This window comes from Eschscholzia californica, unplaced genomic scaffold (genome assembly GCF_041429995.1).
Source record: "Eschscholzia californica isolate CP2 unplaced genomic scaffold, dmEscCali1.0.p SCAF_4, whole genome shotgun sequence".
NCBI lineage: Eukaryota > Viridiplantae > Streptophyta > Magnoliopsida > Ranunculales > Papaveraceae > Eschscholzia > Eschscholzia californica.
The window spans coordinates 35,364,981-35,509,159 of record NW_028238461.1 but is presented as its reverse complement, the minus strand read 5'-3'; the positions used below and the strand labels follow the sequence as shown (position 1 = coordinate 35,509,159).

At 36.3% G+C, this 144,179-nt stretch overlaps 10 protein-coding genes and 2 pseudogenes across 14 annotated transcripts in view; 9 read left to right on the top strand and 3 right to left on the bottom strand.

The window, feature by feature from the left end:
* The first annotated feature begins 15,906 nt into the window (after positions 1–15,906).
* On the top strand, positions 15,907–21,723 carry 4CL3 (4-coumarate:CoA ligase 3). Of its 2 annotated transcripts, XM_086634976.1 has the most exons (6): positions 15,907–17,796; positions 18,839–19,037; positions 20,594–20,739; positions 21,032–21,099; positions 21,208–21,310; positions 21,462–21,723. In XM_086634976.1, exons 1-6 carry the CDS (start codon positions 16,726–16,728, stop codon positions 21,570–21,572), a joined length of 1,698 nt encoding a protein of 565 aa, XP_086491102.1. In that variant the 5' UTR covers positions 15,907–16,725; the 3' UTR covers positions 21,573–21,723. The 2 variants fall into 2 exon arrangements, with proteins under 2 accessions (XP_086491102.1, XP_086491103.1); XM_086634977.1 differs by lacking the exons at positions 21,208–21,310; positions 21,462–21,723 and having other exon boundaries at positions 16,301–17,796; positions 21,032–21,103.
* A 422-nt stretch (positions 21,724–22,145) lies between these two features.
* LOC147544330 (uncharacterized) lies at positions 22,146–22,694 on the bottom strand. The gene has a single exon (XM_086635678.1). The coding sequence runs from the start codon at positions 22,692–22,694 to the stop codon at positions 22,146–22,148; it is 549 nt and encodes a 182-aa protein (XP_086491804.1).
* A 7,620-nt stretch (positions 22,695–30,314) lies between these two features.
* On the top strand, positions 30,315–35,630 carry LOC147544329 (DEAD-box ATP-dependent RNA helicase 5-like). The gene is made up of 12 exons (XM_086634670.1): positions 30,315–30,860; positions 31,507–31,625; positions 31,780–31,887; positions 32,155–32,235; positions 32,820–32,898; positions 33,159–33,301; positions 33,390–33,457; positions 33,564–33,632; positions 34,106–34,199; positions 34,713–34,877; positions 34,984–35,076; positions 35,253–35,630. Exons 1-12 carry the CDS (start codon positions 30,389–30,391, stop codon positions 35,343–35,345), a joined length of 1,584 nt encoding a protein of 527 aa, XP_086490796.1. The 5' UTR covers positions 30,315–30,388; the 3' UTR covers positions 35,346–35,630.
* A 7,044-nt stretch (positions 35,631–42,674) lies between these two features.
* LOC147544328 (NADH dehydrogenase [ubiquinone] iron-sulfur protein 6, mitochondrial-like) lies at positions 42,675–45,159 on the top strand. Its single transcript, XM_086638436.1, has 3 exons — positions 42,675–42,981; positions 44,190–44,274; positions 44,827–45,159. The coding sequence occupies exons 1-3, from the start codon at positions 42,838–42,840 to the stop codon at positions 44,940–44,942; spliced, it is 345 nt and encodes a 114-aa protein (XP_086494562.1). The 5' UTR covers positions 42,675–42,837; the 3' UTR covers positions 44,943–45,159.
* Positions 45,160–45,489: 330 nt separating this feature from the next.
* SUV2 (protein dimerization) lies at positions 45,490–53,712 on the bottom strand. Its single transcript, XM_086638435.1, has 13 exons — positions 53,192–53,712; positions 53,044–53,082; positions 52,510–52,628; positions 51,690–51,967; positions 51,556–51,587; positions 51,096–51,470; positions 50,421–50,489; positions 49,715–49,797; positions 49,279–49,620; positions 49,089–49,195; positions 48,349–48,509; positions 46,544–46,740; positions 45,490–46,249 (listed from the first exon to the last, which is right to left on the bottom strand). The coding sequence occupies exons 1-13, from the start codon at positions 53,495–53,497 to the stop codon at positions 45,985–45,987; spliced, it is 2,373 nt and encodes a 790-aa protein (XP_086494561.1). The 5' UTR covers positions 53,498–53,712; the 3' UTR covers positions 45,490–45,984.
* Positions 53,713–61,476: 7,764 nt separating this feature from the next.
* LOC147544326 (uncharacterized) lies at positions 61,477–63,173 on the top strand. The gene is made up of 3 exons (XM_086634750.1): positions 61,477–61,586; positions 62,584–62,760; positions 62,850–63,173. The coding sequence occupies exons 1-3, from the start codon at positions 61,515–61,517 to the stop codon at positions 63,045–63,047; spliced, it is 447 nt and encodes a 148-aa protein (XP_086490876.1). The 5' UTR covers positions 61,477–61,514; the 3' UTR covers positions 63,048–63,173.
* Positions 63,174–86,050: 22,877 nt separating this feature from the next.
* Positions 86,051–86,605, top strand: LOC147544325 (secreted RxLR effector protein 161 pseudogene; annotated as a pseudogene).
* A 582-nt stretch (positions 86,606–87,187) lies between these two features.
* Positions 87,188–89,413, top strand: LOC147544324 (Tetratricopeptide repeat (TPR)-like superfamily protein). Its single transcript, XM_086637451.1, has one exon. The coding sequence runs from the start codon at positions 87,567–87,569 to the stop codon at positions 89,388–89,390; it is 1,824 nt and encodes a 607-aa protein (XP_086493577.1). The 5' UTR covers positions 87,188–87,566; the 3' UTR covers positions 89,391–89,413.
* A 431-nt stretch (positions 89,414–89,844) lies between these two features.
* VPS25 (E2F/DP family winged-helix DNA-binding domain-containing protein) lies at positions 89,845–92,891 on the bottom strand. Of its 2 annotated transcripts, none has more exons than XM_086637191.1 (7): positions 92,719–92,891; positions 92,167–92,275; positions 91,179–91,318; positions 90,847–90,900; positions 90,672–90,760; positions 90,515–90,590; positions 89,845–90,157 (listed from the first exon to the last, which is right to left on the bottom strand). In XM_086637191.1, the coding sequence occupies exons 2-7, from the start codon at positions 92,223–92,225 to the stop codon at positions 90,036–90,038; spliced, it is 540 nt and encodes a 179-aa protein (XP_086493317.1). In that variant the 5' UTR covers positions 92,226–92,275; positions 92,719–92,891; the 3' UTR covers positions 89,845–90,035. The 2 variants fall into 2 exon arrangements, with proteins under 2 accessions (XP_086493317.1, XP_086493316.1); XM_086637190.1 differs by having other exon boundaries at positions 92,754–92,875.
* Positions 92,892–113,229: 20,338 nt separating this feature from the next.
* LOC147544322 (early-responsive to dehydration stress protein (ERD4)) lies at positions 113,230–120,087 on the top strand. The gene is made up of 11 exons (XM_086632762.1): positions 113,230–113,860; positions 114,884–115,036; positions 115,163–115,298; positions 115,630–115,731; positions 115,865–115,984; positions 116,096–116,176; positions 116,801–117,141; positions 117,304–117,549; positions 118,291–118,615; positions 119,223–119,456; positions 119,746–120,087. Exons 1-11 carry the CDS (start codon positions 113,541–113,543, stop codon positions 120,007–120,009), a joined length of 2,322 nt encoding a protein of 773 aa, XP_086488888.1. The 5' UTR covers positions 113,230–113,540; the 3' UTR covers positions 120,010–120,087.
* Positions 120,088–128,250: 8,163 nt separating this feature from the next.
* LOC147544321 (uncharacterized) lies at positions 128,251–130,509 on the top strand (annotated as a pseudogene).
* An 11,192-nt stretch (positions 130,510–141,701) lies between these two features.
* The window catches only part of LOC147544320 (uncharacterized), a 5,441-nt gene continuing 2,963 nt past the window's right edge, over positions 141,702–144,179 (top strand). For all 3 annotated transcript variants that reach the window (XR_015223791.1, XR_015223790.1, XM_086636704.1), the window contains exons 1-5: positions 141,702–142,008; positions 142,109–142,217; positions 142,914–143,029; positions 143,599–143,718; positions 143,867–143,956. Coding sequence is in view for 1 of the 3 variants with exons in the window: in XM_086636704.1 (XP_086492830.1) it covers positions 141,808–142,008; positions 142,109–142,217; positions 142,914–143,029; positions 143,599–143,718; positions 143,867–143,956 (636 nt within the window). In the remaining 2 variants the exon portion in view is untranslated. The remainder of the gene's footprint in view (positions 142,009–142,108; positions 142,218–142,913; positions 143,030–143,598; positions 143,719–143,866; positions 143,957–144,179) is intronic.

Genomic DNA, 144,179 nt, shown 5'->3' with positions numbered 1-144,179 from the left:
AAATAAGATAAGTTAATTATACAATGAGATAGCTATAACTTTAAGAGGAGAAAATCATCATGATAGTAATCCCCGCTGACCACTTCAAAAAAAAAAAAAATCATCATGATAGGAAGTGCTCAGTAGACATTAAATGTGGTTAAATGTGTAGGTTCAATTGCCACATTTATGTCTTAATTGGTGGCCGTTCAACTTTATTGGTCCGTCCTCTCTGTGTCAACTATCAAATGCCAAACAGAGAGTTTATTCGTTTAGCTATCAATGGCGTTGTTTAATGAATACTAAACAATAGTTGAGGCTCGACGCGCCATTGTGGCAGAGTCGTAGAGACATGTAATATTACACCAGGATCCTCGGATGCCTTGATGATTGACGTATTACATGGAGGTAAACTTCAGTGCACGTACGGATGCCAAGTGAAGTTCATCAAATTCTGTGAGACCGATTCTTTGATAACTGGAAATTGTGGGGGTGATTCATTTTTTGTTAGATATATTACATAAATCTATTATGAGATCATATTTCTCACAATGTTCAGAAAGCAATGTCATATAAGTTCATGTAAAATGTATGTCTAGAAATCTTAACGTCTTGGATGATGGAGATCACTCTTTGCTTTTCGACGATTTGTTAAGTTCAGTAGTCGTTGGTAAATTATATAATGGTTTCTCTTATGCAAAGAGTGGATTATCAAAATTCGTGTTGTACGAGGGCATTTAGGTCTAAACTCAATTTTAGTTTTTTGAGTTTTGTTTCATGATAAATTAGCTTTAGTCATGAAATGTGGGGGAAGTGTGGAGATATGATATGTCATAGTTATTTTGCCATTAATGTTGAAGATTTGTTTGTTGGAACCAGAGAATATTTTGATTAATTCGAGAATGGTATATAAGATATATATCTTGTTTGGTGCAGACAACAAATAATAGTATATCAGCGTATTAGGTTAATAAAACTAGATGAATGTCCGATCAATTGTCGAAATCCACATAGCAGGTGTGTAGTTCAACTGAAATAGATAACATAAGAAAAATGAATTTCTTTAAGGATGTTCGAAAATGGAATATGATAAGTCACCGTACGTGCGTTGACATAATATTACCATTAAATAATTGCTCTATACATTTGAAAATGTGAATCAATTATGCATGCATATAAAGTGGAACGACAACCTAACAGGATCCAATTAGATAAAGGTGTGTCAATTGCTAGCAATTATCATCAAGGGGAATGGGGCTAAAACGCCTAAAGTAAATGAGTAAAGGCATGGTGAAACCCTACCTAGATGACTGGAGATCCCACGATCTAGGTTCAAATGGCAACTGAAGCTATATCCTGACTCGCCAGTAACACTGAAAGAGATTTATCTCTTACCCATTCCTAGGATGAATCAGTGTTGCCTGTAATAAGAGAGGATAAGGTTATCTTTTAATGATTCCTATAGTTTAGAATTCTTTAATTTTTTTCAAAATGGGGTATAACAGGATACCTTTAATAGGAGATCACCTATATGAGTGTGAACTGGTGCCGGTTCCGTGAGAAGGTCGTAATGGCAGACTTCTCTAAAGCGCTCATGAAACCCGAGAATGTTCAAGGCCGAAATGAACACAACCGAGAACTAAAGGTTATAAGGAGTGTCATGTGTGATAGATACTGCATCGGTTTACAATTCATAGGACCCAGTTCAAGACATAGTTCACTAAGGTCCTTGTAAATCCGGTATCCATTCACTACGGAAGATTCAAAGCCAAAAGCTATCTTTCCCGATGCATGGTATCTCCTGTTATGCTCTCATACGTATGTATGTGTATTTGTTTGTCTGTCATTTGTAAGTAAGTCGTGTGTCTTTTGATGGTAATTTCACTCATGTGGGGGATTGTTAGAAAATTATTTATATAATAAATAATTTGTTATTTGAGTGAAATTAAATCTAATGGTTACTTGTGAAAAGACACAAGTTATGGGTAGTCACAACCCAAATGGAGAGAGACATCTTGTGGATTTGTAGAGTCACGAGTAACTCTATAAATACTCAATTTGATTTCTCTTTTAGATATAAGTTTTTGAACTGTTTTAATCAAGTTTTTGAAAACAATAGTTGAGTAGCCTAGAGTCGTCAATGAGAGCATAGTAACTGGAAAGTTCGATGGAGCGTATAGAATTGTAGTGCTTCTTTCTATACGACGCGATCGTTGTATCTTGGAAGACAAATGTCCGTAGAACCGTTAGCACCATTGCGGGGACATGATTGTCTTAAGGAAAGAGTGACCACTTGCCTCGATCATCAAATAAGATAAGTTAACTTTTCATTTCATGTCATATGATCAGTTGTCAAGAATCGAATCCGTAAACCCTGAAACCAACAAGTAGTACCAAAACTCTTTCATCAAAAAGAAAGTAGTACCAAAACAACTCGTGTATATAGTTATGTACATGTATAACTTTATCATGTAAGAAGAAATTAGGAGGACTTGGATTCAGAGATCTCAACAAAGATAACGAGGCCCTAATGGCGAAACAAATTTGGAAACTGAAGAAGAACCCAAGCAACTTATGTAGCCAAATGGTACAAGCTAAATATTATCCACATGGGGATATTAACAAACCTAAGAAAACTTCAACTTCTTGGTGGTGGAAAACAATCACAAAACTGATTCCAATAGTTACTCAAAAAACAATGTGGGAAGTGGGAAATGGAAGTGCTATAAATATTTGGCACGACCAATGGATCCCCGACACTCCACCTCTCACTACTCTCAATTATCAAGAGCAACAAGAATTCCAAACGGTTAACCAACTCATCACACAAGATTCGGAATGGGATATGTCGTTACTTCCTCAGCTATTTCAGCCAGACATCATCAATAGAATCCTCGCAATTCCTCTGTCTCATATAAGCATAGACACTCCACGATGGAATCTAACAAAGTCAGGAGAATACTCAGTGAAATCTATGTATGCAGCTCTAACTACCACTCATACACCAGAGCCACAGAGCTCTAGCTATTGGAACAAACTCTGGAAACTCAAAGTAAATCCTAGAGTAAAACTCTTCCTATGGAAATTCTCTCATAATATTCTGCCTACAACATTGGTCTTATCAAGATTCATACCGATAGAGACTCAACAGTGTTTGTTATGTGGAAGCAGTATGGATTCTTGGCAACACCTTGTTTTCGAATGTTCTTTCACTAAAGCTATCTGCTTCTCTCTTCCTTCGACCATCAGAATAGAGACACTAAGAAAGGAAAACTTTTGTGACTTCCTAACAGAAGTAATGAAAGTAGATGACATAGAACCTTTTACCTCAACACAAATATTCACTGCTCTCTGGGTTATTTGGAAAACAAGATGTGAAGTCTTATATCAAAGTAAACATCCTAAACTTCATGAGTGCCTCCACAAGGTGAGAAGTCTAGTGGACATCCAATTAAAAAAAAAGTAGATACTCTTCCTAAACAACCCGTTCCCACCTCATGGATACCTCCACCTCCAAATATAATCAAATGAAACTTCGATATCTCTTTCAAATCTATCGATGAAGATGCTGCCATTGGAGTGGTACTACATAATCATGAGGGTATTGTATTGCAGAGAAAACTGTTCTTGTCAAGTGCAGATCCGTAGATGAAGGTGAAGCCATGGCGGCGCTAAATGCTATACTCTTGGCCAAACAAATGCAGGTGAAACAAATAATGTTGGAGAGTGATTCAAGAAACATCATCTCTGGTCTTAAAGGAGATTTATCCTCAGCTCACTGGACCAGTAAGCAATGGATATTAAAAACAAGAAGTCATAGAAATTTTTTTGAGTTTGTTTCTTTTAATCATGTACTTCGACAAGCAAACATCAAGGCTAATGATCTTGCAAAACAAACCAGGTTATCGAAGGTTTCACGAGAATGGTGTCACAATGTAAATGTATCTAGGTCCCTCTCGTTGATGAACTGTATCTCTTTGTATCCTAACTCTTATCAGTAATATTATACAGTTCCTTTAAAAAAAAGAATTATAGATTGGTGGCTTCTACGTTTAGTTGAGATATCCAAGGTTCCAGGTTCAAATCCCTTCAATTACTTTTTTTTTTTTTTTTTTTTTGGAGATTTAGACCTTCAATGTTCAATGATGGTTAACCTGTTTCCATGTTCATTTAGACTCGGTTTCACGTCCAAAAAAATGTGAAAGTATTTTTGTTCTTTTACTTATTCTCTTTATCTAAATCTCTTCTTCTTTTTTGTCTATTTATCTCTGGTTGTTTGTGTCTAAATCTTCTGTTTTCTTTGTCGATAATTATCGTAATTTGTCAAACTCTCAATCAAGATATAATTTTTATATTATGATTTATTTTTTACTAAATATTTCTAAAACTTTACCGAGATCTATTTTTTATTTTTGGACATGGATTTTAAAAGTCACTACAATTAATATAGGCATAGACATATCATGAATAATACTAAAAGCACATCATGAATTGAATTAGTCCAGCCACAAATGCCATATAAAGACCCTTAAGGTTATCCAAAGAGGTGTGAGTGTCATTCTTACATTTACTTTATTTTACCTTTCAACACAAGTCAATAAGTGATTGATTCTAAGACCACTCTACATCGACGTTTGTGACCTTTAGATTTTCGGGTTAGATGCACAAGTAACTAGCCAAACAGTTGTTTGGGACCAATAAAAAGTGATACGATGAATGATTTTCGATATGGAAGATAATTTAAATTATATATTATGAATTTTTGGCTTTGTAAGCTATCCCTTCGCCTTTAAAAATAACGAAAATATATGTTCAACAATTAACATACAAGCAACTCTATGCACATTCCAAATTACTGTATAGCTAGTCATACATATTGACTTTTTCTTTCTTGCCATTTTTAGTTATGGTAAGCACCCTTGATTTAATAGACATCCATAATACTCCATACCATATATTGTGTTTGTGTTGATAAATTTTCTTTTGTTAAGTATTGTGTTTATAATGTTTTTTTTTTGTTTAGTATATACTTTGGCTCGCCTGGGTTTAAATTCGGGATCCGCCACTGGTTTGAGAAGAAGACAAAAGCTAAAGTATTTGGATAATGCTTCCACAACAAGCTCCATAAAAAAACAACTACCACATAAGAGCAAGTCCAACGGGGAGGGGTCCCGGGCCCTTAATCCAAATTAGGGGCCCGGGACACCCGGTCCCTCCCCTTGGAACACGAGTGGGCGGGGGCGGAGCCCCTTCCCAAATAAGGAGCTGACCTTTATTAGGGGCCGGCCCTTGCTCCCCAACGGTCATGTTGGGGAGCAAGATCCCACTGTTGGATCACATCCAACGGTGATCCAACGGTGGGATTATTTTCTTTTCTTTTTTAAACAAAATAAATAAAAATAACTCATTAATTTAAAAACTTAAAATTCATTAAAAAATTTAAACTTAAAATAGTTTTTTAAAATCGCACGCGTCGATTCCGAAATAATTTTTCAACTTTAGAAAAGAATATTATTTCGAAAATAGTTAGAATAAGTGTTTCGTACATACACAAGTTCTCTGCACACCCACAAATAACTCACACACGCGTTTCCCACATGTACGTATTAAGGGTCCGCGACCGCTCACTCTTGGAGTTGATTTTGAGGGGATGAGCCCAGGCCCTTAAATTTGAATGAAAAAGTGAAAATAAGGGTCCGGGACCGCTCACCCTTGGCTTGCTCTAAGGTATAACAAATTCTAGAGTGAGAAAGTAAGGAAACTTCTCCTGGATGTCGAGCTATGGAAGCAGAAAATGGAGTAGGTGAGTGGGTAATTGAGTGTGAGAGGGAAAAAGTAGTTCCATTGAGAACAAAGAGCAGGGTGGCCCGAGCCTAGAGCATTCAAAAAGGCCGCTTTTAGACTCAATGGATCGATCAAGGGGCTCGTGTTTAAACTTTTACATGAGTTTTGAAATAATAATTACTAGGTTTCCGCCGCGTCCGTAGGACGCAGCAAATCCTTCTTAGCTAACGCCTTCGAGGAGAAGAAAAATAAGTTTAAACTATAATTTCAAATGAAGAATTTATCTCTAACATTCTCAAATTCTTCTCTGTAAATTAACAACAATTCAACAGAAATTACACTCAATTTAACTAACTTCAATTAATTGTCAAAATATCAACTTCATTTAAATTAGATTTCAAAATTAATAGAGGGGAAAGAGTTGCAGAGGAGAAGAGAGATAACCGTATGTTTGTAGAGGAGAAAGATAGGGGGGAGGGGGATATAACTAAATGTTTATAGAGAGAAATATAGGAGTGAGAATTTTGAACTGAGTCTAACTGAATTGCTAAATTAAAAGGAAAGTGTATGTGCAATCGTGAGAGAGAAAACTAAAGAGGGAAGATTAGTGGGGTATAGCTATTTTATGATATTGTAACCAAATATTCAAAACCAATTAGTTGTTTACACTAAGGTCACCGTTTTGGGGAAAGCAAAAAAGTTTCCGGGGAAGACGGTGGAAAATAAAAAAACTCAAACCAAACACTTTCCCTCTCTCATATCTCTCTTCTCTCCTCTTCATTTTTGGCCGGAATGAAGGTGCAGGCCAGAAATGGTCGTTTCTCTCTCTCTCTTCTCCTATCTCCTCTATCTGCCTCTCTCTCTCTCTCTTCTTTCCCTTTCCCTTCTTTTCTTCTCTTTCTTTCTTTAACCTTCGTCTAGTTTCCAGACGAAGGTGGGGTTCCTATCCCTTCGCCGGAAACCTTTGTTTGGTTTCCAGACGAAGGTGGGGTTTCTTTGTCTGGAAACTAGACGAGTTTTCAGCGAAGGAGATCCCTTTCGCCGGAACTTTCGTGAGAAAAGGGACAAAGGATAAGAGGATAGAGGAGAGAGAAGAAATAAGAGAAGTAAAGAGAGAAATGAAAGGAGAGAGAGAGAGAGAGAACTTTGGTGATGGTGATCGCCAGAATTAATGGTGGATGTCGTTGGAATTCGGTGGTGGTCGTCGGAGTTCTAGTTGAGGTGAGAGGAGAAGATAAAGAACAAAAAATGTAGAGGGTGATGTTTGGAGAAAACAAAAAAAATTTGTTTCCACCCAAAACTTATTGCCCCGGAATCTTTGCTTATTCTCCAAAAATACCGACCTTACACTAATAGTCTTACGTTTTAAGTCAAATTACACGAAGAAGATTTTATATGAGTCGTTAGATGTCATCTCTTTAAAACTTCCAACAAAATGGACGACCAAACTTATACCCTTAATAACTAACCAAGCTGTTTTATATAGATACTAGATATAACTCAGTGCCTACGGGACGATAAAAATCATATTTTAAACATATCGAAAAATGTGTAGGGTTAGAATTTTCTAGTTGTAGATGGTTTTTCTTAATGCGTGCACCTTTAGTAAAACTTAGGTGCACCCACATAAGTTCCGAAATAATTTCTTGTCTCTTTCAATTGTTTTAGGTAAAGATGTGATACATATTCTTCCAAATTATAATAAAACTCCAAAAAATCTATCCACAGCTACAACCTCAATATTAATTGATTGAAGAAAAACTATATAATTTATAATTCTTCTTTATCCGTGGTCAATTTATATAGAGATTAAATTCACTCGAAATCAAACCCCATCTCATAAAAGATGAAAATCAATCATTTCTTATTTGAACAAACATGATAAAATTCAATTAATTTAAGAATTTTCTTCAAATATATCAGTAATACTCTTTTACTACATCTCGTAATATTTCGTTGTTCTTGGACGAGTGATTTTTTTTTTTAAACTGTTCAGCATGCCTCGAACCCTTGACCTCTAAGGTGGAAGACTATACATCTTACCACTCCAACCAAGTGTTGTTGGCTAGTGCTTTTCTTTGTATACCCACAAAAGCGAACAAAACAGTAACCACATTCTATATCAGAGATGTTTCTCTTACTCTTATTATCACCCATGCTGGCTTTACCAAAATCAAAACGGAGCTATCATTGATGACTTGATTTGTCGACGAATCAACTACGATCATGCTGGGTAAGAATTAAGCTCGCTTAACAGTAGATAAAATTGAAAACATAGAAAAAACACAAATACCAAAATCTGTCCTCCAAAAATCATATGTAAGAGGTCAAGACTCTAAACTTATTTTTAATAAGAGTTAAATTTTAGCTTAATGTTTCATTAAAAACATTCTAGCTTTACGGTTAGAAGTTTAAATCATTAGTAAGAGGTCAAGACTTGGAATCCCCCTCAAAGACCTATAAGAAATTGGGCGCGTCTAAAGGCGCCTCTCAAAATGCTATAGGGGCCTCCAATTGTTGTTTGACCGTAGTCAACACCCGACACCTATAGGCGCCCCCCACTCGGACTGACCAGTCCGAGGCTCAAAGTTTTGCCTCGCACTGGCCCAGTCCGAAATAAGTCGGACTGTCCAGTCCGATAGGTCTAGGACTGGCCCAAGCCTAGGCCATCTTTTAGACTTGGGACTGATCAGTCCGAGAGAAGATAGAGAAAGTAGATCGAGGGTTTCTTCATTAATGGTTTGGATCTTCATTAATGGTTTGGATCTTCATTAATGGTGGGGTTCTTCATTACACTTGAAATTGGACAGTAGATCTAGGATTTCTTCATCACACTTTCGAAATTGGACAACATATCTAGGGGTTCTTCATCACGCTTTTGAAGTTGGCTGGCAAAATCTAGGGTTTTCATTATGTTTTTAAGTTGGTTTAGATCTAAATAATAAATCTCAACCATACATTTTTTATATTATTATGAATAAATTTAAATTTTTATTATTTTTTATGTTATTTATCGTATACGGATATTTGTCGGATCGAATATTAGTGTTCCGTATCCGACATCCGAAATTTCAGATATTTTTTTAAAATTCGAATATGGATGCGGATCGGATGTCGAATATTCGGATATCCATTGACAAGCTTATTCAAAACAGTGGGATATTTTCTGAGGTCATTTAGAGTCAAGCGTTGGGCTTTATCTCAAATTTGGTTTAAAGTCTGAAATGAATGGGGCTGCCTCCTTGAAAGAGAGATGTCCTGAACCACTAGGCGATGGGGGCATACCCGCCTGACCGCCTACTATGCTCATAGTATGAACAGTTCAGACCATTCAGGTATAGATTCCATTCAACTACATTTTCATATTTTTCTAAATGAAAAAACAAACATCTGAAATCTAAATTGGGGTCTGATTCAGATTTCAGTTTTGTAAAATAAATTAAAAAAAACAACACAACTTTATTCAATTCATTTTGATCAAGTCCATTTTCACTCACCACGACTCCGATCACCACTGCTATAATCTATTTCTATATATATAGAGATAGAGAGGAAGTTCTTTAAAACGTTTTTTAAATTGTTCATATGTAAAAAAGAGAGAGATTAATAGGAGGTGATGAAGACGAAGACAAAGGTCATGAGATATTTAGAGAAAATATTGAGAACTTTTTTGACTTAGCTTTTAGAGATATGAAGTTGATGAAGACGAGTGTGAGGAGAGAAAGAAAGTCGGAGGTGGTGATGGTGACGGATGTGGCGCAGAAGCCGGTGAGTCCGGAGAATGAGTATGTATTTGAAATGTGGGTGTATGAGAATAACATTGGGTTTAAATGGTGAGTGGGGAAAAAAGTGATCATTGCAAGTAGAAACTAAGAGCGTATAAACCTTGACGAAAGGATTCCCCTTCTCCATTCGTCGCAAAACCTTGATGAAACGGCTCCCCCTTCTCATTCCTATGAAAACCTAGACGAAAGGGCTTCCCTTCATTTGAAGAAAGAGAGATTGATAGAGGTGTTAGTTTGTAAGGGTGCCAACGGAAAGGGGACATAAGGTAGTGGTGGTCAAAAAACAACAAAAAAAAAAGGTAGTGGTGGTCGGGGCTAGCACAAATGGGGAAGAAAGTGGTGGTCGTGGGTTGGTGTGTGCAACTAAAACTTGGTTTGGTCTTATCGAAGTTATAATTGACCAAGTTAAGGGAAGTGTGTGAATAACAAAAACAATATGAATGTTTAAAATTTATCAATGTTACAGGCACCCAAGGCTTTTACGAGCCAACACATGGATAGAGGCAGGCCATCTACATTTAAAGTCTAGACACACTACTAGTGCACACACCCATTTTCTAAAAACAAAAAGAAAAAAAAGGTGAAGAGAAAGAAGTAGATGAAGGGGAACATGGTTCCCTTTCGCCAACAACCCCTGGTTAGAGTGGTAAGAGGTATAATCTTCCACCTTAAAGGTCAAGGATTCGAGGCCCACGCTGAGCAATTCAAAATAGAAAACATGGTTCCCTTTCTTAGATCTAGTAATGGGAATCTACCCTCCCAGATCTAACAAAGAGACTCCCTTTCTCTGCTAACCAAGGGAATGAATCCCTGCTTTGTCAACAGAAAGAGGACCCCCTTCACCACCAGCCAGGGCAACCTCCACTATTTTTCATCTTCATTTTCCTTCATATCTCTAATGTTCTTCTTCATTTTGTAATTATTTTTCGAAGTCCTTTGCGTGATTTTTAAACAAGAACCTTTTCATTACCGTTAGCCACGGTTGATAAGCTACCCTACTCCTAAATAGATTTGTATAGACATGATAGTCATCGTGATGTTGGTCTGTTTATATTTTTATCGTGTGAAATGTAGATGGAAGTATTGTTGAAATATCTTTCCTTTGATCACGTTGAACTAGTATAACTTGCCTCGAGTTAGATTTCAAAATTTTGTTTTTATTTGACGACGCTTTGTTACAATTTCGAATTCAGTATTATATGTTTGCTCTAGTTTTTGTTGTTTTTAAGTTGAAATGATTTTTCTTTATCCATGGGCGATGAGTTTCGATGTATTGGATGTATCTGTATTTATAGAAGCTTTCGTTTTCGTGGTTATCCCAATTGTTAGTACAGTTTATGCCTGGCGGAAAACTGAAATGGTCTTAGCTCCTGAATATTCTGATTTGAAAGTTTGAATTTGAGTCCATTAAGTCAGACTATTCCGACTGAACTAGTCAGACGTGTTAAATTTGTGGATATTGGGTTTATTTCACCCCACAAGATAGTTCTAGAAGTGAGGCTTTCCTTCAATTTTTCCTTCACACATGGGATCTAAAAGACTACTTCCCTTCTACAATGGGACCTAAAAGACTTTGGTAAACCTGGAGCTGATACCATTTTGTGTGTGTGGTCCAGGTCCAGGGCCCATGGACTAACACCAACAATTATTTTCTCACACATCTACAATAAAACTGGAAGACTTTGGGGTATGATTTGGTTGAGTATCACTTCATAAGCTTTTGCTTCTTATTCTTAATTATGGAGAGGGAAGAGCCAACACCCTTTCTATCATGGTTTATTGAAATATAATGAAAGATGGACTAGATTATGTATCTTACTGTTTAAATAAAAACAATATTTCTAACATAGTTCTCCAAGTGATACTATCCTTGCCAAATACATTTATAGGCCATCCCATCATAACCCGGACTTTAACATTATATCACTAGATATAGTTTAGCTAGTGATGGTAAATAACTTCAATTAAACAACTTCAAGTAAAAGATTATATCCTACATGCATCTTATATGTTGCTATATAGTTTTGCCAAATATGAGTATTGTCCATTTAAATCCAAGTTTTGAATTAAAAGGTCGAGATTAAACAAAAAAAATGTTTTAGATAGACAAAATGAGGGCAGAAGAATCGTAAATGTTTTTCGAAGTGTTAAGTTTGTGGTCATCCAACTCAAAACCAATTGACAATAAGTGGAGAGTACGTAGGAATTATATTCTTGGTTGTTAGTTATCCCTTCTCCTATGTGAGACTATTCTCACACACCCTGTGGCGTGGTTAGCCTAACACGTATTTTTTTTTTCAGGAAATAGAGTACGGCTTTTAAGTCTATCACGTGTGGGTCTAACTCTTGGTTGCTAGTAACCCCTCTCCAATGTGTTCTCACACGAAATTTTGGTGTTTCTTGAGTTTTTTTTCCTTTTCCGTTTCCTTTTCCAATTAATAGTGTTTTCAAAATTTTTTCTATTCTATTCGTTTTTGCAGCGGTTGTAATTGGTCCACGCTTTCATGGTTTGAAAGGGAGGACCGGATGTAGGGGAAGGAGAAAAACATATGTGGAGAGAGATAGAGTTGAGAGAGGTAGGTGAGGCTCTTGGTTAAGAGAGAGAGGATGATGAAAGTAGGACCTGCTTTTTCTAGGGAATTGGTATTTATAGGATTTCTTTTGGTATTTGGAGAGCTCTTTATTTAGATATATGTACTTTCCATATTTCTCTCAAATAAGTCCAAATATATCTACCAATATACTAAGAAGCCTCTGTTTCCAATACATATAAGGAACCCCCACATCTAAGGTTTTAAGGTTATATCTTCTTGGCCAATGGTTAATCTTCGATAACCATCCATTCCTACGTGTCATTTTCTTATTCTATCCACCGCTCAGACTCGTGCACTGAGGGTGCGGGCGGCGCTTGCACTAGCCCCCACCTAGCTGAACAATGTCTCTTATGATGAAGAAAGCAATGAATTGAACAGTTTAAGTATGGGTATGTCTATTATGAAGTGAATTATACAGTCATTGCATTCCAAGAGAAAAATATTTCTGTTGGGACTTTCGTCAAACACTTAACGTGCTTCATATAAGACCCCGGATTTAGAGCAAAAGCTCAGAAGTTTCGAAGCAAGACAATTATCAAGGGTGGTAGAGAGAAGTACAATTCGATCATGGGTTTGCTTGGCTTGACGAACCAGTTTATTATTTGTACATTGTTGAATGAGATGACAATTGGAACGGTAGTCGAATCCATTGATTCCGTTTAGAGAGAAAAAGTTTTGTTTGATACGAGTGTTACTTGATGATCTCCTTAACTTCATGAATTCCAACTGAGAATAACAAATTGGGGAAGAATCACGCCAATTAGTTACGATAAATCTGCCGATGAGAATGATGTTTTGACGATAAATCTTTTGTAAGTTGCTCTTGGAAGAAATATGGAAAAAGAAGAAGAGAGACATAATAGGGGGACGAAGAAGCGGGCAGAAGAAGAAGAAAAACAAATTTCTGGTGATGTGTCGCCGGCAAGGCGTCGTTCCACCGTCGCCGGCGAAGCTTCTCTTGGGCAGTGAGAGAAAAGATAAATATGGTATAATTCTTGGAATGAGGGGTAGATAAGGAAAAAATAAGTCAACTGTTAAAGTTGACGAAATTAACTAACGGAAAATTCAAAAGGGGGTCATATTGGAAGCTGGTCATCTTTAGGGGGCCAAAATAAAATTAACCCTTCAAACTATTTGGGAGGACACAAGTCAAAACGCAAATTTTGGATAGCATGTCATGGAGAAGATGAAAAATTGACATTCCAAGAACCTTACCAAAGACTAACATTGGGTTTCTAATTAAGACAAATATCTCTTTATTGTCGAAACAGATTGAAAAAATTAGAGGAGAGAGGAGATGAAGAGAAAAATAGGGGATGGAGGAGAGAGATGGAGGAAGGAGGAGAATGGTGGTAACTGGAGGAGGTTGTGATGATGTCGGAGTTGATGGTTAGGGATAGGAGGAGATGAGAAAGAAAAGGATGTTTGCTTAGAAAATTTGACAAAACCTACAATGTCACTCTAAAATTTTGTTACCACGAAAAATATTTTTGCTTTCCAACGACCTTCAACAATGTTGTGGAAATAAAGATCTACTAATGAAATAAACTATATTTGGGATAATATTAGCTTAACCATATAACAATGCCACACAAAGAGCTTCCATTTCCCTCCTATTTAATATCTCTTGTAGTTTAAATTATTTTAAGGGTTATTTCCCAAATAGCCCCCAACTTTGTGACCAGCTTCCTACCTAACCCCCTACTTTATCAAAAATACCCAGATGGTCCCCTTTTTGAGTTACCGTTATAACACCGTTAGCCAGTCATCATTTCTCTCTCTCCATCTCATCACCTCTCTCTGCCACCTCACCTTCTCGCCACCTCATCGTCTTCTCCGGCAAGGTCGCCGGCCTATCAATTTTCCGGCCGGCGACCTTGAAACATTGAAAAAAAATTAATTAATTAATTTTTCTCTCTCTAAATATTTTTTTTTTTTGAAAAATCTCTCCTCTCTCTCTAGATCTGGTTCAGTTCACCAGATCTAGAAGGAGAAAACTCAAAATATCATTAAGGTTTTGAGAATCAATGGTGATACGATGACATTCAATGGTTTGTTTGTTGTGCATTTCATACAAAAACCTTTAGAATCAAAATCACTATTAGTGAAGCATGGAGCACGGTCATAACTTAAATTATTAAGCTAAAAATGGAAAAGCAAACTAAAAAACAAGGCAAAATTTTGTCATAAAACAATAGCCAATTAGGGCAAAAGCAAACTAAATAACAAATCAATGATCAATTAAGAGGCATACCATTGAGAAAGTAAGATGGGATCCTTTCCTTGGTGGAACCCAATAAGATGAACCAGGAGCAAAAGGTAACTAATCTGGTGCAGATCTTTTCACAATAATACCATGAATAGCATCTTCAAGTCTTCTCATACCTAATACCTCAACTTCGCTTTCCTGTTCTAAATCTACCTCAATCAATTGCCCCTTTTCAGCTTTATTTGATCGGTTTCTATGGTTTATAATACGTGATGAAACTAAAGGAGGTAACTTTTTGAAGGAAAAAGAAGAGCACGATGATGAAACACGAATTAGGGTTCGAGAGAAGGTTCGGGCCTGTGAGAATAGTCCCACATGGGAGAATGGGTAACTAGCAACCAACAATATAAACTATAGGCTTTTCAACAAAAAAAAAAAAAAAAATATAAACTATAGGTCCTCTCCACTCATTGCCAATTGGTTTTGAGTTGGATGGCCACAAACTTAACATGGTATCAGAGCTAGGCCCACACGTGATAGGCTTAAAAGCCACACGTGTTCCACGTCACCCTTAAAGAAAAAAAAACACACGTGAACCCCACACGTGAGGGGGCGTGTGAGAATAGTCCCACATGGGAGAATGGGTAACTACCAACCAACAATATAAACTATAGGTCCTCTCCACTCATTGCCAATTGGTTTTGAGTTGGATGGCCACAAACTTAACAGGGCCATTGAAGAAGATAATAGAAATCTATAGAGAGAGAGAGAGAGAGGGATTTGGATAAAAGATCACCGAACGTGAAAAATGAAGCCCTTATGATATTTCTGCCTTGTTTTAATTTCAATGGGTTTAAAGTATGCTCAATAGCAAACATAATCTCACTTAAAGTAAGCAAAACTGTTTACCTTCTTCTTATGATACTTATTCCCTTTCAGCTCAAAACCTGAATGATATTTTGAGTTTTCTCCTTCTAGATCTGGTGAACTGAACCAGATCTAGAGAGAGGAGAGATTTTTCAAAAAAAAATATTTAGAGAGAGAAAAAAAGAATTAATTAATTAATTAATTATTTTTTTAATGTTTCAAGGTCGTCGGCCGGAAAATTGACCGGCTGGCGACCTTGCCGGAGAAGACGATGAGGTGGCGAGAAGGTGAGGTGGCAGAGAGAGGTGATGAGATGGAGAGAGAGAAATGATGACTGGTTAACGGTGTTATAACAGTAACTCAAAAAGGGGGCCATCTGGGTATTTTTGATAAAGTAAGGGGCTAGGCAGGAAGCTGGTCACAAAGTTGGGGGCTATTTAGGAAATAACCCTTATTTTAATTTAGACTTATTACTCAATGTGTAAAACCTCTCGGTATATTTTCGTACAAAAAGATCCAGACTAAAGTTAAACACTAGACCCCTAAGTTGTCTGCCACGACCATGTCACCTCTCTCCCTCTCTTCTTTCTCCTCCTCTGCCCACACATTCGAGGGAAAGGAAAATGAGAGAATGACCGCGAAAGAGATAAAGATATTCAATGGAATTGAGAAAAATGTGAAACAATTTAGAACAAAAGAAAAGAGAGACTCCAGAAACAGTTGGTCGGCGAATTCATGCCATCTAAGAAAAGAAAATTTTAGGGAGACTTGGGATTTTCTTTTAGCCCCCATGAATGTTTATTTAGCCTCCGAGTTGATCTTTAAATAATGATTTGGTATTTAGATATCAAAGACAAAAGCAAACTTTTATATATCTACACATACATGAATAGGATCTGTAATTACAAATTGCCTTTTTCGTTCAAGGTGCGTACGCTCCTTTCACCCCTCTCTCTCTCTCTCTCCTCTCTCTCTCTCTCTCTCTCCAAGTGTTAGCTACGTACGTACGCAATTTCTACCTCTTGCCCTCCAACCAAATCTCCTACCTAACCACCTCTCTTGAGCCTTCCCTTGTAGTTATTATATACAACTTGCTCTTCCATCTTCACCCACCTATCACTCTCTCTCTCTCTCTCTCTCTCTTTCTCTCTCTCTACTTGCCAGTCTCACTCTCCTCTCTCTCTTCCTGCATTTCTACCTGTCAACTCTTTTAAATGAAACCAAATTCACTTTTGGGGTTTTCTCAATTCTCCGTTTTACTAGGGTTTCATTTCATATGATTACTCCTGTTTCAAATCTTTGTTGAAAACCCATGTTTATGTACTTTCTTTCTCTCCCTAAGATTATTTCTAAGTTCTTCATTCTGTTTTGGCATTAAGTTCTTACAAAATTGTGACTCAAAGAAATTTTGGGTATTTCTCATTTAATCCCAATTCTGCTTGAATTCATCTTCATTTCCTCCATTTTTTCTGTGTTCCTCTGTTCTTCTTTTTTTTGTTCTTGAACCATGACAACAACCATGATTTCAATCTCTTCCCCTGAAACCCAAACTCAACAAATCTCCTCAAATTCGATAAAAGATACGATATCGGAACCTTTCATTTTTCGATCGAAACTCCCTGATATTCAAATCCCCAATCACCTCCCTCTTCATACCTATTGTTTTGAGAAAATATCAGAATTCCCTAATGAACCTTGCTTGATTAATGGCTCTACTGGCAAAATTTATAGCTTCTCTGAAACTCATCAAATCTGCCAAAAAACAGCGTCTGGGTTATCGAAATTGGGTATTAAAAAGGGAGATGTAATCATGCTTCTTCTTCAAAATTGTCCTGAATTCATTTTCTCTTTCTTAGGTTGTTCATTTCTTGGTGCCATGGCTACCACTGCAAATCCTTTCTATACTCGAGCTGAAATTTTCAAGCAATTCAATTCCTCTAACACTAAACTCATTATAACCCAATCTCAATACGTTGATAAACTTCGAGATTCAACTGGAAATTACCCTAAAATTGGAGAAGATTTTACAGTTATTACTGTAGATGAACCACCAGAGAATTGTATTCATTTCTCTGTGATTTCAAATGTTGATGAAATTGAAATTCCATCAATTTCAATTGATCCAGAAGATCCCGTTGTTCTTCCTTACTCATCAGGAACTACGGGGTTTCCGAAAGGCGTAATCTTGACCCACAAAAGCTTGATTTCAAGTATATCTCAACAAGTCGATGGAGAAAATCCAAACTTATATTTAAAATCAGATGACATTGTTCTTTGTGTTCTTCCTCTGTTTCATATTTTCTCTTTACATTCTGTTCTCCTCTGTTCTCTAAGGGCAGGGGCTAGAGTACTTTTAGTGCCCAAATTTGAAATTGGTTCTTTCTTGGAACTGATTCAGAGATACCGGGTTTCAATAGCTCCGGTTGTTCCGCCTCTGGTTATCGCGTTAGCAAAGAATCCGATGGTTGAGAAGTACGATTTGAGTTCGATTAGGTTGGTTTTATCCGGGGCAGCACCACTTGGGAAGGAAATGCAAGAAGCTCTCAAGAGTCGAGTCCCTCAGGCAGTTCTTGGACAGGTAAAAATTGGTCCTAGCAATGACTCAAATTAGCACATTCTTTGGTTGGTTGTGTACTACTTAGATTTAACCTCTAGACTCTTAAGTGGAAATATTAGCATGTTTGCCCCAAACTAAAGTATAGGCTTAGCTTTAGTTAGCACTAGGTTTCCACCACGTCCATAGTTAATCACGGATATCTTGACCTATTGGTATTTATAAAGAAATATTAATTATTGACACTACTATCCTTTTTTAGTCGATTTACAAAAAAAATTTATATATCAACCGTGAGATGTGATATTTATCAAACTCCCGATAAAAGTGAACGGTCAGACTTATCTCTCTCATAACCGACTGACATGTTTTATCATAACAGGTTGCTAATCATATCTTGACATATTGTTATAGTTGGTTTATGAGTAAAATTATAACGAGGTCGTTGTTTAGATTTGAGGTAAGTTTGTGTTTGGCAAACCAAGTATAATACAAATATGGTTACTTAAGTGATTTTATACTGTCACGAGAAATACACCCAAACACTGACTGTCCAGAGTAGCTGCAATTAATATTTCAGGTCAAATAGCTAGGCCCATATTGGCTCCTAGATTGGAAGTCCATAAGATAAGTTATTAATATGATTTCTGATTCAGTTTTGAATAAATTTTGGCCACTCAAATTGTATAACTCTACGTATACTTATATATATCATGTAAACACAGTATATACCTAACACTCTTGTAAAAAACTATGTCCCCTATAGTTATGGCCCGTAGCCCCGTATTTATATCCTACCTGCACAGTACTGATATGTGATTCAAGAAGTTTGAATATTAACATATGCCAAACCATATGATGTTTTTCGAGTAAGAGTTTATCATGACTAAGTTTAAACTATCACATTTCATTAGCTAGACTTATTTTAGAGAAAGCGATAGGCAATAGCGTAAAATTTAATCACACTACTTCTATGATACAATGTAAACAATGGGTTTGAGTCATAATTTCTATGGTATGCAAATATTTTAAGAAACCACTGATCGTTTTATGGTTTGAATTATAGGGATATGGGATGACAGAAGCAGGACCAGTTATTGGAATGTCTATGCTTTTCGCGAAACAACCACTCCCAACTAAGTTCGGATCTTGTGGAAGTGTGGTAAGAAATGCTGAGCTTAAAGTGGTAGATCCGGAAACTGGTTTAGCCCTTCGCCATAATCAACCCGGCGAGATATGTATTCGTGGGCCTCATATTATGAAAGGTAATAGTACGATCCTCACCTTATTTATGATGCATGTTAGGATAACTGATATTTTGATGAATAAAAAAAATTTCATTAGACGAATTATAACAGTTATATAACAAATTTAATGATTGTGTTGTCATTGAATTAATAGTTGTTCGCAACTCTAAATTATTAAAATTTAGAACCACAAGCAATAGAGCATTTAAAACTGGGCAGCAAACATGGACAATTACTTTTAGGTCCACAAAGTCTTTTCAATTTGCTTATTTATACAACTAACTTCGGAAGAGCATTTAAAACTGGGCCATCAAACACGGCTAACTAGTTAGACACTCGTTTCGGATTTCGGACTTCTAAGTCCGATTCTCGGTACAAATAAAAATGATTTATTGAATGTGAGTTGTTATGGATATAAATAAAGTAAAAGTATGAACAAATGAGTTTTACACGACCATAAGATTTTTACATGGTTTTTAGTGTCCAAGATATCTTTGACAATAGTAGGTATTAAGTACAGATATTCATGTCATATAACGAATGTAACGACGAAATCCATGCAAAAAAAAAAGAAAGAGTTAAAGACAAAGTTGGTACCTTCCTATGCATTGAACGAATTTAATGATCCTATCCCTAGTTTTTTTCTGGGTATGCGGAAAGCTTTGTTGAACCCAAATTCGAAGGCTCTCCTTATAATTTTTTTAGATGAGTGACTAACTCTCATTTCCATCATTCTCTCCCTCCTTCTATCATTCTTTCTCCTTCTTCCTCAATCTCTTTCCATTCATCTCTTTCCCTTCAAATCCTTAATTTGGATACTTAATCTACAACCGTTTATCAAAATATGATATTCCTATCTTACTTTATTATTTTGTTATATATATATTTCTAGTTCATTTAATTGCATAACTAATTCATATATGGGTTGAACACTTTTTGGATTCTTTTACTTACAAATTACAATAAATACATGTCTCTTGAATGTGTGTTTGGAATTAAATCCGTTCTTGAAGTAGTGCAAGTATACATACTTTCGCATAAACATTTTTTCGCAAGGGGTGACATTTTATTTAATATTTTTTAAATTAAATTATCTGATTTGTTATTTGGGCATTGATTATATTATTTTCACTTTATAACATACGTTATTCCAATTAAAATTTAAAATTTGGCACCAAACTCCAGGGATCTCAGCCAGGCCATTGGTTTCTCTCAAAATTACTGTAATGTTTCTAGGGAGATGCTAGAGTGCCCAGTTTTTTGGGCATTTTAATGTCCAGCTGATGTGGAATCACTAAAAGACGAGATTTTTTCAAAGTTTGACTATGGTGGGGATCGCTTTTGGTTCTAAATAAGGAAATATGTCACCCTCTAAGTACCAATTTCTAAGTCACTCTATCATTTCCCATGTTTCTAATTGTAAAAGAATGGAAATATTGTATATCCTCTCTCGCAGTCTTGTTTAATTATGAAAAGACAATAGAATAAGTAATCATCAAACTATTTTATTTAAATTAAGTTGGACAAAATTCAAATCTAAATATTCTTTTGTTGATTCCTCGCCTATTTGACAGGATATTTGAATGACGAGGATGCCACGTCAAATACCATTGACGTCGAAGGTTGGCTACATACGGGTGACATTGGTTACGTGGATGATGATAATGAAATATTTATTGTTGATAGGGTCAAAGAGCTTATAAAGTTCAAAGGTTTCCAAGTAAGTTTCCTCTACCTTTTGTCTAAAGTCTCTGAACAATGTTCATTTTTATGTCGTTCTACGTGATGTCGTTACGACAGTATAACCTAAAGTGACAATTTTAAGCAAAAGTACCCAAAAACATATGGTTTTTCAGTAATCATTGCATTTTACCTTGCATTTTACTTAGTAGACAATAGTGAAGTATTTTGAATTTCCTAACTAATATCTCATCAGAAAAACTATTTTTATAGGAGATATCGTCTATTCGTCTCTAACCCAAACTACTATCTCTTTGTATTTATAAATATAGGTACCACCAGCAGAGCTTGAGGCACTACTTCTGAGTCACCCATCAATTGTGGATGCCGCTGTTGTATCGTAAGCATCTAATTAACTACATAACTAAATAATAATTTTTCAAATTTTAGTCATTAATCAAATATTAGACATTAATTTGATTAATTTTCTCTCTAATTGTCTTTCCAGTCAAAAAGATGATGTAGCGGGTGAAGTCCCAGTCGCATTTATCGTGCAATCTAACGGTTGCGAGCTCACTGAAGAAGTCGTGAAAGAGTTCATATCTAAACAAGTAAGTTAAAGAAACCTCAACCGTCAATTTTTATTTGTTGTGTCATTTTCATCAATAACCTTAAAAGGATTCAAACGGGGACTCAATGTATATCGACGATTAGAACTTTTAGTATATATTTGTGCTAAACTTCTTCTTTTTAATGTGGCAGGTTGTGTTTTATAAGAGACTCCACAAAGTTTATTTCATCCCCGCAATACCCAAGTCTCCTTCGGGCAAGATTTTAAGAAAAGATCTTAGAGCTAAATTAGCTTCATCTTAGCCCCTTTTTTTCTCTCTGGTAATTATTAATTACGAGTGCTAGAACTGCTTCTCTCATTTGTTTATGCATGGTTTATTATGGAATATATATTCTATATTTTGTGATTAATAACAACTAATGTTTTTAGTGATATTAGTAATTCTCGCACGCACATAACAGTATTTCTCTTATTACATAAACTATGTACTTATATGGAGATCGAATTAGTACATTCTTTACTTCTTTATTGTCTATTAATTTGGAATCCTCATCAAAATAATGGAAGACTTCAAACTTGAGAAGATGCTTTTTGATTTTTTTTTTATGAAAGGAGGCCAATGCCTTGATTTATTAGCTACTAGCGCAAAAATTGTTATTGGCCAAATCTGTCGCCAATTGACTTACAATAAAACTGGGAATGTCAATTACCTCCACAGCTTGTTCTAGTTGTTCTAAATGCAACATAAAATAATGTTTTGCTACTAAATGTGCTACCTTATTAGCTTCCCGAGGACAAAATGTAACTACTCCCGCACGTAACTTACTCAATTCTGCTTGTAATATCATCATCAATGCTCTAATTCGCCAAGGAGATTAATCCAGTTGCTTGGAACAAGCACTTATAACATTAAAAGCATCTCCTTCAATGACAAAATCATAATCCGGGAGTCCTAAAGCCAACTCTACAGCCAGTAAAGCAGCTCTAGTTTCAGCCTCAATCGCTGATATTGCTACCCATTCCTGCACCATAGCCATAACAAAGCTTCCCTCACTGTTTCGACAGACTGCTGCCCCGACTGCTTTTCCATTGTCGAAAGCTGCATCAAAATTTACTTTTAATTTCTCTGTTGATGGCGGTCTCCATACAAGATCTTGCTCTTGAGCCCTCTGTGGTGACTTAATATCAGGTGGCATATTAGAATCCAAAAATTCTTCCATTAAGTGTTGAGCCTCCTGTATTACTCGATATATGTTTGGATAAATATCTTCAAACGTGCATTTGTTTCGAGCCTTCCATAAGCACCATACAATGTAAATTCTTAGTAATACCCCTTCATTTTCATCACTTCCCTTCAACCATTTGCAGAGTAGGGATTGAAACTCCTCCTCCCCATCCACCCTCAAGTGTAATGGGTAGTTCATCCATAACTCTCTCGCAATTTGGCATCGCCGAAATATATGATCTATATCCTTCCTTGCACATTGAACATATTTTTGTCACAGTAGGGTTAAATCTCAAAGATCTCACCTTGGTTGGTATTGCATCATGCAAAATCCTCCAGACAAATATTTTGACTCTCGGCATTACTTGTAATTTATGCCATATTTTCATCCATGATATTCCACGCGGTAATTCCATTACAGTCGATGAACTCGGTTTGAGATTTTGCAATAGTAGTATATAATGATTTTGCGGTAAAATTTTCATTCTCAGTGTGTACCCAAACCAACTCATCCATCTTTCCCATATTATTTAATGGTATTTGAATTACTGCTTTGGCTGATACTTCATCAAAAATCTCTTCGATGAGTGTCGAGTTCCACTTTCCATTTTCTTTGAAGAGATCCTTTACAAAGAAAATATTCGACACCTCCATATTGTTTAGTTTTTTTATTTAGAATAAATCCCTTTAGGTTTGGAACCCATGGATCATCCCAAACTCGAATAGTATTCCCATTACCAACCATATACCATACTCCTTCTATTAGATATTTTCTCATCTCTACTAAACTCTTCCACCTTTCAACAAAAAAAAAAAAAACTAAACTCTTCCAAGTAGAAGTAGTTGATGATTTCAATTCATAATTCCAAAAGTTAGTTGATTTAAGATATTTCGCCTTCAGTAATTGCACCCACAAAGCATTCGGTTCCGTTAAGAATCTCCATCTTAATTTACCTATCATCGATTGGTTCACAATACCCATATCACGAATTCTCAGCCCTCCATTCTTCTTACTTTCTTGCATTTTCTTCCAATTCACATAATGCATTCTTGATTTCTCTATAGTATGTCCCCACCAAAAATCCCTCTGATATTTTTCAATCTTCTCTACTACACCTTTTGGCACAATATTTGTCGATAAAAAATAGATCGGAATGGATGCTAATTCACTCTTTAATAAGATCGTCCTTCTTGCATGTGATAGGGAGCTTCTATTCCATCCGATAATTTCTTCTCGATCTTATGTAGAATGAAGTCATATGAGGCAATCTTGTGTTTTGGCTTAAGCAGATAGTTACCCAAGTATAAATCATCTTTCTTCATCTCTTTCACACCTAGTATCTCTAAAATCTTTTGTCGTCTCTCTGAGTTGCAATTTGTGCTAAATTGTATAGAGGATTCTGATAATTAATCATTTGTCCTGAACAACTTGCATATGAATCTAAAATAATCCTCAATTGCTCCACTTTAAATTAGAAGCTTTCCGAAGAAAAATAAATCGTCTGCAAACATAAGGTGGCTCACACATGGTGCATACCTATTGACACGAATTCTACTATACAATCCATTCACTTCGGCCTGATTAACCAGCCTTGTTAATGTTTCTGAGCATAAGATAAACAAGTATGAACTATTGTTAACTATTGTTCATAAATCAATAAGCATATATCATCAAAAAGATTTCACCCAAGCATGATATATCAAACTAAAAGCATAAACAATGAAAATGAATCATATAAAACTATAAATGAATGATGATTAAATATTCGTTGATTTGCAAATACAAGGATTTAATTGATTAAAAAACATGTACCAAAAGATCAAGATGGGTTTCTTCAGAAGCCCTAGTCAAGAGGTTTAACCACTCATGTTCATCAACGATATTTTAGAGAGTTTTATTACAAAGTATATTAAACAAGAAAAAAAATAGAGAGATATCACCTAATTTGAGAAACTTCGAGATGATGTTGGTGATGATAATAGATGGAGAATATGATGATTAAGATGGATGATGGAATGATAATAATTCCTCTCACAAGAATCAAATCAAACAATAACCTTCACTTAATTTTAATCAAATCAAATAAAGACCAGAAAGAACATCTTTATCTCTCTCTCTGACTTCTCCCAATTCTCTCTTTCTCTACAATAGCTCTCTCTCTAAATCAATGTAAAATTCTTTTATTCCCCTCTCTGTTTTTTCCTTCACTCTCCAAGATCAGCCACTGTTTACTTTTTTCTCTCTTTCAATAATTTCAATGAAGCTCAGGAAAGAAGGAGAAGAACATAGAAGAAAATGAAGAAGACCAAAACCAAATAAAATTCAGTGGTTTGCTGCCCAGCTCCTCTCATTGTTCTCTCTTTCTGTATAATATAGAAGTCGGAGCCGCCTCTTTTCTTCTCTATCTCTAAATATTTTATTCCCTTTTCAGAAAATCTGATCGAATCTCTTAAGCTTTCATCCTAATCTGATTCAGTCAAGTCCCTCTCAACAGCTATCAATTGAATCCACGTTCCACAAACATATTTTCTTCTTTTTATTTCAATCTCTCTATGTCAATTTCAATCTTGATTTCTTTCTCTTTTTTAAGAAGCCTTCAATATCTCTGAAATATATTTCTTCATTCTCTTGATCTTAGCCGAATATCCTCCTCGCCCTTCCAAAAATATTCAACTCTCTTTCCTTCTCGATTTCAAAGATCCTCTCAATCCAGTTATTTTTTATGATCGGGTTTATCCCTCTCTCTAACATTCTATTTTATAAACAAAACTTTTTATTTCTCTCTCTAGAAAACTTGAGCAACAGAACTTCCAATAATATGTTGGAATCAACCAATCGTGGAATGTTATCGTGGCTGTCAAGATGAAATTCAGTACTTCGCGGCTAGATCATAAGAGACGCAACGCGTGTTCTTTATGAGGCCATGTGTGTGCGGGGTGATTCAGTGCCGTTAGATGCTAACTAATGTACCGAAGCCTCTTGGTCACTGACTTACTGAATCTACAGTTCTAGTGGACCCTGAGACACGCCGCTTTGCCCGAATGTAGCCCTCAGATGAAGAAATCGCGACTCTGATCAGCGACATGTGTTTATGGAGGCTCCATGTTAACCTTTAGTCAATTGGTTTTGACCCCAACTTTGACCTAGACCAACTTTCTCATACGGACTCTGTTTTGACTTCTGTTTTCGCCATTGGATTCGTCTTGAACCCTATTTCCTCTGAGTGTTAATGTTGATCAAAATTACCAGAACCAATAAATGACCGAAATGCTCCTAGCGTGCCTTTCTCTTGTTTTTATCCATTTTTCACACTGAACTCCATAAAAGACACCTGAGAGAGAAAAACAAACAACTTATCAAAGTAACTGTCCGAAAGGGACTAACTAGCCCAAGTTAAGAGATTCAGATGGGACATTTTCATGTCTCATCACACAACTCTCTTAACTCACTTTCCTGTTCCACCCATTACTCATTCACCCTCATTTTCTCGCTCCTACAACCCCACCTATAACAATACCAGAAGTTTTAGAGGAAGATCTTACAATAGAGGTGGTGGTCGAGGACGAACTTCAAACAAAGGAAATTTTCGAAGGAACTCTGTTCTTGGATCACCACTAGATTGACAACAACTGATATGCCAATATTGTGGGAAATATGGCCATTCTGCTCATCAATGCTAATCTCTTCAAAGAATCACTGAACTAAATCAGCCATTTGCTGCTTTAGGCATTGATTCCGTCACTACTAATCCTCACTAGTACTTGGGTTCTAGTGCTACCTCTCATATTGCTTCAGACTCTGCTTCTCTCATCTCTCGGCCAGAAGCCCCTGTTCCAGGACATGTAATGGTTGGTAGTGGCAACACAGCTTCAGTTTTAGGAGTTGGTAATTTCTCCTTACCTTATGCTAACTTTATTCTTAAAGATACTCTTATCGTCCCTACCTTCAAGAAAAATTTAGTTTCTCTATCACGTCTTCTTCATGATCTAAATTGTATTGTCGTTTTTCATCGCAATGGTTTTTATGTTCAGGATCTTCCCACAAGGAAGAGACTTCTTGTCGGAATGATGTCTGATGGCCTCTTTCGACTTTCCTCTGCTCTTGCCACCATCACTCCTCTCAGCTTCTTTGCTCAGCGGCTACCTCTTGGAACTCGCACTTCCTCTACTGTCTGGCATCGTCGTCTTGGCCATGTCAATCTACAAAATTTCAAGTTATTATTCAATTAAATGTTATTACCTTTATCTAACTCTGTAATGACAAAATTTCAATGTGAAAGTTGTGTTTTTGGGAAACATCATCAATTTCCTTTCTCTCATGTTAATCATGAATCTAAGCAACCTCATGAACTAATTCACTCGGATCTAGGGGGACCATCTCCAGAATTATCCAATATGGGTTTTCGATTTGTCTTGTTATTTGTTGATGACTACACCAGGTTCACCTGGATTTATTTCCTAAAACAAAAATCAGAAGTCAGTAATATGTTTAAGATCTTTAAAACATTAGTTGAAAAACATCCTGTCCAATAAAAATACTTCAAACTGATGGTGGAGGAGAGTACATCAGTAATGAATTAGCTGCTCTCCTCACTCAAAATGGCATTCACCATCGCAGAACTTGTCCCCTCACCCCTCAGCAAAATGGAGTGGCTGAGCGAAAAATTCACCATCTTGTGGAAACAACACTTTGTCTTCTTCATCAGTATCTGCACCTCTGAAATTCTGGGCTGATGCTTTTCAGACTGCAATCTTTACTATTAATCGCCTACCCTCTTCAATTCACAATGGAATCTCGCCTTTCGAAAAGTGATTTCGTCGAAAACCTGATTATGCCTTTCTTCGTACATTCGGTTGTCGTTGTTTTCCATTACTCACTCCTTATAGATCCTCCAAACTTGATTTCAAATCAAAACCATGCATTTTTCTCGGCTACAGTACGAATCATAAGGGATATCGATGCCTAGATTAGAATTCCTCTCGAATTTATATTTCTAGAAATGTTCTATTTGATGAATCCATGTTTCCTTTTGCTTCTTCTTCTTCATCACCGAAATCCCTAATTCAAAACCCTTATTCATCTTTGTTTTCTCTCGCTTGGTCTGTTCCATTAAAAACGACTGGTCCAGCTGGTGCTGGTTCTCCACTTGTCCCACACACAATTAGACCACACCCAACTGTTCCTTTTCACCTTCCTCGCATTAGTGATACTCACCCACCTGCCCCTCCGCCTTTTCAACGTTAGGTCATACCCACTCACCCACTTTTCAGGGACGTACACACCTCTATCTCTAACGAAAATTCTAACCGTTTGGTCTCAGCTTTCATACCAAACAGTAACTTTATTACCACTACTGGCCATTGGTCTCCCACTCCAACACCTGTGGTCCATCCAACACTTGTGGTCCCTCAATTTATGTTTGCTACAACCAATAATGTGTCTCATACTCTACCTTCTTCTTCCCCAAATTCAAATACTCTATTAGAACAGAGTACTACTGTCTCTCAACCAGCGCTGCGCCACCTCCCTCCTCTTCCACCCAATGATCACAAGAAGTGAAGATGGCACTCGAAAACCAAAGGTATTTTTCTCTTCTATTTTATCTAATCAAATTTCTTCTCCCAATAATTCGAAGCTTGAAGAACCAACAACATTTCTTCAAGCTTCGAAGCAAAATCACTGGCTACAAGCAATGGAAGCTGAAATAAATGTTCTTCACAAAAATCGAACTTGGACGCTAGTTCCTAGAGATTCTAATATGAACATAATCGACTGTAAATGGATTTACCGTATTAAACAAAGATCTGATGGTCAAATCGAACGTTATAAAGCTCGATTGGTCGCTCGAGGAAACTTTCAACAACAGGGCATTGATTATGATGAAACTTTCAGCCCTGTGGTTCGTCCAACTAATATTAGAGCAATTTTATCGATGGTTTTCTCTGGTAATTGGTGCATTCGTCAATTAGACGTCAAAAATGCTTTTCTAAATGGTGATTTCTCTGAATCTGTTTTCATGAACAACCAAAGGGTTTTATAGATCAAAAATTTTGGAATCATGTGTGTAAGCTAAATAAAGCCTTATATGGCCTCAAACAGGCTCCAAAAGCTTGACACTACAAGTTCAGTTCCTTTCTAATCTCCTTGGAGTTCAAGCAATCAATATATGATCCTTCTATGTTCTATCATGATTCTTCTTCTGGTTTAACTATACTCTTACTATATGTGGACGATATTATTGTTACTGGTTCATCTCTTTCAAATTTATAATTATTAATTCAAAACTTGAAACATAAGTTCGATATGACTGATATGGGAGACCTCTCTTATTTTCTTGAAATGGAAGTTATTCGTGATTCTACCTTCATCATTCTTAATCAACAGAAATATATCAGAGATTTGTACAAAGATTTGGCATGACTGACTCCAAACCAGTGGCTACCCTGTTCTTACAGGCAAGAAACTTTCGAAAATTGATGGTGATCAATTATCTGATTCTTCCTTATTCAGAAGTCTAGCTGGGGCCTTACAATACTTAATAATGACACACCCTGACATATGTTATGCTGTTAATCAAGTTTCCAAATTCATGAAATCTCCAACAACTATACATCTCATTGCTGCCAAACGAATTTCAAGATATCTCAAAGGCTCCATTACTGAAGGTCTGTGTATTCAAAAAGTTGGTTCTTCTCCTTTGTTGGGCTTCTCTGATGCTGATTGGGCTGGATATCAAGATGATAGAAGATCAACCACAGGTTCTTGTGTTTTTCTTGGTCCCAATTTGATCTTGTGGATTTCAAAAACTCAACCAACAGTTGCGAGAGGCTGAATACATAGCAGTAGCTCACACAAGTGAAAATATAATTTGGTTACAGAATCTGCTCCACCAGTTGGGCATCAATCCATCATCTCCTCATATTGTTCATTGTGATAACATTAGTGCTACCTATCTTGCTGTGAATCCTATAATTCACTCGAAAACAAGACATGCTTCAATCGATTTTCACTTTGTTAGAGAACAAGTTGCAAATAGGAAATTAAAAGTTAAATTTCTCCCTGGGAAGGATCAAGTTGCAGACATTTTTACGAAAGGACTCTCGACCTCTCGATTCAATGAGTTGAAAAGCTCTCTCTGGTTAACCGACGTTCGGCTTGGGGGGATGTTAAGAGAAGATGTATTCTTTTGTATTTTATATTTTGTATAAGGGCATTCATGTAATTGTACTTGTATAGTTTTTCTTATAAATTCATCTCAGCCTTACTATTGAGGGCATCTTGACTCGAACACTTTACGTATATAACGTTCATCCCATCTCTCTCATCTTCCCTATTCTTAAAAGCAACGTCTTTAGATATGCGAGAAGACTTTCTTCGTCTTTATAAATAGAAAGAAAGGAGATAAGAACATGAAGATAGAAAGAGAGAGAGAAAGATAAAGAGAGTGAGCGGGATGGATAGAAATCGACGTATAGAAAAAGAAAAAAAAAAAATAAGAACATTAAACAGAAAGGTGATGGTGCAGGTAATGCCCGAGTGCTGGTGGTGGCAGCACGACGATGGTGGTCGACTCATGTTGGTTGTGGCGGCGGAAGGAAAAGGAAGGAGTAAGAAGACGATGGAAAGTACACACCAATTTTTCACTGACGGAATCACATAAAAGGGGACCATATTAAAAGCTGGTCGTCTTTTGGGGGCCATATAGGCGAGTTGGTGATCTTGAGGGGACCAAAATGGTATTTACCTTAATATCAGTCGGTTATTTTGTAATTTAGCTCGAATACAATGGCAATCACCAAACCATTCAATTTCCGAACCCTAGAAAAACTACCTATTCACAGATTACCGGTCTTTTTTTCCCTTCGCGTTTCTCTTCTTCTTTGTGTGCAGCCATGGGAGGGAAACTAGATGAAGCTGCGCAAATAAACAAAGAATCAGAAACCCTAGAAATTTTTGAGAAAAAGAAGAAGAAGAAGGAGAAGAGAAAAAACAGAGAGGAAAGTGAACTATCTGAAGAAGGAAACGGAACCCTAGAACTTCGTACCAAAAGTAATGAAAAGGACTCAAAGAAGAAGAACAAGAAGAAGAAAAGCAATGAAACAAATGCAAATGAAGAGAGAGAAAGTAAAGAAGAAGAAAAAGTGATAGAGAAGAGAGAGGATGAAAGTAAAAGTGTAGTTGTTTCTGGTAACAATACTAAGGATTTGAAATACAAACCTTTGAGTTCATTTACTGAGACTAAACTTCCTGATAAAGTACTTGAATGTTGTAAGAGTTTTAGTAAACCATCTCCAATTCAAGCTCATGCTTGGCCTTATTTGTTAGATGGTCGAGATCTTATTGGTATTGCTGCTACTGGTTCAGGTAATTTCTTATGTTCTTTGCCAAAAAAATGTTTCTTGGAACACAATGATGAATCATTTCTTCATGTTGTCATGAAAGTTCTGTAAATTTGTTTCTCACTCGAATATATTGATTAGTTAACTTGATAGAATCTGTTAATTTGTTGGTGTTGTTGATGCCACAAGCTTGAAGCATGTCATTTAGAATTTTAAATGAAATATTGATGATTACATTGTTAATGCGAAGATAAAAAAACCCGGAAAAAAACATATAACAGTGAGGATAATCCTAAAAGGTATTAGGTAGAATTATTTCCTGCTTCCCAAATGTGTATGTGTTCGAAGTGATAAAGTTGTAGAAGGGAAGGGGGTCATACAATTTGACCTTGAAAGAAATATTACCTTCTTTATCCTTTACATTGTAAACCCTTGCAGTTTGCTAGGTATACATTTTTTTGAAGTGATAAAGGGTTGCTATTTAGTTTTTGAGCATATAGTCTCAAGAGTCGTAATACTAATATAAGTCTGTTTTGAAATTTGTAAGCTTGAGTTGTTTGTTTTATTTGTATTGTTGCTTAATGATCCATTAGATACTTCATAGTTCTTGTTTCCTACCCCACTTTATTAGTTAATTGACTTCATTGTGTAATCTGTTTTTTCTGGACCAGGCAAAACATTAGCATTTGGGATTCCAGCTCTCATGCATATTTTAGACAAGAGGAAAATTAAAACCTCAAAAAATCCTCTTTGTCTTGCACTCTCACCTACAAGGGAGCTGGCTCAGCAAGTACGTGTTCTGTTTTCGATTTATATGTGAAGAAGTAATGAGGCAATCTAGAGTGCTTTTTCATACAGACAGTTCGATCTTGTTTCAACTCCTCTGATATGATAGTATCTTATGAATGTTGTTCTGTTGTCCTTCCACTATCTTTTGGTGGCAGATTGCAGATGTTCTTTGTGAAGCTGGGAAGCCATGCGGGGCAAAATCAGTTTGTTTGTATGGAGGAACTTCCAAGGGACCTCAAATATCTGCTCTTAAGTCTGGAGTTGTAAGATAATTTGATCTTTGTTACCTTTTTCTTGGTTATAAAGTAAAGCGCGATCCTGTTCTGAGTTTTTTTTTTTCTTTTGATACGTTCACGATTCATATAATTTTATGGATATGTCAAGTAGGCATTAAGAAAAGCTTAACCTTTATTTAGTTCTACAATTTTGTGTACAAGTACATAAACTGATTATGCTAGAATTTCTCTCGTCTCCTTTCATGCAATTACATGTTTATTGATAGTATTTATGTATTTATATGTTGATCACAGGATATTGTTGTTGGGACTCCTGGTCGTTTGAAGGATCTTATTGAATCAGGTTACTGCTCTTTAAAGGAAGTATCATTTGTGGTGAGTCAAGCACCACCTAAGAGTCATATGATTGTTTCCTCTTAATAGCATTGTATCCCAAATATGTATTTATCTTAGGTTGTTTCCGTGGTGACTGGTGAGGAACCCATGAATTTTACCCTCGATTATGTTGTGGAAGCCTCGAGCATGGAGAAGACTTAAGTCACCCTTAAAAAATGGTATGCCCTTAAGATAGACTTCTGAGATAGAAAACTAGTCAAAGTGGCCTCCCCCACCGGTTCTGGAAAAATATACTTGTTTCCACCCTAAGTCCTTCATATGTAAAACCCTTCTGACTTGCATGTTTATGCACCAAAATTGTTCTGATATTTCATCATATTCAATTTGAATCTTAACTTTCTCTATTTCCAAATAAACAAATGAATATGTTTTTCTTATCCATCATATGGTTTCATCGCGAAAGTCATTATAGAAATGTAATTGTTAATCAATCCCACAAGTGTCAAAATTGTAATTCTACCCATGCCGAGACCCTGGGATTTAGTTCTAGTGTTTCCTGTAAGATATGTTGGAGAAGCAGAACAGGATTCACTAACTGGTGATTCACTATGATTTGTTTGCAGGTTCTAGATGAAGCTGACCGAATGCTTGATATGGGATTCGAACCAGAAGTCCGCGCCATATTGAGCCAGACATGTTCTTGTGCGTGACCTCTCTCTCTATCTCTATACGTGCACATACCAGCTGATTTTGTTGGTGCATTATGGAAGACTTCTTATTATTCTTATTTTATATGGTCTTGTGGATAATTCATTAGCTTCTTTTTCTCTAAATAATTATGCATACTAGATAGTTGCGTTGTTTGTATGTTTGTACGTCGATAAACTTTGCTATAACATCCTTATCCCATAATAAAATCCTCTTATATCCACTTCGATATTAAGGTTTGTAAATTTTTGCAGCACGCCAGATGGTAATGTTCAGTGCAACATGGCCTCTCTCTGTACATCAGTTGGCTCAAGAGTTCATGGATCCCAATCCTGTTAAGGTGGTTGTGGGTTCAGAGGACTTGGCTGCGAACCACGATGTCATGCAGATAGTAGAGGTATGGTTAATTGACCACCAAACCCCTACATATGTTAAACATATTTTTTTTTGAGGAATGTGCTTAAGCAACTGTATCTTATTTGTAGGTTGTGGATGATAGAGCACGTGATGCACGCTTGACCACCTTGCTAGAAAAGTACCACAAGTCAAAAAGGTCTGTCCTATGTTCTACTGAAGCAATTTAACTGTTGGTTTTGATTGTCTCTTATGTGTTTCTATGGTGTTACACTACTTACTCATATACGTCTTCTTGTTAGCAGTAACAGAGTATTGGTGTTTGTTTTGTACAAGAAGGAAGCAAGTCGTGTTGAGAATATGCTCCAGAGAAGGTGATTGCTTAGATCCATTGACATTTATATCCATCTAATTTCCTGTTTATCTGTTTTTTCTCCAACTTCTATGTTAATGAATTTCACTTTGAGTATTTGTTAAGTAGTTGGATTCCTCGAGTAACTTGACCTCACCAATAGATTGATCCCTGGTCGTATTTGGTGAACTTGGCCCAAGCTCACGCCTTCATTTTCCTTTCTAAATTTATTTCCCACCTAGACTTGAGGTTTTTTAGATATAGAAAGAGATAGAAGGCTGTGAGGAAGAATAATAAGAAGCTTACGTGCAAACAAGTTATCACAAGGCCAAGTGACTCTCCTTGGATCGGGGTCCCTCGGCCTAGCCATGAGATGGTAACGAGCTCAACTGCTTAGCTTGCTAGTGAAGCTGACAAGGGGACTATATGGTGTGCTGTTGTACAATATATCACAGTTCCTACAATGAGATTTACCTTTTTTTATGGATTATACAGGGGTTGGAAGGTTGTTTCTGTCCATGGAGATAAAGCTCAACATGATCGGACGAAGGCACTTTCGTTGTTCAAGGATGGTTCCTGCCCTTTGATGGTAAGCAGTCAATAGAGATGTCTAAGTGTCATCACATGGAACTAAATACTCCTCTTAAGTCATTGTGCGAGGTTTATCACGATAGACCGCGTTCTGTCTCTCTGTTAACTTGTTATTTTGTAATATGTTAAAAGGTCATTCATGTTTTGGATATAGTATCTAAACATTTGACCTATGTAGCCGGAACTGAATCTATGAATTCCTTTGACGCAGTAGTATAAGATGTAGTTGTCCTTTCTCTTATGACCATTCTAGTCTTGGCTGTGCCATAGTTGCCTTCTCATCTCTCTAAAGTACTTATGGGTATATTAGTTGTTCCATATGTTCTGTGATTATGTCATCATCTAAAACAATTGTCACTATCTGCAAATATCTGAGCAAATAGTAGCCTTGTAAACTATTATTTCCTCTGGTCTCCAAATATAAGATTGTTTCTTTATAGTGCGAGTTTTTGTCATGAAGTTTCTGTCGAAGTACCTCTACAAATGATTTCCATGGGACTAATATCTGCAGATTGCAACTGATGTTGCTGCACGAGGATTGGATATTCCTGATGTTGAAGTGGTGATCAACTACAGTTTTCCTTTGACTACTGAGGATTATGTTCACAGAATAGGAAGGACCGGCCGAGCTGGTAAGAAAGGTGTTGCCCATACATTCTTCATGCAGGAAAACAAGGTACTTAAAAATCTTATTTAGTATTTTTATACATTCGAAGACGATACTTCTTTGTCTACATTCATTATATTTTGATACGTGCAACTCTTAACGATCATCACATCAGGGCCTCGCTGGGGAGTTGGTGAATGTTCTTAGAGAAGCTGGTCAGGTTGTACCTGAGTCACTGATGAAATTCGGCACTCACGTTAAGAAAAAGGTGATTTTTCGTCATTGTGTTACATGCATGTATCACATTTTCTTACTTAGGGTTCCCATGACAATTCTGAGATTCCATAGCAATGTACTTGGTACTGGCATGGTCATGCCCAAGTTCTGAGCCAAGCACTCGAGTTGTTCTGCTAAAAACTCGGCTAAGTTGAATTTTTATGGCAGGAATCTAAGCTTTATGGAGCTCACTTCAAAGAAATTACTGCTGATGCGCCTAAAGCGACAAAGATTACATTCGATAACTCAGACGAAGATTGACTTCTACAAGCGAAAACACCGAAGTTTTGCATTCTTTAACGAAAATGAACAAACCAAGTTCAAGATATTGAAATTTGTTTGCCCTGCAAGTAAACAAATATACCAAAACTCGTGTTTACGAGTTCGAAATATGTCACTCTCTCCATATAAGTTTTATTTAAATGAGCTTTTGGATTTCCTTTTAATTTAAAGATCTGTAACACTATAAGTAGTGCAGTTTCTGTGTGAGAACTCATAATTTGATGTTGGAAGAACTCAATAGCAAGTTTAATTGCAACAAGAAAATGTTTCTTTTCGTTGGAGAAGCAATCGAAGTTCGATTCAATACCCGCAATTTCTCTTTGAAGACAAAAATAGAGGGATGTTTTTAGGCGTCGTGTGTTTTGAGAATTGAGATATGGTACAACCAATAGAAGGGAATCGACTGGATCCAAAAGAAGGGAATTTTTTAGATTTAGTAATTGTAACAACATTCACATTTGACTCATTGGTAAGACCAAAACTCCTCGTACCCTAGTTGACTTTCGACCTATTAGTATGCTCAACTGTACCTATAAAACCATCACCAAGATTTTGGCCAATAGACTCCAGATGCATTTGTTATTGCTTGTTTGCCCTTTCCAAACTGCATATGTTCCAGGCTGCTAATCACGGACAACATCATTATTAGACAGGAACTTATAACGAGAGGCGAAACGATTCTTTGAGCTCAAACTCGACATGTCCAAAGCCTTCGATTGCATTGAGTGGGCTTACCTAGCTAGAATCATGGATAAGCTTATCGACTCCTGTCTTTCCACCTCCTCGATGGTGGTTTTCATCAATGGCCGCCCAGGTCTGACCTTCAAAATTAGCAGGGGAATTCGGCAAGGAAACCCCTCTCTCCCGTTCCTCTTCACTTTGGCTATGGAAGGCCTCAGTCACCTCTTGGAAGGCAATGCTGGGCCCTACCAGTTCCTTGGCTTCTCGGTTCGTAACTCAGATATAGTCATCAAACACCTATTATTCAAGAATGACTACTTCATTCTCGGCCTCAACTCCCTAGACAACATCTACAACCTCAAACAAGTCCTGAACACTTTCTGCTCGGCTTCAGGTCAAATGATTAACTACGCAAAATCCCCCATATTCTTCTCCAAAAACTCCCATCCTAAATTCAAGCAAATGCTCATTCCAATCTCAAAGTAAGCACTCGTCTCTCACAGACAAATACCTCAACACCAACCTATTCACAGGAAAAGCCAAAATCGAGACCTTCTCGTCCATTCTTCATCAAGTCCAGCTCAAACTAGCTAAGTGGCACACCAACCTTCTATCCCAAGATGGCGAACCGTTGTCATCTCGACAATAGCAGTGACCGTTCCTTGATACCAAATGCAATGCTTTGCCCTGCCCAAGAGCACCAACAAACGCATCAAGACCGTCCTACAGTCCTGTTGAGGGAAAACCAAAACCATCATACTCTCAAATGGTCCTCTATTTGCCTGCCCGAGAACCTTGGAGGCCTTGGCCTTCGACTCCCTGACATTGATAACCAGGCCTTCCTTGGTAAATTTGCATGGCACATCCATAAGGAATCAGATGCACTATGGGTTAAAATTCTAAAGCAAAATGTTTTCTTTACTCCACCCACCCTGAACCCACCAAATCAGTGCATTCCTGGGTTTGGAAAAAGCTCAACAAACACTACAGTTCCATCAAAAGCCTCATTTTCTTGGAAATTCATAAAGGTACTCATATTAATATTTGGACAGACAACTGGATCCTAGGACACCCCCCACTCCTTAGTGACCACTCTAACTCTAATCTCCTATGGGTCACGTAGCTGATTCATAATAATCGATGGGTTGAATCGACTATCTCTGCTATTTTTGACAACAACATTTGCAATATTATTCGTTCCATGGATCTACAGGAACATAAGCTAGATATGATTAGATGACCCCTCACGAAATCGGGAAACTACACCATTAGGTCTATGTACAGACACCTTAGGGAAGCCCAAGTTGACTCTCATACTGCTGACACAAAATGGCTTTTTATTTGGAATATTAACACTTCTCCAGAATAAAATTGTTCATATGGAAATGTTGTGCGGAAAATTTGCCCGTCAAAAACAGAATAGGCAAGTATATTCGTGATAACTACAATTGCACTTCCTATAACACTATGGAAACTTTAGAACATGTCCTTCTGCACTGTTCCTATCCTCGCCTAATCTGGTTTTACTTTGCTATCAAACCGGAAAACATCAACTCAGTCACAGAACGGATCATAACTTGGAAAGACTTCGAACCAAAACGGTTCTACATGCTAAAATTATATGGTTCAATATGGAAATCCAGATTCGACTTATGCTTCCGCAACCAGGCACTCCCCTCCTTACAGGTAATTTAACAAATCCAGGCAATGGCAGATCCCAAACATAAATATAGTGGAACCCCAACCTCCAACAAAAGTGAAAAATGGTCTCCTTCTTAGTCTCCCAATCTCAAAATCAAAACGGATGTTTCTTTCAAACAAATTACAGAAGTGGCAGGTATAGGCTGCATCATCCATGACTCACAAGCTAACTTCATAGGGTCCAATGTCCGAAACAACCGAAGGAAGAAATTCGAAAAAATGTGAAGGAAAAGCTATCCTACGCGCTCTCACATAGGCAACAAAACGACAAATCAAGTACCTGCAAATTGAAAGCGACAACAAAAATTTAATCGACCATCTGCACAACTTGAAAAAGACGATCCAATGGCAATCCACGACACACATTGAGGCAATACAGACGTACAAATCACATTTCAAAATCATTATATTCACGTACACCACCCGCAAAGAAAACCTCAAAGCAGACAAACTAGAAAAATGGGTGTGCAAACAGAACCGGTCCCGGGCTTGGAGTACTCTGCCTCTCTTCCTCAGCTCCTATTTTGTATTTTCTTCTTGCTTTTTTCTTCTTGTCAACAAAAACAAGTTCAACCAAAAAAGAAAAATATTTTCATGTTATAAGGGATTTGGCTGCCCATAAAATCATTGGCTATGCAAGGGGACTTGGGTGCTTTTAATATACCCTTTTTCTTATCCAACTTATATCTATAGCAACCCACCATTTCTACTATACCACCTTGATGTGGTGTCACCTTATGGTAGCTCCATATGAGAAGTGTCACCTTATGGTAGCTCTATATGACAAGTGTTTGTGGTTAAGTGACACCACATTATGCAAGTGACAACACATGAGGTTATGTGTCACCATTCTACAACTCCATATGCAAAGTGTCATCTTGGTGGTGACAACACACCATGCAAGTGACAACACATGGGTTATGTGTCAACTTCCTATTACTTCTCCCACCCTATAAATAGATATACTTGGTGTATTGTTTGTATGAATTGGTAAGAAATGGAAAAGGTTTGGAAAGAATTCATCTAATAAAGTTTGGTTCAAGTTTATCTCTTTTGTTTTAGTATAGCTCATTACCTATATCTCTTCCCCTTCTCTTAATTTTATTAAGTTGCATGCAAATATCAAGACACAAAGGAGAAAATACACCGACAATTTACAACACTTCATCTATTTATGTTATATTGGTGGCATGGCGGTCTTCATAATCACATATTTTCATCAATTTTTGGAAATCTTAATGATTTAAAATTAAGTTAAAATAATTGTACAAGCAGTGCACTAAGTTGAGTACAATGTTTAAGTACTTTGTAAATATCTTCTTGCATTTTCATAATCTCATTATCCTGTTGCCATTTAAAAATCTTAATGATTTAAAATTAAGTTAAAGTTGTTTTATGGATGGATTGAGTGAGAACTTAGAGTGAAATTCTAAATTATTACTGCACTCTCATGGTGTTGTTTAACTCTTTTGTAAGTTAATATGATTTTGATCCAAATATGGATTATCAAGCAATATTTGACTATTAAATATTCAACTAAATTATGTAGCTTTCAACAAAAAAAATACTAAATTATGTATGGCCCAATCTTTGTGGCTTGAACACACAAAATGTCTGGCATTTGTTTTGGACATCAAATGCCCCAAAATGTTTGTGTTTTTCGTTTGATATATTCAAATGTTTCGAAAGGTCCTAAATGTCTAATTATTTGTTTGAGACACTTTAAATGTCTCTCAATGTCTGTGTTATTCGTTTAAGACACTTGGAATATCTCTTAATGTTCCTGTTATTGATTTGCGGCACGAAATCACGAATATTTCTAGACAAGTTGGTTTCATATACATATAAATTTGGAGAACTTTAAGAGAGAGAAAATATCTTTAAAAAATATGGAAGACACTTGTGGAAATTTTGATAAGAAAGAGAATAATGTCTACGTAACCATCAGGTTTCAACTAAATTATGTAATGCCCCAATCTTTGACTATTAAATATTCTATGCTGGCTTGAACCTACAAAATGTCATGTTATTTGTTTTGGACATTTCAAATATCGCCAAACGTCTGTGTTATTCGTTTGGTACATTTCAAATGTACTAAATGTCTGTCTTATTCGTCTGAGACACTTTAAATGTTTTTCAATGTCTGTGTTATTCGTTTAAGAGACTTTTTGTTTGGACCCTCTTTCCTATAATTGACTTGCTGTTTTGACACATTTTTTTCAGTTTTGCACTTTGGACTCCCTTTTAACGGAATATTCTCGAAATATTTCGTCTCTAAAACTATACTTAGAAAATTCTTACTTTACCCTTACATAATCAATATTGCAGTTTGGACCCCCTAGTTCGTAAGCTTGTTACACCCATAGTAAAAGTTTGATCATCATCCTCTCTCTCTCTCCTATAATTAGCTTTTTGTCTCTCTAACTAAGGGCGGAAAACAAAATGGTGGGTTTTGCATCCGTAGTTAATCAAATTCCCTTAACTTTTTTGATATTTATCAGGTGGATTTTGTTCTCATCTTCCTCAATGGCTTGAATCTCGGAGATGAAAGTTATTCAATCCATGTGAGAACATGATTGATTTCTCCTTTGTTCAAGTAAATTACAAAACCACTTATTTTTTTACTCTCTTTACATTTTTGTAGGTTTCAACCCTATCTTTCTCTCTCTAAACTACAATTTCTCGATTGAAACTTGAGATTGTTGATATTCTGAGATGAGAGGAAGAAAGAGATTGTTATATACCTAAGATATCTCACCCTTAACAAGTCCAAAAAATCTTTCTTCTCGGAACAACCTCATACCTTGAAAAATGTTTGTTTTGACAAAACATCCTCCCAAATTGCAGTATAAAGTTTATGGCTTGCTCAAATAAGACCCACATTGAAGACTTCAGATTTTTCACTATCCCTTTCACCTGCTACTTCAGTGACACTATCCCTTGCACCTGCTACTTCAGTGAGTAATACTGAAGTTCATATCTTCGTATGTTAGTCTAAGTGGTTAAGTGCCTTGTTATGGAGAAAGCAAGTAATCTAAGAAAAATAATAGGAAATAAAGAACAATCACACAGAACACAAGAGTTTTACGTGGTTCGGTTGGTGAGACCTACTCCACGGCGACAACAACGCGATGAATTCCACTATGATAAGCAAACAAGTTTTGGAGTCGAAGTTACCAAATTATGAGGAGTCGGTACCAATTTATGCCTAATTGCTCCACATATAGTTCCTCGAACCACATTTTCTAAACGAACCAAAGCCAATCCGAATTGATCTTTACACAAGAGATTCGTGAGAATTTCACACCAGATATCTTCTAAGATTTTAGTTTATATAACCACTAAATTTTAATTCCACCGCCTCACCGACTCTTTCTTTCTAAAACCAAAATACACATGGATACGCTAACACTAATAACCGACATAATCCTTGCTCCGCATTCCAGCTCTTTCTCGGAATTCTACTTCACATACCAGCTCTGCCTCGTTGGTCGGCCCTGCTAACGGGTTCAAAATTCTGTGTCGAGACCGTAAGCAGGTTGGCGGGTCATAAACCGGGTTAGGTATCAACCTATATTCAAGACACTTTCAACATGCCTAACTAAATCCACCTAAAACCAATAATTTTCTTTTTTTTTACAATTCAGGTGAGCCCTTGCATTGTTGTTATATCATTGGTGGTGGGTTAGTTCGGTGGTGGTGGTGGTTAAATGTAATTCAGGATGAGGAGGTGTTGGGTAGTAATAAATTCGAATTGCATTCAAGCTTGGTGAACTTGATCATGGAGTTGGATAATAACTAACACCATGAAGAAGGGATGGGTAAAATAGTCCAAAGTGTTTTGGAACTGTTATATTTAACTTTTTTTCGAAACCCGATAAAAATATTTGCATGCGAGAGAGATCTTAATTCAGTGTATCCGGTTAAGCAAGCCCTGCCGCCAGCTTCCACCCAGCAACTTATTAGAATGTAGGAGCTTTCAAGCCTATCTTACTGAAAGCAACTTCAATGTTGGGGGCCAACACTAAGGAGACGGATTGGGATTGACGAATGGATGGAATGATTGGCACGGAGAGATGGATGAGATATGGTTACTCGTTCAAGGATATGACGTATATTTTGTTTACGCTACTACTTAATTCGATCTGTATACGGGCCCCCCGTGTAAGTCAGACTTCTACTGAAAGCTTTCAAATAAACTTAACTACTATCATTACCGCCTGGACAATTAGACATCCAATCCGTAATTGGAACGAACCAATTGCAAGAACGGAGCTCTACCAACTGAGCTATATCCCCCCGAACCAAGGGGGCATGCATGAAGGAGTCAAATGCTTCTTCTATTCTTTTCCCTCGCCCAACTGGGACATCTTGGACTTGAACCAGAGACCTCGCATGTGAAGTAAATCATCGCACCTCCGATTCAACCAATTGGGAGAGAATCAACAGGTTCTTTTTCGGGAGCGAATGATCCTTCCCGAACGTAGCATACAACTCTCCGTTGTACTGCGCTCTCCAAGTGTCCCCCCCCCCCCCCCTTGCCATGGCAAGTCTTTTTTAAATAACTCGGATGAGAAGAAAAAAGAAGACGTTAAGAGACCCTCCTGGACCAACCCAGACACTCTATGATCCATTTTCAAACCTGCTCTCATTTCTTAGTCAAGAGATAGATAAACAAAGTGCAATACTTGAAAAAGGGGGTCTGAACAGCAAGTCAATAATAAAAAATAGAGTTCAAAGAGCAAGTCTCCGACTTTATATGGCCTTGAAGGCCCAAGATGCGTTAATTAGCAGTTATAGTGCTCGTTCAAATTCGTGATTTATTTATTTTTATAAAATCGTGATGTACCAATGTCATTCAAATGTAACCACTATTAGAGTCCAATTTTAAAAAAGAAAAGTTGAACTTGTGGGCCTTATCATGACAATGTATTCTAACCTAATTGGGGCGAGGTAGATTGACCCAAGTCTACATGCCACTGAACCAAAAGAGAATGGCTGCCCCAAAGCACCGAGCCTATTTGGTTGGGATCTCCCACTCTCTATAAACCACCGAGCAGCCTTCTCTCTCTACACTTCTCTGATCAAGATGGCAAGCAATGGAACTATTTTTGCATCAAAGCTCTTGAAAACCCTAACTTCAAATCCTTCTTTGCATAATCTTCCTTCCAACACTCGAAATTTCACCCTCGTCGCTGGACAAATCAGCAAACACACCGCTAAATGGATGCAGGTTCTCTCTCTAATCTTTCGTTTCTAAAAACATCTTATTTTGTACATGAAATTCTCCTTTTGAAGGATGAGGGCAAATTAATTTTCCCCTTCTTTATTTTGTGGCTTCTGAAACTAGGGTTTCGATTTTCCCCTTTCCGCATTATCTGGTTGGCCAGATTTTGGTTGATTGACAAGTTAATTTTGTTATTGTTTCTGTTGTATTTGAACCCTAAACAATTGGGGTTAGAACTTAGAAGATCAAATAAGAAATTAGTTGAATAACTTAGCTACCAAATCATGATGTGAAATGATGTGCATATTAGTAAATATGTTCCTGTATGAAATATTAATTCTGATTAGTTCTTATTAACAATCATACCGTATCGAAAATCTGTATTGAAAAATCACATTGTTCAATTATAATCCACAATAAGAACTTCGTTATTTTGGCTTAAAATGTATAATTTAGGGTAAGAGAGATCTGCAGTGTTAGGGAGAGAGCATGACTTCTTGTACATTCCCGTACCATATTTGCGTTCACCAGTTTGTTTTGTAGATACTAATTATCTCGCTACTATACCAGCTCCTACTGTCGCGGTTTCGCCCATCGTTCATTGTATACATGTCCTTCTGAAAATACCCGTTGGGTCGAAGTTCCTTTTTCTGTTGTTAAGTAAATGTTTTTTGTGTTCTAATAAGTGAAAGAACAATACAGATGTTCAACCGATGGCGGTGATTTATCTTGTATTGGTTAGCTTCTAATGAAAGAATGAGGGATAAATGAAATTGGGATTTAGAACTGGAACAATGGAACTCAATTTCTCGTCTTTTACGTTAGTTCTATATATTCATTCGAAGTTTAAAAAAAAAATTTAGATAATGTCTCAATTAAGTTGGCGAATCTTCCGGAACTTTCATGGATTTTTAGCTCATAATAGAATTCAATGAATCTTTAAGAGCGGAAAGGACTCCTAAGTTCAGTTTTTGAAAAAAATAAACTTCTCTATATGTGATTCACCATCTTGCATCTTGTTTAATGATTCTTAGCTTGGGTTTACTCTTATGTCTCGACTCTGTCGACTTGCCTAATATGAAGTATGTGTTAACTTGAACTCCTTACTGGTCTGAGATATTATCATTTGGACATATAGTTGCAGACCTTTTATGTGTTACTTCCCGGAAAATGTAATTTTTGTATTCTAAATGGATTTGTGTTGTTATTAATAGGATACAAGTAAGAAATCTCCAATGGAATTAATCAATGAAGTTCCACCGATTGAAGTCAAAGGCAGGATTGTTGCTTGTGAAGGAGGTATTACTACCAAGTTGTCTCTGATTATTCTGTATTTTCTACATCTGTTTCATTAGAAGATTAGGTGAAAACATAGGAAAGGAAAAAAAAAACGTGCCTGTATGTATCATTTGGTCATGCTCTGCTGTCAATGGAGATACCATGCGTTCCAACGGCTCTAAAAGGCTCTTTTTGCATTTTGGCCTCTCTGAGTTACGTCTTTCCCAGCGGCAAACAGTAAACTTCGTTATTTGAGTTCATCCAAATTTGCAAAACAGGAAAAAAAAAAAAAAAAACGTTGTTTTGTTTCTCTTTAGAAAAACTTCGCTATTTCGACTATCTCGCATATATGTTGATCTAATTTTGTATGTATAATGTGCATTAAGTAGCCATAATCTACGTCTGAGATGTAAACTAACTATATGTATCTAAATAACGTGGCCCCTTACCCTGCCCCACTAATGTTATACTCCATCATCCCTCGTTCGCCTTCGACAACCTTGGTCATGGCATCTAAACATGTCCATTTGCATAAACGTATCTTCCTTTGGCTGATGCGGTTTTTTTCTTCAGATAATGATCCAGCACTTGGACATCCAATTGAATTCATTTGCCTTGATCGGAAAGAGCCAGCTATCTGCAAGTATTGTGGCCTCCGCTATGTTCAGAATCACGATCACCATCACTGAGAGTTTTTGTTGTCGTTCGATTTCTAAAGGATCCCAATTTCTTGATGTGAAATTTGGAGAACTCTAAATACAGCAGTCTTCCTTTTTATGTCAGATTGTACTCTTTTATCGTTTTCCTTCTGCCAATTGTCGTAGATGTATGTTTATCATCGACAGGCTGATAATACTTGCTTGTGTTAATTGTTTGCTAATAAGTGAAAAAGAACTGATTTGTGTATTGATCTTCACATTGCTTTCGAAGAGATCGTCTGACGCGAACATCTTCATAGTAGTCTTTCAAATTTTATATGGAAAGTTGTTTTGAAATTGTAGATGACATAATATGTTAAAATTTTATGGGTAAGTGGGTAACCAATGAGTGACAAAAACATAGAGAGAGGAGGAAATATACAGGTGATTGTTTTCATCTTAATAGATAGTTTTCCTTACCTAGAATTGCAACAGAAATAGCTACCAATACAGTCATGAAAATGTACGGGACAGTTTTCATTGTCGCCTTGATCCAAGCAGACGTAAAAGATCTCATTCTAGCATTCAATGGTAAGTCGATGAAAAGAAAAGTTTCCATAAGGATTTAGTGTTACAACAGATATCACTTACACCAATTCAATAAGATCGACAGAAATGAGTTGGTACAACATAAAAATGAGCATATGTAACTCCGGACTTCTACATTTCTCTACAACTTAAACCCCATAACTTCCGGAACAGAATGACCAAGATGGTGACACCAATGAAGCACCCAATTCTATTCCAACTTCAGTTGCTTCTATATACAACAGAAACTCTGAGGTCGCCCAAATAACAGAGTAACACAAAATTGCGAAGTTGCTGCTTTTAGAATGATTCACTGGGCACTTGCTGAAAAGCAAGGTAGAATTTACCGCAAAATATCTGGCCATAGAACAGCTTCATCTCCCAACTTATAAATCTTGAGAAACATGTGAACCTTATTGCAGCTTTTGCTGGCGATTCTTGATCTCCTTCCATTCAGAATCTTGATCTGTCAAAAATGTGTACGCCAATAACATGGGGTGCTTGATCACGAGATGGTATCACCCAAGTAGGAATGAAATCTTGATCTGAATACAAGAGCTAACTCAATTATTTCAGCCTCCAATTTCGATTTACTTGTGATGGTAGAGATGCAACTGGTTCTGCCTCTTTTGGCCATTCTGTTTGCAACATCAATTGTCAAGCTTGCCATTTCCCTGCTACTTGTTAGTATTCCCAAAACAGTGGCGGAGTAGATAGGACTAGACGCCAATCTATTTAGGAGAATCAGTGCCTCTCGCATTAGTGAGATCCTGCGCGCACGAAAATTATTACGTCAGTACTAATAATATCAACAGCTTAAGAGAACATGATAGCAACTAATCTACATTAGAAGAAAGAAAAGAGAATCTATGAACCTCCTAATTACATATATATATACATATAGGTATATATCGGTATGTATCAGATGTGCATGTGTTAGGAACAGCACATGCAAACAACCCTTTATTTGTTGAATAGTGTTTTATTTATTAAGAGAATACAATTGCTCTTCTAATGGTATTAAATATTCTGAAAGAAACCACAATGATTAACAACAATTCTACCTTTCTCTGCAAATATCTGGCGGATCGGTCAACTCTGCTGCTTCTGCATCCATCTCCCTGGATAACGCTCGCAAAATCAGCCCCAGAAAATTGATTCGTTTACATGTCTCTAGGTTCAATAGCACTTCAAAGCCGAATTTTCCAGAGGATGCTACAAAAGCTAGCACGGTGATTGCATGTCTACGAAGCCCCAGCGCCTGAGAATTCCACTGATAATAAAATTTAAAATGCCACAGGAGCTCCGCAGAACTTATTATTTAGCAACCTCAAACTTATTTTAAGCGATGTTAAGATTTAGATAGTATATATATAGATGTAAAATCTTACTTCAAAGGTGTACTGATCTCCGAAGTCCTAAACTTAGTTTGGAAAACCTACAACTAATTACTGAAGTATACAAAAACTACCCCGTAAACTAGGTACAGTTGAGAACATTAGAAGCTACCGTAAAATAAGATAGGAAAGAACATCTGATAATTGTAATTGAGGACACATTGCATTAATGGGGATATTTCAAATAATTGAACCTACAACTGCAGATATTGCAATCTCTGGTAATACAAGGGCTTTCTGGGTAGAAAAGATTTGTATATGAGGAGAGTATACAAATGACTTCAGTTCCGTAAATAGATCCATAGGATCTAATTCCATCGGTACTTCGATTGCACTTCCAACAACGCTTTTCCACCAACTTCCAACAGTACTGGTTGGCCCTTGTACTATAGAAGTTTTCACCTTAATAGAGGCTCCAATTTCTGTAACGCTTCCAACCATTTCAGCTATGCTTTTCAGGTGATTCTCAGTAATACTGTTAGCAAACTTGGCTGCAAGTCATTGCTAAGGCAAAAGCATTGCTGAAAGTGCCATGCATAACTGAAAGTGAAATGTAAAGCGCCGCCAAAAGCAACATACAAAGTGTCACAAACAGTGCCTACAGCATCACCGGGAGTGCACAGAGCCCCGGTAAGAGTAGATCATGTGAATCCTTTTGCAAATTAGTGATTCATATATGTACTCATTTATAAATCCTATCTAACAATTTGGACTCTGAGAGGCTTACGATCACTTACAAGCCATTTTTGGTTGCTTCTCACATTTTTTTAATTTTCTCACTTCCAATTCCTTTTCAAGTCTCTTGTTAATTAAATGATACTTCTAGTCAAATGAGTTTATTAAGACAACTTCCAACTGACTACTTAGTCACAACTTTCTCATTGAACACATGGAACCGTCTTCAACCATCTCTCTGTGTTCCATTTGAAAAATTTATATAGAAAACTGCCTATAAGATATGGAATTTGTTTATTGATACTTGGATATTCTTATCTAACGGTCAGAATGACCTATATGCAATTATGCATATACTGTTGTATGATAACCATGTATACTTGCATCTGGGTTAGGGCCATAAAAGAACTCTAGATTCAGTATTTCGTTTATATGTAATTCAAAAGTAAAAAGGCTATAAAATAAATAAATATTTAACAGACGCAATAACTAAGAAAAAAATTTCTACTGTGTCACAGTTTTGGTTTGGATGCCCAGTCCTTCTGTTACCAGTGTCAGATATTGACCCCCTTACAGGAACTACAGATGTCAATGTAATGTTAATGTAATAAGGTTTTACAATGCACTTTTGGCGTCTCTAAGGAACTCGCTACGTTGTCCATACATGATAATAATAAAAATCTTACATTAAAAACTCTACTTTCTTAATTCTCAACACAAACCGAAAAAGCTATGCTCTAATAGTTCAAATGGTAATTTTCAAAAAAATAGTTCAAATGGCAGATTTCATTTCATACCTCTACACCATTTTCTTTGCATTGAATACAATCGGCCAATCCCATGAGAATACTTCGAAAGCCTTCATCATCAGCTGATGCTGTGGCACTCTCTGTGCCTGCTGCTGCAGCGCCGTCTGTGGCAGCTTTGCTGGACGAGAACATCGTCAAGAGCTTTGGACCTTCATCACAAAAAGGATATAAGATTCTTATATAAAATAATGAACTCCATTTTCTCAATTTCAGAGGGGCAGAAAATTTGTCAATCAAAGTCTACCCGATTTGAAATACTACTACAACCTTAATTGTCATAGACGTATTTTTTTCCTAAGAACACCTAATAGAGCTTAATGTACTAAAGTACACCAGCTTATACAAATAAATGTTCAACATCAATATAGATAACCAGGGATTGCATAGAACTATAATTATAACAAAGCCATTGCAACGTGAGTCGTTATCAAGTTTCTGAAGTCATGTGCTTGATAATTGTCACATTGGGTGTTTGATTCTCCGCTATGACTTCAACCAGGGTTAAGTTTGTGTAGAAATGACTGGTTTTGAAGTCTTGATGCCTGATGGGCTAATATCTGAGGTATTGGAAGAATTTGCTGAATACTGTTGTGTCGCTTATATTATGCAAAATGAGGATCAAGAAACACTGCTTCCCATTGAAGTATTATATTCTATTGGTTGAAACTAAGAAGTAGGTGATGGACATGAATTAAATCTGAAGAAAACAAAATAAGATGTGAACCCACAGTTCAAGAGCAGGAATAGAAGACGCACTGCTTGCTTTTGGACTGCCATGCCAACTTCCTTCTGCAATAGCCTCGGAATACTTTCATACAGAAGCTTCTGTCCATATCTATTTCAAACATAATGAAGTTAAGAAAGAACTAGGTAGAAAAATTTACGGAATATTTAAGGGATCTACACCTGTAATCTTACTTTTCTCTCTCTAAACAGAGATGGCTCCTCATAAGAATCAGATTCATAATTGATATTGCCTCCACTTGTATCTGTTCTTCAACATTTCCCATAGCAATTTGATTCATTATCTGAATAAGTGAACCCCAATCTGGTGAAAAACTCGAAGTGTCCCAACCAGGATCTCCAGCTTTCTTGTTGCCTATAGTATCCAAGTCAAAGGATGTCATGTTGGATTCACCACTCAGAATGGATGTCTCCTTGCAGATCATATCAAACTGAATTCCAGTGCATGCTCTCCCAGATCCCCGGGATTGTAGAAGTTCATCATTGGGGCAAATGCCTTCAATCTTGACATTGTCCCTGACCAGAGTACACTGAAAGATCAAATCGAAGTTCAGAATATTTATCTAGAAACAGGACACTATGATGAACACAAAAATTATATACTGCAGACCTTTTACCAGATCTTGAACCCAAACTCAAAATGTGTTGCAAGATTTCCCGCACTATACGCAGAGATCTATGGACGACAACAACCTGTGAGTGGAATTATGCATACAGGCACAGGAAAAACATTAGATTTGTTTGGACAAAAAGAATTAAGATGGAAAAAAGCAAAATTTACACAGCACAAATACCCATGATGGTTAATAACTCAAGATATTTAAAAAAATATCTTGTAGGTCTTACAGGCGCACAACCCTGAGAGAAGACGAAATTTTACATTGACACTTAATTCAAATTATGTATGGGTTGCAAGTCGGATGTCTGGGTTTATGGTATTATACTCAATGTTACTTACACGGTACAATGTTACATCCCTACATATAAGCCAAGACTGGTGGTCTAAATGTTTGTAGTCCTAAAACAATGTCAAATATTTAGTGAGAACTGAAAAACCAGTTCTTACGTTTGGTTCTGTGTAAGTACTACCCTACTAGGCTACTAGCTCGTCCGTTCTGCCAAAGTGCATAAACACTTCTTTCTAAAAGATGCATACAAGAAATAACCGACAACTTCATACTTTTAGTTCAGTGCACAAGTAATTTACTTGAGTTTTAAACCATATGATGAATAAGGTAGCATAAGAGAGGAAATAACTTAAAGTAGAACTTCCACACATTTAAGTTACTGTTTGAACAGATTACCAAGTGACTTACATTTTCAACAGTACAGAGTTCAAGTAAGGCTTCGAAGAAAGTACCCAGCTTGACAACTCCTTTATTTATCTGCAAAGGAGCCAGAGACGGACATCAATTTATAAACTGCACCATACAATTTGAACTCGAACGAAATCAATATTTGAAGTATAGATGTCAATATGTCATATAAAACTGAGATTTGTAGCTTATGTTGTCAAAGGTGCTTTCTAGGTGTGCAAGGTGTCAGGTGAAAAAATTGGTTGTATGTAGAAAGTGGAAACTATTTCAACACCAATCATTATCATAGAATATCAACCAAACATCTCAAAGTTACATCTCACATCCATATAATTTTCTTTTTATAAGATCTAGTCAAGGATGGTCCTCAACAGTGAAAAACTTACGGGAAAAGATTACTACGTCGCTGCAAAATGCCAACCAAATCAACTAATAAGGTAGTAGTGATCTTTCCAGCAATGAGAACCAACAGAGAAATAGAGAATTAACTCTATCTTTTATATTCTTATTTTCTTTTTGTCCTCTCATGTACAACTAAAAATAATATCCCCATAATATAAAGACAGTTACAGTTCCTTCGACTGAATCTAAACGTTAACTTCCACAATGAAGAATGTGACATGTGAAGTGAGACCCAATTGAGTGAATGGAATATTGAGATCAAACAGATTGTACCTTTGTTAACATCATGTAAAGGTTGGACACTTTTGCAGCTTCAATAGATTGAACAGAATGCACTTTTTCATGCAAGGCCACATCCTTAAAGCTCTCTTCTGCGAGAGAGTCGAGAGTTATTTTGGACGGAACACTCGTGCTCATACACCTGAAGAGAACATAAAAATCCGCTGCACAAGTCCGTAGTATTTTGGACACTAGATCACTTCCTAATATTTGGCCGCTCAAAGAGCCCCAGATGGCAAGCAGCTCACTGGAAAGAGCCTGCTGAGAAAGTAAGTCCTTATCTATTGTTGGAAGGTAGTCAGAAGTATCTGTCTGAACTCCTACATCAGTACACTTCGGCTGTGCTGTTGTCTTGAGGAGGGAAGTTTTCTGTTTCAAACAAGTAATCTCAGTGGGGCATTCTTTGAAAGGAAAGAGAACATACAACAGTAGTCGTACGAGGGTAAAAAACTACCTTGACAAAGCATTCATTAGCTGTGGATAAAGCTAGCGAGAAACAAAACACAAAGCTTCAGAAATATATACTGTCATATAAAAGAATAAAAATGACTATGCAAAAGGATTAACTGCATATAGGCAAATCCTCACCATTATCAACCAAAGTATGTTCCCTATAATCAGATCGTACTGATACACCAAATTGACAATCGTTTTTCCTCATTTTATCATATTTTTCACGTGAGGGGTGGTTTACGGAAGGTATTTCAACTCGCTCAAGCACACTTTTGTTGTTACAAGAGAGCTTCTCAGTAGGCCTTCCTCTAGCCATCGAGGTCCCAGTGGCCTTGTTAGCTTCTGATATAAGATATTCGGATCCAACCCACAGATCAATCGGAGATCTCTCTTGAGTTGCTGTTTCATATTCCCTGCATAACCAGTATCAACCTTGAGTTCCATACATACTTATGACTGTTGCACTTGCTACGACGATACGAAAATATAAGGAGACTCGACCTCATGAACATGACAAGAAGAAATTACAAACATTTCGAGAATAAGTTGGAGGCATGCTTAAATTTATCGAACTTTTACTTTAACTGATTACACAAAGCAAGCAATTGAACCGGAACATAACATATCGCAATAATTTGGAGTCATTTTTTTTCATGAATCTCACCCAATATCCACCAGAATCCAAATTAAATATGGCATAAAAGGCAGATGTCTACAGTGTGCCTCCTTGAAATCTGAAGTTGACGAAGGCTTTCAAATATTTGTTCAAAAACCTGGTTTAGAACCCATTTTCAACTACTGCCTCACTAACAACAACCTCATGAGAATTCTATTCAACTACTGCCTCCCAAAAGTAAAGTAATAAACAAAGTGTTGTGGAAACGAAACTTCTATTATACCCTAGCTATGAGGTTGAGACATGAGAGCTACAGAAGAGAAGTTCTGTTGAACTTACATATGCACATTCTTGGCACGGTGGTTACAATCATCTTTCGCTGCCATCTGGGAGGTGACATGTTTAAGCTGCTCCTCTTTGTTGTCTCTGTCCTTCTTAAGATCCGTAAACTCCTGCTCCTGGAAGTTTACAATCACAACCATAGACACCCAGAGGCTTTGTGTGAGATTATAAAGATATCAGTAAATCATGTCATTGTTTCACTTGGACACCATTGATTGAAAAACAAAGCATTATTGACTGTTAAATTCAGGAGAAGAAACACGCAATCATGGGTAATATTTGATTCATACTGCTACATTGTTGGCCGGTTCAATTTTAACTCTTTTCTAAAAAAAATTGTTCTTTAAAGGTTATGGTTGTTTCAAATAGCTAAAATTCTACTGAATCTTTGATTACTTAATTGAAAATGAAAAAAAAAAAATGAAGTTAAAATAGATAAAACCCTAACTCATACAAGTTCACCAAGAATCAAGTTAAGCAGTTCATATTATTAAGATTGCCTAACAAGGAAATGTGAACAAAAAGACATACCAAGTCAGTAAGTTGCTTGGAGACCCGCCCTAGTTCTCTCTGAAAAAGGACTGGATTAGATTAAGAATTTACCCACAAAATATACAATAGAAAACATAATAATACTTCAAGATTAGTGGGCAGGCTTGAAACCCTAATAGGAACAAACCTTTAGTCTAACAATTTCGGTCTCTTCTTGTTCTTCTTGTTGTTCTAGAAGGATGATGTTTGAGTTGGATTTGGTTGAAGGTTTTTGAGATAACTCACGAGGAGGTGAAAAGCTATGGATATTAGTATTGTTGTTGTTGGTTGGGAAATAGGAAGATGAAACTGATATAGGTGGAAAGGAAGAAGGAGGGGGAGGAGGAGGAAACTGGGTAGGGTTTCGGGAAGATTTAGAAATGGCTTCTTCTTCTGCTCTGATTGCATCTTCTAAGAAATCTGTATCCCAACGATCGAATTCCTCCAGACTCATCTTCTCCCTCTTCTCACACACACTCTCTCTCTTAGACGCACTATCTATTTAAAACAATAGCATCCTTCTTTTAAGCGTTTCCATGACGACGAGACGGTTGATCTCTGTTCTGCGCCAGAGCGACTCTAGTTTTTTTTTTTTTTTTTTTTTGTTGAAAGAGCGACTTAGCGTTGGGAAATATTTCGTGGGCGGGCTCGGGTGAGGAGTGTTCGGTTGCCGGCCATTTTGGTTCGATTATGGTGTTTTTTCTTTTTTGTTGATGAGGGGTGAGGAGTGTTCCGTTGCCGACCATTTTGGTTCGAGCCATAACTAAATCATTCTATCAAATTTTCGCTAATTCTTATGGGCAAGGTCGAGTCGAGCCATGGGACCCCCCTTCACCGGCAGGGCCGTGCAGTGGGCAGTGCGGGCAGGGCGCCCGCACTGGGCCCACCACTGCACGGGGCCCACAATTTTTCCTTGAATTTAATACTGTTAGAAAAAAAAAACAGTGAAACCGTTATAGTAACTAATTGGCCCCAATAGCCAATTAAATTCCCACTAAATTTTGTTTCCTTCACTTTAGTATGTGGGGCCCTCTCTACTTTATCCAGTCTTTCACTTATTTCATTATTTGAATTCTACTTGCCATAAAACACATAGTATCTCTTTCAAGATCTAAACGTTCCATAAGTATTTTATTTTTTCTTGATTTCTTCCCACCTATTAGGTTATTACTTACTCTCTTTTCATGTTGTAAAATATTTTTCTAATTAAATCTGTAATTTACTCTCTCTATATAGTAAAAAGGGTAGACCTCACCTAATATAATTTTATAGTTTCAAACAATAAAAGAGTTCTATCTTCTTTCAAGTTAACGAGTCCTAGGTAGCTTTTCAAAAAGAAAAAAAGAAAATCATTTAATTTCAAATCTGTATACTCATCTTCTCTACACTTTAGAGTAACCTCAAATTTCTTTTTATTACCTTTTTATATCTCGTTGTTTCACTAAATAATTATCATGTTTCTTTCAATAACAAAGAATTAATTATTACATTTAATAGTTAGCCTAAAGTATATTGATCAATTCTTTGTAAGGAACGATTTTGAATTCTTTTTAACGATTTATAGATTGTTGTTATGTTTTTGACATAAATTCTTCGTTTATTTACTGTTTTTCACCATCAAAATTGAAGACAACTCTATTAAGACATCATATAACGGTAAGAAATTTTTCTTTTTCTTCTTGGTATATTTAGTCATCATAATTGCGTCTACCAAAATAAATATTTAGTATATTCTTTTTTGTGAAGATGTAATTAGATTTAGGGTTATTTTAATATTTTACACAAATAGAGGGCGAGTTGATTTTTTTTTTTGTTAGGGTGTTAAATTATTTTGAGTTTGTTTGTTTTTTAGCTTTTTGAAATACATTTTTTTTTTACGCAGTTGACTGTACAAGAGTTGTCAACGAAAAAACTATCCAAGAGGCCTAAAATGAAATTTGGCACTGGGCCCTCAAAATCTCAGGCACGGCCCTGTTCACCGGTGTTGTAAATTTTACAACAAAAAACTTTCTAGGACGAAAAAGTGTTGGTGATTTAGAGTTATATGATCGTCGATCAATGATCGGTACAATAAGAAAATGGCAACGTATTAATTGTTACTTTAATATTTAAGGCCTAATTGTTTTATCTCCTTATTACATATAAGTCAATTGAGTCAAACGTAGTAGGCTTACAGCGGACCCGAAAATTATTGTCCACATAAGATGGTGATTGTCCATAGTAGTGGAAAAAAGAAGACAACGGAATCATATTATGAGTAAGATTGCATTGTAAAGAAGAAACCTGAAGGTGATATAGTTATGACTGAAAAAAGAAAGAAAATGAAACCAGTAAGAGTAACTCCAATGTGGGGGTGCTGGGACTCCCAAATTCAAATTTGGGAGCCCCAGCCCACAGAGTCCAACCCGGGAGCCCTGGGGCTGGGGGACTCCCAGCCCCAAATATGGCTGTTGGGGGTCTCCCAACGGCCATATTTGGGGTGGATCCTTTAAAAAGGGGATCCACCCCACTTCTTTTTATTTTTTTTTATTTTTTTTTAAACTATTTTTTTTCAAAAAATATAAATTGTTTTAAATTTGTTTTTCCAATCATTTCTCTAATTTTTTTCTTTTTTTAATTTTTTCATCTTTTCAAAATTCCTTCTCTCTCTAACATAATATTAAATTTCAATTTTATATTTAAAATTAATAATTTATAGTTGAAAATTGAAATTAAAGTCCGCACACGTACATTACACACCTACATAATTTAGATTTGGGAGCCCCTGTTAGGAGCCCGACGTTGGAATTGAAAAGAGCTCCGGAGCTCCTAAAAATCAAGGGCTCCCAAAATTGAGAGCTCGAGCCCCACATTGGACTTGCCCTAAGGCATAGATATAGTTATGGTTGAAGCAAGGAAAGGGGGTAAATTAGAATATAAGTCATGTGGCCAAGTGAAACGATTGAAAGGAAGAAAAGGGGGCGTAGTGGAATAGATGGAACAAGAGTGAAGTAAAATAGGGCAAGGTTATTCTTAATTAAATCTGATGTTTTGGTACCCTTCTTTGAGACCATTTCTGGGTGTTCTTTTTATAATTAATTGGTTGAGCGGTTAATTTGGAGATTTTTTTTTTTTTTTTGGAAGTCGACTACGATCTACGTAATGTCGTTACATTTGGCATTGATACATCAAAGATGTGATACGCTCAATAACTGGCCACTCAAACTGAAACAAGACCGGGCCTATAGCCCAACATGACAATGGCCTAAAGGCCAACTACATTATTTACACCCTAATAATCCCAAATCAAATAACCAAAGATTCCACATTCTCTGGGATTTGAACCTGAGACCTCCAGGGATTTCTGGAGTTTATGTCAACACCTTGGAACCACTTGGGCTACCAACTGTTGACAGTTAATTTGGAGATATGAGTTTATGATTGTGGTAATTTGATTTAGATTTTGAAACTGGATGGAAATGCAGAAAGAGATAATAAGAAGAATAGAATTATACCAAGAGAGTAATTTAGATTTGGGGGTCTGAGTTTATGATTGTAAGTAATTTTCAAGCGTGTTGGACATTTACCCTTTCTTCTTCTTATTCTCCATTTGAATGTAATCTACCATTTTTGTTCTTTTCAATTTCTTTCTTGTATTTTGCTTACATTAAGGAACGACAGTGAGAGAGAGATAAATCGTTGTTCTTCAAAACGAGTTTATTCTCTGTGACGGAAATCAATGCATTACTAACAAGGTAACATTATTATCGATTAGTAATAAGAAGAATTTAGCAGCGGTACGAGTCATGGGAACATAGTTAGGGATGAGATTCCCAACCGATATAAAAATAAAAAAGAGTTTAATTGCCTTTTAACAAAAAAAAAAAAAATTTAATTGTTTAAACGGTGAAAGAAAAAGAATGAAAGAATGAAAGAAAGAAAGAAGAAGGTGGACATAAAATGTAATGAGACGAAGACAAGGGACTCAATCAGAAATAGAGAGGAAACGACAAAAAGGTAATGTAGGAAAGATAAAATATGACTTTTTTTGTTAATACATTGAAAACTACAAAAAAAACATCTCGGTGTTTTTAACCGACTAGTGGGCTAGGTGGAAAGATGGTCACAAACTGGGAGTCCAAACAAGAAGTAGCCCAAATTCAATAACCTAGATTCCTCCTCGTCTGGGTCGAACCTGAAACCTCCAGAGTTTCAGAATTTATGTCAACAGTGTCAACTAGGGGTGGGATTTTGGTCCGAAACCGGAAATCCGCCCACGACCGCCCGAGTCCGAAGCGTCTGTGACCGTCCGTTGCCCGAATCAGTCCGTACCCGCCTGACCGAAAGAGTTTAAGCGGACGGACGTGGGCATAGGTCCTTACCCGGTGGTCCGACCGAATCCGCCCGTTATATTATCTACCCGACCGAATCCGTCCATACCCGTTCGTTTATCCTACCAGTTATACCCGTCCGCCTATATGATTGATTTTAAGCCTTTAGATTTGTAGGGTTAGCTACAACCGTTAGATTTCAAGAGTAAAAATATATAACCCTAGAAATCACTTTCTTAATCTTATCTTCACCTCTCTACTTCTCTAGTCTCTCTCTCTTCCAAAATCTCAATATCTCACCAGTAACCCTTGAACCCACAATACACCGTAGAACCCCAATGCATCGATCGTAATCCATGTGAAGAAGAATAGAACTGATCGTAATCTATGAGAAATCTTAATGATTACTCGTATCTTTTAATTTTGTATTCATGTACTTTCTGGAATTGTAAAGTGGGAGTTTAGAAAGTTGTGTTTAGTAACTAAACAGTTTTAATTTTGAATAATTTTTTTTATGTGTTCATTAGTAACCGGTGACCGACCGACCAATACCCGGTTTGTCCGACTATCAAAACGGTCACGGACGGGCACTTTGTTAGAGAAAAATCTGAAATGCCCGCCCGTTTTGTCCCGATGTCCGAATGGACACTGAAGACTTATGCCGGTTCCGCCCACACCGGTTGACTTAGTTCCGTTTCCCGTCCGTCCAAACCGATTCCCACCCCTAGTGTCAACCACTAGAACAACAAGATGACTGACAATAGATTACCATTATCATGTAACTCATGTTCGAATTATATCAAACATGGACTCCCAAGTGGTAACAAATATTGCTTAATTACCATTATCATGTAAGTCACGTTCGAATTATATCAAACACCGACACGTAAGCGATAACAATTATTGCTTAGTTTTTTTTTTGATGAGAAAAATATTGCTTAGTTTTTTTTTTTTTTTTTTCTGATGAGAAAATATTGCTTAGTTTTTTTTTTTTTTTTTTTGATGAGAAAATATTGCTTAGTTAATGGCGAGAAACAATTAAATAGGTATTTGGACACTTCAATATTTGAGAGCAACTCCTATACTACTAGGAAAGGGTTCCTTACAGAGACTCCTTCCCTCGCCATCTGGCTATATCTACAAGCACTCCGATCCATTTGTTTTTTGAAATTTTCAGTAAGTTAAAGTATGCACGTCAATCCACAGATTGAGTTTCTCCCCACTCATTACTAAATCTAATCCCTGCTCTTCCTTGCCTTTTAGCCTTTTATTATCCATATATACATTCTTATTTTGATAACAGCTAGTAATAGGGAGACGTGTTTTATTCAAAAAGTAATAGGAGGACACGATGTTAGATAAATTAAAATTCTTTCTCCAAATAGTACCTTTTCAAACTTCAATTAGTTTTTATTTTATTTTAAAAAATTCTTTTGCCATACATTATTTAGTTATATGGATATATAATCCTCGATAAACATTTTTTGATTTTAGAATGATGTTTACAAGTGTAACACTGTGATGTTTACAAGTTTAAACGTGTAAAGTAAACTCGAGAGTTAACTTTTTTTGTTGAAAGCGATCCAGAGTTAACTTAGTCCCATTTATTGAATGAAAATTTTAACTTTCTTCCCACTTTTAAAGTGAAATGAACTTAATTCTAGATGGGCAACAATTGTTTGGCATGTTAGTTGTGTAATTATGAAAATCTGGAGGTCACGCTTTCGATTCACAATTACTGTAGAATCTCTCATTTATTGACTTGTCTTAAGAGGTGTAAATGGAGTAAAGGTAGGAAGAGTTTTCATACTATAGCATTAAGGTTTTTTCTATAGACATCAGGGTCCAAAATGTTTGTGATGATGATAATTATACACCTTGTTTGTTTCATGTATATATTCTATGATGTATCTACGTCATATTGAATGTAATGACTTTTGGAGCCCATGTAAGAAAATTCTAGATCATTTTTAAATTTCCATTATGTTAAGATGCACGTATGATTTTACAAGTAGTTGAAAATACCAAAATTATGTATTCTCAAATTCTAAAATTTAGAGCATCTCCAATGCAAAATCCAGTCTTAGAAACTCAGAGTGCCACGTAGGAGTTTAGAGCTTTTATCTTAAAATTCTTCTCCAATGCAAAACTCAATTCAAATCTCAAAGATGCCGTGTCGAGGGTCGAGTGGATATATCTCAAGAGTACATTTCATTTCTAGAGTGTCCTATTGAGATATTTCTAAGTGCCAACTCAACATTTTCATATATTCTAATGAAAAAAAGAATGCCACATAACTAATTTTTGGAGTTTTAGAGTGTTGCATTGGAGAAGTCCTTCGAATAGAGGAACTCAATCTTGACAAATAAGAAAGAGAAAAAATTAGAGATTTGACATTTGAATCTCGACACATAAGATTTTTAGAGCTTCTTTTGAGTTTTGCATTGAAGATGCTCTTAGAGCGCATTTTTAGAGTTTTTCTCTAAAATCAATATCCAATGCAAAATTTATCTTAATCTCTAAAATGATGTGACAACATTAATTATAGAGATCTTGTGTCTTCTTGAGGATCTTTAAGTGTCACCTAAGCAATTAATTTTAGAGTCAAAATATAAATACTGAGTGTACCATTAGAGAAGCTTTTCCAATAAAGTATCTCTAAATGACCATGTAGGAAAGAGATAATTTAGATATCTAGTTTTCACACTTGACACCTTAGAGCAGTTCTTATAATGAAATTTTATTTTTGCTTATGTGTATGATTCATTGATCTCAAAATAACAAAGTTTTTCTAGAGAAACAGGTGTTTTTCTTGGACAAACAAAAAAGATGAACCAAATAAGTAACTACATTTTCCACAAACAAATGTTTTTTTACAAATGACAACATTTTACTGAAAGAAAAAAGTAAAAAAGTAAAATAAACAAACAGTTGTGTTTTACAAGCAAACAGTTGCGTTTATGTGACAAACTGTAATTGGATAGAAACAACATATGTTTTCTTTCGAACATTTACAAAGATGTTACCTAGACAAAAAAATACTCAAACATAGTACTTTGAAAATAACAATTACGTGAGAAACTATAGTTTGTATTTATCTAGAAAAACAAAATAAAATAGAAAAAAAAAATGGTGAAAAAGCTAAAAAAAAAACAATTGAAGAAAATGAAAAAAAAAGAAGGTTAAAGAAATAAGTGAAAATAGAACTTAAATTGAAGAAGATATCTTTTGTAATTTAGCTCCTAAATAGGTCTTAAAAATAATGGTTTTGACTCCCAAGCATAAAAAGTAATGAAAAACAAGAGAATTTTTTTTTTTATAAAAAATGTAGTGAATTTATGGAGATAAGAGAAATTTTCTCTCTTACGCCAACAACTGATAACTCCGTTGGTAGTGCATATACTCCAAAATCCTAGAGGTCTCAGGTTCGATTCTCACGGAAGTGAAATCTATGGTTCATTGAAAATTGGGTATTACAATTTTAAATAAAGTAGTTTAGTTGGACTTTAGACCCGTAGTTCAGTTGGGCTTAAGCCCGACCTTACATGATTTAAATTTAGCAGTTATCGTGCTTATCAAATTTCTTATTGACGTATCAATGTCATTTTAATAATTAACGTAGTCAATTCAAAAAAAATAATTCTCTCTTAAAAATAATTTAGATTATTCTTTACAAATACTCTTATTATTTTGGTAAAACAAATATGTATAGATGAGGTGTTATTTATTAGACACTTTCTGGTAGTTTGTTTTGGTTAATTTAATTATAGTGTTATTGGTCATTGATTTTTTTCTTTTTTCGGATTAGGAAAATCATATACCTCCATATTTATTTATACTAAAAGAGAATTACAATGGATGAAAATAAATAACGTAAATATAGAAATAATCCTAATTCTAATATATTCATATCTTGGAAATATATATGAAAATATTTCCTTTGAATTTCTTGGGTAGTACTAGAATACCTCTTTTACCCTTATTAACTGGTGTAACCGAGTAAACATAGAGATATATAAAACCACGCCCTAAATAATAATAAAGTATAAAAGACAAATATGTCCTAATCAATCCAGGAGAGGCAGAGCAGAAGATATAGTATATATAAAGCTGGAGAAGAAGAACCATAAAATATCTGAAAGGAAAAAAGAAGAAGAAGAAATGGTGGGTATTTTTGCAAAATTTTCTGGTGGCAGATCACTTGGAAGTCATAGAAGAACTCAAAGTGCACTTGTAAGCATCACCCACCATTTATTTTCTTCTCCTTAATTTGATTTTCATTTAATTCCTGGTTGTTTAATTGTTTTGTTTTTGTTTGGGAAGAAGTTGACTGATCTTGGCTCTTGATAAGTTTGTATTATTGGTTCTTCTTATATTACTTGATTACCTAATTTGATTTTGCTTCAGTTTGATCTAATTCTCGATTAGTTCTTATAAAATATGATGTGTGGTTTGGTTTTGAATTGACTTGTATATGGTCATGGTATTTGATTAGCGATCCCAAAGAGAGAATTCAATATTTGCAACTAGGGTTGTGTTGGTAATCAGAAAAAGAAAATCAGATATTGAGAAATAAGAACTAGGATTCATGGGGACTCAAAATCAGCAAAATCTGAATCTCATGTGATTATAGGGTATTCCTTTCTGTCACGAACTTCGCATTTTGTTTCTCGCTATAACTCTTTAAGCTTAAGTGTAACTGTGTAAGTGGTTACGAACATGACTTTGTTAGAGGTGGTGGGTACAAGTATCCGACTTAGCATCAAGCGGTTAGTATTATATTTGCGGTTTTTTCTTAGACGTAATGAACCCTTTGTTATTTAAATGGACATGGTTGCTGTTTTCATATCGTCGATACCATAAATGATTGTGTTTACTCCACTGTTATCTATATTTGCTTATGTTTAGGACTATCTGCAATTATGCTTTTTTCGACGAGTTGACATCAATACAGAGCTATATGGCTCTGGAGTTGAGTATCTAACATATTGCCGAAGAGTGTTGTTTGAGTTATGCTTACCTCCCGTTCCCTTTCTACTCCTCTCTCTAATGATCGATTTTTTGTCCACTCCCCATCACATTGAATATTATTTATCCCTTAATCTAGACATTTTGATTGAACTTCATATTATTGTACTATATTTTAAACATTGTGGTTGATCATACTGGAAGATACTTTCCACATTTTATAATATAAATCCTGATTTCGGGTGCATGATTTTGCTTACAGGATGACAGAGGACCATTACAACAGAACACAGAGGTTCCAAGTCCTACTGCTGTTGCAGCAGCTGCTGCCCATGGGATAGAAATTAACATAGAATTTAAACCAGTTGAACACCCAATCGAGCCTCTCGATTATGATCAACCCGTTAAATGTCCATTACCCGAACCTTCAATTCTTAATGTAAGTTTGAAAAAGTTTATATTTTTCTTATATTGTTAATTGGGAAGCAGGTGTGGATTTATAACTAATATCGTTTTGAATATTTTCAGGACGGAAAAGTATGGAAGGAGCGGCTCTTAGTAACTACACTAAGGAAGAACTCGTTGTCTCTTACAAACCTTGATTCTGAAACCACTGGAACAAGAACTCAACCATCTCAATCCAATCAATCTATCTTACCATCATTAAGTGCACCCGAGCAAACTATTGTAAATCTGCTCGAAGAATGCAATGCACCTGCAGTTTAGACATTCATGGATACGCGTCATTGTCACTCTAAATGATTTGTATTTATTTTATTCATAAATCCTAATATATATTTATCTATTGATTGATTTGTAACTAGCTTGTATTATTTGAGTCCTTTTAGGTTACTCTTTTTCTTGTTGAGTATAATCTTGAGAGAAACAAGTAACCTTTGTGACTAAATCAGAGAAAGAGAGTGGGGAGAGACAAGTGGTTGATCATCTTTAACCACTTAGATTTTTTTTATACATAGAACCATATTTTTTTCAGTTTTGTTATGACGTTATCTTCCGTGCATAATAAGCAAAAAGAAAACTGTGATTTGTAGTTAAAATTAAGAAGTTATAGTTAGTAAACAAGAATGACAATCAAATATCCTTTGGAAGAGGCATAATTTTATTAAAAGGTCATAAGACTTGAATCGTTTTGTTATTTAAAGACTTGGATCATTTTAAGACATAGTGAACCATGGAAGATCTTCTCCAAACCTTAAACTTTCCTTCCTAGAGTCATCACTCACATCTTGGTTCAACACCCCAACCATATTATGTTAGGGTGCTGAATTAGTTTAGGCGAGTCACAATAGTTGAACTAGTCTTTAGGTAGTTATTTCAAAATAAGTGACTTATATATTTGAATTAGTTTCAGATTGTTTGCAGACTTTACTTCCTATTATTTCTGAGTTAGTGGGTTAGTTTCTTGATATTAAGGAGCTACTTTATATTGTATCTCTATTTATTGGCATTTGGAAATGGAAAGGGGATATGGAATTTAACCACAATTTACACTATTGTGTATTGAGGTCGTGAGCTCCTCTATCAGCTCAAATAGTTCTTGCTTGTATGAAATTCCATCACCATAGGTTCTGGAAGAGAAGAAAAACAGAGGTACTTACCAAAGTGGTATCAGCAGCTAGACACGGAGGAAAGAATGGACAGATTGGAGCTTGCTTTCGGGGATTTATCTACTACAATCGATAAGAAATTTGAGGATGTCTTTTATCGATTATGTGAAAGGATGGATAAAAAAAATTTCAACAACAAAAGCAGTTGTAGAAAATTCTCTTTCGACTGTTGGAAACACTAGAGAATTCGAGGATTCTCTGTTAGAAAGGGTTTCTGACTTATCTTTTTTGTGGTCCATATTGAAACCTAATTGGACTGAGATTCTAATTAGGGGTTCTCTATATAAGGACCATTATAGAACAGAAAAGGTGTGGATTTTTCTCAAGAGAAAAGCAACCTCTCTCTCTCTTAGACAGCTAAGTGGAGAGAGAGAGTTTTTGAGAAAAAGCTCCCAATCTATCTACTCAGTCAAAAGAAGAATGATTCTTCTTCTCAACCTTCAATAGAGTCCTAGCTAACATTAAAGAAGAGAGATCAAGTCACTTGCTCGGGTGTCTCAAGTAGAGGAGCTACACATGGAGCTCTCATCTTCGGGATAAAAGAGTTGGAATCTTATTCGAGAAAGCGAATCCAGGTAATCTCTTTATGTTTCTAGTTCATTATTAGTTCTTGCATGCGATCCTGGTAGACTAGTGTTAAACATATGATGTTTGAGATTCCGCTTACAACTCTAGTTTGATGGTACAAAATCCTTCAGTGGCGTCAGAGCCTCTTGCGTGTAACTAGTTTTGACTAGACGAATTAGATTCAGACATGATTTATTATATAGATTAGTTTGAGTAGAGATTCAAACACGTTTTTGATTAGTTTGAATTAGATTTAGACGTAATCAAATAGGAGTTTTGAAAGAGTTTCAAAGAATAACAACCTTAGTTTTTTGGCTTTTTTGAAAAGGGTTTTCGAAAAGAAAGAGTTTCGGGTTTTGATTTTTGATTTTTGAAATATGATTTACAAATCAGTACTTTTGATGATCTAATCATCAAAACAACAACTTTGAACAGCAGCTACATGAGAAGAGAAGGATAAGCTAAAAATTTAGAAGTTTCTAAACTCTTGGTTGTCCAGGCCTTGCTGGCCGGTCGCGTCTAGGACGCGACTGGGACGCGCTCCAGACGCATCCAGGACACGACTTAGTCGCGTCCTTTACTCTTGGGACAGGAACCCCAGTCCGACTCGGACTAGGATTTCGACCTTCTCAGACCAGGAACCATAGTCCGTGTTTGACTAGGATAGGTCCCGGTCATCTCGGACTTAGAGTCCGAGAAGATGCCACCTTGACTATCGGTCGCATCTTAAGACGCGACCACAAAGTCAAGACGCGTCTCAAGTTAGAGACGCGTCTAGTAGCTGCTGACAAGACGCGTCTAGGACACGTCTGGGAGTGTCCAAAGCATCTCGGACTTCACGTCTGAGATGGGTTCAGACGCATCCTTGGCCATACGCGTCCTAGGATGCCTCTGGGATAGTAGGAAGCGTCCAGCATAGTGCTGGACGCATTTGGCTATGGACAAGACAAGTTTGGAACGTGTTGTCCCTAGTGCCATCCTCTGTCCGGCCACAAGGAGACAAGTCTTGGGCTTACCCGAGACTTAGTCAATGGGCTTTGACCAAGAGTTTGACTCGGGTATTTTGAGTTTAACTCGAGCCTTGACCCGAGTGGGAGTTTTTCGGTCTTTTCTCCAATTTCTCTCCCGGTTTCACCTAATTTTCGAAGTTCACCAGGGCCATCCGAGGGTCCAAATTAAGTATTTTCTAAAATTGATTTTGGAAATCATTAAGGATAAAGCCAAATCGCGTCATTAGTCTGAATTTTATGAAAGTAGATTTAGGGCCCATTTGGCATATAAATGTCAACTAGTTTCTCCTGCAGAGCTATTTTGACAATAGCAAACCTAGAATCGATCTTAGAATCGAATCTCATACATATTATAGAATACTATGAACATCATATTATTGTATGTATGAATGTAAATGCAGAAAATAGTATGACTATAGTCGTGTCCATTGAAGAACCGAAGGATGAGATCGTGGTTCGAGTGGGAGAAATCAATGGAGGTTCGAGGATGGAGATCCATGCACGCTAAGGCCAAACAAGAAGCTACCTACGAAGATTAGATCTTTTAGGATAGGGCTATATACTAGGATCAAATCAGCTTGATTTAATTCTCGCGCGCATTTACTAATTTACGTTTTACATCGTGGATGATTACGTCAGAGTTCACAGTAATGCATCCAAGATAAAGATATAAAAGTCCCCAAAAAGAATTTTGAGTAAAGCCTACCCAGATTAAGACACCTGTTGCGCCCTTGTTCATCGATGGTGGGTCGGCCTTCGTAGACTGCCATCTTTTACATCGGGACAATACATGTAGATCTATGAAGAGGTCTACATGTCTAAATGGTTATTCTCAACGAGTCAGCAAAAAGGTTTTAGATTTCGAGGCAAAAGGATGAATTCAAGACATAAACGTGTTATTAATCAACCAAGAGTCATAGGAGTATGATCAGTAAAGAGTTACTTACCTAGGACGACGGAGATGCTTAACTTCGAAGAAATGGGGTCTTGGCATCGCATTGTTCAAACCGTGGATGGTTTTTATTCAATAATGTGGCAAAAACTATGTTTTGCTATGATAATAAGTTTTAGGATTTTGCTTTTTCTTTTAATGTATTGTATATATGACTGTTAGAAAATAGTTTTCCAACCTTCGTTCATTCTTTAAGAAGGAATTGAACGAAAGTTATTTTCTTGATTGGAGTAGAATCCGAGAAACGCTCTCAAATTCGAAACAAAGAAAACGTCCAAGAATATCCCATTCCTAATGCTCATGCTACCTCAACGACAGAGGATGAAAGTAGGATGTGATTATCCGAAAAGTCTTTTGTGAACATCCATTATGTTTTCTCTTTCGTAGAGATTAATAATATGGATGCATACACAACCATTTGACGAATAAAGGAAGAGTTCCTCTAGATGTCGTGAATGGAGAGGATAAGTACCTCTAAGAAAGTCGTCTTAAGAAGAAAAACTAGATTTTCTATTCTTAATGCGATGACTAAAATATTATCCTTCACCGGATAATAACTTGGATAAGTCACTCAGTTTGTGAAGAGAACTGAAAAGAACATTAAGAAACGTTGAATTTGAGAAACAAGTTCTTAGATTCAGCAACCAAATGAATATAAGAAGAGTTCTTATGATTCATAGGGACGAAGGGCCAGAATTTTTAAAGCAATGGCTAGGCCATTGAAGGAAACTACCCTAAGTACCTGGAAGACAAAAGAAACGGAATTGTGAATTCCGGTTCTTATATCTTCGTTAACAAAGTTAATTTGACAAGTATAGATCCAGGAGAATTACCTGCTTGACTAAAAGGAGAACAGATCCAAGAGGGAGCAGAAGCAAGTAATTGCTAAGGATGCTGAAAAGGATCAAAGTCTTCTTTTAGACACTGATCTAGCTTAGAATTTAATAAGTGTTATTATGTTCTTCTAGAAACATCAAAGGTTTTACACTAGTGCTAAATTAACAAATTTGGTTCTAGGATAACTAAAAGGTTAACAATGATACTTAAGGCTATAATCAAAGGATTCAAACCGGTCGACTCAAGTTAACCAGAATTACTTTGCCATGTGCACTGACAACTTCAGAAAGTACAGAAACATACTAGTCATGAAACACAAGTCGAAAAGTGATGAATCAACTTGACAAGAGGTTATGATTCACCCGATCGTATCGGGATGATGAATATTTGAGTCAAGAATTTGATGACCATAAAAGAAGTTGAGAAATAGTTTCTCATCTTGCTCCAAAGATCACATCATATGGATGATGAGTTTAGTGGGAGTAATCGAACATGTTAGACATGAGTCGATTGATGATGGGTATTTGCCAATCTTCCGAACACTTTATGGGATATATTCTCAACACGGTCTTTTTTCCCTCCTAACCACATTTCGTCTAAAAGCTAAAAAGACACCATAAGAGTATGGATTTGGAATGGTTCCAAAGTGGTCTTTTCTTAATGTCTGAAATTGTAAAACTAACGTAAACGGGTTACGGGATCTAAGTTTGCATATCAGACAAGGTATTTCTTTATGAATAAAGAAATATAGGGGATTCTTCTACAACCCACCAGAGAACAAAGTGTTTGTTGCTCGTGATGTGTCTTCCTTGAAGTAAGAGTTATTTCCAAGAAGACAAGTGGGAGAAATTTTAAGAATATCGAAGAAATTCGATCTGAGCAACAAAACTGACAATGGTATAACAAACTCAAAGTGGTATATGAATGTCAGAAATCGCGGCTCCTATCTATTCATAACCGATAGACATGAAATGAGAGGTAGAGATAGAAGATCTCGGGGATCCCTCCGCAAAAGTCGAATTAGATTCGTAGGAGAGCCCTCAAGAAGTTGAGAGCGTCTCAAAGTTGTTCAAACGCCAAGTAGGTCTTAAAGGCTCATAGGTCTGTCTCATAGGACTAAAATCCTACTGGAGAAGAAAATGAGCTACCTACACAAAAAGCTATGACGGAATCACTCCGAAATATGGCTTGGCCATAATGGAATCCATATCTGAAATCAAGTTTGGAACTTGGTCTATTTTACTTAACATAATAGTTTTTGTTAAATAGAATAGGTTTTTCAAAGAGTTTGAAAAACGGACACGGATAGAAACATTAGTGTTTCCCAGAGTAAGACTAGAAAAGAAGGTCACAAAGTTCTTGGTTTAGACCATGAAAAGACCATCTCTCAAGTCACGATGCTTAAGACCATAATGATAAATCACTAGGCAAAAGAATGTGTACATGACACATTCCGGAGGAGAGTTGACTATTCTAAAGCCGGTGAAAATCGCAAGCTTTAGAAATCCATATATGGAATCAAGCGAACATGTAGGAGTAGGAATCTTCGATTCAGCAAAGTTCAAGAAGGTTAGTGGGAGTGACCCAGTTTTCTTTGGTCAAATATGTAGAAGACATACTAGAGATTGAGAACAACATTCTGATGTTGAAAATAGCTTAGAACAGACTCAATAACAGAACCACAAACAAAGGCTTTTGGGCATCAAAGATCTATAGAAATAGATCGAGGAGATGATAAGACTCGTTTAAGAAAAGGTCTTGAAAAGTCTAATGAGAAAGACTCAAGTAGCATAATTCTATCCAAGTCTCATGGCACATAGCTTAGCAACATTCAGCGTCCGAGAGATTCTAATGAGCAAACACGCATCAAAAAAGATGGTTATGCTAAAGGCATAAGATCGATTATGTTAGACATGATCAATGTTCACCTCGACATCTCGAAATAATTGGAGTATTTATGGTCGTCACCAATCAAATCCAGATAAGCTGTTCTTGATCGCAACTGAGAAATATCGTAAAGTACTGAGAAAGGCTTATGATAAATTCTTGGTATAAAGCAGGGAAAAAGTCATATCTTGCAAAATTCCAGAATAAGATGACAATCTTTACTTGGAAGAATAGTAAGCTGGAAAGGTTCCAAGCGAAGACTATTGCAAATTTTACAAATAAAAGAAAATAGTTAAAGCTTGAGAAATTTTAATTTAGTATTAGAATACTAGAATTACCATCCTTTAGTTGGCATAATAACCAGCAAAACCCAAATTGATAATATCTATTGACTAAACTGTCACCTTAAACCAAGTATGGAAGTGATACTAGTGTCATAGGCATTTAAAGTTATGGTGTCTCCTAGTGTTGGTAACGGAATCCCAGACATCAAATATGTCTAACACTAGTATCCCCAGGATCTCATGCATAAGCTAATAATCATAACTAAGTTAAACTAGTTGCATAAACACCTTAATCGCTAGTTTTCCCTCGAACCTTTCCAATCGCTTTTGAGAAGATCAAGAGCTCCAATTGTAGCTCCTCTACTTAGGACACCGAGTAATCACCTTGATCTCTCACCTTGTTATTTGCTAGAACTCTAATGGTGGTTAGATTTAAGAACACCTTCTTCTTTGACAAGATTGATAATTGAGAATTTTCTCTCTTTCTTTCTCTACATGATGTTGTAGAGATTGAGAACTTCTTGAGGATTTTCCACACCTTATTCAAGTCTCAAGAGACATTATATAAAACCCTAAGTTAGAGTAAAACCCTAATTAGGTTTCCTAAAAAACACTTTTGAATAAGATTTAGGAAACACGACTGTTTTCTAGTTTCCCTACTCTTGGCCGACCACATCATGCCCATCTTGAGCAGATCTGGCCGGCCCCTATAAACACAGACAAGTATGGCCGGTCCTCCAATGGGTCCAAAAACCTCTTTTTGATGCCCGACCCAAATACCCTTCTTTCGGGTCTTTTGCTCTATCTTTGCGTAAACTTCTTTTAGGCCTTTTGGACATATCTATGGGTCTTACCCATGCACATATGTCTCACCCTCTAGTCATATTTTCCGATCAAATTGACACTCTTTGTGTAACCCGATGTAGGATCCAGACAAAGTTAGCCGCGAACCGCTTAGTGATTCGACGATCGTAGTTGGTTTCTAGCTAAACACTACGACCCCTAAATCATTCGGACTTGATGATCTTATTCATCAATTGTCCAATCCGACAAATTGCTCGCATTGTATCATTGGTCGAAGGACATCTCCTTCAGGGTCCGGCCCTTAACCCTATTGATTTAGGTGAGTGAACTATTTCACTGGTCATACCCTATGACTCTCGGTTAATAGATTACATGTTATATGTTAAATCCATCCTTTTGCCTCGAGTATCCAAAACTCATTTGCTGATCTCATTGAGTGGAACCATTTAGATGTGTAGGCCTCTTCCATAGGCCTACCCGCATTGTCCGAAGGTAGAGATGGCACCCTTCGGAGGCAGATACACCATCAATAATAAGAGATCAACGAGTGTCTTAATCTGGATAGGCATCCAACTCAAAATTTCTTTTAGGGGCTTTTACGTTTTGTCTAGTATGCGTTACAGTGAACTATTTAGCCTAATTAACCATCCACGACAGAAAAACGTAAATAAATAAGTAAATGCGCGCGAGAAAATAAATCAAACACATATGGATCCTAGTATGGCCCCTAGTCCTAAGAGATCTAATCTTCTTAGGATTCTTCTTAATTTCGCCTTTGTTCGCCTGGATCACCATCCTCGAACCTCCATTGATTTCTCTAACTCGAATCATAATCCTATCCTTGAGCTTCTTCAATGGACTCATAGACCCTAAACTCTAATTACAAGACTCTAACGATTCGCAGATCGTATAAAAACTTGGAATTAAAATTATTACAACTTGCACCAATCCGTGCTTAAAACAAGAATGAAAGAAAACAACTTTCTATGACCATACTAGTTTCCGCATTCACATCACATGCAATCATATAATCTTTAAGCCTAACAATTATATATGCATGATTATCTAGAGATACTTTTGTCGACATATCTATGTCACGTACGGACCTTAGGTGTATTTCGAAAAATTTGACTAATAGTGCGTTTCGGTTGTATCTTTAATGATTTTCAAAATCAATTTTAAGAAAAACTCAGTTTGGACTTTCGGAGGGACCGAGTCAATTTCAAAAAAATTGGTTTGAATTTTAATGATCTCGAAAATCAATTTTAAGAAAAACCTCTTTTTGGGCCTTCGGGTCCGGAACAATTTCGGTAAAGTTTGGGTGGAACCGGGAGAAAAATTGGACTTTTCCGGAAAAACTCCCACTCGGATCAAGACCCGAAAATCTTAGCCCATAAGCCGAGACCTATCTAGGAATGGCCAGGGACAAGCCTTGGAGAAGTCCCGAGACTTTCTCGGCCCAAGCCCATGGTCTTGTCTCGGCCAAGGACACGCATTAGAACGGGCGAAGCATGTCTCGGCCATGGGCCAACATGCTCTGGCCCGAGCCAAGTGGTCCTTGGCATGGGCCAAACTGGTTCTGGCCCATAAGGGCTGGGAAGTGACCTGTAAGCTTCCTGGTCACCTTCTGCAAGCATCCAGGTCGCGTCCCAGACGCGTGGCTAGCATGCTCCCAAGTTTTAGGAACTTCTAAAACTTGATATTTCCTTTTTTTTGCTATTCATAATAGTTGCTGTTTCATAGATTTAAAAACTTCTAAATAACCAAATTTTGAAAATCATAATCTTTTAAAAACTTTTTAAACACCGAAATCAATCAAAATCGAATCTTTTTGAAACTTTTTCAATAGAGTTGAGAATGTTTCACCCGTTGTTCATAAACCCCTCATAGGTCTTAGAGGCTCATACATCTAACTCAGAGGACTAGAGTCTTGCAGTTAGAAAACAGTGAGCCTAACCAAGGAACGAAACTTCGGTTTTGGTGGAAATTTCGGGCGACCCAAAAGTGGAAACGTTTCGTAGAAACGTTTCGGTCTGTGTGGAAGTTTTACAAAACCACAAAAATGATAGAAATATATTAGAATTGTATATACTAATATATTTTATCCATCATGAAGTCTAAAGAGAACATTGTTATAATTATAGTATTATTATGGTTGAAAATAGTTGATATGAGGGGCAAAAATGGAAAAAAGTAACGAATTTGTAACAAAATCATTAGGTTTGAGGTGTAAATTGCAATCACATAGTTAGGTCAGGGTCAAATGGAAAATCTATAACATTAAAAGACTTGAAGGAAAATAACTAAAAAGGAAAGCTGTAAAGGCGCCCTCCGTAAGTGTCAAAGGAGCTTGACTTGAGAGAGGTGCCTTTCACAATTACGGGGCGCCCTTAAAACTTCCCTAATAGATTAGGGTTTGAAGAACAGATTTCCTTTTTCATCGTCTTCTTCCTCTGGCTGCCACTTTCTCTCTCTAGGGTTTCATATGAAGAAACAAATTATGAGTTGATTTTTGAAGAAGAAACAAATTATGAGTTGATTTTCGAAGAAGAAACAAAGTATGAGTTGATTCCTACTAGGGTTTCGAAGATTTCGACCGAAATCTAACACGAAAATCATGTATGTGTGTTTTTACTTCGGTTGGTTGAAAACCGAAATATTTCGGTCATGTCGGCCGAAATTTTTCGAAATTTCATTCCTTGAGCCTAACACCTGCACAAAAACTATAACAAAACCAGACTTAAAATGGCTTGGGGCCATGAGTTCAGAAATGAAATCCAAGTATGAAAATCAAGTTTGGAACTCGGTCGATTTGCCCAATGGGGTAAAACCTATTGTATGAATTTTCAAGGTAAAATCAGACATGGATGGAAATATTAACCTTTCCTGAAGCTAGACTCGTGGACTGAGGTGACAAACAAATTCATTATAAGAGACTATAAACGAGATCTTTTCCTATCACAAAACATAAGTTCATATTGCTAATAAACAACATTCTGATGTTAAAAACTATTAAAAACTGATTCAATGAAGAACCACATGAATGTGAAATAGTTTTGGGCATCAAAGATCTTTAAGGATAGATCGAGAAGATGATACAAAGGAATCAAGATGAGAATCTTGAAAAGTTCAACATGAAAGACTCTGAGAGTATTTCTACCCAAGTCTCATGGAGCACCGCCGAGCAAGACCCAGTGTTCAGATGATTCTGATGAGCAAGCACGCATGACAACGATACCATATGCTTTGAATATGAGATCGGTCATGTAGGACATGATTAGTATTCGACGAGACGCCTCATATGCTTTGAGTATGTGCAGTCGTTACCAATCAAATCCAGATAAGGTACACATAACCGCATCTAACAACATTCTAAAGTACGTGGGAAGAACATAGATTTTTGGTAAAAACAGGAAAATGAAATGGTTGTAAATTTCCATATTATATAGCACACTTCCAGATATAGAAGAACAATAAGGTGTAAAGAGTTCTCGACCTAGGGATTGTTGCAAACCTCAAATTTTTGGATATTTTGCACAACCACTCTTTTATTCCGAGGGTGTGGGCTTACTGTTAGAAATAATAAACTTGATCATTGGTACATGAATATGTGTGGTTCATGACTTTAATTGTATTCATGCATTTGGTAATTCATGTATTTTGGAATTCATGTATTATTTAGTACATGTAATTAGGTTTGAAGTATTCATGCATTAAGTAATTTAGATAGCCATATTTTAGATTATAAATACCTATGTAATTCTCATTTGTAAGCATCCAAAACAAGTGTGATTTATCTAATATATTACAAGGGATTAATAAAGTATTTTTGTGTGTCTTCAAATAATTCCAACAAAGTGGTATCTAGAGCCATAAGATTCTGAGAGGAATGGCAAATGGTAGTAGTATGTCTTCATTTCAATTTCCTCGTCTTGGTAAGGAGAATTTTGACAATTGGGCCATTCATATGAAGGCTTTGCTCGGATCACAAAATGCTTGGGAAATTGTAGACAAAGGCTATGTTGAGCCTGAGAATGAAGATACTTTGACCCCTAATCAAAAAGAGGCCTTGTTAAAGATAAGGAAGAAGGACCAACAAGAACTCACTCTCATACATCAATGTTTGGATGATATGATGTTCGAAAAAGTTGCAAATGCAAGCACATCAAAAGAAGCGTAGGAGATTCTTCAAAATTCTCACAAAGGTGTGGATAAGGTGAAGAAGATTCGTCTTCAAACCCTAAGAGGTGAATTTGAAACACTTCATATGAAACAATATGAGTTAATTTTAGATTATTTTACAAGAGTGTTGACTATTGTTAACCAGATGAAACGAAATGGTGAAGATGTTAGCGATGTTCGAGTGATTGAAAAAATTCTTCGATCATTAGAGTCAAAATTTGAGCATATTGTTGTGGCTATTGAAGAATCCAAAGACTTGGATACCATGACTATTGATGAACTTATGGGTTCGTTACAAGCTCATAAAGAAAGATTGAATAGAGGTAAAACTGAAGCAACCAAGAAAGTATTATATTCGAGAATTTCTCCAAATGACAAAGTGGATCAAAATTCACAGAGTCAAAGAGGTCGTGGTTATGGACAAACTCGAGGTCGAAGTCGTGGAAGAGCTCGTGGGTATGGTAAAAGAGAATTCTCTTCTAATTTTCAAGGAGGACGTGGAAGAGGAAGAAGAAAATTTGAAAACAACGAAAGAGGGTATGACAAGTCACAAGTGGAGTGTTACAATTGTCATAAGTATGGACATTATTCTTTTGAATGTCAAAATGAAGAGGCTAACCTTGTTGAAGAAGAAAAGGAAGATGAGGAACCAGCCTGAAAAATGGAAATCAAAAAATTATTTCTGATGTCTATTATGTGCCAAATTTGAAGAGTAATATTCTTAGCCTGGGTCAATTCTTGGAACTTGGATATGAAATTAACATGAAAGATCGTACTCTTTTCTTGAGAGATTAAGATGGAACTTTACTTGCAAAGGTTCGGATGTCTCACAATAGGATGTTTACTTTAACTCTCCAAAATGATGTTCCTTTGTGCTTAAAGACTTGCACCAAAGAATTTTCATGGTTGTGGCATTTAAGATTTGGACATTTATACTTTGGAAGATTATATTTATTAACAGAAAAAAATATGGTTTATGGACTTCCTTTCATAGATCATCCAGAGGAACTTTGTGAAGGGCGTCTCTATGGAAAGCAATCAAGAAAGAGTTTTCCAAAAGAGGCAACGAGAACTATGGTGCCATTTGAACTTATTCATTCTGATATTTGTGGACCTATCGATCCACCTTCATTAAGTAAGATTCAGTATTTCATACTTTTCATTGATGATTGTAGTCGAAAAACGTGGGTTTATTTTTTAAAGCAAAAATATGAGGCTTTCAAAGCTTTCCAAAAGTTCAAGGCACTTGTGGAAAAACAAAGTGGGTATAATATAAAAGCTTTGAGAACTGACAGAGGAGGTGAGTTTTTATCTAATGAATTTAACTCCTTTTGCGGAAAAAATGGGATTCGTCGTCCGCTAACTGTTCCAAGGACACCACAGCAAAATGGTGTCGTGGAAAGGAAAAATAGGTCAATTCTTAATATTGCTAGAAGCATGTTGAAATCTAAATGTATGCAGCTCCAGGGGCCTGAGACAAGGAGATCCGATTTCCCCCTTTCTCTTTATTCTTGTCATGGAGGCTTTGAGCAGGATGACTTCCAGAGCAGTGGACCAGGGATTGTTGGGTGCTTTTAGAGTTGGGGAGGGAGATGGGGTTCCTCATATTTCACATCTTCACTTTGCAGATGACACGATCTTCTTTATGGATGCGCCGAGAGATCATTCCAGAACTCTTAGAAGTATTCTCATGTGCTTTGAAGCGGCTCACAATTCATCTCTCTAAGAGTTCGGTAATAGGGGAAAAGAATTTTGGGCGGAAGTTGTTGCTTGTGCAGTTTATTTGTCAAACAGAAGGCCAACAAAGAGTGTAAAGAATGTGACACCCCAAGAAGCATGGAGTGGCATAAAATCAACTGTTTCACACTTACGAGTGTTTGGTTGCATTGCATATACTCATGTTCCCGACCAGGAAAGGTCAAAATTAGACTATAAAAGTAAAATGTATGTGTTTGTTGGTAATGATGCAAATTCTGAAGGTTATAAGCTTTATAATCCATCTACAAGAAAACTTGTTTTGAGTAGGGATGTTGAATTTGATGAACACAAAATGTGGGAATGGAATTTCAATGAGGGTGAAAAATATGATTTTTTCCCTATTTTTCAAGAAGGTGAGCAAATGGAACTAGAATCTCCACAAGCAGAAGTTAATACTCCTCCATCAACACCAAGTCCAATTTCAACAAATCAAGAAGCTTCTTCATCTGAAGCAGATTCAAGTGAGAGGGCACCACGTTTTCGAAATCTCGAAGATATATATGGATCAACTGAGGTAATCGAGAACTTAGATCTCTTCTGTTTATTCTCTGAGGTAGAACCTGTTAATTTTGAAGAAGCTTGTCTTGAGAAAAAGTGGAGAGATGCAATGGATGATGAAATTAAAGCTGTCCAGAAAAATGAGACATGGGAGCTTACATCTCTCCCTAGAGGAAAGCAAAAAATTGGAGTTAAATGGGTTTACAAAATAAAGAGAAATGTCGAAGGAGATGTTGAAAAATACAAGGCAAGATTGGTGGTAAAAGGTTATAGTCAACGTGTCGGAATTGACTACGGCGAAGTGTTTGCTCCCGTTGCTCGATTAGAGACCATCTGGCTATTTATATCAATCGTTGCTCAAAATAAATGGAAAATTTATCAGATGGATGTAAAGTCAGCTTTTCTTAATGGATTTCTTGAGGAAGAAGTCTACGTCAAACAACCAAATGGTTATGTTGTCAAGGGAAATGAAGACAAAGTGCTTCGATTGAAGAGAGATCTTTATGTCTTGAAGCAAGCACCAAAAGCATGGAATCAAAATATCGACAAATATTTCCTTGATTCTGGTTTTAATAAATGCCCTCATGAATATGCCCTCGTGAATATGCCCTTTATGTTAAATTTTATAAAAATGGTGATGTGATGTTTGTGTGCTTGTATGTAGATGATCTCATCTTCACAAGAAATAATGAAGTGACATTTAAGGAGTTCAACGAAAAAATGACTGAAGAATTTGAGATGACAAACATTGGACTTAAGAATTTTTATCTTGGAATTCAGGTGAAGCAAACCAATGAAGGAATTTTTATCTCTCAAGAACATTATATTGGACACGTCTCTTGTTAGAGACTAAGGGTGGCCTACATTCCTAATTTCCTTCTATCTTGGCTTTGACCAATTTACTGATTTGAATTCAGTAAATGCTTGCTTACGTGGGTATTAGGAATATTTGGGAGATAAAGTTGCAATAACCAACCCATTACCCCCTTTTTCGATGGAAAAGAAGTGGGAGTAGTTTCATAACTGAAGGCCCCTAACCCCTCCTATATTAATGTTTGTGTCTCTCCATTATAAACACAACAAACTTACGGAGATGATTGGGGTTAGAAGATCTTCAGATTTTCAGCATCATGCAGTTCCTATTTTTCTACTTAATCAAAAATGGTTGAAGTTCCTGTTATATGGTTTGTCAAATTTTAATACATGTCATCTCTTTTGTTTCACTATGATGCCATTTATAGTTTATTTCAAACCATTAATACCACTAATTCAGGATCTTATGCTCATCATATATTAAGATAAATATTATGAATAATGTACAACTACAGTAAATGGTGTATATGCTATTGTCATCATAGTTGTATACAATTATTTCTTTCATTTGATATGTCATATATTCATATATAGACATGATATTGATGTATGGCGAACTACATGAGCATAAAGGAATCTTTCATAGATAATTGGATATGGAAACATTGTCATTTATTTGGCCATTGCATGTTTTTCTAGAATAGCCACATCATCTTAAAAAACATGTAGATGTGCGATAATAAATTTTATTTCTTTATCGCATCAAGTTAAAATGACGTTTCCAATTGCAATATAATTTTTATAAATAATTATTTTGCTCCACAGGGAGACAATTATTTTGTAAAATTATGGGTTATTTCCCTAATGACCCCCAACTTTGTGACCAGCTTCCCGCTTGGCCCCCTACTTTACGAGAAATACCCATATGGCCCCCTTCCGTTATAACACCGTCACTCTCTCTCCTCCATCATGTTTTCTCTCTCTGCCAACTCACGCCACATCATTGTTACGCCACCTCATCACCTTCTCCGGCAGAGGTCGCCGACCGGCCACATCATTGTTACGCCACATCTCATGTGCATAAAGAGACCCCCCATTATCAACCCCTTCCAATTGTTTACTGTTTTTGACAAATGTGTCACAGCCAAATCATTAGAGCTAGCATTATCAACGGTAACTGTGAACACTTTGTCAATTCCCCATCTAAGTAGACAAGATTCTACTGCTTTACCAATCATTTCTCCCTTGTGGCTCAAAACTTGACAAAAATTCAAGATTTTCTTATGATATTTCCATTCACTATCAATGAAATGAGCAGTAAGACACATATAATTAAGATTTTGCACAGAAGTCCATGTATCTGTAGTAAGACACACTCTTTGACCAGATGATATTAGGAATGTCTTTAAAACATTCATCTCCTCCAGATACATGGACAAGACATCACGTGCAACTGTGATACGAGATGGGACAATAAACCTACACTCAAGAGTGTGACTATAATCTCTAAAACCTTCACCTTCAACGTGACTAAATGGTAATTCGTCTTTCACAATCATTCTGGCTAATGCTCTACGACAAGCCGCTGCACTAAAAGTAGTGGTACTTAGTTTCCCTCCTTCACCCTTAACTTTTACGAAAGACAAACTTTTTTGATTTGTCTCTCTACCGGGATACTTCTTACACTTGTATGCTATGTGACTTTTCAAATTAGATGTTCCATTTTTTTTCGAGTCACATGCATATTGTGCGCCACAATAAGTGCACTTAGCTTTATCTCCTCCTATTTTGGTAAAGTGAGTCCAAGCTTCAGAAGGAGGTCTAACAGGTTTTTTCTTACCAGAAGGGGTAGTTCCTTGACTTTGAGTCAAGGTTGCCGCAGATTGGGTTGTCCCTCCAATTTCATCGTTTTGCTCCATAGGTGTTGGAGGATCAGGAGTGAGATCTGTAGGCTCCGATGATGACGGAGCTGCATGTCCCATCTGAAAATGAAGAAGAAACCAAGTCTTAAAGAGATGAATAATTAAGGAATATAAACAAGTTTAACACCACATTATAAAGAGAAAAGATAAGTGAGAAAGATAATTACCGTAACTGATGCAGACGAGGAAGCGGTAGCCATATTAACAATTCGAAGTGATAAATATTCAAAACCACATTAAACCTGAAAGAAATATAAAAGGAAAGCATTAAATAATTATAAAAGACTCTATCTTTGTATATACAATTATACAAATAGAAAATCACAAGTGTGACGTGCTTCAATCACAATTAGGTTTAGTAAGACTTAAATCTCCACCATATATGAGAAAGAATAAAAGAGAAAGGAAATAGATTCAAAACCATCTAAATTGTAGCCTAAGTAAGTGTTTTTTTTATGAAAACCTAAGTTCTTATTGGTAAGAAATCTTACATCCACGAAGTACTAACACTTGGGAGCTTTTACAAATCTGCATTCTGTAGAGTTTGTACTATGAATCAAAAGAAACTCTGCAGATTTGTCAAAGCTCCCAAGTCTTAGTACTATATTAGTAATTAACATAGATGACGTTTTCATTAATCAGAACTATATTAGTAATTAACATAGATTCTATGTACAATATGAAAATAGAATGTGTAACTAAGAATTGAATAAAACAGAATGAATCTGTACAATATGAAAACAATCTGTAGCAGAAGGACTAGATTTAGTAATCAATATTTCAGAACCTAAAAGGGTAAACAAATTAGTAATCAATTTAAGAACATGAACCCTAGATGGCTAGATTTAGTAATTAATAATCAATTTAAGAACATGAACCCTAGATGGCTAGATTTAATCAATCTGTAGCAGAAGTTCTTAAATTCAATTTAATCAACTTAAGAACATGAACCCTAGATGGCTAGATTTAGTAATCAATAATTCAGAACCTAAAAAGGTAAACAAATTATTTAGTAATCAACTTAAGCAAATTATTTCTTCAAATCATTTATAAAGAAACCATTAAATGAACCCTAGATTGCTAGATTTAGTAATCAATAATCCATAATCAAGAAATTTATAACATAAAGATACATAATCAAATCCTAGAAAGTATAAAGTATAAACTAAAGAGAATTAACTCATCAAGAACACCAAAACCTAAACAAAAAAATAAATCAAAATCTAGAGAGAGAGAGTTGTCTACTTGTCTTACCTTAGCTTGAGAGTTGAGAGAGTTGAGAGAGTACTACTAAATAGAAATCTAGACTTGAGTTTGTTTATTTTCGAATGGAAGAGAGAATGAGAGGAAGAGAGATGATCGAGATCGAGATTGAGAGGGCGAGTCGGCTGTTCGCCTGTTCCTGACTTCCTGTTCGTGTTTGGAAAAAAAATTTGGGATATTTGGTTACTTACTAGGGTTTGTTTGTTTATTATTTTATTATTTGTTTAATCACTTAATGTGAAACGGTTCGGTTCGGGTCTAGCGGTTATCCATAACCCTCATCCACACACCGATCCGAACCCCCCGGTTTTGTGAGTTAAACAACCGAGCCAATCCATGGCCCTTTTGGATCGGTATCCGAACCGGCCAAAACCGTTTGGATTGGTCGGTTCGGATACAGAATGTTCACCCCTAGTAAATTCTTATGCAGTTGTAGCTTCTGCCCACAGGAAGGTTAGAATTTACTACTAAATTGACAGTGGTTGATTTAGAATGAAGTTACATATTTCATAGCTTGAATATTTGTTTTTGCAGCTATCTCAACTGCTTTTTTGAATGATACTTCTCGTATCCCTTTGTTATGTGGTGATAATTTCTCGGATTGGAAAGACAGTGTTCTCTTCACTTTGGGGTGTATGGACTTGGATTTGGCGCTTCGTGTGGATGCACCACCCGTCCCCACGGAATCAAGTACGCCTCAGGAAAGGTTGGACTATGAGCGGTGGGAGCGATCTAATCGCCTATGTTTGATGCTCATTAAGTCCCGCGTGAATAAGAGTATTCGGGGTTCGATACCTGATTTCCCTCACGCAAAAGACTTTCTCAAAGCGGTTGAGGAACAATTTGTTCGCTCAGATAAGGCACAAGCCAGCACCCTAATGAAGAGACTTTCAGACAAAACTTTTGACTATTCTAAAGGAGTGCGTGAGCACATTATGGGGATGAGGGACATTGCTGCTCAGCTGAAACCCCTTAAAGTTGAGATTCCTGAGTCGTTTTTAGTTCATTTGGTACTTAACTCTCTTCCTAAGGAATATGGGCCTTTCAAAATCTCCTACAACACACATAAGGAAAATTGGTCAATCAATGAACTTCTGACCATGTGTGTTCAAGAGGAAGAGAGGATGAAACATGAAACTTGAAAGTGCCCATTTTGTTTCTCATGCTAAAGGAAGTACCAAGAAAGGCAAACGTGTCAAGAATGTGCAGAACAAAGAAACTATGTAATTAAAGCATCATGGCAAACGGGTGAAATGTTTCTTCTGCAGAAAGGCTGGACACGAAAAGAAAGATTGCCTCAAGTATAAGAACTGGCTCGAGAAGAAAGGTAATCTCATATCTTGTGTATGTCATGAATCGTTCTTTGTTGATGCCCCAACTAATACTTGGTGGATTGACTCTGGTTCTATGATTCATATTGTTAATACCATGCAGGGGCTTTCTGGACCTAAGGAAGCCGAAAGGAAATGAGGTTGGCATTTATTCCGAAAACCGGATGCGGTCTCAAGTCGAAGCTGTGGGGACTTTTAGATTAATTTTGAAAACTGGCTTTGTGTTAGATTTAAACAATGTTTTCTATGTTCCACCTTTTTCTAGAAACTTGATTTCTGTTTCAAAACTTGTGGATGTTGATTATGAATTTTTATTTAAGAAACCATGTTTTCGTATTTTGAAAAATAATTTTTCTGTTGGTGGTGGAACTTTAATTGATGGTTTGTACAAAATTGATCTAGACCCCACTTTCGAGCATAATTACTTTAATATGCATGCAGATGTTGGTATTAAACGTAATAGGATCGATGAAAACTCCTCTACTTTATGGCACAAGAGATTAGGTCATATCTCCATTGAGAGTGTAAAGAGATTAGTGAAAGATGGAGTTTTAAAAACTCTTGATTTTACTGATTTTGGTACTTGTGTGGACTGCATAAAGGGAAAGCAGACAAACAAGACCTCTAAGGGTGCCAAAAGGAGTTCTCAGATCCTTGAGATCATACACACTGACATATGTGGACCTTTTCCTACCCCATGTCTTAACGGTCAGAGATATTTTATCTCCTTCATTGACGACCATACAGGATTCATGTACCTTTATCTTCTGTTTGATAAGGCTAAAGCTTTTGATGCTTTCAAAAGTTTTAAAACAGAAGTAGAGAAACAAAAGGACATGAAAATAAAGATTGTAAGGTCTGATAGAGGTGGGGAGTACTATGGAAGGTACACAGAAAATGGTCAGATGCCTGGTCCATTTGCTAAGTTCCTTCAGGAAAAAGGCATTGTTGCTCAATATAAATTGCCTGGCACACCACAACAAAATGGTGTAGCTGAAAGGAGAAACCGAACTCTTATGGACATGGTGAGGAGCATGATTAGTAACACTAATCTTCCTTTATCCTTATGGAGTGAAGCCTTGAAAACCGCAGTGTACATCTTAAACAGAGTTCTATCTAAGGTCGTTCCTAAGACACCATTTGAATTATGGAACGGATGGAAACCGAGTTTAAGTCATTTGCACATATGGGATTGTCCTGCAAAAGTGAGAATTTACAATCCTCACATAAAGAAGTTAGATCCAAGGACAACCAGTGGGTATTTCATTGGCTATGCAGTTAACTCTAAGGGATTTAGGTTTTATTGTCCTTCACATTCCCAAAGAATAGTTGAGGCTAGAAATGCTAAGTTCTTTGAGGATTTTGATTCAAGTGGGAGTGATTTTCCTCGACGGATAGAATTTGAGGAAACACGAGAGGAACCTGAGTTGCCTGTGTATACTAGAAATCTGGTCGTTGTGCAAAGAAGTCAACCTGACATAATTGCACAACAACCGATTTCAGAGCAACCGGTTCATGAAGAACAAATCCCACAAGAACCTGTTCCACAAATTGAGCATGAAGATGTGGTTCTAAGGAGATCCTCAAGAACAAGAAAACCAGCTATTTCTAGCGATTATTTGGTATATCTCCAAGAGTCTGATTTTGACATTGGGCCTAAACGTGACCCAATTTCATTTTCAGAAGCCATAAATGGAGAAAAATCTGCACTTTGATATGATGCCATGATGGAAGAGATGGAATCTATGGCTAAGAATCAAGTATGAGATCTCGTAGAGTTACCGAAAGGGTCTAAGGCCATTGGCTGTAGATGGGTTTATAAAACCAAAAAAGACTCTTCCGGAAACGTCGAACGATATAAAGCTAGACTTGTAGCCAAAGGTTACACTCAGAAGGAAGGCATAGACTACCATGAAACCTTCTTTCCGGTTTCTAAGAAGGATTCATTGCGGATTATTATGGCTTTAATAGCTCATTTCGATCTAGAGCTACACCAAATGGACGTTAAGACAACATTCCTTAATGGACATTTGGGAGAGGAGGTATACATGGTTGAACCCGAGGGTTTTCATGTCGAAAACGATCACCATTTAGTTTGCAAGCTCAGGAAATCTATTTATGGACTAAAACAGGCATCCCGCCAATGGTATTTAAAGTTTCACAATGTTACAACCTCTTTTAGTTTTACAGAAAACATTGTCGATCAATGTATATACCTTAAGGTCAGTGGGAGCAAATACATATTTTTAGTCCTATATGTAGATGATATTTTACTTGCAACTAGTGATTTGGGATTGCTACATGAGACTAAGGAATTTCTTTCTCAGAATTTTGAGATGAAGGATTTAGGTGAAGCCTCGTATGTCATAGGCATAGAGATTCACAGAGATAGATCCAAAAGATCCTTAGGATTATCTCAGAAAGCCTACATCGAAAGAATTTTGGAAAGATTCAGGATGCATAACTGTGCAAGGGGAAAAATTGCCTCAAAGTCAATGTCCACAGAATGCATTGAAACAGGGGGAGATGAAAGACATTCCATATGCATCAGCAGTAGGCAGCCTTTTATATGCACAGGTCTGCACAAGACCTGATCTTGCTTTCGCGGTGGGACTGCTAGGAAGATACCAAAGCAATCTCGGGAAAGAACATTGGAAGGCTGTGAAAAGAGTTATAAGATATGTGCAAAGAACTAAGGACTACAGACTGACCTACGGCTTTACTGACCATCTGGAGCTGGTTGGATATTCAGATTCAGATTTTGCGGGATGCGTGAATTCAAGAAAATCTACTTCGGGATATATCTTTCTTCTTCCTGGAGGAGCTATATCTTGGAGAAGTACCAAACAGACCATCCTCGCAACATCTACCATGGAGGCAGAGTTCATTGCATGCTATGAAGCAACGACACAAGCAATATGGTTGAGAAACTTTGTTTCGGGTCTCAAAATTGTCGATATTATAGAGAGACCATTAAAGATCCTTTGATATATTCTGTTGCGGTTTTCTTCTCAAAAAACAATAAGAGTGGAAGCAGAAGTAAGCATATCGACATAAAGTACATTCTTGTCAGAGATAAAGTTAAGGAACATGTAGTGGTCATTGAGCATATCAGTACTAAGTTAATGGTTGCAGATCCCATGACTAAGGCGTTGCCGGCACAAGTGTTCTTAGATCATGTGGAGCGTATGGGTCTTTGTTAACTTATGTAATGTTTGACATGTACTTTCTTTGACTATTTAAGGTGTTTGGTTATTTTTAATAAATAGTTTTATTCGTGCACATAAAGAATAACCATCTTATATCCATTGTGATATTAAAGGAGGACCTGAGTAATTTTGTCAGAAATTACTCATTCGGAAGTTATGCTCATCAAGTGCTTAGTTAGAGAGCATAATGCATTGTAATACATGGAAGGAAGCATTCACTTATCAGAATGTGACCGCTATGATTCGTGGGATATGTTCTTTAATTAAGAATGAGTGATATCTAATCTAAGTGTTTGTTTGGCCATACAGTCCATCACCCAAGTACTTATGAAATATAGCATGTGGGCCAAGTGGGAGAATGTTGGACACGTCTCTTGTTAGAGACTAAGAGTGGCTCACATTCCTAATTTCCCTCTATCTTGGCTTGGACCAATTTACTGATTTGAATTCAGTAAATGCTTGCTTAAGTGGGTATTAGAAATATTTGGGAGATAAAGTTGGTTACAATAACCAACCCACTATCCCCTTCTTCGATGGAAAAGAAGTGGGAGTAGTTTCATAACTGAAGGTCCCTAACCCCTCCTATATTAATGCTTGTGTCTCTCCATCATAAACACAACAAACTTACGGAGAGGATTGAGGTTAGAAGATCTTCAGATTTTCAGCATCTTGCAGTTCCTATTTTTCTACTTAATCAAAAATGGTTGAAGGTATGTAACTTCCGCTCATATTAGAATTTAATTTTCTATCACATTATGCAAAAGAAGTTCTCAAAAGGTTTCAAATGGAGAACTGCCAACCCGTGAGCAATCTTATGGAATGTGGAGTTAAAGTTTTAAAGTTTGATGGTGAAGAGAAGGTAGATCAAACTTTGTTCAAGGGATTGGTTGGAAGTCTTAGGTATTTGACATGCACCAGGCATGATATTCTTTATACAGTTGGAGTAATTAGTCGTTTCATGGAGGTGCCAACAATGACTCATTGGAGAATTGCAAAAAGGATACTTCGTTATATTAAAGGTACATTAGCATATGAATTATTTTATTCGTACTCTAACGACTTTAAATTAGTGGGTTATTGTGATAGCGATTGGGCCGGCGATTTTGATGATCGAAAGAGTACAACTGGGTTTGTTTTCTTTACTAGGAATACTGCTTTTACATGGAGTTCGAAGAAACAACCTATTGTGACCTTATCAACATGTGAAGTTGAATATGTGGCAGCAACTTCTTGTGCTTGTCATGCTATATGGTTGAGGAAAATTCTTAGCACTCTATTACTTGTTCAAAAGGAAGCTACGGACATTTATGTTGACAACAAATCAGCACTTGCACCATAAAAAAGGAGGTGGAACTAAAATTTGTGAAGTCGCATGATCAGATTGCAGACATTTTTACCAAACCATTCAAAGGAGATGTTTTTAAGCACTTAGAGCATTACTTGGAGTTATGAAGAATCAAGTTTAAAGGAGGGTGTTAGAAATAAAAAACTTGATCATTGGTACATGAATATGTGTGGTTCATGACTTTAATTATATTCATGCATTTTGTAATTCATGTATTTTGGAATTCATGTGTTATCTTAGTACATGTGTTTAGGTTTGAATGCATTAAGTAATTTAGATAGTCATATTTTAGATTATAAACACCTATGTAATTCTCATTTGTAAGCATCCAAAACAAGTGTGATTTATCTAATATATTACAAGGGATTAAGAAAGTATTTCTGTGTGCCTTCAAATAATTCCAAAACTTACATCAAGAGGTGTCCTTGGTGGGAATGTGAACTTTCAAATGAAGTTCCGCCACATGGCAATAGACAAAGATAATGAGAGTTAGTTGCAGCTCAACTATACATCTGCCTGAAGTACAGGATCACTACTCTATTAAAGATAGATAGATTTCAACTGTAATCTTATCTTTCTCTCACTTATGGGGATTTCTCTCTCTTATGGCTAACATTCAAGCTTCCCACATTTTTTGGAGAGAGAAAGTGCTCCAAAGAAAGCAGCTGTATATACTTCAATGTAACTCATCTTATATTCAAATTCTATTATCTTGGATGTTCTTAATCTGTTATTTAGTTCAGACCAAATAACTTGGATTTTCAACCTCATTTTCAGCAGGATTTTGTAGTTTTAGATTACTAGTTCAGTTCTTTCTCACTCCACTACATTCTTCATTTTTTTACGAATTTGAGCTTCACCCATCTTTTCAAAATCATCAAATTTGATACTTGTCTGCTTTTGAAAAGAAAATGGAGGTTTTAGGTTTATCCTACAACATACTTTAGATGAAAGTATGATTAAAACATCAGTCTTGCAACAGACCCATCTGCCAATACCTCAAGAAAATTTGTCAAGAACTACACAAGTGAACTCAAATGATCATCATCACCACCAATATCTCTCTCTCTTAAAAAGATGCAAATCCATGGAAGATTTCAAGCAAGTTCATGCTCAAATTCTCAAACTAAACCATTTGGAAATGGGTTTTCGGTACGAAAATCATCTTGTTGCAGTTTGTGCTCTTTCAGATTGGGGTAGTATGGATTATGCTTGTTCAATTTTCAGAAAGATCGATAACCCGAATTCATTTGAATTCAACACAATGATTAGAGGATATGTAAGAGGCAGAGACTCGGAATCTGCCATTCTTTTGTATCAAGAGATGCTGAAAAGATTAGTAAAACCAGATAAGTTTACTTACCCATTTCTTCTAAAGGCTTGCTCTTGTCTATCAGCCATTGAAGAAGGTCAACAGATTCATGGACATGTTTATAAGTTTGGGTTTGAATCGGATTTGTTTGTGCAGAATAGTTTGATCAACTTGTATGGTAAGTGTGGGGAAATTGATTTTTCTCGAAAAGTTTTCGAAAAAATGGATCAAGTTAGTGTAGCTTCATGGAGTGCTCTTCTTGCTTCTCATACTAAATTAGGGTTTTGGAGTGAGTGTTTAAGGCTATTTGGTGAAATGTGCAGAAAGGGTTCTTGGAGGGCAGATGAAAGCACACTAGTTAGTGTTCTTTCATCTTGTGCTAATTTGGGTGCCCTAGATTTAGGAAGATCAGTCCACGGGTTCTTGTTAAAGAACATTGATGAACTTAATGTAATAGTGCAAACATCTTTGATAGATATGTATGTGAAATGTGGGTCAATAGAGAAAGGACTACTTCTCTTCGAAAATACGTCAAAGAAGAACAAGTTATCTTATACTGTTATTATCTCAGGCTTAGCAATTCATGGAGGAGCGAAAGAAGCTCTAAAGATCTTCGAAGAGATGCTCGAAGAAGGACTTAGTCCAGATGAAATCGTTTATGTGGGTGTTTTAAGTGCTTGTAGTCATGAAGGGCTCGTTGATGAAGGTCAGAAGTTTTTCGATAAAATGAGATTTGATCATCATATTGAGCCCACAATTCAACACTATGGATGCATGGTAGACCTATTCGGGCGAGCAGGGAAGATAAATGAAGCATTGGAGTTCATCAATAACATGCCCAAGAAGGCAAACGACGTCATTTGGAGATCGTTGCTTAGTTCATGTAAAGTTCATAAAGATTATGAACTTGCAGAGATTGCAAGTAGAAATCTTTTTGAATTAGACCCACAAAACACAAGCAATTATGTACTTCTATCGAACTTTTATGCGAAAGCTAAGAGGTGGGAAGATGTGGCAACTACTCGTAAAGAAATGGCTAATAAGGGTTTGATTCAAAACCCAGGGTTTAGTTCGGTTGAGGTGAAGAAGAAGGTTCGTAAGTTCGTTTCGCAGGATAAATCTCACCCTGAAAGTTATGATATATATGAGATGATTTATCAAATGGAATGGCAATTGAGGTTTGAAGGTTACTTGCCCGACTTGACCGAAGTCCTTTTGGATGTGGATGACAATGAGAAGAAAGAACGATTAAGAGCGCATAGTCAAAAGTTAGCAATTGCTTATGCGCTTCTACGTACAGAAGAAGGATCCCCGATTAAGATTTTTACGAATATCCGAATGTGCAATGACTGTCATACCTATACTAGATTAATTTCATTAATATTTGATAGACCCATTACTGTTAGAGATCGAAATAGGTTTCACCATTTTAAAGATGGAGTTTGCTCTTGTAAGGACTATTGGTGAATGAGAAATCTGCATCAGAATCATATACTTTCGTTTCATCATATTTTTATGAGTGATGCTAGGGAACAAGAAAAATTAGGCAAATCATATACTTTTGTTTTATCATATTTTTATGAGTTATGCTAGGGAACATGAAAAATTAGGCAAACTCCTACCTGAATTCCTATGTGGCTTGTCATAATTCACAGGTCAGTGAATCAGAATCATTGGATGCACGAATCACAACAAGCCACAGAAGGTTTAGAGTTTGTCTAGTTTTTCATGTTCCCTAACAAGAATGTCTACTTCCTTAACTACCTTTTTGAGTGTTCCCAAAATTAAAATTTGAAGAGTTTCTCAAGATTCAACAGTTTGAATGTATCATTCTATACTAATCAAAATTCTATTTAAATCTTTTCCAAGTAGGGATAGATAGAGATAAAAGAAATACTAAAGAAACTAATATTCCATTATATATTGTCAAAATGTCATTGTTTTGATCATTTCCATTGTAAATTGTTGTTTTACAAATCAACTATGGTATTTTCAAGAAATTAGAAAACAGAGAGAACAGAACAGAAAAATGAAAGACAAATGAAGAACTAAAACAAACTTTAAGAGTGCAAACTGAGAACCAGGACAAATTTTAGTTGCCCCATCAATATATTACACTGAGAATTTTACACCTTCGTCGTCAGCGGAAGACCCTTTGAAAATCGCAGCTTTCCCTTTCTGTTCTAGTAATTTTAGAGCTCGAGTTAGTACAGTACGGTCCATCCCTTGAAGCTCTGTCAAGTTCGAAAGATACATAAATATTCAGAATTCATATATACTGAAGCAAGCATATAAATATGGTGCTGAAATGAATGGAAGACAATTTTTTGCTGGTTTAATAGCATTTGGGACATGATTATCTTCATTTAGTATACAGATGATGAGATTTGTTACTATAAGGATTCTCTTTTACGGCTACCCATTTGAACATTGCAGTTCAACCAGCTTCCGTAACGAGGTAGAAAAAGAGAACTAGTTTCTTGAGATGGCCGATGTACAGAGAACATCTATAAAACAAATCCATTCTGGGATCATCTCCATGTGGACCATGTGGAGTAATAAGATTAATAAAAAAGCGAAAAGAGTTTTGCCTGTTCCTCGAGATTCAATTCCTGAACGGATTTCTTCGATTGTCATAACACTATCTTCCAGTCCGGTTTCCTTCACCTATTATGCATACAAAAAAGAATTAGGAAGAAATTCACACACCAACTTGACGCTTCGATTGATGTAAGAGTTTAGACTCACAAAGCGTAAAATAATATCAGCCCAATCTTGAATCCGGTGCCAAAGAACAAGACATTTTTTGTGTCCCTTATCTATCCACTCTGCTCGCCCTGCAAGTTAAAACGAGATCAAAGATTAACTTCTCTAGATGATGGAGTTGGCCCATTAGCAGACTAGGAACACAACCAAAACAAACCTTCTGAGACCAAGGCTGAGAGGAATGTATCCTTAGCTTCGTGACTGAGAGATCCTGGACCAAGAATGATGAAAACTTACTAAATTGATAAGCAATAGTTTGATAGAGAAAATTATTTGGTCACTAGACTTGAATACGTATATCTTGCAAATATAACACCATGGAACCTACCCACATTTAGCCCAGAGTCTCAGGTGCTAGTTTCCACTTGAAGCAAGTACAGAAAAAGTGAATCAAATTGTTCAAAATGGTAAAAGAGGATACAAGGAGTGCAGGTGAATAAGGTTGAATCATATTAATAAAGAACTTTTAGGAGAAATGATATTACTTACTTTCAATTATTCCATTTGTAAATAGAGGAAACTCTTCCTCCAATCCAATCACAAAGATCTTTTGAGTTCTACAATAATCAAGTATCAGTTCCTTCCACAGTTGAATCTGCTTCTCCCTGGTGTCTCTTACTGGCTGCAAACTGAGGAGCAGATGCACGAACTGTGTTAAAACTGCCCAATGAATTTGCACGTACATCATAATATGAGCACCAGATATTATGTCGCAGAACTATAAATTTTGACATAACTCCATTCAGTCTCTAAAAACTCTAAAAATAGAACTAGTGAATGCTTATGAGATACCATTTCTCTTCTTGTATCTTGGTTTTCCTATGGAATCTTTAACTCACTAGGTATTTCAATTTGCTTTCCTTTTTAATTTAGACTATTAGTTTTTTCATTGTGGGTTAAATTTGTGGTCTTGTAGACTTGGGCATGAAAGATCACTCTCCTAGAACATCACATAATACTAAAACTTATAAATGACTATCCTTCTAATGAAATGTTGAACCGTTAATTTTATCTTACAAGACATTCATCATCTAAAAGCTTCACAATGATGTGACTGTATATAAGTGAGGACTTGAAAAATTCCCTTTGATCATGTCCATGTGGGTTTACATCAAAAGAGGGAAGCAGTCCCAAATGGATGAAATCTTTAGAGAGGTAAACAAAACAAAACCCTCGTTTTCGAGTCTTGTATTAGGGGATTTGTTCAATCTTGGCGATTACTGGGAATAATGAAGCTAAAGGAACCTGCACATGAATCTAAGAAGCAAAAAGTGGTTCTTGTTTACTAAACCAGCAAGGGATTCTGGATAGAGAAAGTCCCATAGCAGAAATTATGATCATTTTGAGAGGTTTCTTACTTTTCAAGTTTGAGTACTCGGTGGCTTTTAATAGCAGAATGTTACCATCAAAAGATACGAAGACATGACAATTAATAAAGAAGAAAATTAGGAGAATGAATAGAAGTTCAGCGGATTACGTAAAGTAAGGTGGGTAGTTGAAGAATTGAGGAAGCTTGAAATCTCCCAATTTCTGCATCTCCTTTGATAAACAATTTGTTCCAATCTCCAGAATCTTCTAACAGGTAACTACAATGATAATAATAATAATAGATGTAAGCATGTCACATGAAAATAATAAGCAATGTTTTAAAATACGTTCTTACGGTTTGTTTTCACAAGCCTTAGGCGACACATCGACGCTTGATCCATAAATTCATTCAAGTTTAATTATGTAAGAAGTATTGGCGTGCTTTCCAACCCGAATATCAAATAACAACTTCATTTCACAAAACGTTACTCAATCATTTCAACAAACATATTGTGAGCATAAAATGGTCTCCCAAAAGGACTTGACTACTTGTTCAATTATAAGAACGAATTGGTACCATCCCAACAAGGGAGAATTACTGAGACCCTCGGGTTTGAATTACTGAAACCCTCGGACTTGACTACTTGTCCGATTATAAGAACGATTATAAGTTCGAGCTCCCTACAGTTCGAATGGAGTACAAGAGAGAGAGAAAACGAACCAGAAAATCAGGTAGTGAATGGAGAGAGAGAGTACCTGGTAGGGGAAATCGATCACCTTTAGAGAGAGTGAGATTCCTTCATCGAGCCCTCATCGATTTCCTTCTTGATTTCCTCGACTGGTAGGGGTTTCAGGAGTGGAATTGCTGGTTTGGTTTTTGGGCTGGGAGAAGAGGGGTTTCAGTGATATAAGCGCCTCGGGTTTCAAACGAAGGCGCCCCAGGTTTCCATCAAAGGCGCCCCATTTTTCTGGTTACCAAAAACTGGGCAATTCAATAATTTTCCATCGTCACATCTGACGAAAGGAGGGGGTTTTAGTAATTACTAAATAAAGGTGGGGATTTAGGTGAACAACATTTCAAACCTCGAGGGTTTCAGTAATTCTCCCTTCGAATAATAGCTTTCTCAAATAGAACTCAAAGGGTTTCCCTTCTTAGTTCTAACTCTAATACATCGATCAAGAATGCCAACCACTGGTAGCCCAGTTGGTCAGTGCATATACTATGCAACGCAGAGGTCCCAGGTTCGATCCCATGGAAGTGAAAATCCAGGAATATTGAACTTGGATATAAATAAAGTAGTTTATATAGGCTTTAGCCAGTTCTTTCGTCAGGCTATATGCCATTTAATTCGTCGAGCTTTAGGCTCAGTAGTATTTTGGAAGTTACTGTTATTATCACATCGTCTCGATGTATTAATGCCATGTAGAACATAAATCATTTCTAAATTCACATAGACAAATAAAAGATCAAGTCAAACCCATAAAAACGAAAAGGATCTACCGAATTATTGTCCCAGAGTACCTTCTTATTCATATTTGTCCTTCATATTCTTGGCTCGAACAAGCTACTCGTACAAGCAATATTGAAGTATAAGGTTAACGCCTTCGATCTTGTTCTGTTAGTGTTTTTAGTTACTCCATCAAAGATTTGTAGTTCACCTTTGGCCACCGCTTCGGGAAATAGGAAATTAAGTCAAAACTCAAAATAATTTTTTCTATTTGCTGATAAGGGTAGGTCAATTTTTTTTTCGGAGTCTTCACCTTCTGACGTATTACAGTAATTTGCAATTGATGGTAAGAGGTTTGCTATTGATTGCGAAAAATCTAATTGCTAGAGGTTTGCAACTGGTTTACAAAAGAGTTGTTAGACCAAATAAAATACAAATGCTATATTCAACAAAAAAAATACAAGTGTTGGGTTTTCAACTGAAGGATTTGGTTCCCTTCAGGTAACTTAGCACTCTAGAAATAGCTTTCCAATGCTCCGGTCCTGGATTACTAGTAAATCGACACAATACACCGACAACGTAGCCTATGTCAGGTCTAGTGCAGTGCATCGCATACATTAGACTACCTATAACACTAGCATACTCAACTTGAGCTTGAGAATGCCCAGTATTCTTCAATAATTTAATACTGGGGTCCATTGGAGTTGGAGTTGGTTTATGATCAAAGTGATCATACCTTTTCAGGTGTAGGGATTTATACCCTTATACTAGTGTTTATAGCGGATAACGACATCTAATGTCTAACACTAGTATCCCCAAGATCATAATGCAAAACTAGTAATTAAACTAATGGAGATAGTAGATTACCTTAATCGTTTTTTCCCTCGAACTAGTTGAATTGATTAAAGAAGACCAAGAGCTTCAAGTGTAGCTCCTCTACTTGGGACACGAGTAATCAACTTGATCTCCACCTTGTTGTATAGCTAGCACACCAATGGTGGTTGGAAAGAAGAACACCTTCTTCTTTGACTAAATAGATAGTAATGGGAATTAGCTCACTTTCTCCTCTCTACTTGATGTGGTAGAGTAAGAAAGCTTAGAGAGAAATTCCACCCCTTATTCTCTGCCCTAAGATTGTTTATATAGAACCCTAATAAGAATCCACCTCCTTTTAGGTTTCCCAAAACACCCTTTAGAATAAGATTTAGGGAAATAGTCGAAAATAGCAACTATTGGTATTTTCTCAATTCCCTAAGGAGATGACGTCCAAACCCATCCAAAATTGGCAGATTTAGTTTTCATGACATAAGGAAACGTCCCTCCAAAAATCAGCTCAATCCGAGCCCTAGAAGTGCCCGAATTGGCTAAGGCCCAAAAACCCTGTTTTTGGCCTTTTTGTACTATCTTTGCCTAATTCCTTTTTAGGCCTATGAGATATGTTTATGGGACACTCCCATGATTATATCTCACTCCCACTAGTCATATCCTAGATCAATTTGTCACTCTTATGTGTAACCCGTTGTAGGATCCGATCGAAGTTAGCCGCGAATTACTTCGTAATTCGACGATCGTAGTTGGTCTCTAGCTACAACTCTACGATCCCTAAATCAATCGGACTTGATGATCTTCTACATCAATTGTCCTATCCGACAAATTATTCGCATTGTCACCTTGGTCGAAGGACATCTCCTTCAACTCCTTCAGAGTCCCGCTTGGACTTAAAACAAGTGCAATGCCTCGATTCCCGTGTCAATTTAGTATCCCATCTGATACGTCACGTCATTCAGACTTTCTTGATATCCGAGTACAATTGTAAAATACAAACGATTAACTCCTAATCCGTTTGAGCGTGGCCACGCATTTTCAGTTGCTACTCATCAAGTGGCCTTGAGACACTTTGTACCTAATGTGATTTAGGATGACACAATCCATTCTTGCGCTCCCACTTAACTTCATGTCTATCCTGTCCTTCCCAGTATCCGTCTTTATAACCTCCTTTTACGGCGCGGCGTTTGACGGAACCAAAGTCGGACATTCCTTTCATAAGATGAGTGGAGCACTCATGTTTTGAGGAATCTCTCCAATTGTCTTTATGAGAAGTATTGACGTTCATCACGAGTGATGTACTTCTCATTTGAGGGTTATCCAGTGTATAAACATTTTACACACCCACGTAGTCGAATAGAATATACTATTCCTATAGCCAATGAAACTGCGCTATCCCATCGACTCCCGTGCTAGTCTTCGTGAGTCATTGTTGTCCATGCAATGACCTGGACCAGGGATTCGATAATAAATATTCCAAGTTCACTTAATAGGGTTTCATTCATCAAATCACGTATCTGACAAACCTATTCGGAATGTTTTATCATCAATGGACTGTCGTTTAAACACTAAACCAAATTTAGACGACTTGTGAAATAACTCTATTATTTCTGATAACGAGAGTTGTAAATCTGAGCCTCTTCCGTAAAACTCTTTTTACCCACTCAGTTTTACTTGTCGAGGTTTAAAATTATACCTCATGCCTTAGACTCGTGTATGACTCTCATACTTTGTCTTAGGTGACAGTTTAGTTTGACTACGGATGTAATCCGTTTAAACTTTACTAATTATCAATTAATTTGAAGACCGTTATCTTCAACCTTGATAATTTCTAGTAACTTTTACTAGGGTTAAGGCTTTTAATTCTTTAGGTAGTATTTGCAATAGTTCCCGGCTTAAAACACTTTTAGCCTACTTTCCTTCCATGTCTGGAAGTTTGCTACGATGACATGTTCAACTTTTGTACTACTTCATCCTTTAGCCTTCTAGGATGGTTCTATGTAGTGTTTCGGTTTTCAAATCCGAATTTGGATATTCAAATGCTAATCATATCCAATATGATTGACTTTATGTATTCGAACATAAATCTCCCTCTCATGCTTGTTTGCTACATCAGTGTCTTTTAAAACTCCGATTTAGCAACGCTCTTAGTCATGAGTTTTGGGTCGAAATTCTTTTAGACTTTCCGAGTCTTAAACTTTCTGTTTCGGATCTCAAGCATCTCAGCGTACTGAGTCTCTCTAATCCTATCATCCTTTTGATCTATGCTTATAGATCTTCAGATGCCCAAAATGACATTTCATCCTTGTGTGTGTGGTCCTTTTATTGAGTCAGTGTGTTCACTGTTACACAACATCTTATGTCGTACTCAATCTTTTGTATGTACTCAGCATACAGACCCGGAAGGTTTGTTTCTCCCACTTACCTTCTTGAAACTCGTGATTCAAGATTATCTTCATTCCTCAGGAATCAAACTTCTTTGATTGCCTTTTTGAATCGAAGATTCTAACTCTTGCGTGTTTTTAATCCGTCGATAGATTTCTGAAGCATGCCTATGGACATAACTTGATTGGAAGAATCTTATTCTTCTTGTCTAGTTTCGGGAAACATGAATGTTTCCATCCTTCTCAGTTTTCTACTTTGGAAAACCAATTTAGGTCATCTGTTGACTTAAATTATCAAGCTTCATGTCTTGACGAGATATGGATTCCACGATGATTTTGGCTTCTAGCCAAAATCTAGAGTCAGTTTCCGTTTCTGCGCATGTCTTTTATCTCTTCAGAAATAACCTTTATTTTCTGAGTCTTTAAGATTTTATTTTGACCTTTCAGGGCTTTTGAACAACAACTTGGAATTTTCTCAACTACTTTAAGATATTCCTTTAGCGACACTTTCACTCGCTTTGAGAGTTCTCCTGCGAATGACATTCGCTTTTGTGAGGTGGGTTTACAAGATCATATCTTTAACCTTTCCTTTTCCGAGGAGCCGCAGTTTGTTGCTCTTGGTCGAACCTAATCGTCCTGTACAAGTTTCATGATTGTTCTTCATGACTCTTCATGATTTTTCTCATGATCGAATTCGATTTGTACCTTTCTCCCACTTATTCTTGTAATAATTAGTACTTTTCTCCCAGACTACTAGGTGTGTTAATTACAATAAGAATACTATCATGAGCAACAAACACTTTGTTCTCTTGATTGCTTGTGGAAAAAGACCAAATTTCTTCTAAAGAAATTGCGTCAGACTTTAGCTAATTTTGTAATGCTTTTACAAGCTTAGCTGTTAGACGGACTTTGGTAAGTGTGAAAACAATCGTTTCTAGAATATGTCCAAAAATATTTGGAAGACTGGCTTAAACCCATCTTTGATCGAATTATGCATAGCAATGTTCGATTACTCCCACTGAATCCACCATCCCTCAGATGTGTTCCATGGAGCGAGTTGGGAAACGGTTTCTCAACTCCTTTGATGGTTATCAAGTATTTGACTCAAGTTTTTACCACTCCAATCTAATTGGATGACTTAAACTCTCTTGTCAAAATGATTCTTTTACTTCGGTTTGTACTTTGTTTGAACCTTTCAAACATTTCGACTTATACTTTATGATTTGTACGTTTCCATACTTCATGAAGTTGTCAAAGTACGTATTTGAAGTTTCTCTCGTTAGCTTCTGCAAGTAAACTTATATGTCTGCATAACACTGTATGAGTCCTAATAGATTACCAGCACTATGCCTTTTGAAAAGGGTGACTTTGTCAATTCAGTCCTTAAGACCTAATTGACAATGCTGAAGTTTAATGAGTTTGAATCTCTTGATTTTAGCCATTATCAATGTTAACCTTCAGTTAATTTTACCACTGGTTTAAAACATCATATGTTTCTAGAAGAACAAAATAATCACTATTAAGTTCTAAGCTAGATCAGTGTCTAAAAGAAGACTTTGATCCCTTTCAGCATCCCTACCATTACTGCTTCTGCTCCCTCTTGGATCTTTACTTCTTTTAGTCAAGTATGTAACTCCCTTGAGCTCCCACTGAGCCGCTCATCTGGTCTTAAATACCTGATGAAGGAATTTTACGATACTTGTTTTTAACTTTGTTAACAAGGATACGGAACCGGAATTCATAATTCCATTCCTTTTGTCCTCCAGGTGCTAAAGGTAGTTTCCTTTTAAATGGTCTAGCCATTGTTTAGAAACATTCACAGTAATGAGAAATACTCTTGATCATGTACTCGGTAGCTGCTTTTCTTTGATCAAATGTTTGTCTCACTTGACTGATCCTTTTGCCCTTTTGAATCTCAAGAGCTCTTTCTTAGATTCTTTGTACCAAATCTCTAGAACCTCTCTTAGACTGGATATTCCCGTATGTTCTGCTCAGTTTGTTCGTAACAACCTGAGTGACTCATCTAAGGTTTTATCTATCTTTGTTCAATCGATATTGAATTGGGTGATAGATGTATTCTGTTGTCTTCTGTTAGGATGACTTTCAGATTGCCTTGGAGGTCTCGTACCTCTCCATTTATGACTTCTGTGGGAAATTCTTCCTCAGTTTGTCTTAATGGTTATGCTAGCATCCATTACTCTTCCAAAGAGAATGTTATAAGATTGCTTGCAAATGGCTTTTGACCTTCTTCGGTATGAGTCAACATTGGGATTGGGTATTCTAGTAAGCTTTCCTTTTGAATCTGAGAACTATTCTCGGATTCATTCTTCCATTCTAGGAAGTGGATCAACACCTCCCTTAGGTGTGATTTTAAAGTTGAAACCGTTTTCATGTGTCGTCTTAATTCTACATAAAGAAATGGCAAAGTTTTAAAACTCGTTATCGTTTTTGAAAAACTTAGTTTTCCCACATTATTCAATAAAAATCGTCCCCGATTGAATAACTGATTCCAAGATCTCAGTTCTTCGGAGTAAAGCGGACGAAGGCCCTACCCTTTGACTCCGTCGTTCCGGGTGAGTGAACTACTTCACTGATCATACCTTATGACTCTTGGTTGATAGATTTCATTAATGAATGACTAATCTATCCTTTTGCCTCGACTATCCAAGACTCTCTTGCTGATCTCGTTGAGTAGAACCATTTAGACGTGTAGGCCTCTTCTATAGACCTACCTGCATTGTCCCAAGGTAGAGGAGGTACTCTGCGAAGGTCGACCCACCTTCCTCGAACAAGGGCGCAACGAGTGTCTTAATCTGGATAGGCGATTACTCAAGATTACGGTTTGGGGACTTTTACGCTAGTTTGGAGTTTGTTATAGTGAACTATTTAGCCTAACTAACATCCACGACATAAAGCGTAAATAAGTAAGTAAATGCGCGCGAGAATGTAAATCAAGCAGACATGGATCCTAGTATGGCCCCTAACCTAGAAGATCAAATCTCCTTTGGTTTTCTTCTTGTTTCACCTTTTGGTTCGTCTTAGATCGCCATCTTTGAACCTCCATTGATTTCTCCCACTCGCATTTGGATTTCATCCTCGAGTTTCTTCAATGGACTCATAGACCCTAAACTCTAATTACAAGACTCTAACGATTCGCAGATCGTATAAACTTGAAATTAAAATTAATTACAAAGCATGCACCCATCCGTGCTTAAAACAAGAATAAAGAAATAAATCTATGGCCATACTAGTTTCCCGCATTCACATCACATGCAATCATATAATATATCAAGGCTAAGAATTATATATGCATGATTATCTTGGGAGATACTTTTGTTGACATCACATGTCACATTACGGACCTTAAGTCTAAATTCGAAGAATTCAACTAATGGTGCGTTCCGGTTTTATCTTTTATGATTTCTAAAATCATCTTTAAGAAAAACTCTGTTTCGAGTTCTGAAAGCCCGGGTCAATTTCGGAAAAATATTAGTTCGATTCTTAATGATTTTATAAATCAATTTAAAGAGAAATCCGTTTTGGCCTTCTGGATGGCCCGGATTGATTTTGAAATTATTTGGTTGGAATCGGAAGAAATTTTGGCAAAAACTCCCACTCGAATGATGGTCCCTTTTCGTGGTCCGAAAAGCCTCGAAAAAGCCCGGGACAAGTCCCCCCAAGCCCACAAAAGGGCTCGGACAAGGTCCGGACATAACACGGCCCATAGGGCCGGCATGTCCTGGCCGAGACCTATCAAGGCCTGGTCTCGTCCTGGCCGGAGCCAGGACGCTTAGTCCATGTACCAGACGCGTCCTAGACGTGTCTGGTGCTGGACCGGACCAGCACTAGGTGTCTTGGACTAGTCCGAGACACCCAGAACCTCCCAAACGCGTCTCCAAGACGCGTCTGGTCGAGTGCTCTGGACGCATCCTAGACGCGTCCAGGAAGCTCCCACCGCAGCTGCTGGTCGCGTCCTAGACGCGACCTGGACGCGTTTCCAAGACGCGTCTCAGCAGCTGCTCTGGACGCGTCCAGAGGACGCATCCAGGAGCTTCCTGGCCGAACACTAGGGTTTTTCCAAAAAACCCTAGTTTCCAAATTTTTTTTTTCTTATGCAACTCTAAGTTGCTATTTTCCAATTTTAAAACTTTTCTAAAATTTTGAAATTCCTTTTAGAACACTTCTAAAATTTTTCAAAACTTTTAAAATTTTCCAAATTTGTTTTGGGAGTTTCCTAAACTCAAAACAACTCCTTTTAGAACACTTCTAAAATTCCAAATTTTTGTTCAAAAGTTTCCAAAACTTAAAAACAACTCTTAATCAAACCAATTTTGGATCAAAATCTAGGTTTTTGAAACTTTTCAAAGAACAATTTTGAAATCAATTTGAAAAATCTTTGAATCCAATTCAAAATTAATCAAATTTTATTTTTATGTTTAAAACCTTTTTAAACATAACTATCAACTTAATCAAGCATGGATTAGTTTGAAATTCAATCAAATTGAGTCTTTTAAAACACTTTTAATCATCAATTTGATTCTCAATTTGAAATTCATTGAATCCCATTCAATGATATCAAATTGTGAGTTTAAATAATTTTAAAACAATTTTAAAATACTTTTATAAACTCAATTTATCAAACTATCAATCATATCCAATATGAACTAGTTCGATTCTTAGCAAAAACTAGTTCATTGCAAGAGGCTCTGACGCTACTGTAGGGATTTATACCCTTATACTAGTGTTTATAGCGGATAACGACATCTAATGTCTAACACTAGTATCCCCAAGATCATCATGCAAAACTAGTAATTAAACTAATGGAGATAGTAGATTACCTTAATCGCTTTTTCCCTCGAACTAGTTGAATTGATTAAAGAAGACCAAGAGCTTCAAGTGTAGCTCCTCTACTTGGGACACGAGCAATCATCTTGATCTCCACCTTGTTGTATAGCTAGCACACTAATGGTGGTTGGAAAGAAGAACACCTTCTTCTTTGACTAGATAGATAGTAATGGGAATTAGCTCACTTTCTCCTCTCTACTTGATGTGGTAGAGTAAGAAAGCTTAGAGAGAAATTCCACCCCTTATTCTCTGTCCTAAGAGTGTTTATATAGAACCCTAATAAGAATCCACCTCCTTTTAGGTTTCCCAAAACACCCTTCAGAATAAGATTTAGGGAAATAGTCGAAAATAACAACTATTGGTATTTTCTCAATTCCCTAAGGAGATGACGTCCAAACCCAACCAAAATTGGTATATTTAATTTTCATAACATAAGGAAACGTCCCTCCAAAAATCAGCCCAATCCGAGCCCTAGAAGTGCCCGAATCGGCTAAGGCCCAAAAACCCTGTTTTGGCCTTTTTGTACTATCTTTGCCTAATTCCTTTTTAGGCCTATGAGATATGCTTATGGGACACTCCCGTGATTATATCTCACTCCCACTAGTCATATCCTAGATCAATTTGTCACTCTTATGTGTAACCCGTTGTAGGATCCGATCGAAGTTAGCCGCGAATTACTTCGTAATTCGACGATCGTAGTTGGTCTCTAGCTACAACTCTACGATCCCTAAATCAATCGGACTTGATGATCTTCTACATCAATTGTTATCCGAAAAATTATTCGCATTGTCACCTTGGTCGAAGGACAACTCCTTCAACTCCTTCATCAGGATCTTCTCGATGTAATGTGTTTGACTTAAAGCCAATATATTATCCTTTCTTAGAATTTTAATTCCTAAGATAACATCAGCCATCCCAAGATCCTTCATATCAAATTTAGTTGATAAAAATTTCTTTGTTTCTTCGACATAAGATAGATTAGATCCAAAAATGAGCATATCATCAACATACAAACAGATAAGTACACAACTAGACTTATTTACTTTACAGTAAATACATTTATCCGCATCGTTAACTACAAATCCATTTGATCGGACAACATGATCAAACTTTTCATGCCACTGCTTAGGCGCTTGCTTCAAACCGTAAAGTGATTTTACCAACTTGCAAACTTTCTTTTCTTGGCCTGGGGAAATAAATCCTTTAGGTTGTTCAATATAAACTTCATCCTCTAAGACACCATTTAGAAAGGTCGTTTTGACATCCATTTGATGAATAACTAAATGGTGAATTGAGGCAAGGGCAATCAATACACGAATTGAGGAGATACGTGCCACTGGTGCATAAGTATCGCAAAAATCAATACCCTATCTCTGTTTAAAGTCTTTAGCAACTAATCTCGCTTTAAACTTATTTATGGAACCATTAGGATTTAACTTCTTCTTAAATATCCATCTACATCCTATAGGTTTAGCCCCAGGAGGTAAATCGGACAATACCCAAGTTTGGTTTGATAAGATAGAATCTATTTCATCATTTATAGCTTCTTTCCAGAAACTAGAATCTCTAGAATTCATAGCTTCAGAAAAGCTAATCGGATCATTATCAATATTCAAAACAAACTTTGTAACGTCTGTTACTTCACTTCAATCACCTTCTATGAGATAAGTGATGAAGTCAAGACCGAATGAACGTTCAGTTCTAGCCCTCTTACCTCTCCTTGGTTCTAATTCAGGAGGTTCACGAGACTCTGGATCTTCATTTATATTAGTGTCAACAATGGTAGACTCAAAACTAGACAAATTTATGGGATCTACTAAATTATAATCATTAGCACTAGATCTCGTCAAGTTTTCGAAAAATTCTACTTTTACAAATACTATAATTTCAAAGGTGTCTAGATTTAAGAATCTATATGTCACACTATTATGAGAATAACCTATAAAAGCACACTTGTAGGCTCTAACACCTAATTTTGGTCTCTTAGGGTCTGGTTCCTAACATATGCAAGGCAGACCCAAAACTTTTAGTCTACTAAAATTAGGTTTTCTTTTAAACCAGAGTTCAAAGGGAGTCACATTTTTATTCTTTAAAGGAGTCCTATTCAAAATATAACATGCTGATGATAACGCTTCACCCCATAAAGATAATGGTAAGTCAGAACTAATTAACATTGCATCGACCATCTCAGTCATAGTCCTATTTTTCCTCTCTGCAATACCATTTTGCTAAGCAGTGTAAGGTGCAATTACTTAGTGAATAATGCCATATGTCTGGCAGAATTTAATAAATTCGTTTGGATAATATTCACCACCTCTGTCAGATCTTAAAATTTTAATTTTAAGACCAAGTTGATTATCAACTTCCACTTTAAATATCATGAATTTTTCAAAGACCTCATCTTTACTTATCATTAGATGTATGTAAATATATCTAGAACAATCGTCAATGAAGTTTACATAATATATGTTGCCACCTCTAGTTATGTGATTTTTTGAATCACCCACATCGCTATGAATTATGTCAAGCAAATTAGAATTCCTAATAATAGATTTATGAGATTTTCGAAATATTTTAGCTTGAACACAAACATGGCATTTACTAGTAAAATTAAAATCACAATTAGAAATTAAGCCTAATTTTTCCACATTTCTAAGAGAACCATAATTAACATGACCTAATCTACCATGCCATAAATTAACAGAATCAACAATGTAAACCGAAGAATTATTATTTATTTGATTCAACTTAATCATTCCATTACAAGAGTACCCTTGACCAACAAATGTGTCGTTTTTGGACAATACAAATTTATCAGACACATACACCATCTTCAAACCCTTCTTATGAAGACGGTCTCCCGATACAAGATTTTTAGTCACATCAGGCACATGATGAACATTTTGTAGAGTTAGAGTCTTTTCAGATGTAAAGAAGAGTTTCGTAGTTCCTAATGCCATGACTTTAGAATGGATATTATTGGCTCCTTTAATATCGTTTTCGTCACCGCCAACTTCGTAAGTCTTGAAAAGATTATGGTTATTGCAGACATGGAGAGTAGCTCCTGTGTCGTACCACTAACCACTGTCGGCATCTATTGTATTGGCTTCAGAAACTGTGGCTATAATTTTTCTTCGACCATGTTTGCTTGCCCTTTAAGATTTTTCTTTCTTGAGCGACAATCACGAACATAGTGGTCGGATTTGTTACAATAGTAACAAATTACCTTCTTCTTGTCCTTTGTGTTGGGAATTACACGTATCTAATGCATAACCTAATCATGTTACTAGTGTTGGTAGCAGAATCTCAATCATCTTATAATTAACGCTAGGTTGTCCAAGATCTATACATAAACATATCAATTAACTAGAATGAATAAGAATACCTGGATTCGCTTTCCCACGAACTAAATTCCGACCAGTATTTGGAAGATAAAGAGCTTCAAGTGGAGCTCCTCTACTTGAGACACCGAATTGTATAACTCGAACTCCCTTCTTTTGAGTCAGCTAGGACCTTCTTGAAGGTTGAGATGAAGAACTGCTTCTTCTAGACTTGATAGAAAGAATGGGAACTTTTTCTCTAAAATCTTCTTCTCTCTAAGATGTGTGAGAGAGATGATTTTCTTTTAAGAAAATTCCACACCTTTTCTGAACTCATAATGAGGCTTTATATAGGCATTACCTTAGTAGAGTCCAACTCAAATAAGGAATCCTAAAAAGTATCTTCAGAAAAGATAAGCACAAGTTAGTGGTTAAACTAACCGGGACTCCCTTTTATGGGGATACCCTAATTAGGGTTCCCCATTGATATGGGCGGCCAGAGCAGCCCTTAATGGGCTTGCTCTGTCTGGCCCAGTCCTTTATCTTGGCTGGCCAGGGATCTCCCCTTAAGGGAATCCCTGTTTGCCCCTTAAAAGTGGGTATTTATCTTTTTCGGACTCCTCTTTCGAGCCCGATTCTTTCTATCTTTTAGACTGGATCATATCATATATTTACAAGTTCCCATTAGTCTATTCTCACTGTTCAAGTTATCAATTCTTATGTGTAACCCGTTGTAGGATCCGGTCTATGTTAGCCGCGGATAACCGAAGTGATTCGACAATCGTAAGCGGCTTCTAGCTAAGCATTACGACTCCTAATTGAACCAGATTGATTGATCTTCCAATAAAGTCATCATTATCCTATGAGACAAATCATACGCATTGCCATCTTGATCGAAGGACATTTTATCATAAGGATATACCTTCAGACTCCAAGGACATATATCCTTCACTTTGGAGTTTGTTGCTTAAACTTGTTATCCTTCCTAGGCTTTAGAGAATCTTTATCAGATTTCCCTTGTTTAACCACATTAGCCTTAGGTTGATAATCAGTTTGGGTCTCTTTTAATTCTCGAATACGAAAATCTTCTTCAATACGAAGGTGACGTTGTATATTCTTCGTCATGCTTGAGTTTTTCTTATAGTCGCTCCAAGAAGGGGGTAGTTTAGAAATGATAACCCCACCAAAAAAGCATCCATAAGAGAAATCCCAGCGTTTTTAAGATTGCTAACAATAAGTAAAAATTCATTAACTTGAAGCATAACAGACTTATTGTTAACCATCTTAAAATCCATAAAATTACCAATTAAAATTTTTTGATTACTTGCCTCTTCAATGCGGTATTTGTTGTATAATGCTTCCATAATGCTTTGGCAGAATCAATTGAACGATGAGCATTGTAGATAGAAGTTGATAGAGCATTAAGAATATGACCACGACAAAGAAAATCGTCTTCCTTTCACTTCCTTCGTTTTTCCCTTAATGCAGTAGAGTCTTCAGGAGTCTCATCAAGAATTTTGTCAAGCACCCCTTCTATTATATAAAATAATTTAATAGAAGTCAGAAAGAACCGCAACTTTTCTTGTCACCTTGTGAAATTCTCTCCATTAAAATTTTCAAGACGTGTGTAGTCTTGATTCATAACACGTAAAGATTGAGTTAATGCTGTTGATACTTCCATTTCAAACTTAGCTAATTTACTGTCTAAAAATTGTTGGAAAATTGTCGTTGCTACTAGTTTGAAATGGAAAAAACAGAAATATGATGTTGTACACGAAACTCCAAAGCTCGATTATATCGATTCTTTCAGACAGTAGTTTGCCCCCTTCTGGTATAAATCACGAGTACACAACGGGTCAGGAATTATGCCTTCAGGATACGATGAAGTCTTAACAACTATCTTGATTCAAAGTATGCACGCCTTGACCAAAATCAAGAACATTCGAAATATAACTGATAATGCCAAAGTAATGGACTCCGAAATACCAAATGACTTGATAATATAAAACCCAAACACTCTTCCGTGTTAATAACAAAAGAATAGGAAAAACAAGAGCCAGAGAGAGAGAAATTTGTTGGATATTCTGGAGGGGTTATGCCACTTGATTTATAGTAAACAAACGGATTCACATGCACTGGATGTGTCCATCCATAATGGGTTATCATGCCCATTCATCACACCTCACTCTGTGACGTTGGATTCAAAAAAAGAAGTGGTGCATCCCTTCATTTTCTATTCATTTACTTCCTTCCACTATTTCAAATTTAAAAAATTATCCAACATTCACTTTGGATGAGATCAAACCTAGGACTTTCAAGATTTTTGAATACATACCTTACCGATTGAGCTATCAGTCGTTTGTGTCATACCCGTTTATTGATAATGGCCCTATTGACCTAGAAGGGTTACTCATGTGCAGGGCCGTGCGGTGCCCAGTGCGGGCAGAGCGCCCGCACTGGGCCCCCCACTCACGTGGGCCCACTTTGGTGCTCTGGTTTGAATGTCAAAGATAAACCTAGGGACCTGGGGTAAAGCAATGAGGTAAACTCAAGTGGGCCCCTATTTTTACTATAAAGTAACTATCTGTTCCTTTTCAATTCACGTGAACTTATTACAAAATTTTCTCTTTCTACTTTCTTTGGTTACACTTTTTCTTTCAAATTTTCTTTTTCTAATTTATTTGGTGGTCATATTTTACTCTCTATCTATCTTTTTATTTTAACACATTACAACATTACTTTTTCATCTCTAATTTTCTTACTATAAATCATATCTTTACCTGGAGATTAAATTTTATCAAATTAATTAGTCCCGGTAGAATTTGTATTAATTAATTTTTCTTTATAAATTGTGAGTGTAATAATTTTTTTAATAGCTTTGCTCAGTATTGAAAATGGATTCTTAGACAAGTTTGATTACGAACCGTTAATTGATGATTACGCTTCAAAAAATGCTAGGATAAAAAGTTTCAAGCAATTTTTTTTATTCGAATGTCTTTTAAATACATTTTTAGTTGATAAATAAACAACAATTATGTCTTTATGATCAAATTATTTTGAACATGTTTATTATTTTGTGTATAATTTTTTTATATAATACAAAGGGCCCAAACCGAATTTTGGCACTGGGCCCTCAATTTCTCAGGCCCCTGCTCATGTGCATGGGAACGTCTTTATCACCATTAAAATAAGTAACAAATAAATTTCCCATAAATTCCGGCCAAAATCATGGTTTATGTGTTATTTGATATATCAGGAGAGATCGTTTCTCCAACTAAACAATGGGAAAATCAATTTTTTAACAGTTAAAGTCTCACACTGGTTAACTTCAGTTTTTAACACCATGACTTTAATTTTGAAAACTTTGACATGTATTTTAGTTTTTTTCACACCAAATTCTAACATATATATTTCTCTGGTATTCTTCTCAAAAGAAAAAAGGAATTTTGATATTCTTCTCATAAGAAAAAAAAAAGTAATTTTCACAACCTAATTAATACGAACCAAATAGACCCTTAAAGTCTTTGTTTTTAATATATTTCGTTCCATTGTTTCGGGCCTGCCAACATTCGCGCATACGACCTCTTCAGTTTATGACTTTTAGACTTAATAGTTTTTGCTTTTATTAAAATAAAATATAAATTTTGTGCGGCAAATTAAGGTAGCACGATCAAGACTTGGTATAGAAAAAAGTCAAAACATTTTAAAATGATTGATTTTTGAAAATTGTTAATACCTCAAATTACGACATTATAAAATTTGTACTTGCTTATTAAATTTTTTAAAGAAAATGAAAGTTTCAAATTCCATAATGCTCTACTTGTATTTGAAAAATAATTCTTTACAATTTGAGTTAATAATAGAGATATTTTACATAAAAAGGACCCACGTATGTTTCAAGTGATGACTTTAGAGCACAATTTCATATTTTTATGAGTTAAAGTTATTGACTGCTAAAAAAAACTTTTTTTTTGTTGCAAAACTGCTAACTTTTACCATTAAAAGAACTTAGTAAGAGAGTAATGGTGTTTTTGTCGTTAGTCCTAACGGTCGTGCGTGTAAAGCTGGATCATTTTTTTAGATCCAACCATTCTTCTATTCCTAGTTTTCAGTTTTTATTTTTAGAATGAACCTTTTTTTTATATTAGAAGAGTCCTTTTTTAACAAAAAAAAAAAAAGACTCAAGAGTCCTTAATAAGACATGGGTACGTCATGAATATACACCATTAAGATGCAATGATGCACGGTCAATTAAGCATTACCATCATGTAAGACAGGTTAGATCTTAAATATCATATAAAGACAATCAAGGTCATCTTACATTCATATATTTATGTTATTTATGCCTTAATTATAAATTAAGATGTCATACCTTTATGTTACTGACGCCTTAATTATAAATTGAAGGGCAATCTGCTTTCAGTATGATTTGATTTGGGGACCTCAAAGACTTCAGACGAGATGTCCAACCACAGTATAAGTATGATAAGTTGATCTTGGTCGAATATTTATCAGATATCAGATAGCTTATTGGATTCAGTTAAGAAAGTATTTATATTCGATTTCTTAAGATACCGTTTACACCCTTAAACGTGATGTACAGATTGAAAATTATAATTTACAAATAAAAAATTGAGAAAAATAACCGTTAAACACAGAAAAAAATCTGCAGATGTAGTATACAATATTAAAAATGTTTTCTATTAATTGTAAATGTGTTCTACAAAATTGAAACCTTTTGTTTATTAATTTAAAATATTTTAAAGTATTTTCTTAAAATTGAAAATAGTTTTACAAAAACATGTGGTCTGAAAAGTGTAATCCACAAATTAAAAGGTTGAGTCTAGTAACTTGATTTTTTTCACCTGTCAATACAAAGTCATTTATAATCATTTTACTTTTTGACTTGCATCACAGCTATTATGTACTTTTGAACGTGATACATTATTTTTTATAGTGTCATTTTGAAATATCTTTAATTATTTAATTCATTATTTTTAATATTTAAATCAGTAGAAATCAAGTATTTATATATCTTCATAATAACTAATAATTTATTTATATAAATTATCTTGCCACATAAGTAAACAAGCTAACTTTAGAGAATTGCATTGAGACATAAAAATTTGAGGATTTCTATTTTGCTGCATTGGAATAAAAATTTCAATTGAGACTTAACACATACGACTAATAGAGCTTCTTTTTTAGTTTTGCATTGGAGATGCAGTTAGTCGAGTTTCCGAAGAAAACCCTCGATGGCTCTAACGAGGGTCTCACCAAAGCCCTTTTGTTAGAACCTTAATGATTGCTTCAAACCTTTGATGTTGGTTATGGTGAAGACCTTGGTGAAAGTCGTTGGCAAACCCTAGTGCAAGATTCTCTCTGTCGGCCTTCCAAAGAACGAGACATAAAGAGGAAGTGTGAAAGAGAAGATAAACTTTAAGTGTGTGGTGATGGTGGTGGTGGTTGGTGTTGGTGGACGGCGGAGTTGGTGATAGACTGATAATGGTAGTGGTTAAGTGGTGGTGATAGTTGGTTATGGTGAAAAAGATGAAAGAAGAGGGACAAAAAAGTAAATTTGTCTTCAAATTAGGCAGCTCTCTAACACAACAAAAAGTAATTTGGGTCAAACTAGATTGACCCATTTGTTTTGTAAAAGTATACGTTCCCATAGGGAAACTTTCTATCTCCATGTCAACGGCCCAAAGAAAATATTATTTCTCTTAAATATCTGTTTAAACTTTTTGAAATGGTAATATTGGAACGAGGAGAATATTTATTTCTCTTTTTGTTCAATCTCTTTGGAAGGGTAAGATTGAAACTTTTATTCTCTATACTTGAGAGATACACTTGTTAACACCAACCAAATTGGACTTGTATATCCCATAATTTAAAAATCAATCTGGTCTCTCGTTACTTCAAATTGCAACTATTGTAAATGTAAAAATCGAAAAAAAAATCCCTTTAAAATCCTAAGTTTTACATTTGAGTGATTTAAAAGTTGATGCTTTGGAAAGTACTGCTATATGGTTGAGGGGAATACAAAATTGGTGAAAAACTCAATTTTGAGTCCGTGGGAATACAAGACTTGATCAATCAAATTTGAACCAATGACTTGTGACAACACAAAACTTTGTCTTATTTTCACCGCCTCCGACCACCACTTTTGATGATACAAAAAATTGTCATCATATGATTAAGGTCAACGAGTCAAGAAAAGACGGAAAGCTTACGGGTCAAGCTGTGTCAAGTCAACAGAGAGGTTCAATCCGAAGAAGGCTAACACTCAAGCCCAGAACTGGGGGGTCTGTATTGATGTCCTAGGTGTCTTAAGTCCCGCCCTAACTCAAATACAACTACGTGCCCAATGCTTACTAACTCAATCCCAAATGTATCAAAAGATCCAGTCGGTGAGGATCTTAAGTATTTAACTAACTTTGGCTTCAAGAATCTTTCAAAAAGGAAACATCTGCTAAAGGATATATAAACTCGGAAACATATTTATCAAGGATCCTAAAATAGAGAAACTCCTAAATATCAAAAATACGGGATAACTCCAAAGAAAAACCCTAATATCTTCAGACTACGAACAGTCAGGCAAAGCAACCTATAAAAAGTCATCAACTTGCCTCGAATAAGGTACGAACTCTACGGTTCATTCAATACTCAATTCTTTTAACTGCAAGAGCAATCTGACTGTCTTGAGTGTCAGAGTTGTTTCCAAGCTCCTTGTAGGTCCCTCTCCCCAGGTTCAGAGGAGCGGGAGCAGGATTGATCGTTGCGCGATCCAGCATCACGGTCTCATATTTCCGACTGATTACATTGATAATTTTTTACATCAACAACTTCCACCTCCACCTACCACCACCACCTCCATCTCCTTTATCTCTTTCTACCTTCCCTCACTCATCCTCATCCCCCTATCTTTTTTCTCTCTCTATCTCTTCTCTTTTTGTATTTGTTTTGGCGAAGGAGAGGGCCCCCTTTGCCGGAACCTTTCCTTTGGATCTGAAACTCCCAAATCTAGACGAAGGGTTCCGGGAAAGAGGTCCTCATGTCCGCCATAACAGAGAGAGAGAAAAAAAAAAGAGATAGAAACCCCAGACCATGATCTGGGTCCGGCGAGAGGAAACCCCCTTCGCCGGAGTTTAGAGAGATAGGAGAGAATTTTTTTTAAAAAAAATCAGAGAGAAAAAAAAATTGAAGGTCGCCGGCCGGCGACCCCTGCCGGAGAAGATGATGATGTGTCGTGCTAAGATGATGTGGTAGAGATAGAAAATGAGATGGAGGAGAGAGAATAACAAAATGTTAAAGATAACGGAAAAAGTAGGCCATACGGAAATTATTGCTAAAGTACGGGGCCAGGTAGGAACTGGTCACAAAGTGGGAGGCCATTTGAAAAATAACCCTTCTTTAATTTTTTTTGTAGACTTATATCAAATTTAAATATTTGTAACCACTAATTCAATTAAAAATTAAATTTCCGCCCATACATTACACATATAATTTGGAATTAAGAACCTCTTTTGGAAACACATTAGAATTAAAAAATCAGGGCTACCTAACCCGGCGAGATGAGTTTCTTGTGAGGAAAAAAATTTAAAGATGACACACACCCCAATCCCTGCCAACTTTACTCAAAAGTCAAAAGTAATAAACAAACATTAAAAAAGAGAGTGATGGTCAGGGCATCTATCCACATTTGGTTGGAACATGAAAACAGGGTCAATCAAATTGGACCTCAGTTATGGCAACATGACTTTGGGACTCAAAATTAATATGTTTGTCTTTTATGTCTTCAACTTTCACTTTTATTTTCATACCTCTATACTTCGTCCACCATCACCATCTCCATCTCCTCCCAAACTCTCTCCCATTCTTGCACTATTTTGGCAAAAATAACTCTTTCTTTCGCGGTAACAATAAAATGAGTAAGTGTTTGCAAGAGAGACGAAACTCTTTTTTTTTTTTTGTTGAACTAAGAGAGACGAAACTCAAAGAGAAAAAACAAATAATAATAGTAGCGGAAATGTCAGATAACTCAGCAATTTCAACTCACTTAGTTGACAAGTACAACTGAACCACAATTTAAAAAAGAAAATGAAACTGAGATAAAATTTAGACCGTTCATTTTGTCGTCCAATTGTACTTGTCAACCAAGTGGGTTGAAACTACTAGGTTATCTAACATTTCCGTAGTAGTAGTGATCGGAGGTAGGAGTGGTGCCACTGGTACGGATGAAGAGATGATAGGATAAGAAAACCAACATGTTAATCTCCAGTCTTAAAATAATTAGGGTTAAATAAAATTGACCCTCCTTTCATCCAAAAAAATAAAAATAAAATAAAATTGACCCCAAGTATTCACTCTCCCAACACAAAAATGAATACCCCAAAGCACTAGCCAAAGTGAACTATTACTACCTTCTTTATCTATCCTCATCTTTCTCTCTCTCTAAAAAAAACAGCAAATTTCTATATCTCTTTTCCCTCTCTGGAAAAAGCAAGTTGTCAAAAAGCCATCTCACACCTCACTATCTGTAATATTCTTTCCCTCTTCAAGTTTCCAATTTTATTATTCTTCTTTTTTCATCTTGGTAGATTTTAATAATAATACTTTTATCCGTTTCATCTTCAACTTTCCTTCTCTCTCACTTCTCATAACAAAGTTTACAACTTTCTCTCTCTCTTCTTTCTCACTCAAAACTTTTTTCTTTCTCCAATGGCTTCTCTTTCTGATATAGGAGTTTCAGCTTTCATTAACATTATAAGTGCTTTCGTTTTCTTACTAGCTTTTGCTCTACTAAGAATTCAACCTATCAATGACAGAGTTTATTTCCCAAAATGGTATATTTCTGGAACAAGAACAAGTCCTAGACATTCTTCTCGTGGAAGTTTTGTGGGGAAATTCGTTAACCTCAATTTTAAAACTTATCTTACTTTTCTTAATTGGATGCCTCAAGCACTTCGAATGTCTGAATCTGAGATTATCAATCATGCTGGACTTGATTCAGCTGTTTTTCTTAGAATTTACCTTCTTGGGTAAGTTGAATTTTTCAGTTCTAGTTTCTTTTTCCTCCTTAATCTAGGGTTTGACATGGGTAAGCTCTGTTTCAGAGTAATCTTTAGTGGGTCATATAGTTGATTTTGCAACTTGAAGTTCAATTATAGCTTAGACTGATTTTGGATCTATGATTAATGCAAACTTATGATTTTCCAATTTTGTCAACTCTAATGTTTTTCCTTTGGGTGTCTTTTGGTTTGAGTTTGAGGGTTTTGTTATAGGGGGGGTACTTCAAGTGAAATGCACAAAAGCTTGTATTAGAATTGCTCAATTGTGCTATAGCTTTGTGAATTGCTCTTGTGGTTTCAATACTGTACTTGTTAAAAGTTTTCGAATTTTTTTGAAAGGAAAGTGTATTTAAATGTTAGAGAATATTTGATGTAACCCAACTAGTTGAAAACTGATTCTTGTAGCTATTAGTGATTTTCCTCCTTGTGACAGTGACATTAGTTGCTTTAGGGTAAATCTATATGCAATTTGTGTTCCTAGGTAATCAATTTTAATATGTGTATTCTAATTCATGAGGTTGTGAATTTTTTTTTTGTGGAGAAAATTCTTGAACCTTTGATTTTTCCATGTGGTTGATAATTTTCTAGCAGATGTAAACAAAAAGTTTTGTGGACCAATTTTCTCCAAAAATAGGGCAAATCAGACACAATTTTCCCATGAATTTTCTTTTCTCTTTATTGGAGAATCTTTTCTCCTTGCAAATCGCGATCAAACATCGCCTTAGGCATGAAAAGATTTTCTGTACTGGAATAGCCCGACTAATTTTTGAAATTTCAATGGGTATATATGTATGTCTCACTTTTATCACGAGAGGCATGCTTTTAGCCCTCTGGTTCACATCTTGTGTATGAAAAATTCTTAGTTTGTTCTTCGGGATACTCATGTCAATCTTCTAGTTCCTAACTAGCATTGCCCCAATAACACTATCCTAAACTCTTGTCAAACAATTTGGGTTGACTTTTAATCTTGTTCATTGTTGGTTTCTGTGACAGCTTGAAGATATTTGTACCAATAACAGCTCTTGCAATCTTAGTTCTTATCCCAATTAACGTATCAGGTGGAACACTATTTTTCCTAAAGAAAGATTTAGTTGTCAGTGACATTGATAAGCTGTCAATATCGAATGTCAGTCCCAAATCCGAAAAGTAAGTCTGCAATCTCCATTGATAGATAATTGACGATTACTTATGTCTTTAATGATCATAGCTACTATCTTCTCTATTTTCTTGAGTATTTTCTTTCTAAGAGAAATCCTATTGGGTCGACGTCAGGTTTTGGGCTCACATAGGAATGGCATATTTGTTTACGATATGGATATGCTATGTACTCTACAAGGAATATGATCGAGTTGCATTTATGAGGTTGCATTTTTTGGCCTCACAAAATCGACGTGTAGATCAGTTTACGGTGAGTATTTAGTAATTGATTGATAAACTATGGCTCTCAATAGTTCATGCTACTTGCTTAACAAATGAATGCTCCTACCTTAATGCTCTAAACATCTTTACGTGGAGTTCCATGAAATAGTACATAACTCCCTCTTTCCGAAGTTAAAATACTTCAAATTCGATTTGAGAGTTATACCTATTACTCGATTTTCAACTATTCGAGAGTAAGTATTTGATCAAACATTGACATTTTAATATTCAGTCACTTGTAAAACAATAAAACCGAGATCTTGTTACATAGTTAACTATTTTTCTTTATTAGGTCACACATCGAATCTAATATTTTGCAGGTTGTGGTTAGAAATATACCTCATGTCTCGGGCCATTCAATATCAGAAGGTGTGGATCATTTCTTCCAAAACAACCATCCAGACCACTATCTTGGTCACCAGGTATTAACAGTTCATATTGTTTATACTGCTCAGCAGTCTCTATTCATCTAGATCCATCTAACAATAAATTCTTATAAAAAATTTCGAACATTTCTCATCGCTATTTTTACGTAGTAATTTTTTTTCCATTCAGGCGGTTTATAATGCAAATAGTTTTGCTAAACTTGTAAGGCGAAGGGACAGAGTCCAAAATTGGCTGGACTATAACCAGATCAAGTATGAAAAACATCCTGATAATAGACCAACTAGAAAGGTAGGCGATCTGATTGCTGCAAGCATTCAATAGTGGTAACATTCTACACACAATTTAGATAACGAAGTAGAAGTCAGTTGACAATTAACTTCTTATCTTTTATTGTCTCAGAAAGGATTTCTTGGGCTTTGGGGTGAAAGAGTAGATGCTATCGAATTCTACAAACATCAAATAAAAGAGCTTGAGAAAGCGGTATGTATTGAACCCTCTTGGTAGACGTTACCCTAGCTGAAATTACAAAAGATAAGTATATCATATTAAAATGGCATCCCAGTTACGCACAAAGATACGGTAATCTCCTTGAATCTGGTGACCCACAGATACATAGTTTAATTACTAATTTAATTTCTTATTCTGATGTTTCTCGCCGTCCAATTTTTCTTTTGATGCTTTTTGTCATGTTTTCGTATTGATTGACGTGGCCATGGTACTAAATTTCGATAAAATATCATAACCTTGAGCCAGATATTGGACTAAACCTACAGGAAATTCCACTCACAATTTCCCCTTCAATATATCTCGGTCCAAATAAAGGAATATTTTGAACACTTTCCTCTTGGTAAATGCTTTACTGGTCCTAAAACATTCGAACAATTTCCAAGTTCAACACTGTACACGTTTTTTTAGTAATACAATACTATTAATGTGTCCCTGGTTATTTGATTATCACCGAGTTTTCATTTCAGATTATTAACCAAACAAACCTTATTCAACGACACATATTCTATTTACCTTATGACTTGAACAATCTATTTGGATGTTTTTCTTTAGTGAGATATTAAAATAAATATCATATACTCTTCCTTTGTATACCAGATGGTCTCTGAGCGACAAAGGATACTGAAGGATCCAAAATCTATTCTGCCAGTTGCTTTTGTCTCATTTGATTCACGTTGGGGCGCTGCTGTATGTGCACAAACACAACAAAGTAAAAATCCAACGTGGTGGTTAACCTATTGGGCCCCTGAACCCCGTGACATCTACTGGCAGAATCTGGCTATACCGTTTGTTTCTTTAAGCATCCGAAAGCTCATAATATCTGTCTCGGTCTTCGCTTTGGTGTTCTTTTACATGATACCAATTGCTTTCGTACAATCACTTGCAAATCTTGAGGGCCTCGAAAAGGTTGCTCCTTTCCTGAGGCCAGTGATAGAAATGTACGTATCTCTTATCAATTCTTTCTTCATAACAAGTTCCGCTTATGAATTTCATTTTCAGTAGTTAAAATTTGCAGAAACTCCGATTGATAGTTTTGGAATTTACATCTCTCCCTTTTGGGTTGTTCTTAAAGTTGACTTTTGGACATGTATATGTTGCAGGCCAGTGATCAAGTCATTTCTCCAAGGTTTCCTTCCCGGTTTAGCTCTTAAAATCTTCATGTACATTCTTCCGTCAGTTCTGATGCTTATGTCGAAAGTTGAGGGGCATTTGTCGATATCCGCACTTGAAAGAAAGACATCTGCTAAATATTACTACTTTATGCTGGTGAATGTGTTCTTAGGGAGTATTGTGACTGGAACAGCTTTCGAGCAACTCTATTCTTTCCTTCATCAATCACCATCAGAGTAACCTTCTACCCTCTAGTTGACCTGAACTTTTTTGCTATTAACAATTAATATTGCAAGGTTGTAGTCTCTTTGGCGTAATACTTTCATGTTGAAACAGTCAACCTTTTTACTATAAATTTTGCCATAAATTACATACATCTTTGAAGAAAACAAACAAATAGACAGCTTGAACAAGGGCTATCAAGTTTCAAGAGTCAACGGATATGCAAAAAACCGAAAGTTGTTCGGATTCGTTTCTGCTTAGTGGAAAATTATCAAAAAATTTGGATATAGGTTCGAATTTGAATATTATTATCGTATATAGTCCTTATATGACAGTATTAATCATTTCTCCCAATCAATTTTACTTTTTAAATGAATATATTTATTTATTTGTAATATCACAGCCTTAGATTAGTTCCATTAATCTGACACAGAGATTACATTAGTTTATGAACAAAAGAATATGTTTTGATGAGTTTTCTCGACCAGAGATAAGATATTTTCGGATATGCGGAAGCTTATCGGATTCACATTCAGATAAGAGAATTCTATATCCGTCAGGATATCGGTATTGATTTGGATATCAAGTAACTTATCACATTCAAATTCATATATTGTCCGATCCTCCTACCTAAGCCCATAGTCTAACATTTTCACCTATAGCTCAAACTTCAGAGTTTTTACTTAATTACCTTTTTGTTCTTGCTATATAAAGCACATTTACTGGATCTTGATGATGTCTTTTCTTTGTCATAGAATCCCGAGAACTATTGGAGTTTCAATACCAATGAAGGCTACTTTCTTTATTACATATATAATGATCGATGGGTGGGCAGGCATTGCAAGTGAGATTCTCCGACTGAAACCGCTCGTAATTTTTCACTTGAAAAACATGTTTGTGGTAAAAACAGAAAGAGACAGAGAAAGGGCAATGAACCCTGGAAGTGTGACGTTACCAGAGACTCTTCCAGCACTTCAACTGTACTTCCTTCTCGGGATTGTTTATGCTGTGATCACACCAATCCTTCTCCCTTTTATACTTGTCTTCTTCGGCTTCGCTTACCTAGTTTACCGTCATCAGGTTTGTAAAATCATCGTTTTAAAGTTTGTTACTTCTTTATCTTGTTAGTTAGGGAAACTTATTAATGTAATAAGTCATGGTTAGTCAAAGCTGGCCAATTTTAAAATTGCAAGATATAGTGGCTTCCTCATGGAGTTATCCTTGTTTAATATGAGTCCGCTGGTTAAGTCGACCTGTAAACCACTGGACTGCTGAGTGAACCGAGTTGAATCGAAATCTAAGATGAATGATGTTGGGGAACAATCCCACATCATCGTCTTTTAATCGAAACTCTCAAATATATGTATATCCACTGGGCCAAACTAAACTCAAATTCTAGCTTGAGATTGAGGGTTGCAGAGGTTTATACTGAACTGCATGGCCATTCTCAAATGATGTGGGATTATTCCTCAAAAAATGATTAATGAACTAGATTCTACGCTCTAACCGTGCATTTCCTTTTCGTTTCATGGTTTTCATTTAAAACTTGGAAACCTATCGGCTGGTTTTGCAGCAGGCTACTTTTTGCATCTCTTGTATGAAATGTGGGACATCCCTCTATAGCACAATTTATTTGAATTTAATCTTTCTCGAATGAGAGGATTGTTCACTCTCTCTTATCATGCAGATAATTAATGTTTACAACCAAGAGTACGAAAGTGTTGCTGCATTCTGGCCACAGGTTCACAGCCGCATAATTGCAAGCCTGTTGATATCTCACATTCTTCTGTTCGGTCTTCTTGGTACGAAGAAAGCTGCTCATTCTACTCCTCTACTCGTCGTATTACCCGTTCTTACAATTTGGTTCCACAAGTACTGCAAGAGTCGCTTTGAACCTGCTTTCCGAAAGTACCCGCTAGAGGTAAGTTCCATATTCGACACACACACACACACACATATATATATATATATATATGTGGTTGTGTGTGTCAGTGACTATCAATAACATAAAGTTATAACTGGAAAAACTGGTTGCTATGTCCACTGGCAAAAAGGAAAACTTGAATTTTGAAATAACATAGAAATATCAACAATGATAGATTATTACCGAAAGATGACTGTTATTTCCGTTGTAATTGTTGTTCTTTTGATACTAAACATTGGGATTCAGGGAGACCCAACTCATACTTGTGATACTCAAAATCTTGCAGGAAGCAATGGGGAAGGACATAATTGAGAAAGCTGCAGAACCGAACTTGAATTTAAGAGCTTACTTAGCTGATGCCTACTTGCACCCAATTTTTCGATCGTTTGAGGAAGTGGAGTTGACTGAGGTACGAGTAGACAAGCATGAAACTAAGATGAGTACTTCCTCGACGACATATGAAACAGGTAGTATCCCTTCGCTACATTTTCCTCCTACTTATGTGTATAATCAGTATGAGTTTGAATCTAGAATGAGAACTGACTGGTAAGTAGTCTAACTTGTAAGAATGTAAGTGTAGTTGCTGCTTTGTGAATTGTGAGTGTTTTTTATTATATTTTTACAAAAATTAACTTCTCTCTCTCTCTCACTACCATTGTCACCACCACTCTTTCCTCGTCTCTTTGTTTACTCTATCTCATCATGATCTTCATCACCACCACCACCACACTTCGCCGATCACTACGGTTACCACCATCTCTATCTTCTCTTTCCCTCCTTCCCTTTCCTCATCTCTCTCTCTCATACTCCTAGTCGAGGGTAATTGTCTACCTCAGCCTATGGTTTCTGTCTTAAAATCCTCGCCTATGGTTTCTCCGTTTATAATTCTCGTCGACGGTTTCTTTGTGTAAAATTACATCTGACGAGTTTAGTCTTCCTGGCAGATCCTCACAAGGAGTTTCATAGAGAAAACCTCAGGGAGGATTTCCCTCAACTATGGATATGAAAGAGAAAATAGATGTTTCAGTCTTTGAGAGAGAGAGAGAGAGAGAGACTAGCTGGCGACACCATTGCCAGCTAGTATCTGAATTGAGTTTTTTGTTGAATATGTGGTGGATCACAAATATGTTTCTTTTTTTGTTGAAATGTAATTCATGCATTCATATAACAAGGATATTACATAATTAAATGCACAAAAACATTACATAAATGAAGAAGCAAAAAAAAAAAAAATTTTGCAGCAACACGCTTACTCCATTTTGGATATAACTGGTGAAGAAGGCTCCCTGTGAAAGAAAGAGACTTGAAAGTTTACCGGACCACAACACTGTGGAAAAAGACAATACCCATATCTCCTAAAGAGACAAAAGTAAGCCACAAGGTGAAACCAAAAGGTTCCAGGTTACCCATCACTAATCTCTAAAAAGAGAGGGTAGGTCCTCTGAAATCTTAATACTTTGATTGAGAAGAGACATCAATTACAAGTACTGAGTTAGGGCAGCAAAGGATGAAAATCAATTACACACAAAGGGCGGAGTGGGGGCCGGTCAGAGTGAAGGAAAGTTTCAGCGAGTCTAAGGATGACGACATCCCATCACACCCTGGGGATGAGAAAACAAAAAGAACTTGGAGAAGGAAGATGTTGTATGAATACGAGGGGCAGGGAAGATATCTCTGAGACTCTGACCAGAAACTTGATTTCTTCCTCGGTCGAAGCGTACATGAGTGCAAGAAAGATGGGCTCAATAGGGGCCAAGAAAACCAACGTAGAACCTCGGGACAACCACGTGGGTTCACGCTAGTCCATATGCGAGTAATGTTAGAGTTCGACCAACAGAAAGTCGTAAACTCGTTCAAACTACCGATGAACTAGCGCGTAGTGGATAGAGACATTTGTGGACATTGGACATAATGACATGTATGCCTCATTCGTGTACACATATAACTTATTTTATGGGTTTTTCTATTGGCCATTTGATAAGGTGGCCAATACGCGGACAACCGCTTTTCTTATATGGACAACTATTTTCGGGCCCGATGCGAGTCAACTATACTTGACTTAGTTGACTTTGATTTAATAAGGGGACAACTCCATAAAGTCTTAAATACTAATAATTAGTAACTTGTGGACTACTAACAAAAATAATATTTAAAGATTGAAAACCTAAACTGTCTTCTTCTTCATCTTCTTCCTTCTTCTTAGTCTTATTCTTCTTTCTTCACTTCTACTAAAAGTAAATTGTAGTTTCTACCATTTTTTTATCAAACCCTAGATGGATGAAGAAGACAAAATCTCTTCTTAGTCTTATTCTTCTTTCTTCACTTCTACTAAAAGTAAATTGTAGTTTCTACCATTTTTTTTTATCAAACCCTTGATGGATGAAGAAGACAAAATCCCTCAATCTGCACTTGAAGAAGTTTTTCCGGACGTTTCTATAATAGGCATTAATGAAATTGATGAGGTAAAACAGAACATAACTTGCGACGAAAATCTGGCAAAATCGGACAATTTTTCAAATTTTTGTAGCAACTTAGCTTCTGTTATGCCACATTTTCGCAGATTTTCTACGAAAATATGGCATAACAGAAGCTAAGTTGCGACGAAAATCTGGCAAGTTTTCTGATTATGCCAGATTTTCGTCTCAAGTAATGTTCTGTTATGCCATATATTTGCACAACCCCAATTACCAGATTCATCTTCCTCTTCACCATCGTTTTCAGAGTCGGAACCAACAGATCCATCTTCGTCTTCCACTTCTTCTATGATTTTCTCTCCCATCAGTACCATCTTCTTCTTCATGGTTGGTTTTAGAGTTTTACGGTTCTAACCTTTATCTTTGGGAAGATTCTATAACAACTCCATTGCCTTTGTTTGATGCTATAACCACCAATATTGCTTCTCCAAGGAATTTCTCTCTCTAGAAATTTGGGTGATGATGAAGAACAAGTAATAGAAGAGATGATGACTAACTAACCTAGGGTTTATGGAGAAAGAGGGAGGTCATCAAATAATACATCTGATTCTAAGAGGACTTGAGTGAAAATAATAGAGAGTTGTCCCCTTAGAAATTGATGTCCATATAAAAATTTAATTTTTTTGCGTTGTCCACATAAGATAGTTGTCCATATAAGAAAAACGGTTGTCCGCGTATTGGCCACCTTTGATAAAAGTGCTTTTTAATGATCCATTTGATTTGTTTGGTATGTTTTGTGAGAAGTGTTTTTAATATCTTAAAAAGCTACAGCGTTGCGTTTGGTAATAAATGTACTTTTCATATCGTGTGGGGGCAAAACCTACAAGGACTCGGAAACTTCTTTAACGCTCAAGTTAGTAAAGGATTCTTTAAAGAGTTGTTTCGGAAACCGAAGTTGGGGATTAAACCTTAGATTTATTGGTTTTGTTATGCTTACCAAGTTTAGGGCACCTGTTGCTTTATATAGGCTCGTTTAGCCGACCGTTGATAGCGGTCGTGATGAGGCAACTTAGATCCACCATCTAAGAATGAAACTCAGAGACAAAATGTTCCAGAGACATTTCAAGACATTTCGGGACATTTGTCCGTAGACAAAATGTCTTTATGGACATTTCAGGACATTTGATTCATAGACAAAATGTCTTAGAGACATTTCAAGACATTTGGTTCATGGACAAAATGTCTTGGGGACATTTCAACATATTGAATCCATGGACAAAATGTGTAGTGGATATTATTATTATTATTATTATTATTATTATTATTATTATTATTATTATCTCATCATTGAAGGATAATTGATAGACATTTATTATTTTAATATTATCATTATTGTCAAACCATATGAAATAATATATTTGTACTCATGTTTCAATAATATATTTTTCGACTTTTGTGGACATCTGTGGATATCTGAGGACATTGATGGCAGTTGGTAGACATTTATTATTTTAATGTAATCATTATTGTCTAATCATACGAAATAAATTTGCCCTACTACTTTGAAAATATATTTTTCGACTTTCGTAGACATCCGTGAATATCTGTGGACATTGATAGATATTTAGTTGATATTTATTATTTTTAATATTATTACTGTCTTACCATATGAAATAAAAAAAATTAATTAATATTTCCAAATATATATTTTTCGACTTTCGTAGACATCTGTAGATATCTGTGGACATTGATGGACAATTGGTAAATATTTATTATTTAATATAGTTAAATATTAATATAATAATATAATATAATATAATATAATATAATATAATATAATATAATATAATATAATATAATATAATATAATATAATATAATATAATATAATATAATGTAATAATAATACAATAATATAGTAATATAATAATAAGATAATAAGATAATATTATAATAATATGATTTGATAATAATAATTATTTTTATTACCTTCCTTACTCAAATATATAATAATAATAATAATAATAATAATGATAATAATACAATAATGTAGTAATATAATAATAAGATAATATTATTATAATATGATTTGGTAATAATAATTATTTTTATTATCTTCCTTACTCAAATGTCCCCAAGTGTCTTCCATATTTTGAGAGACATTTTCTCTCCAAAAGCTCTCCAAATTTACACTAAAATGTCTCCAAATGTCCCCAAAAACAATTTGTCTTGAAATGTCCCTAATTTCGTGTCCCGAACGAATAACACAGACATTTGGAGACATTTGAAATGTCTCCGACCAATAACACGGACATTTGGGGACATTTGGAGACATTTGAAATGTCCCCAACCAATAACACAGACATTTGGGGACATTTCAAATGTCCCCAACCAATAACACGGACATTGGGGGACATGAAAATGTCCCCCAATGTCCCCAACCACTACCCCCCCCCCCCTACAATTTCGTAGTCGTGAGATGTTAAATTTTCTTGTTTGGGTTTATCCCCCATATTTGATAGATCTTATTGCCGATCTTGTAGATTTCAGGAGGAGTTCCCATTTGATTTTTCAGTTCCAAGTCGTTTACATTCTTGATATGTTTTCCACCTCGAATCTTGGACTAAATTCAGGCTTCTGGAAATATTAGGGATGCTTCTACCCCATCCCCCCCTCCCGTGTTTTGGGATTTAGGTATCGACCTCACTTCCACAGACCTCCTTTACTTCTCCAAAATCCAAGACATACCCTAGGATACTCGTATCGATTCCCAATTCTGAGCTTGAGTGGCATAGCTCTCTCAAATTCACCTCTCTAGTGACATGGCACGGGTTGACCTGCTACGTTCTTATTATTTTCTTGACTTATTGATCTATTAACTAATGACCAATATTAGGATCATCTCGTTCAAACCGGAGACCGACTTTTACTGGAGCCCCACCTAGAATTTGTAAAAGAACCTTCTTTGGTAATGAAGCATTAATGACTACTTCCACTTTTACACGACCAAACTCTGCACATTTGCATCCTTTCTTTTCTGTTCCTGGTGTAAAATTGCCTAATTTTGTGTTAAGAGATTTACTATTTTAGAGCATCTCCAATGCAAGACTCAAGAAAAAATCTAAAAAAATACTATGTGTCATGAGTGAAAAATGAATCTCGAAATGGTCTCATTCTTATTTGGCCATTTAGAGCCACTCTACTGGAAAACCTTGTCCAATGCAACACTCAAGAGAAACTCTAAAAACCTATATTTTGGTATAAAACCAATTGATTTGCTTATGTGGCACTTAGAGATCCTCAAGAGGACACTCTAAATTTAGAGTTTGAATGTTGCATTGGAGACGCTCTTAGCATTGAAGTAGTAAATCGGAAGGTCGTGAAATTGAATGAAGAACCAGGTTTTGTCAAAATTGTACTAAAAGAATAGTTTATCTGCAACACACTGTTCAACCAGGAAGATATCTTCCTTTATAATCCACGGGGAACGGTTTACAACCATATCCACTTTTTTTATTGTCCCAACTTTGCCATGAAGGTGTTATACGTAACTTCATTAAGAGTGTATGGGTGTGTTAGAGCATCTCCAATGGGACACTCTAACAAACACTCTGAAGTCCTAGTTGTAAGGTGTCAATGAAGATTCTCTTTCTTAAGTGTCAATATAGAGACACTCTAATGTTTATTTGTCTCCAATAGTGATCTCTAAAATACCTCTACTTAGTGCACATGTCACACTTCAATTCAATAGATAAAAAATAGTAAAAAAGCAAGGGGTTTATATTGGTTAGAATTTTAAAGTGGCACTTAGAGAGTCTTAAGGAGACACTCCAATTTTAGAGTGTCTCTCTTGAGAGTCTCTATTAATAAATGTTATACATCATCATAGAGAGTATAGTAGAGTGTTCCATTCGAGAAGGTTTTTTTAACAAATCTCTATAAATCCTTTAGAGTTTGAGTGTCTCATTGGAGATGCTCTTAGATTCATACTCCCCTTAATTTTTGTTGTAGTAAATTCACCTTAAATTGTTTGTAACTAAACATTTTCACCATATAACAATGCCTGACATATTTTCCTTCACTCTCCTTGAATGTGGTTTGGGCGATGAGTGGCTCCGGATCACTAGTCGAGAATGGAGCATTTTGTTGCAACATATCGTTTTCTGTAATCATCTTCAAAAAAACTCAATGCAAAACAGGCCTTGTGGACCAAAAATAGGTCCTATAAACCAACAGTAACCGAAAACACCACATGTAGAGTTAGTTTCTAGCAGTAACCACCTATTGAGGAATCTCTAATTGCACCTAACTACTTTTGCCATCCCAGAGAAACTATAGTCACTTTTTTTTCAATTCTCTTTAAAAATGTTTCAACTAGAATTTGACATATAAGATTAATAAACATTTTCTGAGTTTTGCATTAGAGATTCTATTACAAAGAGAAATTTCTATCGATATCCTGGGAAAAAAGTACCAAGGTTGGGGCATTACCAGGGAGGAAGGGAAAGGAAAAGGTAGAGGGAAAGGGAGGGGAAAAATGTATAGTCGAATGTGGTCCAAATGGAATTGTGTGCAAGTAGAGTAAGTTAGAGAATTTGGACCAGATACCCGAGTTCGCCGGCGATCGAGTCGGGCAAGGCCGGACCGACTGATGAGGCCCTAGTGGGTGGTCACAAACAAAAGGGGCCTACCCGAAGGTCCGCTTGAGTCTGCCCACTTAAGAGATTGTAGGGCCAGACAAGGGCTCTATTGATTCTGAAAGTAAAAACAAAATGGCTAAATGCAAATTATGCGGAGAGATAAAGGATCCTAAGTCTGATAATGAGACAACACATTTTTCACAAGCATAATTGCAAGTGTGCCGAAAGTCATAAGGTTGAATTGAAATAGTCCACGTTGTCTTCTAACCAGACATGCCTTATGACTACTTTTAATTTTACTCAGTCTCGAGGTTGAGACAACGTGATTAGGAGGACCATCATGGATGAACTTCCATTCTCATTTGTTGAAGATCGATATTTGTGAAATACTCCCTCCGTCTCATATTAAGAGTCTCACTTCCTTTTGGAGACGTTTCATATTAAGAGTTTCACTTCTTTTTTATCATATAAAACCCATCTACTTTCCCACAATACCCTTATCTTGGGTCAACTATAATTTGTTGGAATTAGTACTCGCAATAAAAGCATTTTGATGTTTAGTGAGGTGGAAAGATGAGACTCTCTTAAATTTAAGATTTTTTTCTACAATAAATAAGGGTACAAATGGAAGAACAAAATATATGAAAAAAAAGTTGGAGTTCCAAAGTAGGACTCTTAATATGAGACAAAGGGATTATACTATTAATGATAGTTTTCATCATGCGTGTACGAGGTTTTCTCGTGGCACACTTAGAAACTAATTACAATTCATTTTTTAAAGAAGAAAATGAAGGTTTGAAAAGTTTGTTGAGGCCTCTTCTGTCCGGATCTCCTTGATTTCTAACCTATGCTTTAAAAAGCGGCGCCTAGTCGCCAGCTAGGCGCCGCTTACACGGTAATCGGCAGCAAGCCGATCGACTAGGACTCGGAGTCCTAGTCGAATTCAGAAGCCGAGTTAGCCGGCGCCTGGAAGCCGACTAGGGCCGAGTCGGCTAGGCGCCGACTAACTCGGCCAGAACAGCAGGTCGATTTTTTTTTTAAAAACCCAACTTAAACCTAAGCTTTTCACTTGGGTTTAGTTTCTTACCTAAACCAGCCGCCCCCCTCTCTCTCTCTCTACTACTTCTTGCAAAGATTTGAAACTTTTACAAAGATTTTAAGATCCACAACCTCCATCCAAGTAAGTTTCTCTCTCTAGAACTAGTTTTTCTTCTTTTTCTCTCTCTAAACAACTTAATACTTGTTTTTCATCTTTAGTTCTCTATTTTTTTTTGCTCTCTATCATATATAATTAGTTGTGTTGTGTATCTAATGGTTGAATCATGTTTATAAATGATATAATATAGGTTTATAGGTTGATTTTGCTCTCTAACTTTTATAGTTAGTTGATATTCTTGATAGGGTTTAGGGTTTATGGACTAATTTTGTTCTCTAACTTCTATATTTGATATAATATATGTTTATGGGTTGAATTGCTCTCTAACTTCTATAGTTAGTTGATATTCTTTATAATGTTTATGGTTTATGAACTAATTTTGCTCTCTAACTTCTATAATTAGTTGATTTTCTTTGTAGGTTTGTATTTCTAATGTATAAATCATGTCTATAATTGATATAGTATAAGTTTATGGACTAATTTTGTTCTCTAACTAGTAACTTCTATAATTGGTTGATATTCTTTATTGTTTTGCTCTCTTTGTTCTTTTTGTTATTTAGGTATTTTTCATAGTTTTCATCGATGGATTCTATTGGTTCTGGTGCTTCGAGTGCTCCTGCTTTGGTAAGGAAATCGGGAGATATGGCATGGGAATGGGGAGAATGTCGGGATGCTAATAATTTGAATTTAGTTTGGTGCAAACTATGTAACAAGAAGATGTCCGGAGGCATTTATAGATTGAAAGAGCATCTTGCTCATAGAAAAGGGAATGTGAAGGGATGTGGCAAGGTTACTGAAGAGATAAAGAAAGAAATTCAAAACGCCATGACTGAGGTAACAAAGAAAAGATTGGAGAAGGCTAGAGTTAGTAGTATAATTCAAGATCATGATCTTTTGGTAAGTGGCGATATTGAAGAAGAAGACATTGAGTGTCAAGAGATTGAAGATGAAAGAACTAAATCTAAGCAACCTGAGGTAGTTGGTGGTTCTAGTGGAAGAAGTTTGAAGCGATCAAGTAATGTTAGAGGTCCTTTGGATACTGTCTTTAGTCCGGACTACAAAAAAATGAAGCAAAATACATTGGAGCAGAATAATCCGATTAAAATTGGATTAAAGCACCGAGCTTGGAAGGATTATGCTCGTTGGGCAATCGAGAAAGGATTACCTTTCAATGCTTGTGAAGGTGAAAGTTTCTAAAGATTTTTAAATTTTGTTGGTGAGTATGGAAGAGGGTTGCCAGCACCATCTCCCTACCATGTGAGAACAACCTTGTTTAAGGAGATTTTGAAGGAAACAGATGGCTTCATTGAATCCTTTCGACCACACTGGAAGTCTTATGGATGTTCTATAATGTCTGATTTTTGGACTGATGGAAAAGGAAGATGCTTGATTAACTTCTTAGTTAGTTGTGAGCAAGGAACAATTTTTCTAAAGTCTATCGATGCATCTGAATACATTAAGGATGCAAATCTCATTGTAGGCATGATCAGTGAAGTTATTGAAGATGTAGGCGAGGAGAATGTTGTTTAGGTATATATGTTAATTTTCATTTAAATTTTTGCATTCTCCTTACATCAATTACTAAACTAATTACTTTTTTTTTTGTTATGTAGTTTATTACCGACAACGGTTCAAATTTTAAGGCTGCAGGCAAGATCTTAATGGAACAACATCCTAATATGTTTTGGACTCCTTGTGCGGCACATTGTGTCAACTTAATGTTGCAAGATATTGGTGATAAATTGCCGAAGATCAAGAGTGTTTTAAGTTAGTCTAAAGCCGTTACAACGTACATCTATAACCATGGTAGAGTTTTAAACTTGATGAGGAGGTTTACTGGTGGGAAAGAGTTGCACCGATCTTGCGTGACTAGATTTGCTACTGCTTTCTACACAATCAAAAGTATTCATAAGAACAGGGGTCATTTACAAATGTTGTTTGTGTCAGATCAATGGAGACAATCCGATTTTGCTAAAAAGGCTGATGGTAATAGATGTGCAATGATAGTGGCTAAAAATAGCTTTTGGGATAATGTGCAGTTCGCGTGTCAAGTGTTGGCTCCACTAGTTGATGTGGTAAGATTGGTGGACACTGAAGAGAAACCAAGTATGGGATACATATATGAAGCAATGGTTATAGCCAAGGACCAAATTAAGAAGAACCTTGGCAGTGACAACATGACACGAGCGAAAGTTTGGGAAATTATTGATAACCGATGGACGGATCAATTTCATCATCCTTTACATGCAGCTGGTTATTATTTGAATCCCTCGATTTACTACGGAAAGGGTTGGGAAGTGGTTGAGACTGATGCGGTTACGAATCAAGTTTTTCTTGCAATGAGTAAATTGGTGTCTGATGAGCATGCTTTGGAGGAAATGAATAGTGAGATGTTTCAATATAGGAGTGCCACTGGATCGTTGGGACATGAGTTTGCGAGGAAAGGAATCAACAAATATTTACCGCGTAAGTTTTTTTAAAATGTTACATTTATTCACTTTTGTGGCGATCTTATGGTTGTTTTCTTTTTTGACGAAATGTAGATAAATGGTGGACACAATATGGAAAGGGACTACCTTACCTTCAAGCATTTGCTAAAAGAGTTTTAAGTCAGACATGTAGTGCTTCACCATGTGAGCGCAATTGGAGTGCATTTGATCATGTAAGTTACACTTTAATCCATCTTATTTTTACCCATTAAGTAATAAGTTAAATACTTCTTTAATTATACTTGTGTCTTTTATTTTTTTTCAGGTGCATTCAAAGAAGAGGAATTGCTTGATGCAAAGTAAATTGAATGATGTTGTCTACATCCAATACAATATGAAGTTGAAGATTTGAAATATAGCTAGAAACAATGTGTGTGGACCGACAAGAGATGATTCAATTGATCCAATTATTTTGAGGGAGGTAGAAGAAAATGATGAATGAATTATTCCAACTGATGAAGAACTACAAGATTTCGTCAATAGGGGTGATGATCTTAGATGGGAAGATGTTCGGGAGGCGCAAGGAGTTACGAGTGTTGAGCGACGAAGAACGAGAAGTCAAATGGCTTCTAGTTCTTCAACTACTCCTACATCACGTCCTCCGATGGAACTTGTTGATGAAGATAGCGATGCTGATGTTGAAGTGGATGGGTCGCACTTTGCAACTTTAGATTGAGTTATTTAGCGTCGTTTTCTTTTGCTTTCATTCGGCATTATGATGAATTCTGACTATGGATTGTATGACTATGAATATGAACTACTTTTATTAGATTTATTTGAAATTTGATTTTTAACTATCATATTAGTATTTCGCTTTAAATTACTTTCGTCGAGAATTATGTTTGTATATGTTTGAGTTTTTCAGGAACAAACATTTCTACCGGTTGGGAATTTTGCGGGAATTCCAAACTATAGTAAAGGTAAACACATACTCTCTTTATTTTCTGTATTTACATTACAATATTACACATGTAGAAGTCTCTTTATGTATGTATAATATCATATAATTTTATATGTAATTATATATATATATATATATATATATATATATATATATATAAATTAAGTTAACCGATTAAATCCGACTGGTCCCGTTGTAGTCCCGACTAGTCGCTAGGCCCGGGTCTGCCGACTAGTCCCGATTTCCGATTTTTCGAGCTTAGTTTCTAACCTTTGGAAGTCGAATTAGAAATTGTACTACATGTCTATTACTGACCATTTTATTTTTTCCAAGTGGAATTTTTAAAATAAGATACTTGTGTACACTTTAATGGATAAAACATATGATGGGGATAACATTTCTCAACTTTTGCTTGAGAAGTTAGCTTCTATTTGGAGAAAACAGATACTCCCACCGTCCCGAATTAAGAGTCCAACTTTGAAAATGTAACTTTTTTCACAATTTTTACTTTCCCATTTTCCCCCATATTAATTTTTATTATGTTGTTGGAATTCAAAAGAACTTGTAGTAGCCCTATATATAAGATTACCATAATCACAAACTATTCTTATCTCTCTTTAAAAGATTACTAAAATACGAATTATTTTAATTAGGTAATAAATAAATTATATATTATCAACATGGGTATAATTGGAAAAACTAGGAATTTAATATGATAAAAGAAGAATGAGACTCTTAATTGGGGACAGACGGAAAAGGAATACGAGACTCTTAAATTGGGACGGAGGGAGTAAGCTGTTTTGTCTTTCATTGGATAATGCAAGTTGAAACTATGTTTCTATTACGAATATAAAAAGTTTTTTTCCCCTATTCACCTCTTCATTGTGACTTGTTTCATGTTCATGGTGACTTGTTTCATGTATACGAGCGTAAGTAATAAAATCTGGTAAGACCGAGGTCGATCTACAGAGACTTAGTCAAACTTATTCTGAAACAGAACGAGAACAATTTTTCTTCAAAAGTGGTTTTGGTGATGAAACAGTAAGGTACTCAAATAAAATAATGGAGACAAATAACAATGGCAAAAGTAAAGCAATGGGACTAAAAGAATCTGATCTAATAATGATGGATCAAATCGGAAGCATAAACAATGAAAACTATATCATCGACAAGATCGAACTCATTTACCACATTATGGATACTAACTATTGCCTGTCAACCAACAAGCATCAATCATAAAAGAATCTATTCTAATCATGATAGATCAAGTCTCGAAGCATAAACAATGAAAGAAAATCACTATAATCATGATAAGAGATTAAACACGATATTATGATGAAAAAAACGATATGTAGTAAACATGATCAAGGTTTCATCTAAACCCTAGATAGGAGTTCAAGCTACTCGTGGCAAAAAAAAATATCATCATAGGTAATCCTATTACAAGATCAAAGATAAGAATAATAAAGTAGATCACCAAATTAAAAGAGATTTCTTAATGATGTTTCAAATGGCTCCTCAATGATGATGCTGAATAATGATGGATGTTGATGTTGGCCAAGACTCTCACAAAAGTATCTTCACCAAGACTCTCTCTATATAAGCTTTTTCTCTCTCTTTAACCTCTGAAATTTCTTTAACAGTAAAGAAAAGGAGAAGGAAGAAGTAGCTCTCTGTTTCTTTACTTTTTTCTCTGTAATCTCCTCTATGATGATGTTGAATAATGATGGATGTTCTCTATTGTTTAAAAGAGTAAGAAGGAAACAAACAATGGAATTTAAAAGAGGAGAAAGACTAAGAATTCGAAGAATTAATTTTGTATTGTTCCCTGTAATAGCAAATAAAGAATATATTATTGTATTAGGAAATATCTCTAGATATTCTTGTATCCATACATATCATTCATGTAACAATACTTAGAAGATTGTGTATACTCTAATTAGGGCATTAAGATTATTGTAAATAGTATTGTAATCTCATTAATAAATATATTTTTCTTCATTCAATCATTAGCAGAGCTGCTCTAGTTGCGCCTTCTTCTTCTCTCTTTTTTTCACTTTGCAAGTCCGTCTAAAATCAGTTTTTTATCAGTCAACAATTTATTTATATTTATTTTGTTGAAAAGATTGTCTACCAACAAGTCTTTCATTTTTTAAAAACATAATCTTCATACTACAACTTTCATTCAACATTTATCTTAATGGAAGCACCTAAGATTACTTCACTAGCAGTCAATACAATGGGGAATGCTATCTCAATTATATTGCACAGTGATAACTATTTATCATGGAAGAGTTTATTCTTACCTGTGCTAAAGAAGTACCAAGTTAGTGACACTATTGATGCAACAAGGCCTCGTCCTCCTCAATTTGTTGATGAGGAAAAGAGACAAGTCAATATCATTAACCCTGAATATATTGACTTGGTTGAGGAAGATCAAACTCTCCTCATGTGGTTGAATTCAAATTTATCAAGTTCAGTAATACCTTATGTTATCGGAACTACATCATCAAGAGAACTTTGGTTACGTCTAGAAGAAAAAATTTCAGCAGCTTTGACTGCACATGTTATACAAATTCAAGAGAAATTAGGAGAGTGTAAGAAAGAAAACTCCTCAATAACTGAATTTTTATCAAAAAAAAAAAAAAATATACAGATATTCTAGCGAAAGCCAGGAGTCTAACATCAACCAATGAAGCAAGTGTTAGTATTCTTCAAGGTTTACCATCTAAGTACGACTCATTTTCTACTGCAATTCGTGTCCGTAATCCACCAGTAATTATTACTAAACTCCATAATCTTCTCATCAGTGAGGGAATTACCATCTCAAAGAAAACAATGCTTCCCCTATCACTGCACTAAACTCTCAGGTTTTCCTAGATACTTCTAAACCCAGACACAATTTGAGTAATCCCAATCATAATGAAAGTAATTATTATTAAACTCCATAATCTTCTCATGTGAGGGAATTACCATCTCAAAGAAAACAATGCTTCCCCTATCACTGCACTAAACTCTCAGGTTTTCCTAGATACTTCTAAACCCAGACACAAAATAGAGGTAGTGGTTCTCAACATAGAGGTCATGGTCGTACTTCTCGCCATTATCAAACTAATGGAAATCACAACCTACTTAACAGTAGAGCCTCTAGAAAATTTCGGAATTGTCCCTCTTTCTCTTTTAATTGTGAACGACCTCAATGTCAAATTTGTCACAAGTTTGGTCATGTTGCCTTTGAATGTTACCATAGAATTAACTTTTCTTATCGGGGACGTGTTCCGCCAACTAATATTGCTGTTGTGTTAGCCTCTACCAATATCCTTCGTCACAATCCTTGGTTTGTAGACACTAGAGCCTCGAATCATGTGACCCCTGATCTTTCTAACATTGCTTCTTCTTCTACCTACAATGGTAATGAAAACATTTCAGCTACAAATGAAGAAGGTATGATAATGGAAAATATTGGATATTCGTCTTTCTTACATAACAAACATAAATTCTTACTCAATAATGTTTTACATGTCCCACAAGCTTCTCACAATTTATTATTTGTTCATAAATTTACCTTTGATAAGTGATGCTCATTAACATTTTATCCCTTTGGTTATCTTGTCAAGGATATGTTTTCGGGCCAGATGCTATTTCAAGGGCCATCTAAAGATGGACTTTATCCTATCAAAATCGATTCTACTACCTCAACTCGATCGCCTCTTTCAGCTTTTTCAGTTTCAGCATCTACTTTCCTCACATGGCATAGACGGCTCGGTCATCCCTCCTTTCAAAACCTGTAAAAACTCAAACATTTATTACCAGCATCTTCACTCCAGCCCATCTTTTGCAAGGAATGCCAACTTGGACGGAGCAAAATGTTGCCTTTCCCTCCTTCTTCTAGTAATGCTCCAACACCTTTGTATACCTTACATATCGATCCGGGGGGTCCTGCAGTTGTACCTTCAATTAGTGGCTACAAATACTATGTAAACATAATTGATGATTTTTCGAAAAAAAATTTGGGTGTTACCTATCTCTCTTAAATCTGATTTTCGTCATGTATTTTCAGATTTTAAAACAAAAATTGAAAATCTTCTAGGACAATCTATAAAAATTATTAGAACAGATGGAGGTGGAGAGTTTCTTCACAAAGAACTCACCTCTCTATTAACCTCATCAGGAACTACTCACCAATTCACATGTCCGCATACCCTATAACAAAATGGGGTAGCTGAATCCAAACACCGTTATCTTCTAGATATTACTCGTACGATCCTAATCCAAACTAATCTTCCCCCACCATTTTGGTTAAAAGCTTTACTCACTGTAAATCACCTTATAAACCTACTACCCACTCGATCTATTGGTTATCTTAATCCATGGGAATGAATTTTTAGCAACAAACCCGACTTTACCTCTTTGAAAGCCTTTGGCTGCTCATGTTTTCCATGGTTGCGTCCTTATTCATCTTCTAAACTTGCTCCAAGAAGTTTAGAATGTGTTTTCGTAGGGTACAATTGCTCCCATAAAGGTTTTAGATGTCTTCATTCTTCAAATGGAAAAGTATACATTTCCAGACATGTAATATACAATGAGGATCAGTTTCCTTTGCCTTGTCCTCTTGAAATGTTCATCTCCTTCCACTTCTATTTCAACTTCAAACTTATTTCACACTTCTTTTCCCTTGCTCATTAGAAGTACTGCTAACTTGATGACCAATTTCTCAGATTCACAGCAAGTTCCTTCAATAAATCAAAGTCATATTGAACCAACAGTTGTTGTCCCAGCTTTACAGCAAGAAAATTTAACTTTCCAGCCCAATCTGTCACCTCCACGTGTTCCACTTCTCAATACCCCTCCCTTCTCCACGTGTCCAACTTTCCCTCCCTCTTTCACATGGGCACATAACCCATTCTTTTCCCACTTCCCTTACTAAACCTACTTCACATGTAATTCTCTGACCCTCAACGGTCAAACCCTACCATCAGAACCTATCCATATCTCTTCTCCCATCAATTCTCCTGTACCCACTAGTACCTCTTTAAATGTTCCCTTAATGCCACATTACGCCATGCCCCCTCAAAACCAACTCACCTTTCCCACTCTATCTCATGTACCTATATCTTCACATAATAGTCTAACGCTACATGACACCCATACCTCACCCATTAATTCTGAAACATCTCTCTCACCCGAGATTACTCCTCTGACCCGCTATTCCTATCAATCTCTGCATTTAATATTCATCCTATGGTGACAAGAGGGAAAACAGGTATTTTTAAACCCAAAATGTTTCTTTCAACAAATATCCTCATCCTAGTGTTCTTCTTATCAATTTTACTTTTCCTACACCCACTTATTACTCTCAAGCATGTAAAGACTCCAATTGGAAAAATGTTGTGGCTTCTGAATATCAAGCTCTTTAAAAAGCAAATACTTGGTCACTTGTTCCTTCTCATCCTTCTCAAAATGTTATAGGATGCAAATGGGTGTATCGTATAAAAGAAAAAGTTGATGGTAGTATTGACAGGTACAAGGCTTGTTTGGTTGCAAAAGGTTTTCTTCAACAAGAAGGGGTTGATTATAATGAAAGTTTTAGTAGGTTGAAAAATCAGTCGCCATACGTTTTCTTCTGACATTGGCCGTGCATTTTAATTGGTCTATTTATCAACTAGATGTCAGCAATGTTTTTCTTCATGGTGACCTTCAAGAAACGGTTTATATGCAAAAACCTATTGGTTTTAAGGACCCAAATTATCCTCATTATGTCTTGAAATTACAAAAGGCTATTTATGAACTTAAACAAGCACTTCGTGATTGGTATGCAAAATTGGTTAACTGTCTCATGGCTCTTGGTTTTACTAAATCTAAATCAGATTCCTCTTTGTTTGTGTGTTGTAGCAATGGTAGTATTCTCACCATTTTTATCTATGTTGATGACATCTTAGTTACTGAAAATTCCATGAAAGCATGTGGACTTTTGGTACAACAACTAGGTCTCTCATTTGCTATGAAAGATCTTGGAGATCTTCATTATTTTCTTGGGTTAGAAATAAAAAGAAGTGACTCTAGAATTTTTATAAGTCAATCAAAGTATGCACTTGAGATATTACCTAACGCAGATATGGTTGGCTCCAAGCCATGTACTCCACCTATGACCTCATCCACTAAACTTTCTCCTACATATGGAGTCCCATTAAAAGATCCTACCACATATCGAAGTCTAGTGGGGGTTCTTCAATATTTAACTTGGATTAAACCTGACTTTAGCAATGCAGTCAATTGGGTAAACCTCTATATGCCTAAACCCACATCCGATCATCTTGTTGCGGTAAAACGAATACTCCGTTATATTAAAGGCACTATACAATTTGGTATTTCCATCACAAAATCCCCCACCTTATCTCTACATGGATTCGCCGACGCCGATTGGGTTGAATCCCTTCTGATAGTTGGTCCACTAGTGGATTTATCATTTATCTTGCCAACAACCCGATCTCTTGGTCAACTAAGAAACAACCAACTGTTTCACGATCATCTACCGAAGCTGAATATCGTTCTCTACCAAATTGTGTTGCTGAAGTAATTTGGATTTGTTACTTACTTCGTGACTTATATTGTTTTCTACCACGTCAACGCAACTTTGGTGTGATAATGTATCGGCTATAGCGCCTGCATCTAACCTGGTCTTCCACACAAAAATCAAGCATCTTGCTTTGGACTTTCACTTCATTCGTGATTTGGTTTCCTCCAACCTTATTAAACTACAGTATGTTGCATCTTCACATCAACCAACAAATTGTCTCACTAAGAGTTTACCTACTTCACAACTTTCTATTCTCCATACCAAGTTGAAACTTCTTCCTAGCCCTCCCACCTTGAGGGGGGATATAGCAAATAAAGAATTAATATATTATTGTACTAGGAAATATCTCTAGGATATTCTTGTATCCATACATGTTATTCATGTAACCATACTTAGAATATTGTGTATACTATTATAAATAATCATTTGATCTCATTGATAAATATATTTTTTTTTGTTCTATCACTCGGATCGCTTATTTCTCTTTCTAAACAATCTACTCTGTAAAAAAAGAACTCTCTCCCTCTCTGTTCTTCAATATGCTATCTTTATAAAAGAGGACAAAAGAACTTAGTATAAGAAACATGAAAGAAAACTAAATCTCAATTTATCTCTCTCTGAAATTTCTGTTCAAGCTGAAGATGATGAAGAAACTGAAGTAACCCTCTTTCTCGCTCTCTTTCTCTCTACTGTATATTTTTTACGTTATTCTCCTCTTTCTCTCTCTATGATTTCCTTGAAGCTCCGACAAGAAGAACGTAGCCGAATTAGTTCTCAACCAAGCTCCCATTTTATTAGTTGTTGTCCAAAGATGATACTTCCCGTGAGAAGAGAAGAGGTATTTAAAATGGTAGCTCAGACCTCTCTTTCTCTCTTTAGAAATTCTCAAATCGAATTTCTCTCTCTATATAATTGATTTCTATATTCTCCAGCTATCTCTGTTTCTCTGTAAATGTAAGAGAATGATCAAATCAAAGAGGACTCGGTCCCATGATTCTCTCCATTTCCAATTCCTTCTTTCCATCTCAGTAAAGAAACCATTCCTCTTGTATTGTACTATCTCTAGCTCCAAATTTCACCATCTCATCTCTCAATCTAAAATATCTTGATCATCTTCTCCTTCTAAATATCTCCAATCGAATCCCAATCTCACCGAGAGCTCTCTTTCTATACTGTTAATAGAAAAAAGAAACCCCTCCAGGCGAGCTCTCTCCCTAATTTCTCCTTCTCTGACTTGTTTAAAGTAAGAAAATACGTAGCTTTTTGTTTTTCATCCTCTCTCCCTCTCTTTCTTGTTGCTCTCTTTCTCCCTCTCTCATTATCTTTTTACTCTCTCTGGCTCTCTTGCCCTCTCATAATCCATCTCTATCTCACCTTCTCTCTCTAATTCGCTCTCTTACTATCTATCTCCATCTCTCACTGTCTATCCCTCTATCTCACCCACAACCTATATCTCTATCTCCCAATATATATCTTTATCTCTCTCACAGTCTCTGCTGATGTCGAAAAATGGTTTTCCGTTAATAAGTCAGAGAATCGAGCTTAATGTATGACATCCTCTGTTACGAATGGTTATTCCGTCTGGATGATTGATACTCCTTCCTTCGATTCCTGGTCCTTAGAAACCTGGGGGAAAACCTGCAACGGGTTCGAAAACCGCTCCGACGCTCAAGACAGTCAGATTGCTCTTCGCAGTTTAAAGATTGAGTATTGATTGATCCTTGTGGAAGGATTGAGTGTGTTGAACTTACTCAGCTTACCTTGGTGAAGGTAATATGATGCCCTTTTATATGCCAAATTAGACCGACTGTGATAGACGGTGTAGATGAGACGGTTGTGATCCACCGATTGGGAATTAAGCTATTGTTCGTAGTTAGGGTTTCCCTTTTAGTTTATCTCGTATCTAGGATAATTAAAAGTTCCTATATTTAAGGATACTTCGTAGATATCCTACCGATCGAGTTGATAGATCTTCTAGGAGATGTTTCCTCATTTGAGACTTTTGAAGCCCAAGTTACTTAAACACGCAGGATCTTTAGCAGACAGAAATCTTTAGGAAGATTCGGGATTAAGTTGGTAAGCGTGCGGTGGGCTTCTGCCTTCCCAGTTTAGGACGTAAGGCATCAGCCTTACTTATGTGGACCCCATTTACTCTTCTTAACAATCCTAGGGCAGACCTGGTTGTGTTTTAGGCGGAACATGGTTGGAGCTCCTTAGTGATCTTCGCCGACCTCCCAATTCTGGGCTTAGGTGGCGGATCTTTGCGGGTCCAGCAGTCCTGTTGCCTTAAGCCGGGTTGACCCGTTGGACTTCTGGTCTATTCTTGACTTATTGATGTTAGTCAACAGATGAACATTTTATGCATCATCAGCGTCTGTCTATCTTTCTCTCTCTTTTGCATACACAGTTCAAAAGAAGGTGAGCATTCCCTTCGCCGCAACCAGACCTCAAGGAGGGTTTTGCCAAACCATCCTCGAGACTTTCGTGGTCGGGCGTCAACGAAATGTTTCGTGGTCGGTCGACCACGAGTTGTAAAGTGTATATCTCGTAGTCGGTCGACCACGAAGCGTTTCGTGGTCGGCCGACCACGAAGTCTGCGAAAGACTTAGAAGACAGAGAGAACAAGATTCAGTGAGACAAAAAGAGAGGGACAACACAGTGAGCGAAAGGGAGAGAGAGACAGTGATAGCGAGAGAGATGCAGTGGTAGACTAAAAGAGCGATAGAGAAAAAACGGAATATAGTGAGGGAAATATAGAGACAAAAAAAACGAGAGAGAGAGAGGTAAATGATGACGGTGATGGCCAGTTTTGATGTTCGAAATTAAAAGTTGAGATGAGAGAGAAAAAATTTTGAAAAAAAATCTAAAGTCAACGACAATGGCAATTTACCGCGCGATCTCTACCAGAATGGAGAAGAAATGGTTAACCAATTTTTTTTCCCGTAACGTAGAAAATATACGGGTCCACTAAAGTTGCCCTGTTTTTTACCCTGGAATTTTTTTTTATTTCCCCAAAATGCCGACCTTTTGTTTCTCACGATGCTTTTCAGTTATCCTTTAAGAGATATAACAAGAAAAGAGTTCAGAAGAGAAATGAGCGCCAGGGGGAATATTAAAAATAATTCGGTGCTTTGCGACAAAGTAAGTAGTGATGCGACGTAGTCTCTAATGAACCCCATATGTCAAAGGAATAAAAAGGACCGTCAGATCTGAGAGGAGTACGGTACGTGGGTGCGCAGAATCTCAAGCAGAAATATCTTGAAGTACAACCGCATGTGACCGAAGGGAGCCCGCATCCTATCAGAGCCGTCAGATCTGCCTCCCTCTTGTGCGCCACATGTCTACTAGCTGATTTGGTCAATTGATTTTGACCCCAACTTTTGTTGAGTTATGGTGTCTCCGACTCCTAATGTGCTAAGCGGAATCTCAGACATCTAATGTTTAACATTAATACCCCATGATCTCATGCATAAGCTAAATATGCACTTACTTATCAGTTTAATACTCTTTGTGTTTTCACATGGTATGAAAAAAAATACAACTAGATGTGAAGCATACGTGGCATTCCACCTATGTTAAGTAAAATTCTCCCTTTCAAGGAGTCAGTGGAAGCTTCAACCACTGCCTAGGTTTAGGAATTAGTGAAAGGCCGAGAGCAGGAGAGAATGAGAGATATAAAATGACTTAAGTTTTTTTTTTTTACTTATTTACTCAGTCTCACGAAAATCAAACAATTGTAATTTAACTCTTGACAATTTAACGGTCGTAATCTTTCGGACAAGGGGTGGGTTAAACGGACCGATCCTCAATGGACGGACATCCAGACTGACCGTCTACAAGGGGTGGGTTAAACGGATCGATCCTCAATGGACGGACATCCAGACTGACCGTCCCTTAAGTGGATGAACACGGGCTGACCTTCTTCGGGTAGACTCTTTTTTCTGTCACCGTCCGATAGGGCCTCATCAGTCAGTCGGACCTTGCCCGACTCAGTCATCGCTCGTGGTCACTGGTAGTCACGGGTGCCTGCGAGCGGATCCGGGTATCGGCCCAAATTCCCACTCGTGAATATGACGACGGGCATACCGTAGGACACTTGTAGATTTTCTCACACCTACTCTACTCAGATAGATAGAGAAGGGTTTTGGTAGGGTTTTTCATAGAAGAACAAAATGGCAACACCAACACCTCCCCCACCTCCATCATCAACTGGAAACATATCTTCTTCTTCTTCTGCTCCAAAAATTCTCTTATCAAAACCTATATCTACTCCTACTGATTCATCCATTAATCTTCGATCTCGTCTCCCACCTATCGGATCTCTCAATCTCCTCTCTGATTCTTGGGATTTCCACTCTGATCGTGCCCTCCCTGTAACTCTCTCTCTCTCTCTCTCTCTCTCTCTCTTTCTCTGCAAACTATGTTTGATGTTTATCATTACCAATTGTAATTTGAGTCATTTTTCTTCTTCAGTTTTTGACTGATAACATCGATTTCACCGTCGTTGGTGTTATTGGTTCTACTGGCGTCGGAAAGTCTACAATCTTAAATCATATTTATGGTTTTGATGGAACTTCATCTGGTAAGTTTATTTTAATCTTTTCTTATTCGAATTAATAACTACAATCTGAGATCCCCAAGTTTATCTTTAAATTGGTGCCCTGGAGGGAATTATTTTAGCTCAAATGAAGTAAATTATTAGTTTACATAGAATCAGTATCCTTATTTGATTGATTATCATCAGTTCAAGAAGATGAAGAATCAATCTAGTTAGTTTGGTAATGGCTATATGGTGATCATAAAGTTTCTATGATAGATGAACTCAATTGAGGTATCTATATGTTATCGACAATAATTATGCAGTTTGGTTATCTGGGTTGCTCATAGATGAATCGTTCAAATTAGCAGGCTTTAGATTTCTTGAAGGTTGACCTCTTAATAGTTTTTTTAGCATTCCAAAATATAAGTAACTCAAATTCACGATTATCGTATTTCTCTAATGTTGGAAGTTACAGTTATACCAGATCGCAGAGTTTTAGAGTTGTAAATTTGGTACTTTTTTCATTTTCAGTTGAAGAAAATATGTAAAATTTCTTATTATGCTAAAACCCGGTAACAGACAAGCAACTCAGACACTAGCAAGCTCCAATTGCCTCTCTGTAGATCTCTTGAAAATTGTTTTTCGAGACTGATTTATGAGTTAATCTGTAAACAATATTTGTGATGTTCGTCTGCTGTTTGTCGCGAAAGGGATACTTCAGCTTTTGTTGGTTTGCAGGAATTCTGCCACCTTTTGCAACACAAACAGAAGAAACTAGGGCAATGGCAAGACATTGTACGACGAGTATGGAACTAAGGATTTCTTCCGAACGGATAATACTTCTTGATACTCAGGTAGTCCTTCAGTATATGTATTATCCAGCTTCATTCATGTATTATCCAGTGTTGCAACAACCTTTTTTCTCTTAAATTTTACTCGTACATTTAATCCATGGACTAGTTTGTTATACACACTTTGAATTTAGCACTGTGGTTGCGGGTCTTCAGTTCACAGTATCAAATACTGAAGTTCACACAGCTAAACGTTTGGTCAAAAGTTTGTAGCTGAAAATATGAATACCCAATTGTAAACGACTATAGCTAAATTATTTTGGATGTGTTTCACATGGCATTTCCTTCCAGTCTGTTGTTACTGACCTGAGCACTGGACTATTTATTATTTTATTTTTTTCAACTTGTAAGACCTCCACAATGTATCCCAAGGCTGTGAATGATTCTGAGCGGGTAACAGCAAACTATATAACCAAGAAAATTAATTATACTTCATGATAAATGTGATTTCATCGAGAATTATGCATTATAGCAAACATCTTATAAGAAAATTACATTGGGTCTTCTGTATATTTAGTCTTGTTAATTCTATGTTTGTCCTTATCAATAACAAGATTTAGCTTCAATTGCAGCCTATAAACAGTCCTTCAATTTTAAGTGACACCATACGGCCTGATGGGTTATCAACTATACCTCTATTTAATGGAGAAGTCCTGCCAGCGGATCTGACTCATGAGATAACAAGTATTCAGGTAGCTCAAAAGATGAAATAATTTTTACCACTTGTTTCTTTGTTGAATACGAGATAGCTTGCAACCTGGTCGTGGGTGTATAGTCCTTGTAATTTCAGTTTTGCTTATTTGGTGGAGTTCTCCTTTTCCGGTATGCCGATGATTCTAGCTTGGTGTTTTCCTCGCATCCATTTGTCATGTTTTAATAGTGGTGTCTGAAGGAGTTCATGATGTTGATATGTGGGAGATGATGAAGACGGTATGCCATACTTTTTTCACTACTTGCATATCATAGTTTCATCTTTCTCAACTTACACAAATTGGGCCCTAGATAACAAATGTCTATCCCTTGAACATTCCACTTAAGTAAAGTTTGTAAAATGGCAGTTCAGAAACAGATCATCCAGTATCATAAAAAGTACTTTCAGTGGCCCCTGCTAGGTATCTGCCCAATATTTGCAGAATGGGTTGCCTCAACTTTT

What these genes read in the sequence shown, in the direction of transcription:
- 4CL3 (XM_086634976.1), top strand. Translation starts at nt 16,726, where the DNA reads ATGACAACAACCATGATTTCAATCTCTTCCCCTGAAACCCAAACTCAA. An exon ending in TAAAGTTCAAAGGTTTCCAA is followed by an intron (nt 20,740 to 21,031) that starts GTAAGTTTCCTC and finishes TTATAAATATAG; the next exon opens with GTACCACCAGCAGAGCTTGA. An exon ending in GTGGATGCCGCTGTTGTATC is followed by an intron (nt 21,100 to 21,207) that starts GTAAGCATCTAA and finishes TTGTCTTTCCAG; the next exon opens with TCAAAAAGATGATGTAGCGG.
- LOC147544330 (XM_086635678.1), bottom strand. Translation starts at nt 22,694, where the DNA reads ATGAACTACCCATTACACTTGAGGGTGGATGGGGAGGAGGAGTTTCAA.
- LOC147544329 (XM_086634670.1), top strand. Translation starts at nt 30,389, where the DNA reads ATGGGAGGGAAACTAGATGAAGCTGCGCAAATAAACAAAGAATCAGAA. An exon ending in GAGAATATGCTCCAGAGAAG is followed by an intron (nt 33,633 to 34,105) that starts GTGATTGCTTAG and finishes TGGATTATACAG; the next exon opens with GGGTTGGAAGGTTGTTTCTG. An exon ending in TCTTCATGCAGGAAAACAAG is followed by an intron (nt 34,878 to 34,983) that starts GTACTTAAAAAT and finishes TCATCACATCAG; the next exon opens with GGCCTCGCTGGGGAGTTGGT.
- LOC147544328 (XM_086638436.1), top strand. Translation starts at nt 42,838, where the DNA reads ATGGCAAGCAATGGAACTATTTTTGCATCAAAGCTCTTGAAAACCCTA. An exon ending in ACACCGCTAAATGGATGCAG is followed by an intron (nt 42,982 to 44,189) that starts GTTCTCTCTCTA and finishes TGTTATTAATAG; the next exon opens with GATACAAGTAAGAAATCTCC. An exon ending in GATTGTTGCTTGTGAAGGAG is followed by an intron (nt 44,275 to 44,826) that starts GTATTACTACCA and finishes TTTTTTCTTCAG; the next exon opens with ATAATGATCCAGCACTTGGA.
- SUV2 (XM_086638435.1), bottom strand. Translation starts at nt 53,497, where the DNA reads ATGAGTCTGGAGGAATTCGATCGTTGGGATACAGATTTCTTAGAAGAT. An exon ending in CCAAGCAACTTACTGACTTG is followed by an intron (nt 52,629 to 53,043) that starts GTATGTCTTTTT and finishes GTAAACTTCCAG; the next exon opens with GAGCAGGAGTTTACGGATCT. An exon ending in CTCTGTTTAGAGAGAGAAAA is followed by an intron (nt 49,196 to 49,278) that starts GTAAGATTACAG and finishes TGTTTGAAATAG; the next exon opens with ATATGGACAGAAGCTTCTGT.
- LOC147544326 (XM_086634750.1), top strand. Translation starts at nt 61,515, where the DNA reads ATGGTGGGTATTTTTGCAAAATTTTCTGGTGGCAGATCACTTGGAAGT. An exon ending in GAAGAACTCAAAGTGCACTT is followed by an intron (nt 61,587 to 62,583) that starts GTAAGCATCACC and finishes TTTTGCTTACAG; the next exon opens with GATGACAGAGGACCATTACA. An exon ending in CCGAACCTTCAATTCTTAAT is followed by an intron (nt 62,761 to 62,849) that starts GTAAGTTTGAAA and finishes GAATATTTTCAG; the next exon opens with GACGGAAAAGTATGGAAGGA.
- LOC147544324 (XM_086637451.1), top strand. Translation starts at nt 87,567, where the DNA reads ATGATTAAAACATCAGTCTTGCAACAGACCCATCTGCCAATACCTCAA.
- VPS25 (XM_086637191.1), bottom strand. Translation starts at nt 92,225, where the DNA reads ATGCAGAAATTGGGAGATTTCAAGCTTCCTCAATTCTTCAACTACCCA. An exon ending in AACTACCCACCTTACTTTAC is followed by an intron (nt 91,319 to 92,166) that starts GTAATCCGCTGA and finishes TCTGCTCCTCAG; the next exon opens with TTTGCAGCCAGTAAGAGACA. An exon ending in CTCAGCCTTGGTCTCAGAAG is followed by an intron (nt 90,761 to 90,846) that starts GTTTGTTTTGGT and finishes TTTAACTTGCAG; the next exon opens with GGCGAGCAGAGTGGATAGAT.
- LOC147544322 (XM_086632762.1), top strand. Translation starts at nt 113,541, where the DNA reads ATGGCTTCTCTTTCTGATATAGGAGTTTCAGCTTTCATTAACATTATA. An exon ending in GTCAGTCCCAAATCCGAAAA is followed by an intron (nt 115,037 to 115,162) that starts GTAAGTCTGCAA and finishes GGTCGACGTCAG; the next exon opens with GTTTTGGGCTCACATAGGAA. An exon ending in ATAATAGACCAACTAGAAAG is followed by an intron (nt 115,985 to 116,095) that starts GTAGGCGATCTG and finishes TTATTGTCTCAG; the next exon opens with AAAGGATTTCTTGGGCTTTG.